The sequence below is a fragment of the Centroberyx affinis genome, unplaced genomic scaffold, assembly GCF_046629955.1.
Source record: "Centroberyx affinis isolate AG114_WGS23_722 - 3 ecotype Tasmania unplaced genomic scaffold, CSIRO-AGI_Caff_v1 ptg000899l_1, whole genome shotgun sequence".
NCBI lineage: Eukaryota > Metazoa > Chordata > Actinopteri > Beryciformes > Berycidae > Centroberyx > Centroberyx affinis.
This window is the reverse complement of record NW_027279485.1, coordinates 97501-220000: the sequence shown is the minus strand read 5'-3', so window position 1 is coordinate 220000 and position 122500 is coordinate 97501. Positions and strand designations below refer to the sequence as shown.

General features: G+C 40.7%; 9 protein-coding genes across 12 annotated transcripts in view; 4 read left to right on the top strand and 5 right to left on the bottom strand.

Moving 5' to 3' along the window:
* Positions 1 to 4846: 4846 nt before the first annotated feature.
* slc7a9 (solute carrier family 7 member 9) lies at positions 4847 to 18129 on the bottom strand. Its single transcript, XM_071521593.1, has 13 exons — positions 18121 to 18129; positions 16123 to 16248; positions 12953 to 13100; positions 9185 to 9427; positions 8724 to 8849; positions 8504 to 8603; positions 8356 to 8400; positions 7774 to 7897; positions 7364 to 7467; positions 6917 to 7013; positions 6395 to 6544; positions 5492 to 5666; positions 4847 to 4908 (listed from the first exon to the last, which is right to left on the bottom strand). The coding sequence occupies exons 1-13, from the start codon at positions 18127 to 18129 to the stop codon at positions 4847 to 4849; spliced, it is 1509 nt and encodes a 502-aa protein (XP_071377694.1).
* A 14353-nt stretch (positions 18130 to 32482) lies between these two features.
* nudt19 (nudix (nucleoside diphosphate linked moiety X)-type motif 19) lies at positions 32483 to 37486 on the top strand. The gene is made up of 3 exons (XM_071521592.1): positions 32483 to 33377; positions 33853 to 34060; positions 35295 to 37486. The coding sequence occupies exons 1-3, from the start codon at positions 32568 to 32570 to the stop codon at positions 35498 to 35500; spliced, it is 1224 nt and encodes a 407-aa protein (XP_071377693.1). The 5' UTR covers positions 32483 to 32567; the 3' UTR covers positions 35501 to 37486.
* Positions 37487 to 44052: 6566 nt separating this feature from the next.
* LOC139645774 (regulator of G-protein signaling 9-binding protein) lies at positions 44053 to 44790 on the bottom strand. Its single transcript, XM_071521601.1, has one exon. The coding sequence runs from the start codon at positions 44788 to 44790 to the stop codon at positions 44053 to 44055; it is 738 nt and encodes a 245-aa protein (XP_071377702.1).
* An 11563-nt stretch (positions 44791 to 56353) lies between these two features.
* On the top strand, positions 56354 to 84821 carry zdhhc7 (zinc finger DHHC-type palmitoyltransferase 7). Its single transcript, XM_071521568.1, has 8 exons — positions 56354 to 56490; positions 57687 to 57789; positions 62934 to 63284; positions 66293 to 66417; positions 69478 to 69574; positions 71974 to 72055; positions 73461 to 73591; positions 81089 to 84821. Exons 3-8 carry the CDS (start codon positions 62940 to 62942, stop codon positions 81269 to 81271), a joined length of 963 nt encoding a protein of 320 aa, XP_071377669.1. The 5' UTR covers positions 56354 to 56490; positions 57687 to 57789; positions 62934 to 62939; the 3' UTR covers positions 81272 to 84821.
* Positions 84822 to 88155: 3334 nt separating this feature from the next.
* Positions 88156 to 100901, top strand: terfa (telomeric repeat binding factor a). 2 transcript variants are annotated; one of them, XM_071521569.1, is made up of 13 exons: positions 88156 to 88319; positions 91384 to 91479; positions 92085 to 92215; positions 93043 to 93126; positions 94281 to 94421; positions 94908 to 95038; positions 95480 to 96037; positions 96267 to 96374; positions 97356 to 97478; positions 98713 to 98859; positions 99481 to 99563; positions 99658 to 99716; positions 100285 to 100901. In XM_071521569.1, exons 1-13 carry the CDS (start codon positions 88157 to 88159, stop codon positions 100441 to 100443), a joined length of 1983 nt encoding a protein of 660 aa, XP_071377670.1. In that variant the 5' UTR covers position 88156; the 3' UTR covers positions 100444 to 100901. The 2 variants fall into 2 exon arrangements, with proteins under 2 accessions (XP_071377670.1, XP_071377671.1); XM_071521570.1 differs by lacking the exon at positions 93043 to 93126.
* Positions 100902 to 101026: 125 nt separating this feature from the next.
* nip7 (NIP7 nucleolar pre-rRNA processing protein) lies at positions 101027 to 104678 on the bottom strand. Of its 3 annotated transcripts, none has more exons than XM_071521573.1 (6): positions 104290 to 104678; positions 103490 to 103597; positions 103283 to 103369; positions 103015 to 103153; positions 102199 to 102339; positions 101027 to 101761 (listed from the first exon to the last, which is right to left on the bottom strand). In XM_071521573.1, the coding sequence occupies exons 2-6, from the start codon at positions 103543 to 103545 to the stop codon at positions 101642 to 101644; spliced, it is 543 nt and encodes a 180-aa protein (XP_071377674.1). In that variant the 5' UTR covers positions 103546 to 103597; positions 104290 to 104678; the 3' UTR covers positions 101027 to 101641. The 3 variants fall into 3 exon arrangements, with proteins under 3 accessions (XP_071377674.1, XP_071377673.1, XP_071377675.1); XM_071521572.1 differs by lacking the exon at positions 104290 to 104678 and adding an exon at positions 104168 to 104186; XM_071521574.1 differs by lacking the exons at positions 102199 to 102339; positions 104290 to 104678 and having other exon boundaries at positions 103490 to 103624.
* Positions 103679 to 108447, top strand: cdc42se2 (CDC42 small effector 2). The gene is made up of 5 exons (XM_071521575.1): positions 103679 to 103747; positions 105927 to 106174; positions 106889 to 106990; positions 107107 to 107185; positions 107795 to 108447. The coding sequence occupies exons 2-4, from the start codon at positions 106121 to 106123 to the stop codon at positions 107179 to 107181; spliced, it is 231 nt and encodes a 76-aa protein (XP_071377676.1). The 5' UTR covers positions 103679 to 103747; positions 105927 to 106120; the 3' UTR covers positions 107182 to 107185; positions 107795 to 108447.
* Positions 108448 to 109029: 582 nt separating this feature from the next.
* Positions 109030 to 111050, bottom strand: LOC139645771 (GTPase IMAP family member 7-like). Its single transcript, XM_071521597.1, has 2 exons — positions 110826 to 111050; positions 109030 to 110552 (listed from the first exon to the last, which is right to left on the bottom strand). Exons 1-2 carry the CDS (start codon positions 110884 to 110886, stop codon positions 109699 to 109701), a joined length of 915 nt encoding a protein of 304 aa, XP_071377698.1. The 5' UTR covers positions 110887 to 111050; the 3' UTR covers positions 109030 to 109698.
* A 2176-nt stretch (positions 111051 to 113226) lies between these two features.
* The window catches only part of irf1a (interferon regulatory factor 1a), an 11168-nt gene continuing 1894 nt past the window's right edge, over positions 113227 to 122500 (bottom strand). Inside the window, exons 4-9 of the mRNA XM_071521583.1 lie at positions 118904 to 119083; positions 118316 to 118534; positions 117997 to 118049; positions 116322 to 116412; positions 115950 to 116116; positions 113227 to 114996 (exon numbers count right to left, since the gene is read on the bottom strand). Of these exons, the coding sequence (XP_071377684.1) occupies positions 115983 to 116116; positions 116322 to 116412; positions 117997 to 118049; positions 118316 to 118534; positions 118904 to 119083 (677 nt within the window). The 3' untranslated portion in view covers positions 113227 to 114996; positions 115950 to 115982. The remainder of the gene's footprint in view (positions 114997 to 115949; positions 116117 to 116321; positions 116413 to 117996; positions 118050 to 118315; positions 118535 to 118903; positions 119084 to 122500) is intronic.

Genomic DNA, 122500 nt, shown 5'->3' with positions numbered 1-122500 from the left:
AAATGACTTGGACTTGACTTGGACTTGACTTGGTAATCTACATGTAGACTTGGGACTTGAATTGAGCTCAACTCGAGCAAAGTTGACTTGGTCACACCTGTGGCAGTCAAACAAAGTTATTAATGAGATGTTTGTGAGAGAACAGCCATTCAAAATATATTAATTCAAATGAAGCGCATTTTCTTTATAATGTTCTTCACACTAAGGGCAATGCAGGGACATTTCTGGGAGCAGAGCCATTTGGGAACGAGGCACAAATCTGAGGATTGTCTCCGGGAAAAATGGATGTGGATCCGCTGCTGTAAAGGGATCACTAAGTATAGATGGACTAGTTGAGGCTCTGATACTGCCACTGCTGATCCAAGTGCGCCCTCCAGTGGAGGAAAACAGACTATATTGACAAAATACAGATTAATCTGCTATAGGCCTATGTTTAAGTGAATCTTGGTCCTTTTTCCCACCTGTATTTGGACTCTCTCTAAATTCTTTACTTTTCATTGCGATTTTGCGTTCTCCCTTTCCCCAGAGGGCATTTTCCCAGCAAATTCAGGGCTTGAACACTTGAACTTCTAGCTCTATTTTTATGGAACTGTACATGCATATAATATCACAGAATACAGAGTGGAACAAATTCCTGTGTTTCTTCTATTTCTGGGAAACAGTGAATATCCTAGATGTCAGATAAACAGTGTATAAGCCTAGGAAATTATAAAACAAAACTTTCTCAGATAGAAGTCTGCAGCCAAATACTTATGTGAAGTCTTGTAGCATTATTTCTGATAATCTCAAAACAATCGGAACAAGCACAGACTTCATTGGCAGCATATGTTCATTAGTAACATATTATAATGCAGTTTTTCGAAAGGTCGCTGAATGATTGCGAGGTTCTAATCCAAATGCTAATTCACCAGCTGATTGGAAAAGCTCAGTAATGTGATGAAAATGATATGCAGATGAATTCTCATCAGAGCTGTCTATCCATTAGTGAAGATCATATCAGAGTGTGTGTGTGTGTCTATGTGTGTGTGTGTGTGTGTGTGCGCGTGTGTATATGTACATGTGTATGTCAGGCTGTGCATTCACATCCCTTAGAATGTTATGCATATTAATGTGCAATCTAACACTGCACTAATGAAAACTTTGATTATGGCGTGCCGTAGTCGGTAATTAACAGAAGGAAGAAACTAGACTTGATTATCTCACAGCCTGCTTAGACAAGCTTTTCTCCTTTTAGGAAAGTTTTGATATTAAGATATGCATAACCCCACAACTCTGAAATATGACAAAGAATAGTGCAATGATGATGAAAATGTTTGTGTGTGTGTGTGTGCGTGAAAGTTTGTATGTTAAAGTATGCATGAAAACAGAGTGTGTGGAACATGATGTCCTTAATGGTGTGCATTTTTTAGTTCTATATTAGCTCTGTGTATATTAGCAATGCATAAGACATTGTATAGAACAGTGCTTGATTGACAGGCTACTTTATAATTTCATACACACACACAGACATAATTATATGCAGTCACTAATAAAAGCACACACACACATCCATATAAACAGAAACAGTGATCTCTGAGAGTTCAGTCTATATCTTTGAACATAAATAATTATATTCCAAGGTCAATTCCATTATATTCCAACACTGACAACACTGTAATGCCATCAAGAGATGAATCCCTAAGCTCCACTGTTTGGAGACTTGCTTTGCATCATCTCCAAAGCACCACAGAACACCAAATACAGAGCTGTTCTCTGTAAATTAAGAGTTGTTTGACGACTTCTGCCCAGGACCCAAATGAAAAATGTAGTTTCTTTCATCCTGGGACCCAGGCCCATTAAAGCGTGATGAAACAGAAAGTAACTGCTCGTCTCCACTCCAGAGTGTGAATTTTCAAAAAGCCCAAAATGTGGGAGGAGATAACATAGGAGGGAAGCTGGGGAGTGTTGTATGTTTTACTACAGTGCTGTGCACGGATTCACGTCTCCACCTTTGAGCTGGTCGCTGCCAGGAGAGATCACTGCTCTCTCTTCAAGTTGATATATGTAATGTTACAAATACGATTAATGTCAAGTTGATAATATGTAATGTTACAAATACATTTACCCAGAGCATCATTGTTATTTCTATAATATAACATTCTTTCAGTCTTCATACTTCCCAGCACAGCAGCATTCTTTACAAAAAAAACACATTCAAACAGAGCCGAACACAACAGGCTACACAGCACACATGCTGCTTCTCAAGTCCATACCAGACAAATTTGCCAGAGGCTGGTAAGTAGCTGTCTCATTCAGAACAGCCCTTGCTAATTCATTGGCACCTGACAAACCTCCACTTTTACATCACATGGCCTTGACCCCAAGGTTGGAAAACCCAAAGACTGCCTGAAAAGATTATGTGCCACTAGAGGGCAACAAACACCAAGTCAAGTTTCTGCGTAGGCCTTGTCTTTTTACCTTTCTGACTGAACCACTGAGTGTCAATAAACTATATGCATACTTGGCCTGAGGCACATTAATTTAAGTAGATTCCCTCATTCTATTCTCCCACGTACTGTCTAAATGTCATACAAGTCGATGATACTACTACTACTACTCCTCTTCCCTCTCCTCCTACTACTAACAATGATAAAACATAGCAATAATAAAGTGTGAACACAGATCTAATGACAGTACAATGTCTGCATGCCTTCACAGTTGCAGTGCTGTACTGACATCTGGTGGACAATCCTTTGGACAGTCAATTCACTCAATCCTAACTCATACTGCAGCTGACTATGGCTACTAATGTAATCATACTGTCTTTTCCACAAGCAAAGGTCTGGTAACACACAGGCCGACACACACACACACACACACACATGCACGCATGCACATACATTACAGTCAAAAACCACATGCATATATACAGTACATATAGTGTATATTCTCATAATAAAATCATTCATAATCACACACCCCTATCCACACTCAACCACGTTGTTGCTGATTTTATACGCCAGTGATGGAGGGTATATGCACAGTTCTCATAGACTGTTCATGTTCACTTTATTCTTACTAAGATTAATACCTTTGCATGCATCACAGAGGAAAATGAGGAAGAATACAGAGAGCTTTGTAGGTTGGTGCGACAACAACCACCTCCAGCTCAACATCAGGAAGGCCGAGGAGCTGGTGGTGGACTTCAGAGGGAGCAGGAGGCCCCCAAACCCTGTCACCATCCAAGGGGAGGAGGTGGAGATGGTGAACTCTTATCGGTTCCTAGGAGTGCAGGTCAACAACAAACTGGACTGGACAAATTGGACAACACTAAGGCCCTCTACAGGAAATTACAGAGCAGGTTGTACTTCCTGAGGAGACTCAGGTCCTTCAACGTGTGCAACAGGCTGCTGCAGATGTTCTACCCACCCTTCCCCTAACCAGCCCTAATAACTGACCTCCTGACCACTGACTGTGTATATATACAGAATATATGTATGTATTTATTATCATTATTATTATTATTATTATTATTATTATTATTATTATCATTATTTGCATTTATTTGCATTATTTGCACTGTCTCTACAGTTTTGTATTATGCACATTACCTTTTTTTTTTATTGCATTACCTCTTCTCTTTATTATCTTCCTGTACTTGTTTTTTGTCTTATCTCATCTTAGAGAGCCACTACGTAACATCATGCAACACTGTTACAGAGGAGTGAAAGAAAGAAGAAGAAACTCTTACTCCATCATATATGAGAAGCAAAAATAATGTAAATAATGTAGTTTCTCCTCAGTACATTAATGCTCTGGGATCACAGTTATAAAAGCCAAGCTAAATAAACATTCATTCAGATAACAGGAAAGGTATCTATGTAACAGCCTCTACACCATGGAATCTTTAGCCCAACACAAACTATTGCACTTTAAAAAATGATCTACCTTCAAATCCCACTTTAGATATTAAATTGTGTTGTGTCAGTCTAGCCCAAATATAAGTGTTATTATTTTCGCTCTATTTTAGAGTGATAACAATAACTCTTTTTAGGCTGGATCCTCTATATTTTAGTGATATTGAAAATTATCTTTTAGTATTTTTTTTCCCAAACACTTTTCATTTTTTCCCCCAACATTTTCAGGTGACATAATTCTTGGAAACTGTTCACACAGTCAGACCAATGGTAAAGTCTCTCTCTTGTATAAATATGTCAATGTATTTTTGTAATAGATAACCTCCTAAATAGCATCTCAGATTCTGGGCAGTATATACAGTATTAACAAGAATGATTGGAAGACTTATTGGCATACAGTGATGACATCTCAATGGAATTATAAGTTGCTCACAAATCTGAGCTTTTAATACAACCAGCAGTATGAGACAGGTGAATATTATGCATGTATTATATAGCTTTACATGTATTTTAGAAATATTAAGCTTTTAAAACTACCTACAGACTGGATGACAGCAAAAATATCACCCCATAAAAGATAAAGGAACGGTGCAACTTCAAGCAAGCAAAGGAAAACGGCTGGCAATCCAGCTCTGCCATGCCTTCATTTTAAATATACATTCATTTTGATTACAGGAGAGACATCCCTGTAGCACTCTACAACCAGGGATCTTAACGTTTTTTCTGCCCTGGACTCAAACAAGAAATTTCTCATCTCATCTTGGCACACAGGTTCATGAAAAAAGTATATGCACTTCTACTGTTGTCATGTTGCGACCCAACAGAAGCGAGTTGTGACCCACTCTGTTCCCAACCCATAGTTCCCAACCCATAGTTTTGTAAAACCAGGCTCAAGATGTTTCAAGGCACAGTGTTCCAGTGGAACTTTGTCCCGGCTGTCAGCTCCATTCTCATTCTGTTTTTTCAGGAGGAACCACTTCCATCAGCAGCTGGAGATGCATGGTGATGGGCCCTACAGGGGAGCAGAGGTCAAAGGTCACATCAGCAGCACGGTTGGGGTCCATTCACCATGATGTCAGTGCAATCAAAGTATAACATGAAACTGCAGTTCATTAATCCACTTGATACTTTTTATATTTATATTTTTAATAGAACTTGTTTGGCCATTTTTGCCTTTATTTCACAGTTTAAAGTAGAGAGAGAGACAGGAACGATGGGGAGAGAGAGGGGGATGACAAAGGTCCTGTGCCTGATTCAACATTCCTGGATTCAAACCCAGAATGTTGCATTTACATGGTACGAGCCTTAGACCACTGAGCCACCAGGACATACTTTATTTTTCATTGTAAACCACACACCTAATTGTGTAGACAAGTTCATATGTCGTTATTTGGTGTATACCCACTTCTTTTTCTGGGCAGTTGTTTGAATATAACCCTCTATTTGTGTAATAAGCAATGAAATATAGAGGAAGGTTACAGTATCATCACCTCACCTCAGCAGTATACTCAACTCTTCTACTACTGCAGCACTTACTTTAACACTGTCTTCCCAGGTCTGCTGTTGTCACAGAGGATTAACATTTAAGGACTTACTCATGAATGTGCGTGCCCAGCTGAACTTGCGGTGGACAAAAGGGTAGTAGAGGATGAGTCCGCTGAGGATGAAGACGGTGCAGTAGAGGTACTCCAAGTCTGGCTTATCAATGATGGGGGCCAGGACCAAGTAGCAGGACACTAGCACCATTAGGCCTGCTACGATGATCGGTACCTTGGGGAAAACACACAGTTACACAGGGTGCTGTGCAGAAGTAGATGCCACTTGCTCCTTTTTCCCTGTGCTGCTGCTCTGTCATCACTTCCCCAAGAGAAGCTGCTTGGAAAATCCTGCAGTATTAATGCCTGATAAATGCAGGGTGGGTGGACTTCCACAATTTGACTTCTACCCACTGATATAGTGGGCCGTATATTGACAGGGACACATATGATTGTATGGGATATCAGATAACACAATGACTATTAAAATCATGTCTCAGTCAAAACAAACAATGTGCCATAGTCTAAAAACGAATGGAGCTCATGGTATATTCCCATCTCTTTCTCTAGGTATAGCATATACTCACCTAATTATTGAATTTTACAGTACAAAGATGATGGGGTTACAGTACACCCACCTCCTCAGAGAATGTGAAAGCATATTTTTCATTTCTTACCATCTCCCTTGCCTCCCTTTGCTTCACCCCAGCTCTCATACTGAATGAACATCCCTCCCTCATGCACAACCATTTTTTTAAAAAACTGTTGGAACTGCTTGTAGGTCATGTGCAGCCAATAAAGATATTTCAAGAGAGATAAGACAAAAATATGACTGAAAGGGGTGTGACACAACATTAGACAAAATGTCAAGAGATTTTACAGGCTAAAATTGAACAAAAAACTCCAAAATGAACACTGCTCTTGCTGTTTGTAGTCTGAAAACTGTCTCCTCTATCACCTCACCTTCACTGGTCTGTGGAGCTCTTTCCTGGTGAAGCGCATGACAATGAGAGCCAGGGCCGTCAGACCATAGAACAACCACTGGGCAAAGCTGAAGTAGTTAATGAGGGTGTTGATATCTGCTGGGATGATGTAGAAAATAGCCAAAATTCCCTGAAACATAAAACAATAGTAGAAAGCAGATACTGGTGAATTAGAAGTTGAAAATATCTTGCAAAAAAAACAGCACAATGGCGTTTATTTATCTTATCTGGCATGTGATATGATCATTTATGCCCATGTATTGTTGAAATTACACAATAAGATTTTAACACCTTTCAAGGGTCACAAAACTTGCTCAACACATACAGTAAATGACCGTGCAAACTTCCTGCAGCAAACTCATACTTTATGGACATTCAAAACAGAATTAGCTCTTTCTTTCATGGAACATGAGTAATGAGATGGTAATGCTGGAATAAAAATGGACCCGTCAGACCAAATTGAAGAGTATACGGATGACCTTGTTAAATATGTAGGACTCACGTTGAATATGAGAGCAGGGGATGGGGTGCAGCGCTTCAGACTGATGTAGGACAAGATTTTCACCATGTGGCCCTCCCTGCCAGCCACATAGGTTAGTCTGTGAGGACAGACGAATACAAATGTTTTGTTTTTTTATGTACTGACTGGGCCGTCAAAGCAATATTGACGATTTCTCTCTTCTCTCTCTCTTTCTGTCTCTCTAGCTCTTTCCATCTCTAACACACGCACATACACACACACACACACACACACAAATATTCACTCCCCTGTACTCTCTTTTTCTCTCACACACACTTTCAATCTCTTTCAATCTCCTCTTTTTTGCCTCTCTCTCTCTCTCTACCTCTCTCTCTCTTGCTCTCTCTCTCTCTTGCTCTCTCTCTCTCTGACAGAAAAATTCTGTCTTTAGCTCCTGCTTTTGATCTATACTGTCACTGTTGTTTTTACCTGCCAGCAGTGAAGCAGCTCCCATTGGCAGAGCCAAATGTGGAGAAGACAACAAAGAGAGGAACGACCCAAGACACAGGGTAAAGCACTCTGTCTCCAAAAGTCTAAGGGGGCACAAACAAATCCTTCAGAAAAGACAAGGGAGCAGAGTAAATGAATATTGAGCTTTTACCAATGTAGTATTCTCTAAACAGAAACAGAATAAATTCACACATTTATACATACATATATGTAAGGACATGGAAACATTTAGGGTATTGCCTCTCATTAGCCAGTTCTCATTATGCATTTACATTGAATTCAACAGTACAGTGTTACCAAGGTGGTTACCAAGGAAATTTTAACAAGCTCCATGATGGCTAATGGCTCTCTGGTGCTCTATTACTTCGGCAACCTCCAATCCTCCTTACCACGGCAACAGCTGGAGACAGCAACAGTTCAGTGGTCGTCATTACAGTGAAGTAAGCAACGTTGACGGACACATAGCACACAGACACCAAAGGGATCCCGATGAGGATGGCCAGTGGCAGGTTCCTGACACAAATAGCCAACAAATCAATTTAAGTGAGAAAAGTGTTGAACATGAAACATGAAATATGCTCTGCAACAACTTTGTTGTGTCTGAATTCATACGTTTAAGAGGGAGGTTGGTCTAGAGGTGGCTGACTAAGCTATAAAAGGCTGTAGGCTAATCCAGGGTATCTCCATTAGGAGGTATTCCAGCTCACATTCCAGCTGCCTGTTTGGTGGATGGTATTACATCTACAGTAACCACAAACACTGCCAAAGTGCCCTTTAGCATGACACTGAATTTCAAACTGTTTTGCCAATTCTGCAAAGTAGTGTAAGCTCTTTAAAGAGGAATAATGCCCTTCACTAGTATAGCTACTAGTATCGGAAAAAAGTTAAAATGTTTACTTAGAAGTTTGTAGATAATATTTGGATAAGGACTTCTTACAAATGACAAACTAAATCAGTTTAGTTTGTCTCACCTGTACGGATCTTTCAGCTCCTCTGTGATGAAATTCAGTTGATTCCTTAAAAAACAAGGGACACATTTACCAGGAAACCAACGTATTGCCATATAAAAAGCCACAAAACAACGGTTGTGGAAATAGAATAGAAGAAATACTGTTTTACCATCCATCATAAGCCCAAAGGCCATTGTAAAAGGCAAGTCCAATTGCTCCAACAGAAGTTGATGAGCCCTCAAAGGCATTCGACAGAGTCTCTGTGTTTCCTGGTCACAAACATACAACAGTCCATAAAGCAATGATGCAATCAACTGGTTCATAAAAGGTCAACATTTGAAAAGGCAGCATTGTCTATCACTGGCCATGGATAATACAAGAAGGCCCACCTTGTGCCAACAGAACAAAGCCAGCTCCCACTATGACAAGAATGATGAGAAGTTTGGCTACAGTGAAAAAAATCTGGACGTAGTTTGCCAGCTTGACACTGGAACAGTTGACTATGACGATCAACACTGAGAAGACACAAGGAGATCGATAGTAACAATATGAGACATTCTTATATTCCTATATATTCCCAATATACAGGATCAAACATCCTAGCAGTCCCACTGCATATACTTTTTTTGCTATCCTTTCACCAATCAGAGAACACATTGATTATCTGGCAACCAGGTGATTGACAAGTATTTTTTTTTATTTGACAGAATGCCTATCCAGTTCCTCTTATATCTGAAAAGGAAAATGTTTCAGCTGCCAGTGCAGTACTAATGCAGGATAGATACATGATTGAGAACTTCCACAATGACAATGATAATCTTCTACTATTGAGCACAAAATTACAACTCACTTATAGCTGCTGCTGACAGACACTTGGTAACCACAACAGGAGGAGTGCAGCCAGGGTAGAAAGGTGCGGATGCATATTCTGCAAAGCTAAGAGTGATGATGGCGAAGGAGGAGGGCTTCAGCACCATGACAGTGGTCCAGGAGTACAGGTAGGCTAAAAGGGAGCCAAACGCCTCCATTAGATACGGATACTCTCCCCCCGATTTGGTGATCATGGTGCCAAGTTCAGCATAGCACAGCGCCCCTGTGAAGCCATACATATAAAAACACACACACAGACACACACACACATACAGAGAAAACTAGAACAAGCAGATAGAAAGAACTCCCATCTTGTCTCCTGGTAAATCTCTAGGAAGAATGAGAGCCTTCTCCTACTGGGTAACATTCCTATCTCTCTGCCAAACTTCTTCCCTGTCACAGGATCAGACACTCAAAATTTAAGTCCAATTGAAGACCAATTTATTTTGTACAGTCCAATTTATTTTGTAGCAATCTAACTCAACAGACAACAATTCCTTTCCCCCTTCTTTTCCTTCCATTTGTCCATTTGTGCCCTTCTTGCAGTCATTTATTCTTGTGTGTGTGTGTGTGTGTGTGTGTGTGTGTGTGTGTGTGTGTATGACAGCTCCGAGGATATTACACAGCAGCACACACACACACACACACACACAGTTAAGCACTTTGTGATAAAACCTGTTCTGTTAAAGGTGCTTCATAATTAAATTTAATATGACTTGACATTATGTCCCCAGTTTCTTAATCTCATGTGATTTAACACACTAACCCAGTATTTTTTAAAAGCGATCCTAAAGACCAGCTTTGCATTGTGAAATTCTTGGCATTTTTCCATTCGAGAAAACCTCTTACAGCAATATGACTGAGCGAGGCTGAATTTCACAATACATCTGTATTTTTGTTGAACACAAAAACAGATTGACTCCACAACTAGAACACATTGCTAAATTCTACAGTTCTGATGCATGACGAAACTATAAAATCTTGTTGACTGTTTATTGTGTCAGGTTCTTTGTACTTGCTGTGACATTGGCTTGTCAAATTATATCTAGTTTAACACTTATATTTATTTACACTTATTTAGATACCCTTGCTCTAGAGCACTACAGCAGCATTAGATACTGTCGGCGGGATACAACAAGCAATCTTTCAAGCCCTCGATGGACTCCCTACCTAACCTGTGGTCCTATCTAAATAGAGTTTTACTAGTAAATAGTAAATAATACAAACTATGTATTTGCTTTTGAATAGTCATCCCATGGAGTTCAATAATTCTCACAAATGTCAATATGATGATGTAATGTGGTATGTGTGCTTAGAGAGAGCTTAGAGAGGTAATGTGCATCTATGCATGAATTAATCTAAGTGTGCATTTGCAGGCCTGGGTCCTGTCTCATGAATTGAGTTTAGTGGGTTAGGCAGTGGCCACACTGATCCATCAGAAAACTTATCGACGGATAGATTTCTGTCTGTTGGGCTTTTTTGAAACGTCAACATGGTGAGCAAGCCAGAAGTACAGTAAGGCGGCCACACTGATCCGTTGTATCTGTCGGTCTCCGTTCATTTCAATTCATTTTCAATGAGAGCTGTCCATTGTCCGGACAGGGCTGATGACATGTCTGTCTCTGTCAGATTTCCATTTCTTTTGATAGACAGAAAGTTCAACCTAGTTGAACTTTTTCTGGACGGACGGATTTGTCTCCATCCATTTAGCCAATCACAGGCGTTCCTATGTTTGTTTTGGAAAAAATAGCAGCGAACACAGAGATAACAGTACGACCAAAACAAAGGTAAAACAGAGAAAGCCAGGTATAACGTTGGGATGACTGTAGGTTTTCCAGGTCAGTTTCTTATTTCATTTATACTGTCTAGACTGTTTATTCTTTTTTCTATGCAGTAGCACTGTTATGAGCAAAGTCTAACTTTGGGCTTAACCCTGGCTTTTCTGTCACTCAACGGTGGCTCACTTTATAGCAGGGCTGATCACCATGGCAACTCAGACTGCACAGCTAACCCGCTTCAGAGGTTATCCAATGGATAGTTATCCAGTTATCTGGGATTGGAATCTGGGTTTTGTGAAGTCAGCTATCGTAAAGATATCCTGACTATGTTTAACTTGTTGCGTGAGACAAGTCCCTGGCCTGTTGCAACAGGAGAACAGAGCACCAGAAACATGATTGGAGAGTTCAACTAAGGAGGCTTTATTTAAATGTGTGGGCAAAGGGAGGAGAGAGCAAACATTTTATTTGAATTCTTCCTGGACCAAGGTCAGCACTACTTAATGTGTAGGCAGTTTCCTCCTATGAGACACACAGAAGAAGGGGAGTCAGACATGCTGAGGGAACAAGAGAGAGAGAGGGAAAGGTTAAGCCAGTGTCTGGTCCAGTTCACAGTCACTCCATGGCCATGGGTTCAAGTCCAAATTCATCCCTCCCTGCTCAGTGCTCCACCTTGAATTTGAATCCTTGCACTTCTAAAAACCACTGGGTTACTCATTTTTATATTACTTTATTCATGCACATCCCTTTAAGGGGGGCATGGTCTGTGACATGGGTGAATTTTCTGTTGAGAAGGTAATACCTCAGCATTGACATGGCCCTTTTTCAACATAATTATCTTTATGTTTCATTAACTTGTAATTGATGACCAGATCTTCCTCTCCACTCCTGACCTTGGACAGTACGGCTCCAATCTTGTCACTGAGGCGTCGTCTGTAGCACAAAGGGATCCTGGAAGTCAGGAGCCATGAGCAATAAATTCAGCACACAGCGACTAATGAAGAGTGTTGAAGGCCTTCTCTGCCTCATTGGTCCACTGCCCAGGGCAGGGTTGCCCATTTTGGGTGAAAGCATGTGACAGTGCTGCAATATCAGCAAAGTTATGGGATGAACTGCCTGTAGTAGCCCACCAGGCCCACAATATTTCTCACCATTTCTCTTAGTGACTGACCAAGACCAGGCAACCTCAACCTTCCATGTGGTTTCATGCTGCTCCGGCCAATAGTGAATCCCAAGTATAGCACGCACTTCTTGGGGTTAGTGTCAACCTAGCCTTCCAGGATATCTAGCACTGCCTCAAGGATATAGCAGGTGTGTGTGTGTGTGTGTGTGTGTGTGTGTGTGTGTGTGTGTGTGTGTGTGTGTGTGTGTGTGTGTGTGTGTGTGTGTGGGTGTGTGAGTGTGTGAAAAACTTGTCTTCACATACAGATAGACATAAAAATACTCCAACATTTTGACAAAAAAATTGGTCAATTTACTGAACTCTTATAGGAGTTTCACCTCTTAGTGTCCAGTATCTGCTTCACCATAGCGCATATACTAACACTTTTGGCATGATGCCAAGCTACTTTGGGTGAAACTGCTACCAATCTTCTCATTACACAACAGCAAGTTGATCAAAGAACTTAGGTTGATGCTTTAATGTGTGTGAGCTGTTTATGACTATATTTATAAGTATGTGCATTTATACACTATGGGCCCTATTGTTCTTATACCATGTTCTATCGGTATATATTGTGAGACTTTTTTAGTCGTCGGTGGTTAAATCTCTGCAACAATGTCACCAACAGAAATTTCTGTATATTTATTGCACTTCGTGATTAATGTGATTAATGTGATTCTGATTTTACCACAGAAATAAGCTGATCAACAAGCTTATTTACTTGAAAGTCAGAATTGTTTCAGAATGAGTGTGGATTAACGTGTACGTGTATTTGCACAAGGTTTGTTGTTGGTTTGGTTGCCCTCCTCACCCAGAGTGGCCAGCACCCCGCAGGCAGCCCAGACGAGCAGGCAGGGTCCCACAGCCCCTGAGTACAACAGAACAGCCTTAGGAGAAATGAAGATCCCTGAGCCAATCATAGTCCCCACGATCAGAGAGATGCCACTAACCAGACCTACCTACACACACACACACACACACACACACACACAAACACACACACACACACACACACACACACAATACATACAAATACAAACAGAGAGAAAGGTGAAGGGTACAGATGTTATTTTGATGGTTACATTTAAAGGTTCTTGTATCTTATCTTTAGTCCACTTCAGCTGGCCACTGTTTAAAGAAGAAATCCACCCTCAGATACTCTTACACTGCTAAGGCTGATTTATAGTTCTGCGTTGAAGTTGTCGATGGCTGTACAAGCATTTATAGCTCTGCGTTGGCGATTCTGTGCGTACACCACCGGAACGCTAGATGGCAGTGTCGTGCTTTGTTACCACGGACGTAATAACAACAGAAGTTGAAGTAGTAGTATTTACATTCTCTGAAAAATTCTGGGATATTTGTCGCCACAAATTCAGTGACATCTGGTAATCTTTATAATGTGGGAATGAGGTGTCGTACAAATGAACATATTTGCAAACCTCCTCAGCTAGTCTCTCTTCCATCTGCTCCATGTTGTCTTCACTGTCAGCGGACATTAACCAGGTTCAAATAGGACGAAATACGAAGTGGGCCAATCATAGGTCTTGTGGTCTTGCGTCGTCCTACGCGCAGTTACATTTTTGGAGAGGTGCACGCAAGCAATGTCGGCAGCCTCTGCAGGCTACGCCGGAGCCACAATGAAACTACGGCGTAACTATGGTGACACTGAGGCAAAATTATAAATCAGCCATTAATTTATGATGTTCAAAACATTCCAGGAGTTATTTTGTGATGAAGTGTTGCAACCCACTTTCCCTCAATCAGCCTCATCTACTTCTACTTCAGTTAATGATTCCCAGAATGCCTTTCGACAACCCCTAGAGAACGAGCGTGAAGGTGGAGAGAACAACAGGGACAGTGATAGAGATTTCTTGACTTTTCTAGTCAAGAAAAAGTGAGTCGCGCCACTTACTCAAAACACAAGATGTCTTGTGGCTGCATTGCATTCTGGAAAATTCTTTTGCTATCAAACTCTATTGTAGCTGTACTGAAAACATCTCCATGTGACATCACATCGTCTAGTTAGGTTAATTATGTGCAGGAATAAGAAAAATAGCACCAACAAAACAACAAAATGGACCCAAGAGGGCAAGGTACATCGCCAATAGCTTTTCATTAACAGTGTTCTGTTGTGCCCAGATACTCGTGTGGCTAAGGAATCCCACATATGTGCCCCTACTGGCCTAAGATCGCACCCTGACTGAATTTTCTCTTCTGTAACTCCCTATACTCTCCCTCTCTGCTTTCCTCTTCAATATTTTTTAATGTGAGTTTTCATTATCCTGAGTCAACAATAAAGTTTTACAATGAAAAGCAAAATGATGTCCTACACTTCCATTATCCCAAATTCGTTCTATTCACCTCCATCACATATGCATACACATAACATACATGCAAACAGTACACGTGATCTGTATGCAATATTAACATATATTTACATATATTCCCTTAACACGTCACCCCACCCACCCACTTCACAGGAGTGCAGTGCATACAAGGAACAGACAGACACAGACACACACACACACACGCACGCACGCACGCACGCACGCACGCACACACACACACACACACACACACAGACATAGCAGGGGTAACGAATGTGAATACAATAATAAAAAAAAGAATGGAAAAAGAAAAAAAGGCAAAGCATCACTCTGGTATGAAATATGAAGTATGGGTTTATAAAATTTGGGTTTCCCTCATCACATGTACTCAATGACAGACTGAAACAATTCATAAATAATTGGGAACTGGGAAATAACAGTAGCTGTTTGTTTTATTTTGATTTCAAAATTTTACTCTTAGGTTACGATTCATCACTTCCTATGGGCGGAGAATATTTTCCACCAGTGTCCATACCTAACACCAGAAGAATGTTTTTTGGGCAAATAGGACAGATCTACAGCAGTAGTCAATGAGTATAGGGGGATGGGACGCATTCTCTGTTCTCTGTAGCCTCACTTTATGGACATATTTTTCCATCAAAATCCTGCTTAGTGCAGCACCTGGTACTCAACAGAGGTGTTGCATGCTGATTGTTAAGTTACTGACACTGCATGTAATCTGCCTTGTGAATTCCTTTCTTAACTACCAACTGTGTTTGCAATCACTCAATAACCAGGGTGCATTCAAACAGTTTACTACACATTAATAGAAATCTTGCAGTTTACAATTAAACTGTCTGCTGAGACTCTTTTCACTCTTACAACTCAAGCAGTTTATTGAGTGTTATGTAAACACCTTTGTAAATGTAAAATGGTAGCATTACCAAAACAGAGTGTTTGAATCATCTTTAATCATAAATCAAAGCAGCAATTTGCACTGTCAGAACTTCAGGATGAGTATCATTTCATTCTTGTTCATTTTGATTTTACAGTGGAGACCCTTAAACATTTTCAGTGTGGGATTCAAACTGCGTAAAATACGTCTCCCCTGAGAACCCAGGTGGAGACCCACCATTTTTTTCTTAAACCCATACTTTGATATCTCAACTAACAAGACATGTCATCTTAACTGTTCAGTTCAGTGAATGAGTTAAAATTTGTTATTATTAGGTATTAGTTATGAATTAAAAACAAGTCATTATTTATCCAGGGATGCAATCCCTTTTGATTCCCCCTCAAATCAGCCCCTGTGTCTGTGGCTTAGGGGGTCTGGACAGCAGTGCTGAGTGGATCAGTGTGGAGTTAATGTGCAGAGATGGTTGTTGTGGTACTGCCTGGTACTCAGCCCCAGCCCCCCTTACTGGAATGGGGTAAGGATGGTGAGAGCCTCTGTGGATCCTACGGTGTGAACATCTAATGAGACTCTTTCTCAGGAGCCCACTTCCATACAAAGGGCAGGCAGAGAGACACATACACACACACACACACACACACACACATACACACACGCACACACACACACACACGCACACACACACACACAGGCACATGAGCACATACACACACACACAGGACATAATGTCCTCCCCCTTACTTCTTTCTGAAGCACAGTGGCCCTCATAGGCTGCTCCTCTGTGGTCTGAGAGTCCACACTGTGGTCGATGCAGCCGTTCTGCGGCTCCTTCCTCTTCCTCATGCTGCCCTCAGCCATGTCACCCTGCTGACATACACATGTACATAAGGATCCATAAATGTATGCACAAATCAAAAGAAATGAACACACACACATTTTACACCAGTTACACTAAGGTGGGTTTCACAACAAGTCGAGTTCCAATACTGTTATTTTACATGGCTGAACAAGTTCTCTCTCTCACGTCCATCCCTCTCCTTCTCAAACCTCATTCCACATTTCACAAACTTCATGCTCAGCAATACGCTCCAGGCTTAACTACTTACAGTATACAGTACAATGTATGGCAATACTGTAACAGGGGTCACTGCCCTCTGCTACCAGCAGTATAATTTCATGTCATTAAAACCAACAAGGTTTATGCTAGGATTTTGGGCGATCCAGTCAATATTTGTGCACTGTATCCCACAACAATACATTTGAGTACTGGCACTCTGATGGTATTAAGAGCAAGGAGGGCAACTAGGGGATCCGTTTAAGCCATTTATTGCCACTGTGCATGCATAGATGAAGATGATGAAGTTTATGATGCGATTATGGTTTTATCTATAAATGATAAACAAAGGAACAGACAAGAATTTCACAATACACAATAATTAATCCAATGTATAACATTACACAATTGACACAAAATTAGGCACATCATAGAATTCAATGAATATTAGTACTCTACCCAAGAGTAATGTACGCCTACCACTGATGAACTGAAGAAAAGTACCATACCACAAATTAATATTACATTTAACAATTACACAATGAAAGGAATTCAGCATTCCAAATTGGGTTCTAGGGATTCATACAAATTGCATCTCCTTAATCAAGAGCTACAATTAATAAATCATGTGCACTGCACAATTACACACAATAATATCAATCTGTAGGCCTACTCTCAAGGCAAATAGGCAAGGTGACCATTAGAGCATTTACTAATGACAATGAACATACACTGGTCAAGCATCTAATCACATTCAAACTACATGAATCTACAAACGAATGGACTCACTTCAGTCAGACACAGGTACAGAGGGCCCTCACATACATATTGTTAGATTTGCTGCCAGCCAAAACAAAGGAAATGGGTTATATAGTCTAAGCAATCATTAAAAGTGAGCTCAGGTGAGAATGGTTTCTGTTCCGTCTGTTGTGTCGGAAGGGTCAGATCAGATACACAGCCAGATTCGAAACGGATAAGTATGCTTTCTAGTTAGTTATTGGTTATTATATGCTTAAATATCTGCTTCCGCCCCTCCAGCACTACAGACGCTGTCTGCTTTGTCCCTGCCTGCTTATCTATTTTTCGGCAATATTTTCCTGTTTTTCCAGCTGCAATGCACACAAATATGAGTGGGAGTTCCTGTTAACTACTAATTCTACAGGATTGAAGTGATCAGAGGTCGTGATCACCTATTTTCAAAACTTTTTCACCTTTCTGGAATGCACGATGCCTCCTCACACTCTGGACTGCCATAAACTGCTACAGAAGATTGCTCTGCTAGAAACCTGAATTTTTGCCAAAATTTGGTAAACCTGACCAGTACCAAATAAACTAAATGAACAGACTGAGTCTACTACCCACTGGTATACGCTGGGCGCAAAGCCCAAAAATAAACACACAAATAGACAGCAGAGTAATGCAAATAAGAGACTGCAGTCATCCCCGATACTACGGCTGGAAAATAGATTTGAACCACTATTGAATCTGTGTGAATCAGAAATGCCGACCACTAGTGATCATTTGCACAAGGAAGAACGGCGACAGACTAAGGTGCGCACAGATAAATGTCAAAAGTCAAAGGCTTGGACGGACAAGAAGCCTGGCCCCCCAGTGGAGCAGACACCTGTGCCGGACATTCTGTGCCATCTAAATGGGTCCGGAGTGAAATGGACAATCTCCTCTACTCCCTTCATCACCCATCTGCCCCCCTCCCGGATGCACTCAACTCACACACTTCAGTCCCAACTTCAACAGCAACCCATAGATGACCAGTCACTCTCACCGCAGCCCCAGTCCCAGTCTCAGCTTGGAGCTCTCTGTTCCTCCAGATCACCCTCACCCTCCCCCCCCCCTCCCCCTCCCCCTCCCTCTCCCCCGCCTCCCCTCTGTTAGGATTCACAGATAAGATGGAAGAACTGGTGAATGCTGGACTTAAACTCACCCCTCGACCCTTTCCCCGCACCGTTCTAGCCAGACCTCAGGCTCCACCACCCCCAAAGCCCCACTCTTCAATTCTACCCCCTCGTCCCCCTCGTCCCCCTCGCCCACTCTTCAATCCTCCCCCTCCCTGCCCCCCTCGACCTTCATCCATCCTGGAGGCGCCAAGCGCACTGTGTCACACCAGTGTTGCTGATAACAACACCAGAGAAGCAAACAACTGATGGCCTTGGGGTCCCTGCTACAATGTAGCTGGTGCTCATGAAATTTCCCATATCAAGCTGGGACCCAATACACGTATTGCTGGATCACAACCACCACCAAGAGTTTTTACGTCAGTGCCTGTAACTTTCCCCATTCCTGTTTTGCAGTAGAATAAGCAAGACGTACCCTCTCCATGCTGCAAACTTATCAAATTGTCAAGTGTGAAACAACTTGACAATTGCAGACATCCTGCGTCAGGGCCTGTAACCAATAATCTAAAACTACCCCAAAAACCATAAAGCTTAGCGTGCTTAATGTTGTTGTCTCTGGCTAACAAGTCTCTTTTGATCAATGACCTAATTAATACTTATAAAGTTGATTTTATGTTTTTAACTGAAACCTGGTTAGACAAAAATGGCAGAATGGCTATTCTTATTGAATCTGCACCCCCCAATTTTAATTTTCTAGATGTTTTTAGAGCTGACAGGAGAGGAGGAGGTGTTGCAGCTCTTTTCTCTGATGTGTTTCAGTGCAAACAGGTGTCATTTAGGGATTTTACATCTTTTGAATACCTTTTACTTTGAAATGTACTCTTCAAGTTTTATTTCTGATTGTATATAGACCACCTAAACAGTCCAACAATTTCTTTGACGAATTTGGTGAACTACTGTCCAAAATCTCCACAGATTTTGATTGTCTGGCTATATCGGGTTTATGTTTATTTGTTTATTTAAGGATCCATGGCAATGCCATGGCAATCAGCTAATCTTCCTGGGGTCCACACCTGACATACTGACTTCAATATTCACGTTGATAATCCAAATGATAACCATGCTAGACAGCTGACTAGAGGCTAGAGGCTTTTGGTCTGTCTCAGCATGTGTCAGGGCCCAACCACAATCGGGGGCATACCTTGGACTTGATTATCACTAGGGGTCTCAATATAACTAAAACTGCTACTATTGATGTTGCCATATCTGATCATTTCTGTGTTTTCTTCGATGTGTCCATAAATCTGGAACTACAAGCTAGGCCAAAAATTGTTTTAAAAAATGCTACATCAATGATAATACTGCTGCAGCTTTTATGAATGCCATATCTATGTCACAAATGCCCACTGCACATTGTATTAATGACCTTTTTGAAAATTTTAATTGTCAAACTAGGAATACCATTGATGACATTACACCAGTTAAGGTGAAAATCTCTGGTAAGCAAAAAGCACCCTGGAGAAATTCTATGTCTGTAAAACAACGGAAAAGAGAATGCCGAAAGTCTGAACGTACGTAAATGGTGAAAATCAAAACTCCAGGTTCACTATGATATCTACAAAGAGGAGCTTCAAAACTACAACATAGAATTGAGAAATGCCAGACAATCCTTTTTTGCCAAGATCATTAGTGAAAATACAAACAATGCACGTACACTTTTTACTACTTCTTTCTACTGCTAAATGTAATGAATTTTCTGCCTTTTTCAGTGATAGGATTGTGAGTATCAGACAAACCATCAGTGCTTCCATGTCTAACAGGAAGGTGCCTCCATTTCCTTCACGCATAAATAATGTAAGTAATATGGCAAATTTTACTGCCATTGGCTACTCAACACTTGAGAACACTATACAACAGCTTAAGTTGTCCACCTGCTGCCTTGACCCTCTGCCCACAAGCTTTTTTAAAAATGTTTTTAGCTGTTTGGCAAATGAGCTATTGCAAATTGTTAACAGCTCTCTTTTGTCTGGTGTTTTCCCAAATGCTTTGAAAACTGCTGTTATTAAGCCTCTGTTAAAGAAGAGTTGCCTGGATGCCTCTGTGATAAGTAATTACAGACCTATTTCCAATCTCCCTTTTATTAGTAAGATCCTGCAAAAATTTGTCTTCAACCAGTTTAACAACTATTTAATTTCAAATGCTCACTTTGACCATTTCCAATCCGGATTTAGATCCCATCATAGCACTGAGACAGCCCTTATTAGAGTTGTGAATGATCTTCATATGAACACAGATTCAGGCAAGCTTTCTATCCTTGTACTTTTGGATCTTAGTGCTGCATTTGACACTGTTGATCACACAATATTATTAAATAGCCTAGAAAATTGGGTTGGCCCAGCCTTAATTTGGTTCAAGACCTACCTGCAAGGCAGGAACTACTTTGTGTCTATCAGTGACTCGGTGACATGTGGAGTTCCACAGGGCTCAATCCTTGGCCCTCTTTTATTCAACCTCTACATGCTTCCACTAGGACATATCATACAGAACAATAGCATTCATTACCACAATTATGCAGATGACACTTAGCTCTATATATCTCTTTCTTCAAGTGACTATGGTCCTGTAGATTCTCTGATTCAGTGTATTGAGGAAATTAATGACTGGATGTGCCAAAACTTTCTTCAGCTAAATAAAGACAAAACTGAGGTAATTATCTTTGGCCCTAAGAAAAAGAGGCAGACAATTAGGGCTCACCTTGACTCTCAAGAGTAAAGACCAAGCTAGGAATCTTGGTGTTATTATGGATGCCGATCTCAACTTTAACAAACATATCAATACCATTACAAGATCAGCTTTTTATCACCTTAAAGATATAGCCAAAGTAAGGGGTCTTATGTCAAAACCTGATTTAGAAAAGCTGATACATGCATTCATTACCAGCAGGTTAGACTACTGCAATGGTCTTCTCTTCGGTCTCCCCAAAAAAACTCTGGGGCATTTACAGCTCATTCAGAATGCTGCTGCCAGAGTTCTGACAAAGACTAAGAAAACAGAACACATTACACCAGTTCTTAAGTCACTGCATTGGCTTCCAGTGTGCCATAGAATTGATTTTAAAAATCTGCTGCTTGTCTTATATAGCGCTAAATGGCTTAGCTCCAAAATACATTTCTGACCTGCTCTTATAGCGCTGCTCTTAGGATATGAGACACCCAGACCTCTGAGGTCATCTGGGACCGGTCTGTTAGTTGTTCCCAGGGTGAAAACTAGATCAGGTGAAGCTGCTTTTAGTAATTATGGAATTCTGGAATAAACTTCCAGAATAACTGAGATGTTTTAAAAGTCGGCTCAAAACATTCCTTTTCTCTGTGGCCTTCCACTAAATCATCTGTATGTAGATGTAACAGGTGTTATTATCTTTATTTATTTCTTTTACCTATTTTATCTCTATCTCTATCTTTCTTTCTTTCTTTTCTTTCTTTTTTAATGTCATTTTAAATAGTTGTGGTCTGTGTATTTTTTCTGTTTTATGTAAAGCACATTCTATTTGCCTTGTGTATGAAATGTGCTATATAAATAAAGTTTGCCTTGCCTTGCCTTGCCTATTAGTAAAATAGGCTTCACCCACAACATTTTTGTGAACTTTGTCTAGCAATTGTGGCCAAACAATATTTGATAACTTTTATTCAGAGCAGTCCAGACATGCTGTGAGCTAAATTTGGTGAAGATGGGATAAAAAAAAAAAGCAAATTCAAATTCAAAATGGTGGAAAATCTAGTCAGGTGGAAATGGACACTAATGCACTGGACTCACCATGACTCAAGGAATCCAGGGAAATTTATTTTTTTCTACAACTTAGAGTTCAGAAGTTACAGACCAAAACATAAAGTTGGTCGTTATAGCACCACCAACTGATTGATATAGTTTTTGTTGCTGGATAGATTTCAAACCTATCTGGTAAGTTTGGTTGCTGTAGCTGCTATGGTTTCTGACAGAAAAGGAATAAGAAGAATCAGCACAATGACAGTATGGTTCCAGCACTTCATTCTTGGACCCCTAATTATCTAAGATGTTAGGAGCAACATATGTGAATTCTGTTTTAGGGTGGATTTTCACTATAAGAGGGCTCCAGTGGATTCTGAGTCAAACACATTGTGAAAACCATCGTTTCAATTTACAAATCACCATTGTGTGGGGATTTTAAGTTAAATCAATGTGCAAATATCAGTAGAATTAACATGACAATTAGCAACGGCACATACTTCAGTTGTCTCATATCTCATACTGTTTGAGACATTTTTCATGCAGTGTCAAAGCATGCTCTGAAGTAATAAACTTATACTAAAAGCTAGCACAGCACTTGCAGACAAGTGCTGTGCTAGCTTTTAGTATAAGTTCTTTCCGTCACATCTTCTGCCAGCTCCACTCAGTCATAATCTTGTTTAGCCAAGAATTTAGTTGCATTTTTGTCAAAATTACTTTCCAGTTACATGATTGGTGATCAATAATGCTGACACATGCACATACTTTCTGTATTTCAGATACACACACATACGTGTTCTTGTGCTGGGACATACATATACAATAGTCTCCTTTTCAAGGAATATAAACCAGTGCTTACAGCTCCTCTGTGTGCACCACCTCTGCATGGCATCATGCCAGTCTTATGTGATGAGTCTTCAACTTATACTGCTTTGCTAAAGTGCCAAAGTGCTATCATCACTGCTCTCATCAAGTGCTCTCATCAACGTCACAAGACATCCTTTATGGTGACTGACTAGACACAAATCAGAACATGAAGGTGTGGCTACTTCATCTAACTTTAACCAGGTTAAGCAATGACAAACAATAGTTCAGAGCACATACAACAATGTACAACATAAACAGGATAGATAGATAGATAGATAGATAGATAGATAGATAGATAGATAGATAGATAGTCCACACTAAGTCCACAAGATGCTGTGCATCTCAAATCTGTTGTGTCATATTAGTTATAATGTACAAAAACAATAATACCATTAACTAAATAAAACATTGTAAGACAAACCAGAAGCCGCAGCACTAATCTCTAAAGGACAGCGTTCAGTACTTCTGCATATGTCCGTTGAAAGATGCTGGAATACTTGAACCAAAACGTATTTAAACATAATACATACATGCATGCCAAGTGTTTTACCAAGCTAGATACTGTATAATTTCCATCCAAAATGTTTTCAAATGTAAAACGAAAAAAGCTTTGAGTACAACTTTGTTAGTATACTGCTTGATAAATGAAGTAGTAAATAAACAAATATTTCAATAAATAAATATTTCCTCACTTACACAGAACCCCGACTAAAACCACCTTTTCAGCCACCACTGATGCTCCATGAACCTTGAATGAAGCTATTTTCAAACTCAGGCATAATGATATGAACCCACAAATAATACTGACCCAAGGTAAACGCACGAGAGCAGGAATGCTTGATGTAAATGAAAATCTCTTTGTCTCTGGGGACCTCAACTTGGCTCCCTGTGACTAGGCACACTGCTGGGGAGGGAGGTTCCTCGCTCCCATTGGACAACCTGAACAGCCTTGGAGCAGAGGGAGGCGGTTTAGCCAGGAAAGCAGAGTGCGCCAAAGATATTCTAGGTACTGAGTCAAGATTGAAATCCACTGATTAGCACCCATAGGGAAGGTGTCCAGTTTACCCGCCAGTGAGCGGAAGGTAAAATAGCTGCAGACATCATCCATAGCTATTTTACTCCTTTTTCAGATTATACCACTTTGAACCATATGAATATTTTCCTACTTTGTAGATAATCTAGTTTTGTATGTCATTTCAACAAAATACACATTGTTAAACTGACCCCATATGAGAAACGTTTTGGATTATTATTTATTTAGTATTTATTGCAGCGCCATTGTAATAGATGTTAGTCTGAATAGGTAAAAATGCACATGTGGTGCCACAACTCCAAAATAAATGCATTTTACGTTGAATGCTATGTTGAGCCAAATCAATTCTTCCATTGCTTTGTTAACAGCCAAGTCAATCCAATGTCTGTAAATCCTACAGGGACTAATAAAGTGTGAGGTGGCTGATCCACAAAGAGACATTTTCATTGGGACACAAAATTTTATACTGTGGACACTTTTAATTTGAGACAGAAAATCCTTGAAAAACACTTCCTTCTCCCTAAGTCTACCAAGCCTGACTTCCTTCACAATGCCTCTTTGATAAGGACATATGACACCTGTGTGTGTGTGTGTGTGTGTGTGTGTGTGTGTGTGTGTGTGCGTGCGTGTGCGTGTGTGCGCACGCAGTGGAGGTGGTCAGCCATTAACTTTGCAGAGACTGAGCTTCTTGTATGGTTGTTTGAGAGTCAGAACTATGACAAATTACCTTCGAGCAAAGTAACAATCCATATATCCAAATAATAGTGAAAATAGTGGATTAAGTTCACAGTTTCACCAGAGTAATCTCTTTTGACCTTCTAATATCTTACAAAAGCTCAGATTCCTCTATATCCTCTACGAGAGTAATTGCCCTACTCTGATTTAATTGTCATGTTTTTACCAGGCAGAGTGTTCACACAACATGAGTCACGTGACCAAATGATCTATAGACATTGTAAATTCCATAGCCACAAAACTACAGTATGGTTAGTAATTATGTAGCTGTAAAATTAAAACAACTGTTGTAATGCATGATATGGACATAGACAGAGCATCATTATTTAGGGGTTGAGTCTCATATAAATTATTTCTCTACTGGAATCTAAAACACAATATCAGATATCCAAATGATCTTGATTTTGTAAACTATTTGCATTGGCATGCATTGTGAAAATAACACATTCGGTAATGCTCATACATAATAATTGCAATAAACACATTTTGTTATACTTACCTCTCCACTTTAACATCATTTATCAGAATGCCTGCACGTCCTGAAAAGTCAAGCCTCTGGTGTGGCAGGGATTAGACTGTTGATCCAGGCCTTCCTTAGCTTGTGTGTTTGGGTAACCTAATATTCAGTTTAAGTCACAGACTTTCACGTCTTCTAAATGGTCCGTTTGGCTGGACGACAGAGAGGGAGGGGAGGGCCAAGCTAAAGATTAGTAGAATTTGTCCAAAAGATTAGACGGAAAGAAAAAAAATGTTTAAGCAGAACAAAGCACTTTACGTTAAATGGCTCAGGCTTGCAGTTTCATGGATTGTTTTCTTTAGCACCTATATGGCTTTTAAAACGTAAACTGTAATCTATTTGCAAGCTGAGCTGTACGTCAGAATGAATTACTTTACATTTACAACCAAGGATGAGTATCTTCATCAGCACAGCCTTAGATCCTTTATTTAAAGTGTTGAATGTTATAATGAATGCCTAAGGACACTTGCCAGATATAATATTCTCAATATTTATTTATCACTATAGCCATGCATTCAAATGACCACTTGCTGGTGTCTTTAGTACAGAGAGCAGGGATGAAGGATAGGGGCAATATTGATTATAGGAAACAGCAATAACTGTAAATGCAGTAGAAAACAATATGTATGATTGCAAACACTTCTGGCTTCCATGTCAACTTTCCATTCTAACAATCATGTTGTTCTGTTACTGAGACTAACTGCCTGACATGTAGGCACAGTACATTCAAGGATATTCAAATGACTGTGACCCTGGATCTTTACTTTCTGACCCACCATTGATTTGCAATATTGAGTTCCTTTTGTGGCAAGATCTTGCGGCAGTTTGCAGAAATACGAAAAAAACAAAACAAAAAAAACCCTGTTTTCATAAAGCCTGTAATACAATCTGAGCAGTGGCAGCAGATAGACAGCCCACACTTGTCCCATGGTAATCTACTAACACACTCATGAGAACACATTGGCATATGAACTCAGTAACCCCGAGAAAAAGAATTTACGCCCGATAACAATAACAGTCAGATCCTAAGCCGCAGTGAACCTGTCTGAAACCTCGAGTGCATTTGTGTGCAGTCTTAAGTCTGTGTACTGTGAGTGCAGCATATCAGTTTCCTGCTAAAATCTTTTATCCCCCCCCCAACAAAAAAAAACATTGTTGTGCATGTATTTTGTTTGTTTCATTATACATTTTCAAATGGTCTGACTGTGCAAAGGTTTCATCCCTACCTTTTCACCTGACCCTATTTTCCCAACATTACCAAATTCTTATGTAAATGTACCTGTGCAGTGTCTCACCTGCACATTGGGCTGGCTACAGTGTATGTATGAAGTGTCCTGGGTAGTACCAAGTTAATGAAGTGTACATGATTTATGTTTATGCTGCAAGTTTGCTTTATCAATTTCATATAATCATCTTTTGGTGTTTCAATTGCTGTTTCGATTTATGCTTTGAGTTGACTGACATGAAGATAAACTGCACTCAACCACACTATTGCTGCTGTGACCTTTGACCTCCACTCCTTTCAGAACGCGTCTCTGTGTCTCCAACTGCTTGAGGAAATGAAGAAAATCAGATGAGAAAGTGGAAAATTGACAAGCTGGACAAATGTAGGCTACTGCTGGATCACTGTGCCGTGAAACAGTGGAAATCAACAGCTGGATTGCATACATCTAGAGCGTGATTTCTTAAATCATGGGTGAGACAGAAGGTGCCGTTCACGGGGGCTTGCTACTGTTGTGTGCCCATATGAAACATATGCCCATATGAACATCCTGCAGCAGGCCCTCCTGCCTGTGGTCAGCCACTCCAACTGCACCAAGCCTGACTGGTGTGGCAGCCTGGTCACCTGGTCAGAACATGTTCATTTTGGAGAAGATCACAAGGCAACGTGTCGGTCAACAGGAATTGAAGTCAGACTTGCAGCATAATACCATAGCATTAGAAGTTGCCATGTAGACAATGTGAGAATGTTTATCCATCTACTTGGGCTGTGTAATCCTGCAATGTTGACCAAAATGTTACACAGTGTGCGTATCAAGGATATAAAAGTGCTGGCAGTTTTTTAGGGCAATGTAGGCTACACTCGCAATACCACCCAACTAACCAAGTCAAAACACAGGATTAACATCTATTCAGGTGTTGCCTTGCAAAAAGATTTTCCTGTGTGATTAAATCAAAAATGTAAAGGCAACTTACTGATCGATCTTGATCATCATATTTGCCCAAACATTTTCCCTGGTCATGATGTATGTGTGAAGCATAAGAGGCTTTTGAGTGACATTATCTCATTTCCTTCAAAGGTATTGTTCAATGTACCGGTGTACAGAGAGACTGTACAGCTCTGCTGGGAGTGGAAGTACTATGAAGAACAAGTAAGAACCACTTTTGTTTAAGGCCCGCACAAAATAAAACACCTGACACCTGACACCTGAAAGTATCTCCTATGATTATACATGAGAACATCTGATGTTTTCTATTGTCTTGTAGAAAAAAATTATGGTGCAGTTTTTGAGGCTTCAGCAACAAAAGCAGGTCCCATCTGAGCTGACAGCTGAGGACATGACTGACGGGCTGGTGGAGCAGGGCAAGAAATCTCTCTGAGACATACAGAAGGTCCACCATTCAATCTATCATCAACTCTGCTAATGTTAAAGGAATAGTTCACCCAAAAATGAAAATTCAGTCATTATCTACTCACCCCCATGCCAGTAGAAAATCGGTTTAATGTCCACTTTAGTCTCTGTTCTGTATGTATGTATTCTGCACAGTGTAATACATGCAGCGTTTATAGTTAAAAATGGTATATTTTATGGCATGTTTCATTATTATTATTACATCAAACATTAATATGGTGCTCACGTATTGAATTTGACAATTACATACAAAGTAATTGCTTTAAAACAGTATTTCTATTTTAAAATCTTGTGCTTTTATTTGGAAGGCTAAACTGCCAAACCGGAAGTCTTGTTTCTGGTAATTCGAGCTAGTCTTACCTATCTAGGGTGGGGTGCACGCGAAAGACGTTTTTTTTTAATCAACAGCTAGAGTGGCAATTTCAGCTAAATAATGGTGTAAATGTCTGTCTTTTCAAGTCACTTTGGGATCTTTTGGTTTCAAGAAACTTGGATTATGCTGTAAGAGCTGCATGGAGCCATTTTATGGTTATTTTCCATTATTTTTTTTAACTCTGTCTGTCTGTCCATCTTGTACGGACTAACAAACTTTACCCGATTTTCTACTGGTATAGGGGTGAGTAGATAATGACTGAATTTTCATTTCTGGGTGAACTATTCCTTTAAACTGGTCTGTTACTAATGAGAAGAAAATAGAGCAACAGTTAATTAAGATGAACCTTCTGTTTTCTTTCCATTTGAAGATTGTGGAGGTTTGATCTCGAGAGTTTTGATAAAAGTGTCCACGCTGGTCACGCTGGTAAGACCAAGATCATGAAAAGACTCAGTTTGGAACCACCAATTATCACATAACACTAGATTGATCCTGTAAATATTTCTTGTTTCAGATGTGGGAGGTGAACATCAGCATGAAACTGATGGTTATTGAGTTTTTAGCCCAACTCACCTGAAGCCAACAGTCCTTGTTTTCAGTAAGTCACATTTATGAGATAAGATAAAACTTGAATGATTACCATGGGGAAATTGTGTCTTTTCAGAAAATGTGTATTTCAACTCATTTTGAGCGGCTCTTATCCTTTTGCATGTTCTCCCCGTGTTTGTGTGGGTTTCCACCAGGTGCTCCGGTTTCCTCCCACCATCAAAGACCTGTATGTTAGGGTTAATACTCCTGTCAGTGCCCCTGACCAAGGCACTAGCAAAAGAACTGGAGTTGGTCCCCGGGCGCTGTACTGCGGCTGCCCACTGCTCCTAGTGTGTCTATAGGATGGGTCAAATGCAGAGGACAATTTTTCCCACAGGGATAATAAAGTATACAAATACAAATACAAATACAAAAAATCTGTCTGGCTGACAAAGCCATCAGGAGCCTGATGGAGAAGCAGCAGCCCAGCTCCAGCCTCCTCGGCCCCCAGGAAGTGGTGAGGCTGGTTGTGCCCAAAGTGCTGCAGGGCTTCTGGATTAATCCGGCGAACCTCTCGTCCATACCCCCGCTGCAGCTCAGCGACCTGGCCGTCGGACTCACAAAGACCGTTGAGGATAAGCTCTCCGCCTGTCTGACCTCCACCTCCGCCGCCTTCTCCATCCGGGATGAGAAGGTCCTTTCTATCCAGAATAAGGTCAGAGAGAAGTACACTCCAGACGTCCTGCTGAAGAAGCTGAAGCGCTTTGGGCCAGAGCTGCTGACCAGGATCGTTGACGTCACAGTGGGGGAAATCTGTGTGATGTTCGAGCCACAGAAGCACATGGAAATGTCTGAAGTGCTGACCACCAAAGAGGTAAGAAGACCTGCACAGATGTATGATCAAGTAGCTGGATAAGATACTGTATAGTAAAAAAAGTATATATTTTCAAAAATTCAAACGGCTTCTCTCCCTCTAATGGTGGCTAATGGTCCAGATCTTGTTACGATCGATGGCATAATGAATTCCACTAAGTATCAGGATATTTTAGCCCAAACCCTGGTTGCCTCTGACCATTAGCAGTAAAACAGCCCCAAAGCATCAAAGACCCTCCACCATATTTCACCGTGGTCATCCGGTGCCTTTCCTTGTATGCAGTTGTCTTTTGTCGCCAAACATGCTGATGGTTGAGACTTGGCCATGGAAGGACCTTTCAACCAGACAACGACCCCAAACATACATCAAAATCATCACAGAAATGGTCACGGAAACACAAAATCGATGTTTTGCAATGGACATCTTGTCTCCAGAACCCTAGTGAAAATCTGAGGTCTGAATCGAAGAGGGCAGTCCCCAAGCACAAACCTAAGAATATCAAGGATCTTGAAATGTTCTGCATGGAGGCACGGTCCCTCCCACAGTGTTCTCCAACCTTGTCAGACATTACAGTAAGAAGCTATTGTACTAAACCATAAAACATTTTGTGTTTGAAGAACGTATTGTGCTAAAATAAAAGTGTACGACTCTCCCATATGAGAGTTTTTAACATTTTTAAATTATTTAAAAATATAAAAGTTTATAGCCTGATATCATTGTTCTGAAGCAATTTTGCAAAACACGATTGACAGCCTCTCGTTCACAGTGATGGATTACCTTTACTGACTGAATTAAGTCTCCAGAGTTGTTTTCTATGCCGTTTGGAATTGAATCGGAGTGAATGAGCCTGAGTGGTATGGCAAAACTGATTTTAAATATCTTTAATTGTGACACATGCATGTAAAAACAGTCAACATTAAAGGGATGAAAAAAGTAAAAAATGAGCAAAAACTCAAATCACGCTGGAGTTGTCCTTAACATACTGTATGCTAAAGCGTTAGCAAGCGCACAAGGTAGATTTATGCAGCAGAGACACAGAGATGATTTTCATATGCTCCCAAAAGGTTGTGTAGTCCTTTAATGTGTTAATTGCCATTAACCTGATCCCAATGTTTTGCTACAAAAATGAAGCTCTTCCCCCAGTCCGCTAAGTGAAAGCTAAGAAAGGTTTCATCCCCCAGGCAGTTCTAAAAAGATCCTAGCCAGATGGCACACTAAAGTAACAGTAAACTTTAACATCCTCTCATTCCAAGGTAGCACATATAGCACAGGTAGTTAAGAGTTTAATATGGAAGATGGTTTATTAGAAAATGCACTAGCTCCATGGATCCAAGTGGACTCAAGTCAGAGGCGGGCTGTTTGTGCCCAGTGTGCACTGCGGTGCCTAATTACGGTATGCGCTCTTTACGCCGCAATATGGTGGCGTTCACATGTGCATTTGTACTACATAAAAATTACTAGTTATGAATGTACTATGGTGAGACCTGTGCGTTGCTGGATGGCATGGATCGATAGAGATCAGTGCATGAAAATATCGGGCTGTTAAAAAAGTTTAAACTAGCTAGACTTTTGACAGAGGCCAGGTAAACACACTAGCAATCAGGTAAACTGCTTCAAAATGTTTCAAGACTCAGCAACCCACAGCAACTAGCCTAAACCTAGGTGGTTTCAGCTGAATTTGACAGTCTTTTTTTGGAAAGAATAATAAACTTCTTATATTTTCATATAGAAATTAGCCTTGTTAAATTCATTCTGTATCCTAAGTTTTATTTATTTTTTTCTCCAGAGAAATTTGCAGGGGGTGCTTAGGGGGAGCTTGGCTCATTCCAGGGGTAGCTCAGGCGCCCCCTAGCGCCCCCTTGCCACCGCGCCTGGTGCTGGGCGCTGTTGGCAGCTGTCGGGATTCTGTGGAGAAGTGAACTGCTCCTCTTCTCTCCCACGGTGTCAGGTCCTTATCCAGGTGCTGACAATATATTAAAATAATATTTCGACTTTATTCTCATAATCCTATGACTTTTTTAACATCATTTGGCCCATGGGGCAAAACCAGCCTCAGAGCCAGGAAAAATTATTGATTGCAAAGGATTACCCAATCAGCAAATAGATCCCGCCCCATTCACTTTGATTGACAGACGGCTGAGACATTATGAAAAGTGACATTATGATATGAAAAGTGTTATTATGAAATAAAAAGAGGAGCAATGAAAAAAGAAAAAGGGAAATAAAAGAACCACTAACCAAAATGTAATTCAGAATATGATCATGTAATTGAAAATAAAAAAGTTTTTATGAAATAAAAATACAATTAAATATAGTCATGTTATTATGAAAACAATAATTATGAAATAATATTATTTAATATTTTTTAAATTAAAGGAAACCAATCAATCAATTTATGTATGTATTTATTTATGTAATTATTTATTTTACTGACACATATTTATTTATTTAATTGTGACTATTTTGGTCCTCCATAGATTTGGAGTTCATATTCCAAATTATATCCCATACTTAGTTTGTTTGAAAAGCCCTTGTAATGATGTTAAGGCTCTGTTGTGTTTTTGTGTTATTACACAAATGCCTGTTTCAGTGGGCAAACTCATCCCATTGCTTTCTATGTTTATCACAGTGGACTTTATGGAAGGGATGCGATTTTTTAATCTTTACATTGATAGTGAAGATTTCTTAGTTCCTTAAAATCCACTGGTAAACAGAGAAGAATGTAACAAGTTTGCCTCATTAAGGCTATTTGACATGGTGCATTTTCTTCCCTTTGTAAGTCATCCAGTCTGTAGGTGGCGCTAACAGCTCGAGTGACTAGAGGTGCTCTTGACCTTCCTGTGCCACGTGACTTTGTACCAAAACAAATTTGTGGAGTGGTGGAGCTGCGGGGCGACGAGGACTTAAACTTTTGGAAGCGTTAGAAGAGACATAAGAAGCTGAGTCAGTGTGTCAGGATGAACACTGCTCTGAAGCGCTGGAAGGAGGCGGCGACTATCATTTTAGCTGCAGGCACGAGCCACCGGCGCGGCGTGGACAGCTTGTCGTCCAGGATGCTGGAGAAAGGTGCGTCGGCTTCACCGGTGGACACCGGTAACGGGCAGCCGACCCTGCCGCACAAGTCCGCCTTTAATTACGAGGCTTTGCTGCTTAAACGAAGCGGTAAAAGCGGATTCATGCCCAACGCTTACGTGTTTCCCGGCGGGTTGGTGGACTCCTCGGATTTCTCCAGTGAATGGCTGGACATTTTCAAAGCTTTCAGGAACTCACCTAATTTCGGTTTGGGAAATGTCAAACAGCCGGCGGAGACGAGACCTCCAATCTTTGCCACTGACCGACTGAAACTCGGCTCTCCTATCCCGGGGGAGGTCGCGTTCAGGATTTGCGCCTTGCGGGAGACGTTTGAGGAGTCCGGTGTACTGTTAGTTGTGTCTAAAACGGAGGAGAGCAACCTGTTAAAAGGTATCGAGGACAACCGCGCCGGTGATCCAATACAACCACACGTGTCAAAAGTGAATGAGCTGTGCGATAGGAGTGAGCTCACCAAGTGGAGGGCCCTAGTGAACAAAAACCCCTCCAACTTCATCAGGATGTGCAGAGAGTTGGAGTTGCTGCCCAACATCTGGGCGTTGCACGAGTGGGGTAACTGGCTGACTCCCACAGGCGTCTATGGGAAGGAAAGGAGGTACGACACAGCCTTTTTCATTTGCTGCTTGCAGGAGATTCCCCACACGCTTCAGGACGAGAAGGAAATTGTGCACTTCAAGGTGATTGGCCAGTTAACTGAATCAAACTTGTGTCTTTGTTATGGCGTCAGTACTGGATTTTTACAAACTGGATTTCACCCAGTTTAATGGCTGATCCTGATCTGTCCTGCGGTGCAGAGCATCCAAGCATCATCACTCCTATCAGTATCTGAAACTCATGTGTTACACTAGTGTTGGATGGATGGGAACCAAAGAGAACTGATTAGGCTGAGTCAACCAGCATTATGAGCCTATTTTTAGTTCAGAATTGCACAATTGTAGGCTATATGGCCAAGATATGAAAACTCACAAATGAATATTTATCAGTTTCCCCATATACTTGGTCTTGATGCATACTTATAATCATCATGGTTTAGTGTGATGACAGTCTTTACTTCTCTCTCTCTCTCTCTCTCTCTCTCTCTCTCTCTCTCTCTCTCTCTCTCTCTCTCTCTCTCTCTCTCTCTCTCTCTCTCTCTCTGTGTGTGTGTTTCAGTGGTCCACCCCCTCAGAGATTCTCCACAGCTACCAGGCCAGGGAGTTGTGGATTGCCCCACCACAGTTCTACGAGCTCAGCCGCATGTGCCGCTTCCCTCTGCTAGATGACCTCCACAACTTCGCCAGCCAGCGAGCCGCCGAGGGCTGCGAACAGTGGCTTCCTATTCGTGTGGTCAAAGACGACTGCTACGTATCACTGCTACCAGGTGCTGGCTGCCTGTCTAATCCAGTTCTCTACACCTCATCATGACAGAATCACTAGTGACGTGTGCCGAACTGATGTATCATGAACTGAGTGACACAGAATTTGAATGGACATTCAAATTCTGCGGATCTATATCATATTTAGTGTGACTTGCAATGAATATGGTGCTGGTGCTCTGAACATTGATACTTACTATCGAGCATTAGCTGTGTGAAACGGCTTATATCTACGTTTTGCTAAAATAGTGACACCAACCAGTGCGTGACATTTATGTGCATACAAGCTGTGAAAATCACTCCAGGTTTTAAGATTTAAAAAAAATCAAACCAGTTAAGCTAGCTAGTCGTGTCTGGCTTGTAGCTAGTGTTATCATTTTGCTATTATGTCAGTTAGTGCTGAAATGATTAGTTGATTAATCAGTTAGTTGATCGACAGAAAATGAATCAATCATAATCTTGGTAATCATTTTAGTAATTTATCAAATAAAAATATCAAACATTTGCTGGTTACTGCTAAGATTTGCTTGCTTTTCTCCATTTCATATCATTATTTTAATACTTTGAGGGATTTTGGCTGTTGGTCAGACTGAGCAATTTTAAGACATCACTTTGGGCTCTGGTAACTTGTGATGAGCATTTATCATCAGACTAAATGATTAATCTCTTAATTGAAAAAATAATCGTTAGATTAATCTACACTGAAAATAATCGTTAGTTGCAGCCCTAATGTCGGTCAACAGTTCTTACTGTCTAAAGAGAATCTTTTCATTAGTGGCTTCCAGTTTTTGTGTACATGACAGATGTGATGGCTGCACTGACTCAACACTGCACAGCTGCCACTGTTTACTGTCTATCTGATTCCTAGCCTCTTATCAGACGTCTCATACTGTTATCAACTCATTTTATAGCTCGTGAGGTTAATTAATCATATGAATTATATGAACATATCAATAAACTTCCACATATTAATATTATAATATGAATGTTAATTCACTGCACTGATGCCCTTCATAGCAGTGCTTATGTTACTTGTTCAGGCTATAAATTTGAGTCTGTCTAGGGCCAAGCTCACACCATGCATTGGTAAGGAATTTCATTAGTTTTTACATTAGTGATGAAACAGCAATATGAACGCTAATAATAGCCTGATCATTTGTTCTCTTTCCATCTGTCTCTGTCTGCCCTTTCTGTCTCTCTCGCTCTCTCTCTTGGTATTTCCCTCTGCTCTCTCTTCAGGTGACAGACTGTACCCAGAGGACGGCTCAGGACAGATTGAGGTGAACATGAGCCCAGACCCTCATCTGGAGGATTCTGCACTCCACCGCATCGTGCTTTTTGACCCATACACCACAACTGTGCAGGTCACCATCACGCCCAAGTACAACCACCTGCTGCCTTTTGAAGGGCCTGCCTTGATGCGTGGCCCAAACAGTCAGCTTTGACTCCGTAACTCTCCTCCTGCGCACTAAAATGAAAAATAACCCTTATCTAACAAGACTGGTTGACTAATACATTCTTCATGGTTAGCTAGTTTATACCTCCATGAGACAGTAGTGACACGAATCATGTCATCATGTTGGAGCTCTAACATTTGTCCTCGCACCTCCTACCTCACTCCTCTTCTAGGCCTCGTTGTACACAGGACTTTCTAAAGAATGGCAGTTTGCATTGAATGTTGTGTGTGGGATGCGTGCATTGAGCCTCCTGCAAGCCTATCAGTGTGTAAAGCTATGGCATGGTCCAGTAGGTGGATGCATATGCCTGTTTGGAAAGTTGACCTAGCCTAAGATGCTGGGTCATGCACATTTGATCACTACTTACACAATATTTATACAATATTTAAGTCATGATCTTGCAATTATGTTGTTCCATGTTTTTAAAAATGAAATATACAAATAGTTTGTATAGCCGAAAGCAGTTGAAAACATTTAAGGTGAATTTCAAGTTAGTTTATTTATGCAGTCCTTCATCGCAAGCATGTCTCAAAGGACTTTACAGAGAAAGAGTCTACCTAGATCTAACCCACTGAGCAATTTTACGTTGATTAGACGTTTAAAACACGTCTAAATGGCCATAGCCGTCTAGGCTAAATTAAGTTTAAACGGGGTTGAAAAGTGAAAGTTTATTAGATGTCTATACATAGACAAAATTATCCTGGACTATATGAGAGCTACGCATAGACGCAATGTTGAAATTACTTCTTGTGCTCAGATAATTATCTTGTAGGCTAGTCTACAGGACTTCTCTGGTGCATATTTTTGGTATTTACAGATGTTTATTCATTGTAATAATGTATTAACTGCTTGGTCTAAAATAGGTCTATACATAGCCGTAATGATCCTGGGCTATATGAGAGCTAAAGCATAGACGCGACGTTGAAATCACGTCTTTTGCTCAATGGGAACTGATCAACAATCAATCATACAGCAGAACGATGTAACACAAATTTAATGGAGTAACACAAAGCACAAGACTCACAATAGCAAGTTTTAGCAAGATATAACCTAACCTACCTGGCACCACCAACCTTAGACCTTTGATGCATACAAGGAAAAACCTACAAGAAAACCTTGTTAGGAAAAAAATGACAGAAACCTTGGCGGGCCAAGTCAAAGAGGGATCCCCCACTGGGACGGCTGAGTGTGCAATAGGTGCCGGGACAAACAGTGGAATGGACAGCAACATGGACAATGACAAACAGATGAGGCAAAGAGAAACATAATGCAGCAGAGAGATGGGGCCACAATTTGCCCCAAATACAAATTAAAAGGTGCTATTAGTGTTGCTCTATGAGATGTGAAAACTATGACAATTCTAATGTCATCTCCTTAAAACCACTTTGAATGAAGGGTTAGGGTTAGGGTTAGGGCCTCACAAAATGTTTCAGGTTTCACCTAATCTTTTTTTTGCAGTACATGTAAAGTGAGGAAACCATTTTATGCGGGTTTCCTGAAGGGGGAGTTTTCAGAGTCTGTGTGCTTCAGGCAGAACTTGGTTTTGTGAACACAGAAACTGCTTGAGGCTTTGATCAATGGACGTCATTGATTTGGACACCATTTTGAAATCAAACCTGAGCCTGGGTCGGGAGAATCAGGGAATTGCTATTGTAATATGATTTCAAAGCTCAGAATATATGTTGGTAACAACAACTGAGAGTCTGTAAGGCCTGACTTTATTTTTATAATTATAATATATTTAATAATGTGTTCTTTTGATCATTTTGACTGTTCAGTTATTAATTCAATGATTGATTTCACACTGAACTGCTTGCATTCTTAATTATTTTATGTGTGCCATGTTTGTCTACTTTTGGTCATATTTGTTTCCACTGAGGACCACATTAGAAATATGTATTTGAATATATTAATGTGATTTCCTCTGGGTCCAGATATGTATGCATTGGATCCTGTCAAAATGCCCAAAATAAATCAAATCCAAGGAAAGTTCAGACCAACCCACCTTATTAGTGAATCAGCATGTGGAGGTGACTATGTATTTGTACACACTTTAAAGTGACCAGTTGGCTTCAACTGGCTCTGATTAGGTCACTGTATCTCAAAGGGGAGACTAAGTTTATGTAGTAGAGTCAGAAAAGAAATACATTACTGAGCTTTTAAACAGATTTAGCCTCAACCAGGATGTCTCACGTAAGTAGGAGTAGTTTGGGGTCAAATTTTGTTTGTAACTTGTTTTAAGCACCATATCAGTTGGTTATACTACATCAGTAATATGTAGACAGTGTCAGCAAAGTTGCCAATCACTTAAAAGAATACTGAATTGAATTCCAAATACTTTATTGTGATTGTCTAAACTTTCTCATATTGATTGTATTGCCTTATGTGCCAATGTCAACCTAGATGTCAGATAACAAATGCAAAGAATCATTTGCAAATACTATTGGACTAAGTTCTAGATAGGAGAAAATTTCAATAGTTTCCGAGGACAGCAATTTTTTTGCAAGCTGGTTTGTTGAACCTTGTAGTTTTACTCCACACTAAGAAAATCAAGTCATTAACCATTTCATTTTGACCAAATCTATCTTGAAACCATAGCAACAGGCTGACTATGGACTTAAAAACAGCAGCTAATTGGTGAAATGTGTGTGTGTGTGTGTGTGTGTGTGTGCGCTGGTGGGTTATGATCATCCCTCTCAGTGGGAATGCATATGTCAGTGGTAGAGGCACAGAGGGAGTTCCACCTATTCTCCTCTGGGCGTCTTCCCTGCTCACAGTGGTTTCCCTCATGGCAAATTAATGACTCACAAGAAATAATCTCTGTCAAATGGGTTGTACCCGGTGTCTGCCATTTATAAACATTCGTTAATTTGATCTTTTCTGATGCAGTGACAGCCTCAAACTCCTTTCAGTTTGTTGATGCTACCATCCATTTTTATCTTAAGATGCTTTCCTTGCCATATCATATCCCACTGCATGATGGAGAAAGCACATTGAGCTCAGTGGATGAGCTGAATAAAACAGGCAGAATAATGGGCCTGTGGGACTGTTTGAACAGTTTTTATAGCTCTGAAAAACACACACATATTCACACATTTACACAAGCTCTGGTATGTCTTAAAATGAGGTGTTAAGAGTGCATAATGAATAAATATGACTTGAAATTTAGAAAGTGTTACATTTTTAATGCTAGTGCTAATGGGCTCATGCAGTGAGGTACAATGCAGGCTATCGTATCAGTGTAAATACCAATGATGACGTTCCACCACCTAATCACCGTTGTTGGGCAGATTACTCCAAAAAATATAATCTCAGCTGTTAACTGATTATTTGTCTGTGAAAAGTAATAAGTTGCTGATTACTGAAATTTTCTTATTTCTTTTTGTTTTAGATTACTTTGGATTCATGTGCTAAGGTTTTACATATACATATACATCCTAAATATAATATCTGTATGTTCTATAGGCGGATGTTTATTTTCTTAATACTTCTGAACCAAAAGAAAAATATCTTTCCCACAGTTCATCAGTAATCAGAATGCTGTGATGCCCAAGAACAGCACCATTCTCTTTTGTTTAAGGTGGCTGTTGGTGGCTCTATCGTAAAATGGCAGCAAGGCAGGAGAAGCTGAAACGGGTTGATTGGCTGCTGCTGCTCTGCCGTAGGTGCTTGACAATTTTTCACACCAACTTGAACTGCTCAAAGCTGCTCAGTTTATGCCTGATGGGTGTGTTTGTGCTGTGGAGAGGAGATCTTTAACCAGACTACAGACTACACTACTATCAGACTACACGATTTTAAAAAGTATCCAACGCTGATCACAATTACTTTATATTGTCGGTCTGTATCTCATAATCTAATCATGTAATCCAATTACAATATCCACCACATCCTATCACTCTGGCCACTGTAGAGCAATAGTAGTCATCACCAGGCCCATTTATTCTCATATCTGTTTTCAAAATCAAGGTTGATAATGGGTATGAGGATGTTGCCATAATTTCTGGCAGAATTCACCATCTGTTTGGCTTCAACTTTCACAGATAAGTACACTCTAGATGTCGCAGACAAAAGGGCTGCTGAGATGAGTAACATCAGGAAAGGGCTTAAGAGGATCGAATACACACTCTTGAAAAGACAGGACTTGTATTGCATCCTGCCTTTTGTTCTCGGCAAGGGTTTATGGGGCGGCTGAAGAATGAAAAGAACATATACCAAGTCATTGTAGAAAAGTGCTATGACTTAAATTGTTCTTTTTATTGATTCTATTGTTTTTATTATTGTGGTCAGTGCAGAAAAAAATACAGGCAGATACATATTGTATATTTTAAAGGATATACCACTAAATTTAATAATTTATGTGTCATTTTTATGGCTTTGGTCAGCCCAAAAAAGGCAAACAACAGAGAGCTGTATTCGTGATATCATAAAAAGCCTGGAGATGCTTTATTGACAATAAATGGGGGATTAAATCTGTGGATTTTGGATTTATCTGAGCCTCCGCATCAGAATGAGCTCGGTGTTATAATAGTGCCGCCTCATGTCACGTTGACCTGACTGACTGCTGCCGAAAATCTTCTTCTGGAATGATGCTGCAGGGTGTCACAGGTCAAGACCCCTGAAACTGATTTCTATTGATTTTACAGTTGTTTTTGTCGTAGGTTTTATCCCTTGTTGAGCTCAACGTGTGATGTCATCTACTGTGTTTGAACGCCACCCTCCTCCCTCGTCCTCCTTCACTCTCGACATCACATCTCCATCTGTTAGAGCGTGCTGTGTGTAGGATGGCGGTGGGAGGAAGGGTGGGGGGGGGGTTGAAATAACACTGCTGAACCTTCTGCGCTGTTTGCGTGAGAGAGTGAGTCTGTGGACGGTTTCTATGGCAACCCACAGCCTTGGATACCTACCATCTTCGTCCAGATGAGGTGATGATGCGATGGTCTCGCTCTGCCAAGTGTGCAGCTCGCCTCTCTGTGTGAACCCGCCTCGTTGGTTTATTTGATTCTGAGTGACAGCGTGAGGCAAATGAATGTCAAAATGAAGACGTGTGCCTGAACAACCTCAGAGGTAGTGGGTTTACTCACCTGTAAAGGGCCCATGGTCAGTTTATATACCTTATGAAGCACACCTATTGTGGAGCAATACAATCAATGCATCAAATGCATGGGCAGGAAGGACTTGCATAAAAAAAGACGGTAACAAAATCATTTTATGCCTGCAGAAGAATCTGGAAGTTCCATGACAGTGGAACTTTGTGGGAGCAGGCAAAGTCCTCTTCCTCTCGGACTGCGGGGGACAACATTTAAAATGCAGCGTTTCAGAAAGCTTCATCTCATCCGTTATTTAAATCATTTCTCTTTCTTCCCCAGCCCATGTTTAATTAATCGCCTTTATATTTTTGGATCGCCGGGATGCAGGTGGCTCTGGGTGATGATGTAAATCTGTCATGAATTTCAAGTGGTTCATGACTCATTGTTAGAAGAGCTTAATGCTGCTCTGAAGTGACAACAAAAAGGAAAAACAAGATGTCAGAAGGCCTGACTCTGGCCTGAGCGTACCGTGCCACTGATTTCCATGCATCAAAATGATCCTGCCAAAAAAAATAGCACTCGGCTCTGTGGCCTCGGCGCTTTTAGGAGTCCTCTGTTTGACAATGTTCTATTTATTTATTTCCAGAGGTTTCCAACCTGGAGAGGCAGAAGAGTGCGAGAGAGGGCCAGGAGTGAAAGAAGAGGGAAAATAGAGAGATGCATTTGAGTAATCCAATGGGTAATCATTTAATCTCTCAAAAATATATATAGTCTGATTGCTATTTTTATCTGCAGCTGTAATACTCTACACTTAACATCTTTTTCTGTAATAGGATTAGCCTGGTTACACGCAATCCATTACTCCCAAGGCGACTACACACCAAGAGTCTCAAGGGCTCCACTTGAGACTGGAGGTTCACTGAAGTAAATTCCCTGAGATTATTCCATAATTCTGATTAAAGCAATACCTGCTGCAATTAAACTAGTCTCTAAATGCCAGGGGTCTGTTTACCTTTGGCTCAGAAAACATCCTTAAGAGTGGAGGAGGTGACCATTAGAGCCTCATTAGAGCCCATTTTGATTTTGAAGTTTCACACTTATAGCACTTATCAGGAAGTAAAATCTGAATTTTAATGTAAGTAAAATTGACGCACAAGGAAATCCAAACATTAGCTATGGCAGCCTATGAATGAAAGATTCTGAAAATAAATTTGGAGCAATATGTAAAGACATGAATTGAATAGATTTTCATTTAAATTAATTCTAGTTGAATAATTTCAATTCCATTTCCTTACATTCAGTTCAAATTCATATTATGCTTCCTGTTAAAAAATGAACTGCATTGATTCTTGAGAAGTGGGCCACAATCCCCACAGAGAAAAGATTTGTTTGATTAAGAATGTAATGCAATTTTGATGATAAACGTTATTAAAATGTTGAACCCTGGAAACGTTTAACACATAATATTTTAACTTAACATCTCAAACATTGTGGATTTTTTTGTTTCATATCTGGTATGTGAAAACATTTAGTCTGAGACAGTTGCTCTTCAAACTGTCCAAAAAGGGTGAAAACTTCCTGGAAATTGATATTTTACATATTGGATGAAAGAAAGATATGAGCCACACACCAAACAATGAATAAAGTGAATTTGAAACAATATTTACTCTAAATATCTGCCCACCGAAACTGAGTCATGAATTTTCTATAAACCAAAGTAAGGGACACATGTAGTCAATCGAAATAAACACTTTTGAGTCTTATTCCATAACATCATGCAAGGTTTGCTAGTGAAATATTTTGATATTATAAAGAAATGATACTGATGCTGCTGCAGTCACGACCATATTGTGTAAAAAAAAAACAACATCTCTCTAATATGTTTATCTTTCCTAAACTTTGACACAGTTCTCAGTAACACCTGATTGAGATTTCTGACTATTTGAGAACTGATTTGTGAATTAAACCCATTCTGTTCTTGTTCTTTGTCCCCCTGTGTTCACCCAAAGCCCAGAACAATTGTCTCTCTCTCTCTCTCTCTCTCTCTCTCTCTCTCTCTCTCCCACAGCCAACAATTACTACAACTCAGCCTCCTCGTGCCATTCCAGGAATACCATCAAAGAGCCTTACAACTAATATCATTAGTGATACGAAGCACCTGTGTAGGCACCTCTCCATTTTAAATCAAACACTATTTTGGTCCAAAGGGGGTTACGTCTAAGGAAATTATCATCTAACCAATATACGTATGTGTAGTTCTGATGCCAACCTGGGTATGTGTATAAGGCAGGTTCCTACATTTGCAACTGCACAGCAATTAGAAACTAAAATTGGCTTATGGCTCATCTAAAACCAATAGGCTTAAATAGCATCACAGTTGTCTCAAAATTAGGTTTGAAGTACCTCAAAGCCTGTATCCAAGACTCTGACACATAATGAAAATCCAATACATGCACGGTCATTTGTGCAAAACTAATTTGGCATGGTCTTGCTTTACATTATCTGGTAAAGGAACTATTTGTACAGACTGCAAGCGCTGATATACGTTTCACGATTTTATTATAATAAATATACTTCATTGTATGTACATTATCTGACACAGAAGTAGATTGTATTTACAAACCCTCTATTCACATTTTGCAATGTATACATTCAACACTGTTCAAATGAAACCCTGAAAATGAACAGAAACAGGCTTACAGTGAAAGGGTGCTTTATGAAAAGACTGTGGACGCTTGCTAAGTCCAAGGGCTCTTATCATGGAGTACATTGTGATTTGCTGTCATGAAGTGAGATATAGGCCTACTACAATCTGGGAGAGCTATACAAAATGTTATGATGTATTTAAAACTGAGTGTAGAACAGTGCAGCTCTGATCAAATCCAACGTTTGTGATGTGACGAGCAAACTTTGACAGACTACTGAAGCCATTGGTACCCACACAGTGAATTTCCCTAATTCTCTGACTAGATGCCCTCCTCATCTGCGTGCGACTGATTTTACTGCTTTGCTGCATGGCTCGAAGTCATAGATTTAGAGCAGCAGTCAGCAGAACATCAAGGGGAGTACTTAACAACAGTAGGCTACATTTACGCATGAGCCTTTTGACTAATCCACTTGGATTACGTCTCTGTAGCGACATTGTTAATAGCATCGTGATGGCCAGACACTGTCACATAATTTCCTGACTTTTTTTTCTCTCCCAAAAAAACAATACACGACCCATTGGGCCCTCAAAATACATAACCTTAAGCTGTGCGCGGCGTCCAAATTCCTCTCCAAATGACAGACATTGGCTACATTGTTCTACATTTATCTAGTGCAACTCCTCAACGCCACCGACTACATTCAGAAATCCGACGAATAACTTCTTGCTCGTGTGTCCACAATTTTTCAGCCCCCTCACAAAAGCTCTCACTTGTGGAGATGCTGGCCCTTGCCCACAGTGACGTTCCCGTGGGCGGCCTGGCAGGGTGCGTGTCCGTCAGGGTGGGTTGTTAGTTATACACTTCAGGACATGTTGATCACCAAATATCCCAGAACCCCGGCGACCATAACGATGACAAAGAACACAATCACCGCGCAAAACGACGCAAAACTAGTCTCCCTCACTCCTCCCTCGTCGTCTTTGGGCTCCTCTTCGCAGATGGAGATGACACCCACGGAGGAATTTCCGATGCTCATGTTGGACTTGAGCTCCGCGCCCGCCTCCTGCTTGGCCTCGACCGCCCAGGGCGCCACCTGCACCTTCATCTCCATCTCCTCCATCATCTGGCCCACCTGGCTGATCTCGGCCTGCAGGTCCTTCAGGTCCGCCGTGTCGATGTTGCCGTCCGCCTCGTACTTCATGTTCTGCACGCTCATGGCCCGCGCCGCCACGGTGGTGGTGCTGCCGGTCATCCCGGTCTGGATGAGGTGTCTGGTCGGGACCTTGAGGGGGAAGTCCTGCCCTATCTCCAGGGACCTTTTCATGTCCACTTCCAGGAGCTCCATGCTGCTTGAGAACAGCACCCATAGGCGCTCGTACTCTGTGCGGTCATCTTTGCTGATGGTCTTGTCTTTGAGCAGAGCGGTCAGTTTAGTCCTGTTGGCCACGGCCAGCTCCTGGGCCTTTTTTCGGGTCTTCTTCAGCTCCTCTCGCAGGTTCTGCGAGTCCGAAGTGCTTCCCAAAGCGATGACCAAATGCCTGTAACAGGCGGTCACTTTGTTCAAAGCGTCCAACATGGTTTTGCATTCGTCTTTCCCCATGACTGATTAAAAACAATGGTTATCTCCTCACGGGAATAAATGAAAATGTGTGCAAAAGATGCTTGAAGAGATATGGCGAACCGCTCGTGATGCTGCTTTCGAGTCTGTGCTTAGTTTAGTTTCCACTGGAGCACAAATCCACTCAGCGCACTCGTCACAGCAAATTCCTCTCTATCCATGTTCATTCCTGTCTGCAAGCAGGCAGAGAGAGCGGCTTAGAAATTAATGCGTCCGTAAATGGCTTTGGGCTACCTTTGCGCTTCCCCACTCGAGATCAAACAGCGTCGGAGCGCCTCGGCTGCAAAATGGATCTGAATGGATCTGAAACCCGCTTCCTTTTCTGAGATTGAGCTGCACCAGACGCAAATGTCTATGCAGATTCAGCCACAGGTGTCACAACATCCGCTTAACTCCGTTTGTGAAGAGCACAGCGCCTAGCTCGTCAGCAGCGAATAGAAACGCAATTAAAGAAAAAAAAAAAAAAAAAAAAAAAAAGTCCGTTGATATTCACAGATGATGCAAGTCTGCAAAAATAGATTTTAGTTCACTGTTTAAGAGAAGACAACATTTCAGAGCATTTCGTCCATCCTAGGGACCAAAATAAACCATCTTGTTTATTATTTTTCTGTAACGGAGCTGTCCACTTCAGCACCCCATCGATGATGTTTAAATACCACTGAGCGCCTTCAGTGGTCACATGTGCGCACAAGACGGAACCATTCAGCGGCAGGCAGAGAGGCTGGCAGGAAAACAGAGCAGCTTCACTCCCATTGGTTGTTTCACATAGCATCGAGTTCCCTACTCGTCATGCCATTGGCTGCTTTGTCCCCTCCATGAGACGACTAGATGCCCATCAGAAGGGAAGTCAGATCACAAAACCCTAAGCTATGGCAAACGTCTCTGAATCTAATATTATTTGCCATTAGAACTTATATCGACATAATTTCTGGGGACAAGTGGAGCAATGAGTGATGACTGAGTAGATGTTATTATTTGGTCAGTGTGATTGATTATCAGACAAAGTACACCACTGTCTTGCACATAGGCCCCCAGTTGAGTGTTCCTCTTATGTGACTGTTTTATGGCTTCCATATAGATTCCTGGCATTTTTTTTGTATGATCTTTACTCCCCATATTGATAAAAAAAAAACTGTAAGATCAAATTTGGACTCACCAGGCAAATCTATGGCAAGTGTCATACCATGATATTCCCAGTGGACACTATCATGCCCATCAGAATCTGCCTGATAGATCTTACTACTGTACGCCTGCTTGGTGAAAAGATGCAATTGCAATTGATAGACAGTTACAATAGCCATAGGAAGAAACCGTCCAATGATGAAATATTCCTCTAATAGCTCTGTCAGATGTGTGTGTGTGTGTGTGTGTGTGTGTGTGTGTGTGTGTGTGTGTGTGTATTAGCATCTACCCACATATTTAGAAATCTATTATTTTTCAATTCTGTTGTGTATTGGTGTGCAGTTACAGTTTAGACACAGTGCCTATCTGCACACACTACAGTACAAACACCAGCGAGGATGCCAGTTGTTGCACTCAGTATTGGCTGGATAATGTGTTGTTTACCTAGTTGGCTCCTGCTGTGTGGAGAGGCGAGAGGCAGATAAGACTGCGGTGTATGGCTGGTTTGCTCTTTTTGCATTATTGAAGCGGATGGGGCCTAATGATCCAGTGACTGCAGTGTAAAGCTAATGGACTGAAGCACAGAGGATGCTGGAGGAAGTGAGGGAGAGGCTCATTGTTTGTCTTACATAAAGATAACACCTGCTGTGGCGTGGGGATTTTTATTTCTTCTGTTCTATTTATTTCATGTTTTGAAGTGTGGCAAAAAATACAAAAAACTAAACTTTGGCAGTGCTCAACTTTGTTTTGATTCTGTTGGAGGAGCGTTATGAAAAAGATATCTGAGATATGAAAAATTGCCGTTTTTTCCTGATTGACAAATATCCGTTCCTAAAACCATGCAGTGGATTTTGAATAGGTTTTATTGGCCCTGGGGTCATGAAACCTGCAAATGACCATGTGACCTGTCTGACAAGGTGAAGAATAGCATGACACTATGAGATTTCTTGGAGATTTCTTGACTACTGAATGCCTCTGCCCTTTTCCCCTTATGTCAGCCTTCTTGTTAGTTCCACATTCATATTAACTAATTGAATTTTTCACCTGTAATGTGATGTGTAACCACTGATGCACGTATAACCAGCATAGCTCCCTCCTTCATTATCGGCTTTATTTAATCGTATATGTGACTCTGCTCCATTTATATTCTAAATAACATTATAAGTTTGGACTGCTGGCGGCAGATTGTTCTCTGATGCCAGCGAAGTCTGAATAATAACAAATATCTGGGCTGAGTCAGATGTTTTGTTTGCATCTCGGTAAATGGGTCTCCATTGCTTTGAAATTGTTTCCATGGCAACCCGTCACCTCTGGCAACCACTCTTCTGTGCATTAGAGAAGATTCTCAAGGATATCTCCAGTTATTTTTCACTAGCTATTTAATTACTCAACAGTACAGTAAGTTGCCAGAGCCAGTCCTCTTTGTCTGCAGTGTTTTGTTTAGACCCGTGAAAAGTCTACAAGAAAAGAAAGAGATTGATGAATAGAAATGAATTAAATGTTGGACCAATCTGACCAATTAAATTTGGTTTGAAGGAGTTTTGAGTGCTAAAATACTGTTACCTTTTACAGTGTAGATGTCTCAAAATTGAAGGAAAAAAAAAGTGAAAAAAAAATGTCACAAGTTGTGAGTTTGGAATTATAAAGTGCTATCTGACATTTTGTCAAAATGTATCTATCCACATATTGATGACCTTTGAATGTTATTCATGTTTGTGTGGTATTTAAAAAAAAAAAAGAACTTTTCAGGGTTAAATATTTAAAAAGATAGAAAGAAGTGCGTAACAGTTTTGCCAGATGGGGTGCCAAGTCTGTAATTGCTCAGTATCTCAGAACTGCGCTTCACCCAGTTAAGAACTTCTCACGAAATGGCAGTAAGTCTTTTATTCCAATCCTAAATTAACAAGCATTTAAATTCAGCCCAAGCCAATAAAAGAACGAAGACCTATGGCCTCCTGACAGCTCCAAACTTGGGAATCCTGTTGTCTGGCCTCTTCTTTTCTTTATCACCTTTACTCGGAACTGTGGATACTGAAAAGGCTGGATTGCAGGATTACTTTGTCAGATTGGCCATGCTGTCTGTCTGTCTGTCTGTCTGTGTGTGTTCCTAGAATAAGACTGATGATAAGCTGGTCGCTCAGATTCAAGCGTTAGGATGAGTCAGACATGCTCTCAGAGTGGACACTTCATGGGAAGCTCATTGTGATTTCCTCTGATGACGCTCACAGTATTTTTCTGTTACACTGAGATGAGCATCGAGATGGGAAGGATTTCAAGGTGCTGTAATGAATTTAAAAAGAAACATTATCACTTGAAATGTAGGTCTCAGTCATTGAAAAACATCCTTAAAACTTGTACTGTTTTGCACATTTATGATTTCACCATAACTCCTTCTGTATTGATCAGGGGCAGAACTAATAGATGTTTCAAAAACAATATCTGAGGTAAGACCAAGATCAGAGTCAGAGTCCAAGACTTTCAAAACAAGACTAAAACTGGACTCAGGTTCTACTGTTTTGAATATTAGCAATAAAGCATAACCTCTTATCATAGGAGGAGAGGCATTAGCTAGTGTTTGTGGCAACAGCTGCCGTGGACTTTTACTCTACTACCTTTTTCATGGTAACTGACAGCTGACACTGGCCTCCATGTGAAGTAAGCATTTCCCTATCCTCTGACCAAGCCAAACTATTGAAATGATTCGAAATTATCAAAATGTATGGGCATCAATGAGAAAAAACAATTACTTTTTCTGTGTTCCTCTGTACCTGTAAAGCTGACTTTTTGGATCTGCAAGGTTTTCGCAGGATATCAACAATTTCAAATGAATTGCAAACAAAAGCAGGAAATACAATGTAACATGGTTTTTGTTACATTGTATTTCCTGTTTTTGATGGGTGTTTCTTCTGTTTTTGACGGCCTTTATCTAGCAACTAACAGACCTAGATCAAATAGTATTTGCAAATACTATTATTCTTAAATTCTTGAAGTACCAGCAAAATTACCACATCAGCATCATGCAGATAAAATCAGGTGAATGTCAGTCACAAGAAAAGTAAATTGAGTTTTGTTCACTGTGATTGTCTAGACTGTGTGGTTACTGTATCTTCTTATGTGGCAGACTCCATCGACCTGGCACCATGAGTAGGCTAAAACAAACCATAAAAAGTATTTACAGTATTTGTGAATGCTGTTCGACGTTGGTCTGCTACACAAACCCACCTCCTCCCCTGCTGTGACATTTAAAAACGGGACTTGTTTGTGGGCCACAGAGGACGCCGAACACTTAAAGTGCCTCACATTTTAATGTGCTGGTTGTCTGCTTAGGGAGCCTCTGCCTTTTTGTTTACGCATACGGCCTCAGATCAGTGAGCAGAGCGGGCTGTGAAGATGGAGAGAAAAGCAAAGGAGAAGAAGATAACTTGGTGTGGGGGGGTCGCCAACCGCGGCTATAACATGATCTGCAGACTCTATAATCCAGATTATCGGGTTCCTAAAGGTCCTGGGATTAGCACTATAATGCCCACTAATGTATCTTTTAATGGAGGCTGCTCTCGGTCTCGCCTCTGCATCATATGGAATCAGTGAGCCGTGCAGAAAATGGAACATGCCACCACTTGAATTCTTGTGAGAGAATTGTCAACAGGGCACACACACAAATATGTCTCCCCTCAAAGTGAAATAATGTTCTGAGAATACTCCTGATAACCTCTGTCACCTGTCTCTTTATAATCCCGCTGAAAACCTGCACAGCCTTTTCCTCTAACATCCAAGTGTGCTGCGTTCTCAGTTGTGTAGAATGGAGCTCTCTCCATCTGCTCTCTTTAAAATAGTACGCATTATCCTACAGATTTACAGATCGTAGATAGCTTCAAAAGATGGAATACTTTGTATACATTGCACGCAATAATGTGCTGCTGCGGCTCCATGCTTGAGCAGAACTGTATGAGTTTTGTTTTTGGAAAAACCTTTGTTGTCCAGGTCTGACCACCTGTTGGTGGAGGGATATGAGATTTTAATTACAATTTACCTAATAAACTACTTTAAAACATTAGGCTTCACTGACCGCATAGTAGATGCTGCAAGGGGGATTGCTACATTTGCTGCACTGTTGCATTAAGGGAAACAGGCTCACCATCCCATGATCCATCAAATATATGAGTGACAGATAAAGTGGCTTTGTTTGGGAGAACTAAACTGCGGTGAAGATATTATCGCCTGCTAAAATGCTCTAAAACGCTGTTCGCTCAACTCCTCCAAGACTAAGGCGACGCTCTTAGTGGTGCCCACATCTGAACTCAAACCAGTGTCTCAAACAGGATTACATAGCACTCTGTGTAGCCCTAATCTTACATGATGGTGAAAAGCTGACTGGATGTCTTGTTACGAAAATAGAAAAAAATCCCCTAAAAGCTCAGCATTACTTGGGTGTGTCTCAGATTTAGATTTGGAAGTGTGCTGCAGCTTGTTTTAAGTGGTTTGGGACGATGGGGTTAGCAGGGGGGCAGGTGGGTGAGGGAGCGCAGACACCGAGGGAGTTTATGGAAGTAAGGAGGAAGATTCAGTGAGTTAGAAACAGAGGCAGAGCACCAAGGGGAGAGAGATGGGGCGGGGGATGGGGGGGAGAGAAAGAGGAAGTCTGTCTTTGTTGAATTATTGATGCGCCTCATCCACTATGTGGTCTCTTACACAGCGCAGCATGCAGCAGCAGGGTGAACCATGAGTCATGCCTCTACTCCGCCAAGGTCCTGACTGAGGAGGATCTTCACTCAACCCTGAAACAAACATGCACACACCCATATGCACAATGCACACAGTAATGATCCATATCGCCCTCCCATGAGAAGGAAAGCTAAGCTCACCTTAAAAGCTCTCGTATAAACTTTGTATTGATCGCAGGCAGAATGTGATGCAGCAGTCTGGAAGGAGGGGGTGAGGGGGTGGGCGGGGTAGGGTGCTGCCTGAGCGCCTCAATAAAAGCCCCAAAGAGCATTCAGCGGTACTTTGGTGGAGGGTTGCCACTCCAAAGATGTTCAAGCCACCCACTTTAAAACTAATGCTGCACTAACTAACAGAATTCAAATAAAGACAGTCAGGAGGAGCAAGGAATGATGATGCGTCGTCCAGCTGGTTGCAAGACATGGCTTTTGTTGTACTACAGGCCTGGTCAGTTCTATTTCGATGATGACTACCACTGCAGAATGGTATTGTCCCATAAAAAAGATGCATAGAGAAAGATGCCTGGAGTTCCTTCACCGGAAGCAGTAATGGATGGGCCAACACTCACATGCATGTAGGTCTTTTTTTTTTAAGTACAGTAGAGTAAGCCTCTCTAGTGTGTTATATAGTAAGCTTTCCATGCTAAACTGAGATGAGCCAAAAGGATACATGGCATCTGTTGGTTCCAGGCTTAGCTCTAATCCTATCACAACGCGGCAAACTCCGTAGAACCTGAGGAAGGTTTGGCAAGAGTGGAAAGCTGCATGTTTTGGGGGAATAATGACAGCGCAGCGGGCTAAGATGCGTACAAGTTTGAACCTGCTTCATGACCTCTGCTTCAGGTCATCCCCTCTCCGTCTTCGTCCATTTTCCCCGTCTCTGTCCATGCTGTGCTCTCTAATAGGCAAAAAGTAATACATTCCACTGTTCTGCCCATTGCCGCCACCCTCCCCTCTCCCCTTCATCTTCTGTGTCTGTCCTCCCATGTTGGCCGGTGGCATTCTGGTCATGTGTTGTGTGAAGGAGGTACTTGAGGTTTGGCCGTCGGCTCCTTCCGCTGAAGCCTTAATGTGAATCCATTGTAAATTTCCCTTTGTGCAGAAAATAGAACAGCGCAGTGAATGGAGGAAACGGTGAGTGGGTTCAGAAGATGTCCCTCGATGGGCTCAAAAGACGTCCTACTATACTGCTATATGCAGAGAGAAAATAACCAATAACAATAACCACAACAAAAGAGTTTTCTACAGCTAATAAAAGATAGATTAGTGACCTTTTTCAGTCTCGGGCTGTTTTACCTTACCCATAATGCTCATACTTTAGACAAGCATTTTGTAATGTGCACACTTGTTTGTGCATTTTTTATTTTTTTCTGTCATTACCCATATTTTTGATTTTGAAATGAAACCAATTGCTTGGATTTTTAATCCTCATCAAGGGATTAGTGTTGGAAATTAACTCTGGCTATACTGTATATACATGTGCAGCACATCGGACACATCGGCAACTGTCAATGTTATCTGTACTTGTCCCGTAAAAATAAACTAAACTAAACCATAGATGCAGGCCTGGAAGACTAAAGGTCATGGCCTCCACCTATTTTACCCTTGCTACGTTAGAAAAGCCACCAGATTGCCCTTCTCAGAAAATCCCCTCTAAAAGGCTTCTGGGCTGGATTTGTGTGTACGAGAGAGAGTGGGTGGGGCGAAGGTGGATGCGGCAGAGATAAGCCTGTGCGGGGTCAGAGGTCATTCCATCACGGCCAGGGTCTGTGGCGTTCTCGGTGACAACAGGCCGTATTGTCACGGCTGTGATACTTTCAGTAAGCCTGCCGTCTCCCAGCCATGTTTGTTTGTTTGTTTGTTTTTTTTTGTCTTGAGGGGAGTTTGCGTACATCGTCTTGGATATTCACCATGTAGACAGATGGGAGCGTATATAGACACTGAGGCCACAGCAGAGTTGGCACAGTTGTATGGAAATATACAGTATATACTGTATATATATATAATATATATTATAGCTATATAATAGATGATCTCTGTAAGAGTATTCACTCAAGGGCTCGCAAAATATAATTTAGCAAATGTTACAGTGTGTTTGTGTACAAACATGGTTGTATTTATTATAATAATATCATGTGGGAGTGATATCACAGCTTGGTGGAGAGATTTGTATTTGTTAATGTAATTGGGACTTCCTGCTTAAGAAGAATATAGATTAACAAAATCAATCCCCATCATCCTATGCTTGCATATACCCATCATGCACTGCTCCCAAACACATCTATCTATCTCTCTCTCTCTCTCTCTCTCTCTTCCGTTACCACTGGTGAATTGCTGCCAGGTAGTAGCATTTAATTCAAAATACCAAGGCAATTTCTCTTGATGTGCTTCTCTTTTTAAGAATTAATGAAGCGGTTTCTACGTACTGCTCTTCTAAACAAGACGCGTCTGCCCAGTAGTGAGTCTCAGGCGGCCTCCACACACTGCTGCACTCAGTTCTCCCACAGCAGCTCCGCGCAGGGTGGAGACAGTTTGCATGAAATGCAATTAGGCTACAGAGAGGAAAGATGTTCAAGTAATGCCTGGTGGTGGGAGAATGGGTGGGGGTTCTGTAATCAAGAATGTTTAAATCTTATATATTTTTTTTTTCCATTAAATAATGAATGTAATCTAAAAAGCACTAATCCTTAAAGTAGCCAAAAGATATGTTTCTTCCTCGCAAAATGTCCTTTAATATCCCATACCTTTCAGTTTCAGCACTGTAGTAGAAGTGACTTAACTAGCCCAGTTTTAGCTGTTTGTAGTTCCTGAAGCATTAAATAATACACCATCTTACACATCTATATTCATTAGAAACAAGAAACAAGACGTTTCTCTCCCTCTTCCTCTCTCTCTCTGTGAATATCCCAAAGTGATCTTGTATCATTCTTCTACACAAATGTAGAAGAAACATACAGTAATTATATTAATCATATGTTATAATATATCACATTATATTATATTATATTATATTATATTATATTATATTATATTATATTATATTATATTTTGCTACTAAAAGATCTGTGAGTTATGCCATGTGACACAATCCCAGCGGTGGCTCACAGCCTCACACCAGTCAGACTGGAGTGAATTGCAGAGGTGTTAATAGGGAGGAGATGCTAACAGATTCTTTAAACACCCATAACATCTTAATCTGCCATTATGATATATCTGGGAGACTGGCCAGCCGTGGCTTTGTTCCCAGGCCAAATGAGAATGACAGTCTCTATTGACAGACCGATTTGTGTGATAATGACTCTTGCCATTGGTCTGGGGATCTGCCATCCTGTCATGAGCTGACTCTCTCATTCCACTCACCCCCCCACCCTCCCCCCTCTCATGCTCTCATAGTCTCTCTTTCCCTTTCTCTCATCTGTCCCTTGCTTTCTTTTTTCTTTCTTTCTTTCTTTCTTTCTTTCTTTCTTTCTTTCTTTCTTTCTTTCTTTCTCTCGCTTATTTCCCTCTCTCCCTCTTTCATCCCCTCTGATGTAAGCCAAGCTCCACATCTGCCTCTCTCCTTTTGTTCCTGCAGCAGTACACACTGACATGGGGACCAGCTACAGTCACATCACAGACTTGCCTGCCTCCAAACCACTCTGCTCTCCACTTTGCTTCACGTCATTTCACTCCAAAAGCCAGCCTGTCAACAAAAAAAACAAAAAAACCTGTGCCAAAATAATAATGCACATGGGAACCCTGAGGCCCCCGTCGGGAGATTTTATTTGGTACAAGAGCACTTAGCATTCATTATTTAATCGGATACAAGAATCCTGATTACATCAAGAGTAAAAAATCAAATACCGCTGCTCGTCTCGGTGGCTATTCACAGTCTCTAATGCCCCTTCTGGTGCATCCAAGCAGAGGATGTTTTGGGGCATGTATTTTTGCGGAGGTGGGGAGAGCCCTTGGCTGAATGCAGCAGACAGTTTGCGTGGGCCACTCTGGCTGCTCCTGTGGCAGTCAGTCAGATGCTCATCTTGCCATAATGGAGAGAGAGAGAGAGAGAGAGAGAGAGAGAGAGCAGTGGTTCTGGAAATGGAAAGGCCTTCAGTCCCCCGATTCAGCCTTTAAGCTGCTTTAGAGGATTGCTGGGTATTTTTTTCTCTCCCTCTCTCTAAAACAGACAGCTGATATTGGCTGTGAACCAGAACAGGAGAGGACAGAAGCGGCGGGTGAGCCGTCACTGCGCAGCTGCAGCCGCGAGGCAGGGAAGGGCCAAGCTGCTTTACCCCGGGTTTATAATCCCCTCCTGGGAGGCACGTGATGGCATGAGGCCGCGACTAGGAGGCTCCTGCTGCTCCCTGCTGGGAAACTCTGTAAAGATCCAAAGGGACACAAAGGCCTACGAAACCAAACCCCTTCATTTTAGCCCTGAAATGTCCTTAATTTCCCCATTACATAAATAACATAGTTTTAAAAAATTACGGTTATTGTATCATGGCTTTTTGAGGCATTTATTCATGGGTTGATTCGTGGAGACACTAGTAATTAAGGGATTTTTCATGCCTTTTATGCATGGTTTCAAGGGTTATTAATGAGTTTTAATGGAAAGTTCTTGTCTCCCTGAGTTTTACATTAAATTAGAAAGTAAGGAGTCAATTAAGGGGTGATTAAGGTGGTTTTGATGGGGTCTCCTCCATTAATAACTATCCTACGAAAAACAAAAAATCTAATTAGAGTTTGAGATGAACAGACTGTCTCCCCATGCACCTGAAAATAAAATTTAACATTATGTCTCAATGGTACATCCACTCATTGTGTATTTTACAATTGCTGTCATTACTAATAATTCCTCATATGCTGGTTTTCTTCTTTCTGTTTGTTTTCTGTTCTGTTTGTTTTTCTTTTTAGGTTTTTTTTTACTTTTTTGTAATGTGACATTCCCTTCATCTATGTACTTCTTTCTGAAGTTTTTCTGTAATTAATGTCTATTATTTTTGTTTGCTATTCTGGAAAATAATAAACAGATTGATTATACAAAAAAGATTTTGAGATGAAGTCATCTCAGTATAAATCATCATTCATAATCTGTTAACACTACTTTACACAGATAAGGTCAAAGAGGTGCTCAAGCCCCTGGCCTAACCCTTTGCCCTGCCAACACAAAGCAGCTTACCCTCTTAAAATAGATCCAAAATGCATTCTTTTTAGAATTTTGTGTTCATTATCTACCTAAAGTAAAACAGGGCAGGATTAGGGAAAGAGGTACCTCACTTAAAAAATAAAAAAAAAGTCCCTCCTCCAGGATTCAGGATTTAGTGTGTTACTTAACAGATACAGTAGCCTACATATGAATTTCAGTCAAATTCCGTCAGTAATTCCCATACACACATCTTAAATACACATACATTTTATTTGATGATATTGTGCACGTGTCTTCATACAGGTGATGTCCTGTTACCAAAACTATCTGCAATATTTCAGTAAATAGATCAATAATTTAATGAAAATTGCAGTATTTCAATTGTAGCCATGCAGTGTAACGTATTTAGCTCAATAGCACCCTCTAGTGGAAAATTAACGCTATCGCTTTTTTTTTTTTTGTTGCACATTTATCTTAATCCACGGGGTGGCGCTGTTCAACCACACGTCCCACCACCGGAGATTCACGAGCGAGACTCCGGACGGACGATCGCGAGGCGAATCCGGAAGCTCTGTCGTCAATCTGTTGTGTGAGAGAGATGTGCTGTTGGGGACATGGAGGTGGATATAGACAACGTCTGAGCTGGAGTTTAGCTCACATAGGGCACCAAAATGTATCGCGAAAGTGTTCTTAACGAAACAAACAAGGACTATTAAGGTAAGCCAGTTAGCTGGCAGTTGGGGAGCCCTGCTTTTGCGTCCATCGCTTGCATTCACTGTTAACGTGTTAGCTAGCCTGCGTTACTAGCAAGCGAGATTTACCAGTGTCAGTTCAGGGTTATGCCAGAGAAATATCAGACTAGCTTCGCCGGCTTTAGCTGGACTGTCTGTGTTTCAGGTGCTCTGTTTTCAGTCACGACCTCAGAGTTACAGTTAATGTTAGAGTAGCAAGGAAAACCTAGCTTGGTGCCTTTAGCTTGCCTTTGTTAAGTGATGGGTTACTATTTACGTTAGGTTTTTCAGCAAGGCAGATTCGATCAGTATTTACGTTAGTGGTATGAGTAAATATACAATTGACGTATGAATGAATGAATGAATGAATGAATGAGGTTGGTGGTGACATATAAGCTAACCGAAAGGAAGAAATCCTCTTATCACAGTCGCATCTCGGTAATCTGTTGGAGGCTTCAGTTTGTGTCTGGTGTGTTCAAGACAAATTACTGGCCAGCTTTAACGTTGATTAGTTGTTAAACTAGCTTCTTCGCGAAATGAATATGGCAGATGAAGACTGCAGCTGGAATGACTATAATGTATTAGGTAGATACAACACAACAACGTCGTTACACACGCACACTCATACACTGTACATGGGATATTTGTACTAGGTTAGGTAGCAGCACCGCCAGTGTGGTGGGTTTAGCTTGGGAAAGGGGCAAGACTCCTGACGTTACAACAATATCTAAGAACAATCCTGTTATTACAGCTCAGAGCTGATGCAAGGAAAAGATGGAGGGCATTTGATTCTGTTTGTTGATATCAGTAATCGCTGTGCATCAGTAAAATACTATTATTACACTTAGACGGTTTAGACTTAAGACCTACATTCAGGTGGCCAAAACACTGTCTCTGTCTACCACCTAAGAGTTTAGTAGACAAGGAAAACGCTGTAATTGTATTGCAGCTTATTAGCAGGAAATCCATGCAGTATCACGAGATTGCTATGAATAGCCAGCATGATGGGTGTGTTATCTGAGAGTAAAAGAGGCCACTTGCAAAATCTTGGATACCACATTCAGCCAGGAAGAACACATTGTACCACTGTGGCAGTGTGTTGTAACTAGTAGGTTTATAGTAAGTTTCAGTGACATGTTTACCTCCTCAGCCCAAAACATATATGTGTTTGTCTTTTTTCAGGTATACAGCCTACATGCTAGTCTACATATCTGCTACATCCTGAAAGCTGGCCCAGGAGGTGCTACACATCACAGCATGTTATTGTGAGGAGGGAGCAAATTAGGTAGGTTACAGTTGAATAAGGACCAATGTTCTTCTTAAACATCATTTGTTTTTTTCACCCTTATGTAAAGCTGGAAAAGTAGCATTCCTCCTGTTAGCCTTCCCAAACAAAAAGGAAAGCTTTTCCATGGAGGCGCTGAGTAGTTTGATTTAACAGTCTGTACCATGAACAGACAGGATATACATGATAGATAAATTGTGACATGCTTGGATCTTTTTTTAATTGGTTGAATTGCCATTCTTCTACAGGCTAACAGTATGTTTATATATAACAGGCCTTATATACATAGCAGGTCTTTCTTTTTATTCTATTTGTAATGTTTTTAGCCATTAGATTCCTTTGCGATTTGTTTAGTTGTGTCAACAATCCCAGCCAAGGGTGGTTTTATTTTCGGTGCTTAATGTTTTCAGGAAGAGTGACATTAGATAGGCCATTTGGCTATTCAGCTATTGGATGTGTGACACTGAAAAATAAAATGAAACCACTTAGTCAATCGAAACCCATTTCTCTTAGCAATATTTTTTAATTTAGCTATTTTTTCATCTAATCTTTGTAGACAGTAGACACCAGCTCTCGCTAGGCTATTATATGATGACTTGGCAAGAAAGTGACCCTGCAAAGTGATCTATGCAGGATGACATTGAGGTGTGGGCTGGTTTTGTGTGTGTGTGTGTGTGTGTGTGTGTGTGTGTGTGTGTGTGTGTGTGTGTCTGTGAGAGAGAGAGAGAGAGAGAGAGAGAGAGAGAGAAAGAGAATACTGAGGGAATGGTTGGCCCTTGTGTCCTGCCCTCAAAGAGGGAAGGGGAGACGGCTGGCCAAGCAGCTGGTATGGCTTTAATGGACCTCCCTTTCACTGGCCGTAGAAAAATCAATACGCCTTAAACTGTCCAAGAGCACTTTCTGCCCCTTCAAGAGTGGCGCTTGCTTTTTGGTTTAACAGCAAAACAACATGGTATCCAAAACCAGTGGTGTCTGTTAAATAACAGTTTGTAACTGAACATCTCAAAGTCATATTGACAGAGAGACCCCTCGGCACATATTCACAAAGCCTCTAAGAATAGCACTGCTGATGTGTGTTCACTGGTCAGGTCACAGAAGGTTTGTGCATTGGCACTTTGTTTATCCAAAAAAAAATGCTTGTTGGCATTGTAAGCATTTTTCATGCAAGGGGATGCCAATCTAACAAGATGCTTGCTAGTCACATCGATTTCTAGCATAGCTGAACAATAAACGCTGGATCTTTTCCCCCATAATGTTACGCATGCCTAGTGAAGAAAATAAACACTGTCAAATTCAAAAGGTCAAGGTGTCCCTTTTAAAGGTCAAACTGGATGCAAATCAGCACTACTATATATGTATGCATACAACTTGGCATACAGCATGGCATAGTTTACCACAGTCCTCTAAATTTGTCTTTAAAAGTCCAGTCAGGTGAAAATATTGTACTGTGCGTGGCGTTTTGGTATCTATCCATAGCAGGGGTCATTTTGGTTCTGGGACTCTTCTTTCTTTTTCGTTCTTCGTTCTTTTCTAGCCCTATTCACAATATCAATTATAGTACTTGAGTTAATTTAATTTGGCTCCTAATCAGGTACTCATACAACAATGAATGGATTATTGTAAACTACTAAACTTAGCCTAATTGTTTTGGGCAAAGAACAATACCAGTTAGGGATAGTAAGGGTTAGTTTCCAAAATACTAGCTATATATCAACATCATAAAAATCATTACATAAAATTTCTCATTCAGTATTTAAAAAATATACAGAATGCAGTCTCTGAAGGTGGTATCATTTTGCCAACCAACTAAATTACATACAAAAAGGGTCAGAAATGTTATCAGTCATTTGTAAGCCTAGTTGTTACTTTTTTCTCAAATTCTAATCAGCCTCTCCAGATGGATTTCAGGGAAACACTAGTTTGTGTTCAGTACAACTGAATTAGAGGTGCCATTGAGAACTGGTCTTCCTGGCACCAAGGTCAGTTTTGGCTGAGACATTGACCCAGCCATGAACCCCCTACTGCTCTTTCTCATGTCTGTAACTGAGGTGAGCTGCCAAGCAACCAGGTCTACCATCCTGACACATTTTCTTCTTGGTATGTTGACACAAAGGGAGTTTGTCGAATAGATTTGTCACAAGACCGTACTTTTACCTTATGATGCTACTCCCTGAGTTACCCTGAGATAAAATTTGATGTGTGGAGCAGAGTTGGGTCCTGAAGCTGGCTGTTGGCACAAACTCACAGCATAACTAGCCAGATTCAGGGCCTAAACTCTTCTCCACACATTGAATTTTGTTGAATAGGTTTGTCAGAAGACCACAGTTTTACTTTACAATACTATTCCACTCTGTAGATACAATTTGATGTATGATCAGAGTAAACTCTTGAAGCTGGCTGTTCAAACTCACAGCATAACCAGCCTTTACTAGCTTGTCTTGTCATTATATTATTTACAATTGATTTTGACATTGGAAGGCATCATCTTTTTCTAATGTTTTAATGCTATAAACAAATATAAAATTGTATGTTGTAATCTCTCTTTGTTATAGGTATCTTTGGGGTTTAGTATCATGATATTAAAGGTTATAGTAACCAGGGTCCTAAGTTCATGGGGCAGGGATATTGTTGTCAAATGTACGTGATAATGACACATCATTAGCCTATATTTTCCAAATGTATTTATAGAATGCATCCATTACTTCCAACCCATTCCCTTCAAATCGCTGCGTTCCCTGAATTGGGCTTCTCAGCAGAATAGGGCCCCCTGTGTTCCTGGCCGTCATGCATCCATCTCCACTGGTTTTGGCTGTGCAGGGCAATAGTCTATAGTCCCTGTTGGCATTTCCCTTTTGTCCCACACAAGCAAGCCATTCCAATACCCCCCATTGACATGCAAAGTTTTTAAATATCCTTTTTTTGGATGCAAGCGGAAACAAACAGCAGTGTGGTGTTTGGAAGGCAGCCTGGCTGGCCAGTCAGCTAAAGAATGACAGCTCAGCTCTGCACCACCCGTCTCAGACTTAATGGAAATGTCTCATTTGATTTAAATGGCTGGCAAAAAGTAGCAGTCGTCTGCTTCAAAGTGTTCTATGAAGGAGTCTACCGGAAAACCACATAAAAAAAAATGCAATAAGTAGCCATGAGAACAACTCAAGTCAGTTCTTTAGTTCAGTAATGATATAAGTGGTTGGTCAGGTGTGAAAGCATGGCCAACACGAGTCTTGAATGAGAAGCTCTTCTTTCAGCTCTAACATTGACTTGCATTGCTCTATGTGTCACACCCATCGCTGGATGTTTGAGGAACAGGAATGGAGATATGAAGGAGTGTTTGTGTGTTGCTAGATGGTTGCTAGAAGAGACTGTGTCATCACAGCCAGTCAGAATTGGGGATATAGCCTAACACATGTGGAAGGAAGGAGGAAGTTTATAATGCCTTGGCCCTTGCCTGTATTAAACGGTGAACGACTGCCAAAGTCAGAGAGAATATTACTTCGGTGTCCCATGGTCTGGCTGTTTTTTTTCTTGTCCAGGGAAGTTTGCTGAGCATGCATGCTCTTTTTCAGCAACATCCTGCTTCACAGTTGTACAGTCACACACATTCACACGTAGACATGACATTGACCACATTGATCATCTATGTCAGTGTTTCCACACAAGTCTCCTTGGCAAGGAAGGAAAGCCTCTGAAACAGCATTCCATGTGAATGAAACAGATACAACTGAAATTCTTGTGGGTGGTTTGGCAGCTTCTCTAGGCAGGGTGGCACACCCTGTTTTTTCAATGGTCAGACAAATACGGATCTCAATAGACATTCATCTGGACCTGGACTAAATGCGTACTAGAGCCTAACTGCTAAGTTGATTGGTAGTCAATAGGGATTTTTTTTGCTCTGATGCTAATTTTCAAGCAAAATTTAGGGCAAAATTTTCAATTTCAGTTATATCAATAACTCCACAGATATGTGCGCAGTGACAGATTGAAGTTTTGACTCTGAGATCTTATTACTCATATTGCAAATTGCAGTTTATTTTGATTTGCAGTCACAAAATTGCTTGCACCTTGAAAGCCAGCTTTGTTGTTAAGGAAGTGTATTTTGGAACTTCTTTGTTCTTTGATTGGTTTACTTTAGCCCAGTGGGTCACCATGAAGCCTGCCAGCAGGAGGTAACTGGGTCTACAGATTATTAATAGTCTGTATTTCTCACATACAGCCACCTCAGCCACAGGATCAGTTTCCTAAAGGGACTAGGGCAGCCATTGATTTATCTTGAAGCAGCGGACATAGTGTCTCAGGTTGGTCTCGAATGTTCTCTTGTGCCCTTGACATGAATACAGAAGAAGCCTCTTCCAATGACTCATGTCTCTTATAATAAAACAACAGCAAGGCTAAAAGGGCCCTAAGCTTGAGGAGTTGATTCTAAGGTTGACTCACCCTTGTAAGTTTCATACATATATACAGTTTTTGTAACAGAGCTTGCAAGACCACAAGAACTGTGATTGGCCCGTTTCAGTCGGTTCGTATTTCCTCCTACCTGAAGACTAACCGGTTGACGTCTGTCGATAGTGAAGACGACATGGAGCAGATCGAAGAGAGAGTAGCTGAGGAGGTTCACAAATATGTTCATTTGTACGACACCTCATCCCCCAATGGTGAATAAAAAAGTTAATAAACTGAATTCATGGCGAGAAATATCCCAGAACATGGGTTTCAGAGAATGTAAACACTACTCCTTCTGTTGTTGCCATCTAGCTTTCGGTGGTCTACGCACAGAATCACCAACGCAGAACTATAAATGCTCGCAAATCAGCCATTTCTCTCTCTGTATTGCTCTGCCTCCCTCCTTCTGCCTACCTATCACCCCATCTTTCTCCTTATCTCCATCTTCTCTTCCTCGATCTTTCTGCCTTCCTGTCACCCTATCCATCCATCACCCTCTCTTTGGCACTTTTTGCACATCTATAGCTCTCTATAGAATGCACCTTCCGACTTTTGCATTTTTCCACTGTGTATCAAAACAGGTTTTATAAGTGAAGTGTATGTCTGTGAATACAAAGAAGTCATGTCCTTATTTTTATCCTCAGCACATTGAGAAAACAGCACTAAATTGAATCTTACATCTTGAATCCTTCCCCTCTCCCTAGGGCAGGATGCAGTCTTCAGGCCACCGACTGCGAGATATGGAGCAGCACCACCCACTGCTGTCGGCCGGTGGGGACGTGGAGGCAGGGAGTCTGGCGGCAGGAGTGATGGTGGGGGGTCCCCACACGGGCCATGCAGCAGGGAACCGCACACTGTGGTTCATCCAGGACAGCTGTGGTATGGTGTGCGCAGGCATGACCTGGTTCCTGGTGCTCTACGCCGAGTTTGTGGTGAATTTCGTCATGCTGCTGCCCGGCAAGAACTTCTGGTACTCGCTGCTGAATGGGGCCGCCTTCAACTCCCTGGCTATGCTTGCGCTGGCCTCGCATCTCCGCACCATGCTGACCGACCCGGTGAGGAAGAGGAGAGAAAGAAAGGGCAAGGTTGAGGATGCAGATGGAGGGAGGAAGAGAGTGGTCGACTGATAGTGGATTAAAGGCTGATATAATAACAATATTTTGGAAAACAAAAAAAGCTGATAATGATTTATCGTCCGATAGGCTTGCATTAAGTAAGGGATACGAGGTGTCCATTATCAGGAATTAATGGACGACGGGGAGGCCAGAACCGTCCGACACGCAGCGGAGGACGGTTGCCTCTGCGGACCATTAATTTATATTTTCATGCGTTTTGTAATCAAAATCTAGTTTTTGATTATGAATCTAGTTTTTCACAAGCCGTAACTCAGTGTCCCTGGTAACACCTGAGGGTTTGACTAATACCTGGAACAATGATTACCATCCCATAAGGTTCTTATGCAATGGAAACGTTGTTCACTACTCCAGTAAATAGGACGAACCTTAGATACGACTTGGCAACTGGAGATATTTCTAGTCCGCTCAGCTCATAGAACCTTTTGGCTCAGCTATGAGCCAGAAAGCTAACGTTATGCTAGCAAGATTCAAAGTCAATAACATTGCATACGGTTGACAAACAGTAAATATAATTTGACAGTATGTTTAACAACAAGACAGCTATCCAGCCATGTCATTGTCACCAAATCAGTATCAAGATTTTCATGAACAAATGAACGGAGTAAACGGAGGCTTTGACTGCGTCACTGTTGCTATGGTTACTCATTTTAGATACAGGCTGATACTACGTAGCCAGTGCATTAATTTAGAACAGTGAACAGACAGTTTCACTGGAACCACTTAGTAGGTGTCCATTATCAGGAATTAATGGACACCCTGCAGCCAGTCAGAATGGAGTATTCACCCAGACCATGGTATAACTACTCTGAATGTAATGGAAAACATTGGAATTTATTCACAATTTAAACTGAATATCAAAGTAACACTAATAAAATAAATATTGTTTGCCTCGTCAGGGGCTTATTATGAGGGCCCAATAAAAAAAACTGCTTAATTTTCTTACTAGTAACATAAAAGTGAGAAAATATAAGATACTACTAACTAAAAAATAAGTAGGCTACAAGTTTGTGTTGAATTGTTACTAGTTAAAATAAAAAGTGAGTAGTAAAAACCAAATTAGTCACTATAGGCTCAGTCTAATATCGCTGTATCTGTAGGCTACAGTCCGTCTGAAACTGTGTTGTTTAGCTTCATCAGCAGGTACATATAGTCATGAAACAAGTGATTATCATGTTGGTTAGTCCACAAATGAGCAGCCGTTGTACCGTTTTCATTTTAGGATGTATGTGATTTAGATATGGCCAACAGTTGTGTGTTTGCTAACTTGCCAGTAATGTTATGTGAAACAGAGTGACACTAAACAAGTTCGCAGCAGATAAAAAAGGAATTGAGAAGTTGGAGATTTTATACTTTTTTTTACTACTTTTTGCCCTAACCACTAATAGCACTATCGTAATTTTGAGACTTTCAAAGTGCTAGCAAAACTGCATGGCATGCTCTCAGAACAGAGCAGCAGGGGTCACGTTAGTAGTCACTAATTGTGTAACCCACTAGCTGATAAAGTTGATAATTTGTTTTCCTACTAATAAATTTCATTTACAATATCTAGGACGTGCAACCTTGAGTGTGGAGCCTCCATGCAAATAGTGAGACGGGTCCACAAACGTAAGATAATTAATTAATTAATTAATTAATTAATTAATTAATTAATTTTGAACACCAGGGGCGTGTGGCCATAGTTGGTCACCATCGGCTCTCATATCCACCAATAACCAGTTTTTTATAAAACATCCTACCAGCCACAATTAATAGCTCAAACCGATAAACCGGTCAACCCCTGGAAGAGAGCAATGTTTGAAAGTGAGGAAGAGGGAGCAAGAAGATGGATGGAATCAGGGAGTGAGGGAGAGCACCGTTTACAAAACAAGTATGTCACCAAGTCCTCTGCAAAGTTATGAAAGGACACAAAAAATTCACACCACCTCAGAAAATGATGCAGAGCTAATCCTTTACTAGCTGGGGAAGGAGAATGTGTGTGTTTGTGCACACAATCAACTACCTGAAATTAGCTATTGATATAGCTGCCTGCAGTCTGGACACACATTTGGCGTCAGCAATCACAGTCAGAGTAATATTAGTCAGGTGTTTTTATCCAGTGTGCTCAGGTGCTGTAAAGAGATTACAGTTGCACTTTGTGCTTTTGCTCAAGTGTCGTCACAAAACAGAATCTATGTCCAACATAAATATTATATTAATTTAATGTAACCATAATTGAATCAGTGTAAAATATACTTTCTTCCCTTCAAGGTTAAATTAACGTGATACATTTTGTTCCTTGGACAGCAGCTCCTTAATTCTCCTATTGTGTGATCCTAAGCCTTGTGACATTTCCAAGCAATCAGTATTTTGGTGTGCCTTTTCTCACCCAAGTGTATCGCGCCACAGGAAATAAAAACAGTGCCACAGGGGTTATTCTGCACTGTTTGTCACTGATGTTTTGTGACTAGTTGTGGTGAATTCAGTCAATTCACTAAAGGCTAAAGTGAGTTGTAGGTCAAACACTGCTAGCGCTGCTGCAATGTTGACTCATGCTTACTCAGAGGAACTAGATGTCTGATGACAGCTCAATCGGTGCCTTCCAGCCCATCAGCCCATCCTTTCCGATTGCTCCACTTAAAAGCCCAAAATAGTACACAGAAGGTTTTGCAGTAGGATAGCAAACTGGCTTCTCATCCAAGCTTTGAAGGTCTTGTATTTATTTATTTGTTTGACTTAAAGTGGCAATTACACATTCTGCCAGTTCTGCTTCACAAAACTAGAAAATCTGTTGGAACCCTGCAACCAATCAGACAAATCCTGCAACCAGTGACTCATATATTATTTCAAACACAGCTTGACTATCCTAATCCTGTAAGTAACCACATAAATTTTTTGTTTGTGACCCTTGTAACTAAGAGCGTTTGTTTGGTCTGTGATCTCCTCCTCAGGGTGCAGTTCCTAAAGGCAACGCGACCAAGGAGTACATGGAGAGCCTGCAGCTGAAGCCTGGTGAGGTCATCTACAAGTGCCCCAAGTGCTGCAGCATCAAGCCTGAGAGGGCACACCACTGCAGGTCAGAGTCCCACCAAAGCCAGTACATAGGGAAGAGATTTGGCAGGAAATACAAGCCTTGGGAATGTCTGTAGTGCGGTTTGTCGTTTGGCAGTGCCTGACTGCCTGTGCCAGGGTCCATATGCAAACTTGTCAATGAGTATTTATAACTTTACCTATTTGCTTGCTGCGTAGATTTGATGACTTGAGACTTGACAGAAGAACTGATTACAACCCACTTTGAGCTGTAAGCTCTCAGTCTTGAATATTTCTGCAAATACCAATAGGCAGAGGAGAGAAGATATCATGTATCAACCGTTTAATTAGGGGAAATTAGTGCTTTTCTAAACAATCAGTGGATGTTGACACCAATTGCAGTCTGTGGTGTAGAAGTAAAAAATAGCGTTCCCAGACTCTGGGAGCTTTCGTTCAATATTTGGAGCATTTCCGCAGTGTCAGCTCTGCAAGGTTTTGACTGGTTTTGACTGGTTGGGGTGGCCACAACTCTTCTCCTCCTCCTGTGTCTTTGACTAATCATGTCAACATCTGAGGGAAAATCTCTTGGGGTTTTTTATGCCTCCGCACCGGCGACAGCGGTGGCGGGAGGCACTATGTTTTCGGGTTGTCCGTCCGTCTGTCCGTCCGTCCGTCCATCCATCCGTCCGTCCCATTCTTGTGAACGCGATATCTCAGGAACGCCTTGAGGGAATTTCTTCAAATTTGGCACAAACGTCCACTTGGACTCAAGGATGAACTGATTAGAATTTTACTTGTTGTTTTACTTGTTGGGTGACAGGAATTTTGTGCTGTCACAACAGCCACAACAAAATGTCATGCCATTTGGTGACGATTTTATTGAAAGCACTTTACAGGAACATGAATACATACATTTTTAACAATCTGTTCAAAACATTTGCTCGGGTCCACATTTATTTATTAAACCTCAAAGAATTTGGAGCAGTGATCTGAGATGGATAACCTGGTACACCTTTTGATCTCGTTCTCTCTCTCCTTATTACCTGTAAATTGTGAGAACCGCTTATGTTGAAATTCACTGGCCCCAAGTCAAAATACCTACACTTTTTAATATGTTGCTCACATTTTCTTTTGCATCATTTTGTTTCTCTCCACTGGTCTCTCTTGTGTTTTACTGTAATTAGAGTAAGTCACTTTTAGCTGCTTAACAGCCCTGCCGCATGAGCTACGAACAGTTTGAAAGAGCAGTGAAACAGAAAGGCAATTTGAGCATTGACATTTAAAGCAGTGATGTGATGTTTTTCTGTTTTTTTTCTTCAGCATTCCTGTTTTTTTGTTGTACAGAAAGGTCCCATTAATTTCTTGTGGGAGATTATGGTTTTGCTACTTTTTTCCTGGGTTTGTGTTTTTAATCACATCCCTGTTAAAGGGAGAAAGAGGTGGAAGTGTCTCTCTTCTTCAGGGGGGTTAATGGTGAGGTCAGCACCCCAGTAAAGATTCTGCCAGTGTTGTCCATTTTGTTTAACCATTATTTAAACCCTTTAAGAAAGCCTAGTGCTGAAATGTTAATAAATGTCACACAAATAAGAGAACTATATGCATCTTTTGTGTGATTTGTGTGAAGTCAAACAAACAACAAAGTCAAATCGCACTCAAATACGGTGCTGCATACATATTTGTGTATACTCACTGCGGCTTTGTTTTATTTGTTTATTTACACTCCACGCCAGTGGGGGAGCATGAAAATTAAACAGGCGACCATAACCTAGGGAAAACGGGATATAGTGATGACCAACAAGAACAACAATGGCTGTAGTGAAAGAACATCTTTATAATCCCTGCTTGCTCCGTCATAAAGGAGCAAATGTCCTCTTACAAGCTCAACAAGTCTAGCCTCGAAACGATTCATTTTGAACTGTTGACCACAAGATGTTCACACTGAAATGTAAAGAAAGTCAATGAACCATAAGAGGAAAGGAGAAACTCTTCCGCAAGCAGCACAATCAGTTGTGATATTGTACATCAATTACAGTCACACAGTGGGCGCTGGTGTGTGAAAGATTTGACTATTTTGGCTAGCGAGCCTGTGCGCACTGCAGAGTCTGAAACCCGTGTCCTTTTTTTTCATAAGAACTTGCCAAATGTATATGGCTGACTTAAGTGTGCACTTTTCCTCTGTTTCGTTTAACCTGTTTGAGAATCTCTCTCAACAGAAGCCTGGCCGAGTCAGTAAGATAACTCCTAAAGTAACTCCCGAAAAGTGAGGTCAACAATGTGAGAGGGTCACTGAACGACTACTTATAAGTAAGAGCCTATGTTTGGGTTTTTAGCGCTCATGTTGCTGGAGTGGTCGTTCAGTGACCCTCGCAGATTAACCCCCCCAATCCCTTCTGAAGTATTTAGTGGCACCTGGCATTATAAAAGGTGTTCAGTGGCATCATGTCTTGTGATGTGTTACAGAAAACAAATGCCTCTCATTTACAGCATAATGCTGGTTTACTGCAGAGTGGTTGGGTGCTTGTTATCACTGCATCAGCTTTTTGACGCAGGTTTTCTAAAGTCAGTTTTCCCACCTGTAAGTTGCCCAAACTGTAGGTACGGATTTGATCTTTCTCTGCTGCCTCATGTGCAGTCATTTCATTTTGAGCGCTCCGTGTTGGAGCAGCGGATGCTTGAAAGTTAAATATGCGGGCTTGTGACCAGAAGTTCTCAGGTTTGAATCCTTGGACCAGCTGGGAAAATCTGCATGGGGGAAATGAATGAGTAACATTCTCCATTTCCTCAAGTACTTCTGAATTTCCTTTGATCGAGCCACTGGACCACCAGTTGCTCCAGTGGATCTGCTCAGTGACTAACAGTGCAAAACTGTGACAGCACTGAGGAACTTGCTCATACCCCTCCTCCCCCACCTGCAACTACTGCTCCAGGCTGTTGCAGTAAATACAGGTTTTAAAAAAAAGTGTATACACCCACATTATGCGTGTTGTAGAAGAGTTGGACTGACAGACTTGCACAGGAGCAGTGGAGTAAGCAGAATCAGCAGAATGTGTGTGTGAAGGTGAGACTAATTCACTTATGTGTTACATCTTCTCTCTCCTGCCTGCAGTATTTGTAAACGATGCATCCGGAAGATGGATCACCACTGTCCCTGGGTGAATAACTGCGTGGGAGAGAAGAATCAGAGATTCTTTGTACTTTTCACGGTAAGTAGACAGAAATCCACTGTAAGTAATGACAAATGCAGTGGTCAGTTTGTTTGACTTCAACAAGGGGGGTGTGGTGGGGATGTAAACTACACGTTTTGTCTCAATTTACCCCTGCAAATAGTGGATGAGTATCATGATTTCTTACCAAGGGAGATGCCATCTGCTTTTATTGTCCCTCAAATTGGCCTTCATTTTTTCAGATCAATTAATAACGTATTTTTCTGGTTGGTTAACCCAGTAATATTACTATTTTTACAAGTCTACTTCATAGAACCCAAAATTGGATCAGTAGGCTATGAAGTTGTCTGCTCATTGGCAACAGCAGAGGAAGATATGGCAGGAATGCTTGAGCAACTTGTATGTAATATGAACAGCATTCCAGTGAAAGTCTAATTAATGGCCTACAAATTGCAGTTTGTGGCATCAGCAAAATGGTCTTTAACAGAGCAACCTCATTTACTGGCCCGTAGTAACTTCCACCAACAAATGACAACAAACAACAACAAACTTTGTATGAGGTTTTGTTTCCCCCGTCTGTTTGTTTGTTAGCAAGATGTTTCAAAAAGTAATGGATCTGGCCAAATTGAATTGAATTTAGTGGATGGATAGCCAAGGATCAGTTGATAAAATGTTGGTGGTGATTCAGATCTGGGATTTCTGCCATTAAGACGATTTTTGTTTTTTAGCCATAACTATTATGTTGCATTTATGTGCTGGTGGGATTTTCCATCATCCAGGACTTTCAAGTCAGTTGCTAAACAGCTTTGGAATCACATGCTATTTTGTTGGAAAATCAAACCAGGGAGACAAACGATAAACAAACATAAACTGTTACAGAGGCTGCAGCTTGCCAAGTTGGAGAATTATTCAGCGTTGGCGGAGGTTTGCCCTCCACCGAGTGCCTTCCAGCTTGGAAGTGGTGTTATCTTCCAGACTTGCCTACTTTTGCACTGCCTCAGGATAATGCTTTCATTTAGTTCCAAGTGGTTTCCTGGCCCGCAGCATCATAAAATTACACCACGTTTATCAAGTATTACTTTTATCAATTGTAAAACTGATAGCAAACATGAAAGTATGCTATCTGTTGACCTGGATTACCATCAGGGACAACAGTGTGCAGTCATATTAGTTGGTGAATTACTGGGTGATGTACTAATCAACAATTGAAATACTTTAAGGTTCAAGGTACAAAACGTCATTGTCCTTAACACATAAACACATAATCACAACAATAAATAAGGAGCTACAGAAACATACATGACACAAATGTGGAAATAGCACAAGAAAGATCAAGAAGTAAAAACATTCTTAAACCATCCAAATGTTTGTGTCACTGCGGCATCTTCTACCTTTCGCAGTTCTGTAAGCACGCTGTATGGGGTCTTGAAAGCCCTCAACCATTCTCTTTCTTAACAAGCGTTTCAAAGGACTTTGTGAACAAAGAGGTCAAAGCAACTTGTCTGAGTCTTGTAATGTTTTATGTCATTTCTTTTGATACTTTATCAAGGTTTTGCCTAAATGTAATCACATCCTCCTTTAATAAGGTCCTTATGTTTGTCAGGTGCATTCGTATTATATAATGACTAATCATAAATAAGGAGATAAAAATCATGAGGATAATTACATATTAAATCAGTGGAAATAGCACAAGAAAGAAGATCAAACTTTAGGCTAACCTAATTTTTACCTGTAGCCCAAGTTGTCAGCACAAAACATGTGCTTCCATGGCTCATCAATATTAATAAAAATGGACTATTCATGTTTTTTGAAGTCACTGGGCAAAAATTAAGTCATAATTTATCACTTAAGCTGTACAGTGGTTTGCATGGTTTTGGCGTATACAATAAAAGCTGGCAATTAGCCTAGTGTTGGGGTTTTCTGTGTTTTAGAATTATTCACTTCACATAACTTTAGTTATGTGAACCAACCTAGTCGAAAAAATGTCCCAAGCTGCGTAGCCAGTTAGTGAAACTCTGAGATGGTAGAACCAGCCAAACTACACAGCTCAGCAGTGGTGCTGTACACTACACGCAGGCCTATAGGAAATTTCCCTCCCTGAGCTATCCGTCACTCTCTTGACAACATCAGCACCTTTCTTTTTATGGCTTCATATGCTGACTGGCACTTTTTTGATGCCTGAAACATAAAACTATCATATATGGCTCAGCAGTGCCTTACATTGCTTTAAAATCTTAAGTTGTTTCAAAAGTGCAGCTCAGCAAAGATTTTAAAATTTTACTATGAACGTGAAAGAATGACTACATTAATACAGTAGCTGCAAGGCAAACTAACCTGGTGCATTGAGAGAGTGGAAAGGTTCTTTTTTTTCCCCCTCTTTCTCGCTGTCACTTTCTCTCATTATCTCTCTTCTCCCCTCTCTGATCTTCTCTCTGCAGATGTACATAGCCTTGATTTCTGCCCACGCCCTGGGCCTCAGTGGCATGCACTTCTTCACCTGTGTTAAAGTCCAGTGGAACGGTAAGGCCTCTCTGTCTTGTCTGTGCAGTCACTGTGTTGACTATTTAGCTTGTGTTTCATTGGCAGTTTGTTAGACAGACTGATGGGAAAACAGGTGAGAGAGATGTGGTTTGAGGGACAAAGAAGTGATAGAAAGTGCTTAGACAGATAGATGGAGATAGATCGACAGAGTAAGAGTGACACAAAAGTGAGAAAGGAGAGAGATTGTTGTCCTGTTGTAAAAGGAACAGCTGCTCTGTGCAGGTCATTGGAGTCGTACTGCAGCATCACCACAGAGCTGCCATTGATCTTCCCCTGCTCCCTTGTGGGTCTGCCTGTGGAAATTAACCAGGAAATGAAGATACTATTTCACTCCCTATTGCACTCTCTCAGCTCTGACTGCCCTCTAGAGGATAAGACTGTAAAGTAGAGAGTTTCAAATTTTTTTGTAGGAAAGATTTTTTTTCTTTTCAACCCATGCAAAAATATTTCTAGGCTAGAGTGGCAGGTGAAAAAAGCCCCTATTTACTTCAAGACAGAGCTGTTCCTTAGTTCCAAAGCTTTCCTGTTGATGGATTTAGCTTTATACAGTAGGTGGTTATAACCAGGTAACAGTTAAAGTCATGTCAAAGCTAAAAGCAGAGAAAGTAAACAAGCAGCACCAAACTTAAGTCAAAGAGGGTTTTTTTTGGGATGTTGTGTTTGTTAACCAAGTGTAATGTTTCTAAGTTCCTAAGCTATTAGCCTACAGAAATTGTGTTTTATCCAGCCTACCTGATGTTGTATGAACGTGGGAGGGCTTTTGCAATATAGCTTGTAACTTCAGAATGTTTTTAATCTTCCCTTGGCTCATCTCTGGGTCCTGAGTCAGACTTTGAAAATCACTGATATAAACAGACACAGGCACAACTGACTCATAAACCTGAAACATTACAAGTATGAAGACTGTAAACAGTCTAACTTGAAGTTAAAATAATTATATATTTAAAATGCTTTTCTGAAACCCTTTTTGCTTGATAAATGGGGCCCAATTCCTCTATTGCCATACAAAGTGGTTAGGAAGTAAGATTCTTGTGACTCACAACCTGATGTTGTGACATCCAACAAAAAGTGTGATTTCAGGATTTTGCACCAATTTACCATAAATTTATGTTAACAATAAATTAAATTCTTGTCATATTCAATAGAATTTCTTTCGCACAGTGCATCCGCTTCTGGCAGCAGAGAATTATTGTTGCACTGCTTGTTATGGGCTGAAAACGGTGTATTTATGCACTGATGCTTGTGCACTGTTATGATATACTGCCTCTCGCATCTGTCCTCTCCTGCATAATGCTTTGTTTTCATTTGACATTTTGATTGTTATGTGCAAAATAAAAACTCGAGCCTTCTTTTCTTTCTTTGTTCCCCCTTTTCCCGTGAGCAGAGTGCAGCGACTTCTCTCCAGGAGTGTCCGTGCTGCTGCTGATCTTCCTCTGTCTGGAGGCCATCCTCTTCCTCACCTTCACAGCCGTCATGTTTGGTACGCAGATCCACTCCATCTGCAATGACGAGACGGTGAGTTTCCACTGCACTCCACAAGCTGAGCTCTTCTCAACAAGCTGTCATTATAGAGGGTTATGAGCTTAGTGTATGAATCTAGGGAATCCAGGGGAACCTTAGTTGTGAGAAATGCCATTGTTTGTTCTAGTAAGGAATAAAATCCATGTCTGTCTGTCTGTCCGTCCGTCCCTCTGTATGTCTTAAGGGAATAGTTCACTCAAAAATGAAAATTCTGTCATCATCTACTCACCCTCATGCCAGTTGAAACACAGGTGAAGTTTGTCCATATAGGTTGCCAGCACAACTCCATGGCAGCCTTCTCCAAAACAACTGAAGTCAGTGGGGACCAGTTCTTCAGAGTTCCAAAAAGACCTACAGTATATTTACACCATAATTTAGTGCAAATCTTAACTACAGCTGATTGATTTGCAACAAATAATGGTGTATAGGTCTTTCTATTCACAGTGTGATTGTTTGGCTGTTTTTGTTTTGGAACTCTAAAGAACTGGTCCCCATGGACTTCAGTTGTTTTGGAGAAGGCTGCTACGAAGTTGTGCTGGCAACCTCCCTCTGTGTTACATGGACTAACAAATTTCACCTGTGTTTCATTTGGCATGAAGGTGAGTAGATAATGACAGAACTTTCATTTTTGGGGAACTATTCCTTTAAACATTAAGAACGGAGTTCCCGACAGTGAAATCCCATTTTACCTTCAGGATGAGTCACACAATACTGCAGGGCCTGACTCGCCCTTCATCTGCTGCTCCCTTTGGCTTCTAATTGCTCTTGGCTCACTAACTGCTGGGTCTCCAGACAAATTCTCTAATACTGAGCGTCACCCTGGGCCCATTTCCCCTGATATTCATGAATGAATGAAAGTGCAGACAGGTGAGGACTTCCAGTTCAGCATGCGGACGTAGTAGTTGAGAAAGAAGTGGCTCTTACAATTTCATAGTTTATTTTATTTTTGTGGTGAACTATATTTAATTTAACAAACGAAACGAACACTCTTAACAAACAAAACTGTGGTTCTTATGCCAACAATGCCCAAGTTGAAGAAAACATTGTCTAAATTATTGTTGAATGATCATGCTAGCTCCAAAATTAGCAGCCAAGCTAGCGACCGACATGCTAACAGCCAGCCTGTGTCTTCGCCAAGCCAATCTAGCACCTCTTCGGAGGAAACGCGCGCAAGCCCACTGCCCAATGACTTGGAAAACCTTCGGTCGGCAATTCACAATGACCTCACCTCAACTGTGTCAGCCTTGTTGGATACGGCTCTTGCTCCGGTTAATGAGTCGCTAGAATCCATTAGAGCAACCATCAACACCCAAGGACAACGCATCACAGTGATGGAAACAGCTCTATCTGATCATAGCGATAAGATCACAGATTTGGAGTCGCTCTGTAGATCGCTGAAATCCCATAATGCACAGCTTGTGGATAAAGTTGTCTCTGGAAAATCGTGCCCGCCACTCCAACGTCAGAATACTTGGGATCCCGGAGAAGATGGAGGAACTTCCTAGTATATTCTTGGACCCCAAGAATAGACTACTGTAAAAACAACCATCATAGCAAAATGTTAACTTCGGCTATTTCTTCTCAAAACGTTATTAGTTATGTAATTAATGTCATCTGAAAAAAAAATAGATTATTATTATTTTAGGAAAGTTACAGTTAATTAAATTATGTATTGTATTTCTGACTTTGAACATCATCTCAGCAGTATTTAGGGTCGTCGACAGAGCACATGAAGAAATCTGTGTCTGCTGCATCTGTGTCTGTCTCCTTCAAAATGACTGACAGAGTGCCCCTACCCCCCCCTGATAGTGTGTGATACTTTAAATTAGGACCCATGGCAAACATGAACTCAATAAATAGTTCAGTCTATTAAAACTGCATAGGCGGAATTGGGTGCTTTTGACTGGGGTCCCCCAGGACCCCAATACGTTGGTATTTTTAAAAAGCACTCATTAAAACAGAAACAGAAAACAATGATATGAAGTCATTAGGAACAAATTGATTGAGAAAGTCATGAAAAATTGGAATGATAGAATAAAGCACCTGTGAGATATGACAAAAAGCATACCTCTGTCTGCGGGTACCCCAGGGTTAATGGAGCTGGACAACTATTACTTTCTTTTAATTTACTTTTTTTTTTACTTTACTTTTTTTTCTGGCTAATTCCTAGCAGCAATCATCGGCTAACTGTGCATATACTATGTACCTACTTTATTTTATTTGAATATTGCTAATTGGAGCTATTGTTTTAGTACTAAGTTACAGGCTTTGACATTTGCCGAGTTTATGGCCGCCTGTCGGACTATTCATTTGTTTACCGTCAGCTTCCACCATATGTTGAGTGGAAGTCTTATAGACCTACTCACCAAGCGCTAAGTGGACTTGAGGCTCCACCCAACTGCACTTGAACTGAGTTAGCCCAACTCTGACTATGCCTTTGGATTGTTTAGTTTGGCACATATGGACAATTTTTGTGAACTTTATATAATCCCATATACAGGGTAATATTTTGACATTGGCTGAAGCCTGTTATTTTATTTTTCTATATCCCTTGATATTTAGGCTACCCCTTTTATTTATTTACTTTTTCCCTCTGGCCCATTTTGTCCACCCTGGTTAGTTATGCCTTCTTGAATCCTTAGCTAATTTGCACCATTTGGACTCTGCTGCTACCCTTGACTAATTTGTTTAAACATAATTGTTATATAGTTCACCAATTTAACATGTGTTGATTAATACTTGTGGTTTTGAGACAATTATTCTTATTCTAGAGAGTCACCTTCTTTGTGGAAAGATAGTATTAGCCAGTTAAAGAACCTAGGCTAATAGGAAGGAAGATGCACTGGTGGTCTAGTTCGTACCGCCTGCAGTTCCCCATGTCTATTCAGGGGAATTTAGGATTTATGTTCTTGTTTTGTCTTGTGTATTCTCGTTTTGCTCCGCATTTTATACTTAATTTAATTTTGAAGAGTTTTGTTGATTTGTGCCATTTTGGTAGTCTAAGATTAGACTAAAAATGGAAAATGGAAAAAAAAAATTTTAGCAAATATGGGAAGCAGGCCTGATCGCTCAGTTAGGTTGCTGAGCTGGAACGTATGTGGGATGAATGGGCCAGTCAAACGTTCCAGAGTATTTGCCCACCTTAAAAACTTGAAAGCCGATGTTATTTTCCTACAAGAAACCCATTTGAAAATAACCAATCAGAAAAAATTACATAAACCATGGATCAACCATGTTTTTCACTCTAAATTTAACGCAAAGGCTAGAGGTGTCGCAATACAGTAATATGGTAAATAAAAAAATTCAGTTTACAACATCAGATGTCCAATCTGATCCAAACGGTAGATATACTGTATAATTGTGACGGGCTCCTTATTTCAAACTCCAGTGCTACTAGTGAATGTCTATGTGCCCAATTGGGATGATATAGAATTTATGAATAAACTGTTGTCCTCTCTTCCCAATCTGGGCACTCACAAACAAATTTTTGGAGGTGATCTTAATTGCGTCATTGATCCAGTTTTGGATCGCTCTAATCCTAAAACTACACACATATCTAAAATGTCCAACTCTTTATCAGCCTTTATGGAAGATAATGGGTGTATAGACCCTTGGAGATTAGCAAATACTGTATCCAAAACATTTTCTTTCCTTTCTCTTGTTCACCAATCCTTTTCTCGTATAGATTATTTTTTTATCGATAGATCCTTTCTTAGTTCAGTGTTATCAGTGGAATATCTGGCTATAGTGATTTCTGACCATGCTCCACTCCAGATGGACATTGCCTTTTCTTTAAATGTAAAATCACGCCCTCCCTGGCGTTTTGACACTTCGCTGCTCTCAAATAAGGAGTTTTGTGATAAAATTTCTAAATCTATCGACAATTTTTTGGATACGAACAAGTCAGCTTCGGTCTCTTACTCACTATTATAGGAAACTCTTAAAGCTGTTCTTTGTGGCAAAATAATATCACTTGCAGCACATGAGAAGAAAAGTTATAATAAACGCCTGCGAGACCTTACAGATTCTATTCTTGATGTTGACAAACAGTATGCCTCAAACCCATCACCAGAGCTCCTCAAAAAAAGAATTGGCTTACAAACAGAATTTAATTTACTATCCACCAAAAATGCAGAACGTATGATTTTACATTCTCGTGGCCTGTCATATGAATATGGAGACAAATGCAGTCGACTATTTGCCCATCAGCTCAAACGCCAAGCTGCCTCACGCTAGATCCCCCAGATTAGGGATAGCTCTAACATTCTTACTTCTAAACCTCAAGAAATTAATAAAGTTTTTGAATCATTTTATTCTACCTTGTACAAATCTGAACCTCCAGCTAATAAGAATTGTATGGACTCCTTTTTTGATAGCCTTGAGTTCCCAACTATTGAACCTGAGACGGCAACCAATTTAGAAAAACCTATTGAGCTTCAAGAAATCACTGCAGTGATTAGATCAATGCGGAGTGGCAGGGCGCCAGGCCCCGATGGTGATGTAGCTGATTTCTATAAGAGGTTTAGCGACAAACTAGCTCCAATCTTGTTGGAGGTGTTCAATGAGTCATTGGGTAATGGATATCTTCCCCCTACACCTACACAAGCTACCATATCACTTAAAGAAGGATAAAGATCCCACATAATGTGGCTCATATCGTCCAATTTCCCTCCTAAACCAAGAACAGAAAATGATTGCAAAAGTATTAGCTCGGCGCCTTGAGTCTGTTCTTCCACAGGTAATTTCAGAAGACCAGACTGGCTTTATCAAGGGTCGGCACTCGTTCTCCAATGTCCAGCGACTCTTGAACATTATCCATACATCAGACTCCCTTCTCCCTCCGGAAGTCGTTATCTCTTTAGATGCTGAGAAGGCGTTCAACCGAATAGAATGGGATTATCTGTTTCTAGATTTGCAAAAGTTTGGATTTGGTGATACTATTATTTCCTGGATTAAGCTTCTCTATTCCCACCCCCATGCATGTGTGAATACCAATTCATTGCACTCTCCCTATTTTCCCTTGTTCAGGTCACGTCAGGGATGTCCATTATCCCCTTTACTTTTCGCCCTCACGATTGAACCCCTCTCAATAGCCCTTAAAACATCACCTAGGTTGCGTGGTATTACTCGATATGGCATAGAGTTTCTCTGTATGCGGATGACCGCTTGCTGTATATAGAGGATCCTGTATCTTCTATCCCTATTATCGAATCCATCTTAAAAGATTTTGGGTCTTTCTCTGGTTATAAATTGAATTTCCAAAAAAGTGAATGTTTTCCCATCAACACGTTAGCCTTACAGATCAAACAAACGGACATTCCTTTTCACTTGTCACCCTCCGGTTTTAAATATTTAGGCATCAAGATCACACGGACATTATCCTCCCTTTACTCCCACTTTACTCCCTTAGTTAACAACATGAAGTCTGATTTTCTGTGTTGGGGTAGTTTACCCTTGTCGTTGGCAGGGAGAGTGCAGTGTATTAAAATGAACATCCTCCCCAAGTTTTTGTATGTATTTCAGTGTCTCCCCCTCTTTATACCCAAATCATTTAAATTTATAGATCAAGCTATGTCGAATTTTATTTGGGGTAGTAAAGTTTCCAGAATTTGTAAAAATCTTTTGCAAAGACCTAGATCTGGAGGCGGTCTTGCTCTTCCCAATTTTATATATTACTTTTGGAGCGCCAATATTCATAAAATTATTTTTTGGCTACATGCCCCTGACACTGATTGGTGCATTCTAGAAGCACAATCCTGCCGATCTTCCTCCTTGCCTGCGTTAGTTTTCTCATCCCTCCCTATATCTCCATCCCGCCGCTCATCCAATCCTCTAGTGCTTGGATTCAATACCGCCATCATTTTAAATTCCACTCAACATCAACACAGGCTCCCATTAACAATAATCACCTGTTCATACCCTCCATTTTAGATTCTACGTTTACTCAATGGAGTCATTTAGGTCTAAATTGTTTTAAAGACCTCTATGAAGGTGATACTTTTCACAGCTTTCCTTCACTTTGTAAGAAGTTTAATCTACCTCACTCTAACTTGTTTAGATATTTTCAACTCCGACACTTTGTTAAACAACAGTTTAGCTCCTTTCCACAGCTTCCTTCTGAATCTGCATGGGAAAGACTTCTTAACATTATCTCCAACTCATAAAGGGCTTATTTCAGGTATATATTTTGATTTGATGCTTTTAACTGAAGACAAAATACTCAAAACTAAATTCGAGTATTGCTGGGATAGAGCTTTAGACAGGATCAACTCATCTACTTCTTGCGCACAGCTGGGTTTAATTCAGCTGAAAGTAGTCCATAGAGTGCACTTTAGTAAATCTAGATTGGCTGAAATATATCCTGGATCCGACCCAACATGTGACCGTTGGGATGGCCCTGAAACAAACCTCGCTCACATGTATTGGTCCTGTCCGGGACTTCATGAGTTCTGGATGGAAATCTTTAATACATTTTTAATACATTGTCAATTTATTTGCCCTCAGAGGCACTAACAACTGTTTTTTCAAGGTATGGCAACCATTTGTTGATTATTTTGATAATCTACCTAATATCCCCCCAGGACTGATAAACAGTCCTGCTGAGTCCCCCCCCTAATTACTGATTTTCATTTCATTGATGTGTGTTTTTTTGTTTGTTTTTATTTTTCTTGTTAACTAATTTCTTTGTTTTGGTTGTTATATGTAGCAATGTGATGAATAACAAGAAAAGTGGTGATAACACTGTCAGAAACTGTGAATTGTACTGTATCAGTTCTGTTTTCACCAATAAAGAGATTTGTCAGAAAGTGCAGACAGGTTTCAGACAGCGTACTACATGTTTAACTGTGATTCAGAATTGATTTGACTTCCAGATCTAGATCATAATGTAACATCCTGCATGTAGGTAGTGTACACAAAGTCAAGAGAAAGCACAGAGATTATTGTTTTTGTTGTTTGTTTTTTTTTGTTTGTTTTTTTAGTTGTTTCCCATACAATATGAATATTTCTTCACCCACCCAGGCAAATTAACAGCCCGTCATTTTTGCTTTGGATTCATTGGGGTGCTGTGATGCATGTGACTGGCAATTCTTGCGGATGTAGTTTTCAAACAATCAAGATTTAATGCTGCCAAGCGCCGAAAGCATGTTGGTGAACTACAATGACCATAATTCATTGCACCTATAACGCAGTGCATCTGTGCTCCTTTGAGTCACGGTGTGTCTGTGCCGACACAAACTGAATGGACAGACAGTTTGAAACATAGCTTCAATCAGATGGAAGAATAATAGTCAGCTAGTGTTGTTTTAATAATGTGTATGCAATTAGTTCATTTTTAATACTTTGTTTTTACAGGTGAGGTCCTCATTGAGCCCCCTCAGGTTTCTTACCTGTCCTGCTCTTTTTTTTCTCTTAATATATTTCTGTTATATTTGGTGCTAATGAACTAAACTGAACAGATAACTTACAGAATATTGTTTGAATGTCTTGCAGGAAATTGAACGTCTAAAAAACGAGAAGCCCACGTGGGAACGCCGCATGCGCTGGGAGGGAATGAAAGCTGTGTTCGGGGGTTCGCCCTCCCTGCTGTGGTGCAATCCATTCACAGGCCTGCGACTGCGGCGCCTGATGCTGTTGACTCACGGTCGCCGCGGCGGGTCCGAGTTTTCTGTCTGAGAGCCGGGCTGACTGAAGCGGCACCGACACTCGGCCGTCCCCACAGCGAGATCTCTTGTCCTGCTCCCCGGCTGGCCCTGCGATGGAGACCTGCACCCTGGACTGTCCTTTGTGTCTGGGTGACAGGGAGACGGATGCCAGGCTGCTCCAGCATGAACCCTGTGCATCGCCCCCGCCACTCAAAGGTTGCGGTCTCACTCTCAGATACTGATGTAGACCCGCGGCCATACGTCTAAATGAGTATGCTAAACAACTACTGGAATTTTGTTTGTAGACTGAGCAGCTTTTCGTGTTTTTTGTTTTGTTTTTTAAGCAAAGCTGCAGTATAGAACTCAAATTAGTCTTTTATTCCTCATGAGACCATCCAAGGTGCAGTTTGAACTCCTTCAGCACAGGACTTGAATGCGTAAGGGTTTTCTCTGCACAAATCAGATACATAGGTAGTGTTTGAGATTTTGGGGGAACGGTACGGCTGTGCTCCTCAGTTTAGCAGCATATCTTTCATCATCACTGGACACCAGACAAGTGGACCTAAATGGGAACTACTCGACACATTTCTAGTGGACCCAAACAGCGGAGTCAGAGTCAAGGACATGTACTACATTGATGGCAGTTGAAAAAGCCTGAAAAGCGCAGTGCACATCATAAGTGGAACTGCGCAGGCTGGATTTGCATGTAGAACAGCTCAATCAGTCAGCATCTCAGCCAGCTAATGAGGCTTTCACTATCTTCATATGGATGAACAGGCTACTGTGAACACAATCCTCATTCCTATTCAAGAGGACCGGGTGGTTTCTGTTATCTGTTCTTCTGTCTTTTTTCATTGTTTTCCTTTCCTGGTCTGTAATTTTTTAATCCTTTGAGTTACTTGGGCCAGTAAGTCTTTTTTTTTGTTTTTGTTTTTTTACTTTTATGACAGTGGCCACTCCTCATGATGACAATTCAAGAATTGACCATATTGACTCACTGGAGCCGATTGTACTGTCATACTAATGCTTCATTTTGACAGTTAACGGAGCCTTGTATTAGTCCTCCTTAGAGTCTATGATTGCAGCATTTCACCACTTTTGCTGGTTCCTTCCCATCTCATTGCTGTACAAGCTTTCAGTGGCCGCCTCGGACCGCTGATATGGCACCCTTTGTTTCCATAATGAAGTTTTAACAATGTTGGCTGCTGAAAAGGCTTAATGTTATTGAGTTTGAATTGTCTGATAGATAAATCAGTCTTTGTATTCACGATTTTGGGGTCATATAGGGTGTTTTCTTTTGATCACAGAATACTGCAGAAAACAGTTATTTAATTGCAGTTTTTTGACAAGTGCATTGTAGGTTTTTTATGTGGAAAACTGTGGGGGCTTGTGTGGATAGTTGGAATCCATATACAGGAATACCTGGATAACAGTTCATAGCATTTACACCCTGAGAAACAAAGCAGAACTCTAAGGCAGAACCAAGTCTCAGACAGGGTGGCTTTGTTTGGTCTTTGGCCGACTTGAGGTGTGGTGGAGTGAAAGGGGGAACTTAAAACACTTGCACAACCTCCATTGGCAAGTTCTGAGCTCTTTCTGATCTACAAAGCCAAGCTCCCTCGGAGACCTTGGCCTGTGGCCTTTCAAAAGGACTGCCTTGCTAAAGGAGGCATAGATGCCAGGCTCATTACACAAGCTTCAATATTGAAAAAAATCTTGAAGTGCAGAGCAGATGCTTGCTTGTGGAGGCCTTTCCTACTTCACCCCAGAAATGTCTCTGCATTTTGAATCCTCAGCCCCATAACATCTGACAGGACAGCAGCAGATACATTTGCAGTGTTGCTACAACATTTATCCATGCCTTGAAAATCATATCAATCAAGTGGATTTAAGATTTTATTGCCATATTTATGAAGGTTTTTGCATTTATTGTTGTGACAACTAGTCTTTTATTTGCATTCAGCATAATTAGTGGGCCCGTTTGCACTGGATGAATATGTGGCTTTTTTTAATCTAGAGTTGAAGATTCAAAGCTAGAAGCTAAACTACAGGAAATCTATCAATCTATATCTGTCTGTCTGGTCAAATCTGGATTCAGAAAGTCACATTTTTATCAAGTGCTGGAAAATGTATTGCTGTTTGTTCACATCTGTGGTTGTCAGGAGAGGAACTCAGTTTCTCCACTGTTTACACTAAATTATATCTGATGCTCTAAGGCATTGTATTACAAAATAAAATGTTTTTAAGAAGAATTTGTGATTAGAATGTAAAACCTTTTTGTTTGTTTATTGCAGGACTAAGGGACACAGCACTGAAAGCTAACTGACAATATCACAGCGCCTTTTTTAATGCTGGCTTCTCATTTACATGTGGTACAATATCATTTACTGCAAATATTCTGTTGGACAGGACTGCATCTCTATTCTGATGTTATATTGGGACACAATCAGCTCAATTACCTTAATTTTAAATATAAAATTACAAAAACTGTAACAAAATTCACTGAGCCTAAAATTGCAAAATGAGAACGAGTAAAGTTGACTAAGGCAACCACACAGCTTGTTCAGAAGTATGAAAGACAGACGAGTCTCGCTCCTATATAAAACCTCTGAGATTACAACAGGAAATACTATTCAGTTTTGGAGCTACACAAATGTCTTGGTAGACAAGCAACAGCTGTTATAACAAAAAAATAGAAGCAGGTGTTTGTGACAAAATGACAGCCAGAGCCAACGAGAGGTGTTTATTACAATAAACAAGAAACTCATTAGAAATGTAATTAGAATATTATAAGAAAATGCCTGTGGCAGGCCTAATGCACTGCTAAACTTTTAGTTATAGCTATAAAAAATAGTAGTATCAAATTTAATTATTGACTATGGATTGACAAACATTGCTACACTGGCTGGGTATACATCTTTTGGGTTGACTATACTAAGAGTAATTTGGGTAAACTTGGTTAATCTATAGCAGTATTGCACAATATAATAGTCCTGTTTCATGACCAAATACAGATATTGTAATCTTAACATCTAAAATTTGGGATTCCGCTACAGGGTATAGATCATATTACATGTTAATGCTCAGTGTTAGAATCAAGGAGCGCATCATGATGATTTGATGCGTCATCTTTCTCCGCCTGCTGCGTGATTTGGAAAAATACAAGTGGCATGAGGACCGGTTGAGGGAACGAGAAAGGGTGGGAAAGGCTGGAGCGTGTATGATGGACGTGCAAAATTCTGTAAACCTGTTCAGTCAAGGGTTTTCCAGCCGCTAGTTGGAGACAGTAAGATGGACTTTGCACAGAAAATCCAGGAAAAAAGCATTATGTGATGTATTGTCAAGATTATGACCATGATGGATGTGTTTCATCATGAATTTGCCATGAACATTGATTAACAGGTGAAAAAGTGAGTTTTATGTTTCATACTCTTATAAGAGAATGTTCTTACAAGAACAAAAATCATTCAGCTTTATAAACAAAGTATACAGGTTACTTATTAACTATATAAATGGAATGTTTAATTATATTGTAGTTTTTTAATTCATGTGTCTCATAATCTTAATCATAATATAATGTCTTTATAATGTCACATTCTTTTACATAATAAACTTGATTGATTTAAAAGTATGAAATGTGATTGTTTTTCATTATGCACAATCAAGCCACTTGTCTCTACTGCCTGGGTTTTAGTGAAGCATACTGGGTAACATTACAAGTGGGACGCTGCAGATCTACGAAGAGCACAAAATCGGATAGGACAAATACCGATTGGGTTGAATTCAACTCTATATTTCACTGCAGCGAGTGTGTCAGGTAAGTGTCAACGTAATGTTAGAAAATGGAATGTAACTTGCAGATATCACAGAGATCGAGACTGGTTTTGTGAGCCGAGAAGGCTGGATAGATTTGGCAATTGGGATGGGTGATCAATTCTGGGGTAGTGGAGCACTTCTTAATTTCCTTGGAGACAAGACGAGACGAGATGAGATGAGATCATCAGAAGAGATGAGGAGAGAAGTAGAGCGGAGACATGAGATTTTTTTTTTTATTTAACCGTTATTTAACCAGGCAGGTCAATTAAGAACAAATTCTTATTTACAATGACAGCCTGGCCTCTTGCCAGGCTGTCATTGTAAATGGACAGCCTGGCCATTTAAAGGACCTCTCGAAGGGTAAGGGGAAGGGGGGACAAAACAAAAACAAGTAGTAAAGCAAGCAAAAGAAAAACAAACAAACAAAAAACAATCCAGATAAGACAACAGACACAAATGTTATAAGGCATGATTTGGAATACATACTTCACAGAGGCAGAGAAAACCAACACAGTATGGGAACTAGGAAATGATCAAACCACACACTAAATAAATAACCAAATAAAATTACAAGTCATGAAAGGGGAACAGACATAATTGTTTAGAACTTAAAGGGCTTGGATGCAGTTGCAGGTGTGTGTGAGCATATCTGCAATAGAGTCCTTAAAAGTAGTGAGGGAGATAAATTTGTACAGTTTCAAAGTATAAGATGAGATGAGAGATGAGATGAGATGAGATGAGATATGAGATATGAGATGAGATGAGATGAGATGTGGCTTTAATGATCACTGCAGGGAAAATGGGCTGCTGTGGCAGCAAAGAGTAAAAGGATACAGCAAAGAACTAGAAAATGTGCTCAGTAGAGCATAGACCTCCGTCATGTGTGACAGTACCTTTCGGTGATATTCCACTACCAAAACCACGCCCCCTTTTGGCCAATCGACATGAAAAGTTGATCAGTTCTTCCTTGGCCCATAACCAACCTTCATACCAAGTTTTGTGCAAATCTGTGCCCACCTTTTTGAGATATCCTGCTAACAGACAGACAGAGGGACGCACGGACAAACGCACAGAAGCAGGTGAAAACATTACCTCCTTGGCAGAGGTAACAAGTGAAGCATTTATTGTCTCCATGAATGATGCAGGAGCCCCTTAAGCCAATCAGTAACAAGCTGGATAATCCCTCCAAGTGACATCAAAACCAGATTGACCTTTAATTATAACTAGTGCAGTGCCCGTTCAAAATAGGCGTAGGCTATCAGTCGCTTGCTTTGAGCCCCGCTGCTGCACAGAGCGCTGTTCACTTATTTATTCAAAGTTTATTAATATTGAACGTGTTGCATGTCCAATCTGACACTGCACGTCCTTGGGTCCCCAGCAATACACCCGGCAAGTGTGAAGTAGATCGGACGAACGGTTCTCGAGATATGCGAAGGACACACATACAGACACAGATTCCTCGCTTTATAGTATGATGGCCTCATCGATCAGTGAGAGCAAATGGCTTATGTAAATAAACTCAAACAACAATTTTGACACAGAATATTAGACAGAAATGTGTGGATGGAAGCGTGGATTACAGCATTAAGCAGGTGTGCTAAATAGCAGCAGCAGTAGTAGCCTAAAAGTACAATTTACTGACACAAAACCCTGTGAAATATGTGTAGTAAGAAATGTGAAAATTTGAATATATAATAAATGAGAGGAGTATGAGAATGTGAAGGAGAACAATCAGAGCCGGCCCCAGGCATAAACAGTTTATGTGCTCGTTTAGGGCCACACACTGTCTGTGGTCCATCATGGGGCCACATTATTCAAGGATTTGAATCCTCTGAGTGTATTGCAGTGAAATCATACAGGAAAGCAAGTTCTCCAGTTATCAATATAATAATGAACAGGCATAGAAAGTAGGCTATAATATTGTTGCTGAATGACACTTATGAAACTGAATTACATTTAGGTTACCCAGGTTTGAGCTCTATACACACACATCCGAGTACACAGGCTTACAATTAACTAGCTAACCTTGCATGATATTTTTTTTCTCTTGATAGATTACACTGTACTGCACAAGACAGTTGTCAACAATTGTATCCCTCTGAGTACGCTTGGAATATTTTTCAGACTATAACAAGTTTTTGAATGCCTAATAAAAAGTCTATTCCTGGGTTGCATTACTGAGATCACCTGGCTAGACCCTTTCACACCACCAGTTCTACCTTTTACCCAGCTCATTGCTTTGGTATGAAACAGGCTGTACAGTTTCATTCCATATGTGATGACTGATGTAAGCAAGGAAATTTGTTTAGCAGCTGCGCATGTGTAATGTATAGTGTTATAGGGCCACAAATTTCTTGTTTAGGGCCACCAAAACCCTGGGGCCGGCCCTGAGAACAAGGATATATGATGCGCAAAAATGTGTTTGTATTCATAGTAGTCCACACTTGGGGATGCGCACCACAACTAGGCCTACGTGCAGACTTCTGGGGATGCGCGCGCCACAACTCCGTGCAGACTTGCCAAAAATGCGCATAAACAGCATAAATTTGGGAAAATGGAAAAATCACCTTCGTCAGTCCCTGCCTATGCCAATGCTCAATGCCCATGTGCAGTTTCAGATTGATTGGCCAACCCATTGAGGAGCAAAATGGATGCAGACAGACAGAAGGACAGAATTTTCTTCATTTTATAGTAGGATAGTAGGATAAATGGATCTACAGAGATCCATGCATTTGTACAGAAAGTGTTTGGGCATGGAGACGTGACACAGATACAGGAGTGGAGAGTAAAGTTTAAAAGGATACTTTGACATTTTGAATATTCACAGGTGATATTTCTTCACCAGACTGTCACAAGATGTGTCTCGTGTATTGCCAGAACTGGTGACACTACACGCTTCAGTACATTGGTGGCGGTATGTATCTTGAGGCTGGTTTGCGATCCGCCGATGAACATAGAGAAGAAGAAGTAGTTCCACAGCTCTTGCTTGTGATTGGCTGAGGGGTAAATTGGGCGGGGCCGCGGCTGGTGGCTTTGAAGGCATTGGCTCATCTCAGGCAAACGCAGACAAAACTAAGGTCCTTGGCCCCGTCGTGTGAATATGGCGGCAAACGAAGTCGTCGCGAAGAAAACAAACAACCAGCAGCCAAGTGTCGAATCTATCGTCAACCGCTGGCTCGTGGATTATTATGTGTTTCTGGCGATAAAGTTATTTAAAAATGAACAATACTCAGATTTCTGTGGAATCAGAGATGTACTTGAGAGTGAGTAGCAAACTGCTTCCTATCCAAGTTGCTAGCTTGCTTCCTCGCCGAGCTGTAGTCACTCCTCGGCTCAGCCAAGCAAGTAACTTTAGCTAACTACCTGCTTGACGTTAGCTAACTGTTAGGAACTAAGAGCCCCATTTTAATTCACTCTTTCGTGTTTGGTAGCGACGGTATGATTCTTGTAGGCAGCCAAACATTGGCTAAGTACCCAAAAGCTAACTTACCAAATCTCAATGAACCAAAACACTGGGAGAAGTCTGTAGAAGAGGCTCATTGTCTGACAGGCTGAATGTCTGAATCTCAACAAGTGTCCGAGAGTATCCAGTGTAAATACACGGAGGGTAAATGTTTGCAAGACACGGCTGTAAAAAATGATTTTGACACGATGCCTTCCTCCTTTGAGTATGTTTATAACTTATGTAAAAACTTAGTATGTCTCACAAACTGACCACTCCATCCAATCAAATGTTACATAGTTATTGTTTTTATTATTAGGGAGCGGGGGGATTTGCATATTTGGACGATAAACCTATAGTAATATCTCTCATGAGCATTAGCCTCAATGACCAAAATGTAATTGTCTTCCATGCAAGAAAATAGAAATGCACACCGGGAGAAAATAATTCTAATGAGGTAATGTTTGATTTATACGCGAGACACAGTTTACACACACATGTTACAAATGTAAGCAAATCATTCAGAGGTGTGATAGCACATTGGTTGTAACTAGGGGCGAACAAAGTATTAGATGAGATGTAGTCTTTTTTTGTTGTTGTGTTTTTTTAATAATTTCTAAAAATGAATTTGGCATTTTACACACGAGATATATATATATTTTTTTACATTTGATGAATTATGCTGTATCCCATCAACTTATAAGCCTGGGGTAAAACAAAAGAAAAATTATTACTGAAATAAGAATTTGCAGCATCGACAACGTAAAGGTTGGCCTACATCAAGAACAGCATCCTATCCCACGTTAATTTAGGAATTTTAGACATTTAACACCTAAATTGTGTTTTACAGAGCCGTAGGGAGCACATATGCAGTTCAAAGTCAATAGCAAATATAGAAGAAAGGGCTGTAGAAAACTGAGATGCTAGCAAAGAAACAAAAGCATAGAAACCTCCAGTGAGAAAAAAGTAAACTCTTGATCTGTATGCATGTCCAAGGCACTCTAAATCCAGTAAGGAGGGAAGAGACTAAAAGCGCAAAATTTAAAAAGCCTTTATTGTCATGGCTTAGAGCCAATGTGTTTCGACTGTAAGGTCTTCATCAGGGCAAGAATGGCAAGAATTTATTTTGTAAATACTCAAGGATGAAGACATTGTATCAGAACCCGCTTTTGACCAGCTGCTGCTTGATGCACAGTATTTTGTCAAGAATTTACTTTGCATTTGGACTCAAGATGCAATGAAATGCAAGTAATTGAAATTTTGGGCTTTCTTCCTGCCCTGGAACATAACCTGCTCCAGAGCACTGTTGAGGTCCCCTTGAGTGAGGCACTTAATCTGCTTAGAGGCCAACGATACAAGACTGTGGTTGCTGGAAAAGAGCATCCACACTCAGTTCACCTTCCCTGGATAAATGTTTTTTTTTTTTAAGATATATATACAGCTCTGGAAAAAATTAAGAGACCACTGCAAAATTATCAGTTTCTGTGGTTTTACTATTTATAGGTATGTGTTTGAGTGAAATGAGTAAAACGAACATTTTTGTTTTATTTTATAAACTACTGACAACATTTCCAATTTCCAACATTTCCAAATTCCAAATAAAAATATTGTCATTTAGAGCATTTATTTGCAGAAAATGACAACTGGTCAAAATAACAAAAAAGATGCAGTGTTTTCAGACCTCGAATAATGCAAAGAAAACAAGTTCATATTCGTTTTTAAACAACACAATACTAATGTTTTAACTTAGGAAGAGTTCAGAAGCAAAAAAAGAGCCAGGCTGAGGTTTGCAAAAGACCATAAGGATTGGACCGTAGAGGACTGGAGTACGATCATCTTCTCTGATGAGTCCAATTTTCAGCTTTGCCCAACACCTGGTCGTCTAATGGTTAGACGGAGACCTGGAGAGGCCTACAAGCCACAGTGTCTCGCACCCACTGTGAAATTTGGTGGAGCATCAGTGATGATCTGGGGGTGCTTCAGCAAGGCTGGAATCGGGCAGATTTGTCTTTGTGAAGGACGCATGACTCAAGCCACGTACAAAGTTGTCCTGGAAGAAAACTTGCTTCCTTCTGCTCTGACAGTGTTCCCCAACTCTGAGGATTGGTTTTTCCAGCAGGACAATGCTCCATGCCACACAGCCAGGTCAATCAAGGTGTGGATGGAGGACCACCAGATCAAGATCCTGTCATGGCCAGCCCAATCTCCAGACCTGAACCCCATTGAAAACCTCTGGAATGTGGTCAAGAGGAATATGGATGGTCACAAGCCATCAAACAAAGCCGAGCTGCTTGAATTTTTGCCCCAGGAGTGGCATAAAGTCACCCAACAGCAATGTGAAAGACTGGTGGAGAGCATGCCAAGACACATGAAAGCTGTGATTGAAAATCAGGGTTATTCCACCAAATATTCATTTCTGAACTCTTCCTAAGTTAAAACATTAGTATTGCGTTGTTTAAAAATGAATATGAACTTGTTTTCTTTGCATTATTTGAGGTTTGAAAACACTGCATCTTTTTTGTTATTTTGACCAGTTGTCATTTTCTGCAAATAAATGCTCTAAATGACAATATTTTTATTTGGAATTTGGGAGAAATGTTGTCAGTAGCTTTATAGAATAAAACAAAAATGTTCATTTTACTCAAACACATACCTATAAATAGTAAAACCAGAGAGACTGATAATTTTGCAGTGGTCTCTTAATTTTTTCCAGAGCTGTATATGGACACAAGTGCTGAGGGTGCTTGTGACTGCTCCACGGTGTATTTTGGAGACAGTAGACAACAGAATAACTGGAGGGTCAGCTATGAATGTTGAAATTACTTATCTTCCTGAACTCATAATTTGTTGGGAAAATGACAAGCTAATGAATCCTCCTGTTACAGCTGTCTTGCCTCGGCCTATGGAATCCATGGAAGTCATGCCGACAAAGATTCGAATAATGCAGTTTCTCTCCCGGATAAACGATGGTGACAAACTAGGTGAGATTTGCTTTCATCCCACAGTCACCTCACTCCCTGACCTAGCCACTAAAGGTGTGATAGTTGCCCCCACATAAAGTCACAAACATGAGGACATTAATGACGGACACTCTAATTTAGTCAACATGTAAGGACTGTAAGGAATTTCTTTACATGTTCTGAGTTTATTGAACCCCAATATGTGCAATTTTCTGTCTTTATATGGGAGAGAATGTTATGTCAAACTCCATGCCAAAATTTTGAATTTTTTTAATGACCCCATGAAACCGCATCTTTATTTCCTTGATTTGGTGTATTTCCTGTTGGGGCGGGACATAACTCAAAATCAAAATCAGTGATATTATATTGGTTGGATTTTTATTTACGCCAACTGGTGCACTATGCGGTCACCATTAAAGATACTCTGTTTTCCATGAAGTAAAGGTAATGGGAGTTAATTTCATGGGGACTTTAATGTTCCTTGCCCACCAGGAAACAATAATACCTTGTCAAACCTGTTTTAAGGCTTTTCCTTAAGTCATAATTTAAGCATACATCCAGTGTCTAGCCCAGTATATATCAGGGCGAGACACTACAATCAATATTGTTGGTCTTTCTGTCTACAGATTTGTCATTTGAGTCCGATGATTCGATCACTCCACTGGAATCGGCCATGCAGGTGCTGGAGAACATGTGCCAGGAATGCAGTATTCCTCAGCAAGATTTGGAGCAAGTATTCACTTCAATTAAGGAAATGGTGAGTTTGGTGTTTACCTCACATTCATGTCCTGTAGGGATACTAAAACCATTCATTCATAAACAACTCTAATAGCCATAGCTGAACTTTTACATGGTGTAGAAGAAACTTGGATGATTATATAGTTGTTCCAGGAATAATCTTTAACTGCTGCTACTATGATTACTACTGTTACTACTACCACCATTAATGATAATAACATCTGGTGACACTTTTATCCAAGGTGCTTTACACGACAACAACTGTGTACAGTTTTAGTATGGATGGACCCAGAATGAAATGGAAATCTAATCCTGGCAGTTTTGGTGCCAGCGCTCCTCAGGTCCAGAGAATCGGCACAGTACCCTACAACTAATGACTTGCTGTGGGCTGTTGTGATGTTTTATTTGGTGCTCAGAAGTAAGAGTTCAGGCTCTGTGTGTTCGTTGGTATGCATATTAAAGTCTGCACCATTTCCCTGATCCCTAAGAGACATACATAAGGGAAATGCAGTGTGCGCTCGTACACCAGGCAGTACGGTCGAAGTCACACAAGTATGAGCCAGCTTCACATTTGTGTGCTGTACATCCACATCCCAGGAAGTAGCTCAGTGATTTTCTGCCCTTAGTGGCTAAATCAGCGCATTAATTAAATAGTTTGGTCAGCGATTCTTAGTTACAACAGCACTGTGCTACCACAGCACTTTGCTGTTAACAAGTTTTTAAAGACATCATAGTTTCCCCACCTAACCCCTCCACCTGAGCACCTAGAAGACGCTAGCGCACTTGTTTAAAAAATATTTGCATTCACAAAGTTTCTTGACAAGTTGTTTGTGTTTTGCTCCTTAGCTGGTGGTGATTTGCCTAAAAAATAAAGAATTTGAAAAGGCAAAAGAAGTCCTCCTCAAAATTCCCAAAGGAATGGTTGGCAAGGTGAGGCCACTGAGTGGGAAAGCATGCACACTACATAGTTGCATAATTTCCATTACTTCAATCAGATATGAACTAGTTCTCTCGTGGTTACTGAATTTCTACTTGGATTGAGATCATGCATAATACAGTATAGCCACACAATGCATTGTGATATAGAAAAAATGCAAAGTATGTAGCAGAAAACTGTAATACATTGAAGTATTCATAATGTGATATGACAGACTACAACTTGGCACCTGTAACTAAAATTCACAAAGTGGAACCACTAACCATGTGCTCACACCAAAAGCGTCATGAGCTACAAAAGCGGCCGGCAGTCATTCATTTTCAATGAGAACTGACGACGAGAGGCAGCCGATGCGGCGGCGGCAACCGCCACAATGCCAGTGATTAGAGCGATGAGTTAAAGTTGAGCTGAGGTTAAGTTTATGCAAATTAGCAACGATGCGCTGAAGCAGCTACCAATTGCAGAGGGGGACTTTATTTTCTCCTTGCTGTAACAAGATATTTGTCCCATTCTGACAAGGAGAAACTGATTGTTGCTGTCTTCAGTTTCCCGGAGTTTTATGATCCATCTGTTTGTTTGTTGTACTGTGAATTGAGTGCAAAGAACCAGCAAAGTTTCTAATTCAGTTACAATATGCACTATAGCGGAAAGTAAATGGCATTTAAAAAAAAAAAAAAAAGAAGTGTTTTCTCGAAAAATATAGACAAGGTACATTTTGCTTGCCAAATAATAAACAATTGTCGGAATTGGGAAATTGTTAATTTGATAATGCATATCACAGTTCAGGACCGGCCTGCTGAATAGCTCTACCACAAACCGAACTTGATGTCTGCAGCGCTGCTTGAACAACCCGCCCCCTGGCAACAGCCAGCGACCAGAGCACCCGGCGCTGTTCATGCCGCTTTTGGTGTGAGCGCACAGCAAGTGGAACATGGCAGTGTAGAGAAAAAATTGAGCCTCAACAGTTATAAATATATCTTAATGTCCTTGCAGGCTAATAAGACAGTGTTCTTGTGCATTTAATAAATGCATTTAGCCAGTTTTAACTTAATTTCTGCTATGTTGTATTGTGAACCCTATCATGTGTTGAACCTCACAAGGAACAGTGCAACTCACTGAGATGACATGAGATGTGTGTTCTCTGCAGAAAGCTATATTCATGGGCCTGATCAATCAGAAGAGTAATACGCATGAAGTCCTGGAGCAAATCACCTTCCACAAGTTCAAGGAAGAGATGGCGCAGTTTTGTGAAAGCCTCTGTCCGCCCACTGTTCCCTTTCTCCACAAGGTAAATGCTATGTATCAAGCACAGGTTATAGGAGCGGTTCAAGATTTTCAAGAATGCTCTTAGGACATTCAAAATTCAGATGAGTTTTAGTTACTGAGAAACCACCAGCCTCTTGTTTGCATTTCTTTGCAATGCTAGTGGAAGTTAATGATTATAAAACCTGTACACCTTTCAAAATTGGAAGTCCTTTCAAGCAACTCTATTAATTACAACTAAATATCCAAACAAAAATGGAAAAATGGTTTTCAGCACTGCAAACTGCACCAGAAACAAAATTAGAAGGGATGTGGAACAGAAACCAAAATTTGACCCCCAAGCATCAGTGCTACTTAAAATAACACTGGAAACAATGGGACATTTGCCTGTTTCAGGGCCTCAACCCTAGTTCAGTCCATCAGTGCAAGCAGTAACAACACTGTAGAGTGGCAATGTTGTTTCTGAAGTGCGTGTCCTTGTACTCATGTTGCATTATGGTATGTACACCAGGCTGCAAAACAGCTTATCCAGAAAAGACGTATGCAGCAAGAAGACGACACAGAAGGGTCTCCATCTGACGAGCAAGATGAGCTTGACCTGTCCCCCGGTCTGCAAGACAACACCATCCAGCCTGTGCCATGGTAGGCTCTCTGTCTTGTCATTGAGATGCATCAGAGGCAGCATTGCTTTAGTCAGGTTGTACTGGGTCTGCAGAATTATGGCCAAAATTATAATTCTGATAATATTGCTGGATGTTGTGGTTATGATAATCGCAATTATAAGTTTTATATGACTTCAGGAACACATTTTTTACAGCTCTTCTGACATCTGATATCAACATCTTGACTATTTTACATCTAATGGTAAAAAGCATGCTACTGAAATTGCCATCTGCTATTGGCTGATCATTGGTGCTGACTTGCCCTAAACCCTAACCCTCTCTCCCCACCATTTACTTTTTATTAAAACAAACTCCATTAAAAGCATTTAAAAAATATAATTTCAGCTGATGGGAGTAAATGTAATCTACCCTGTTTGGTAACAAAGGTACAACATAAAAAATCTTCTTTCCCTGTCTACAGCTCATCCACCAGTAATCAGACAGTTATCCAGAGGACAAGACTGGAGGCGGCCTACAAGGCTTTAGCTGCAGATTCAGGTGAGAGAACACTTGCCCAGCTGGAGGAGCAAGTGGAGCACGAGGAGCAGAACATGACAAGAAAAGATGATCTTTCCCTGCGCCTCTCAGCCAGCCCCTTGCAGGGCGCTGACATGGAACCAGAGCAGGACGGTTCCTCTCAGAGAGACTCGGGCAGCCCCCTGGAGGCCTCCGTAGCAGACCAGGTACCAGCGACAGATGCTGTTCCCCAAACAGAGACAGGTCCTCTCTCAAAGGCAACGTCGCTGCAGAGGAACAAGCAGCTGTATACTGTAGCTCTGCTGGTGATGGAGCCGGACAGCCAGGGGAGCTCGCAGTGCTCAGCAGCCTCTCAGGAGCTGGAAGCTGAAGTCAGAACAGAGGAGCCAGCGCAGCCCATGGCAACATCCAATGAAGGGGACGTACGGAGCCCAGTAACGGAGAACGAAGGCACCAAATCCGCACAGAAGCGCCACAGACGGGCCTGCAAAACACTCAGCAAGTAAGTTCAAATGGCCTCTAGTTTTTTGGCTTTTTTAAGAAGTAATTTCTTCAAGAGACAGACTTTGAGAACACTTCACTTAGTACATCAAGAAAAACTATTTTTATCCCTGCCCTTTGTCCTAGCACTGCCTCATTGTATTTAGCACTTTGTAATATTAGTTAGCAGCTTGTGGTCCTGCATAGCTCAGTGTGTGCATGGCACTAACACTGCTGGGTCTGTCATGCAGAGACTCAGCTGCGTTGACACAGTTGTCAGCAGACAGTGAGGAGGACCCACTCGGCTCTGTGGCCCCCAGAGAAATCCCTGTACGGAAACTCCGTAAACGGGCCAGCAGGTAAGTCCAAATGCATTATCCTATATTAATTTGTTGTACGCTCAATGTTAACAACTTTTTTCCTCACCCACTTGTGGAAAAGCTCTTCGCATTAAATATTGTTATTGAAAGGTTGTCCTTGTGTTCATAGCAATTTATTGGATTGAAGATACTTTTCGCTCTGACATTTATAGAAGTAATGCTGCGACAGTGATGTATGGCAATAACAGGAATGATGTATCTAATTTGGAAAAGTATTCACTCCCTGTACTCACTTAGGTTATCCAAGGAAAAAGAAACAGGTTAATTACTCAGAGGAAGGCAAGCATACTAAAAAAGAAAACCAAAACTAGAGTGAACGGCATGAGAAGGAATAACAAGGAGTGATGCAGATGCATCTGTTTTTCTTTTGGACTGGTAGATTTTGCCACCGTTCTACTAGCCGCAGTCTACATTGAGTGTCTTTATTATGTTGGGCCAGTGACTACATTGAGTCGCAAATTCAAGACAGCCAACTTTTGAAAGACAACTCTGGTAATTTGTTGGTTGTTAAACATTGGTTAAATGTTTTACAGCTAATCCAAACAACGGCTGGTTTTGTAAGTTTAATGTTTTTTTTATATATTCAGGAAGCGTATTTATTTGCTTTAGCCCAGCTGATGGAAATGTACCTAAGTTCTTTTTTTTGTGACATTTCACTTTGTGTAAAATTTGCTTGACAGTTCGATGGAAACATAGCTACTGATTTTGACTGAAACAAAAAACAAGCACGTTATCCGTGATGAGCTGTGAACCAGTTTGGAGCTTGCTAAATTGACTCACCCAGGATCTGAACTCGGGGTCTCTGGAGTGGCAAACCTAGTGTATGCTTTACCGACCGATCTGACTTATACTAGCTGCTGGTTGCAGCCACAAACTTCTGAAAAGACCCTAGCATGATTCTAGTTGGATCCCTCATTTATATGTAAGATGTTTGACTGAGCATGGATTCTTGTCATGCAGGAACTCAACTGAGTCGACACGGTTGTCAGAAGACAGTGAGGAGGACCCACTGGGCTCTGTGGCCACCCGCAAAACCCCCATTCGGAAACCCTGTAAACAACAGGCCAGCAGTCCGCTCAGCAAGTAAGTCCAAATGCAGTAGCAGCATCGTTTGATGTAGGTGTTTTTCATCACCACTTGTAGAAAAACTCTTGTTAAGCCCGACAGACCCGGTACCGGGTCCACCCCCGTGGCGTAGTTATGAAAAATCGCAATGGAAGATGGTCTATTTATAGAAGATATGAATGTTATACTGTTTTGAAAACATGGGGTCTTCAGCTTTCAGAATCCGTAAACCAGTTGTATGTTGTCCAAACTATATCTTATTATGAAGTATTTTAACAATGAAGTCGTACAAATATAAACTTAGTAAATATAAGAGCAAGTTGTGATCAAAAGATCCGGGATAATTTTCTCGTCAGTCTACAATAACATGCTTGGTATCGCTGGAAACTAGAAATTCTGAGCTTTCCAATGACCCTAAACGCACTAGGATTGGAACAATACAACATCCGCTGTTTCCGGGGAAACGTAGCAGTCAAATTTCACATTTTACAGTCACACTGACAAAAATCTATGTTCTTGCCAAAATATTTCACCAAGGCTTATGCTCAAGTGGAGTGAGAAACTACAACACAACAAAAAAAAAAGGGATAATAGTTTGGGCCATAATCCAACACTTGCACATGACATGAGTCACAAACATTTCATGCTCAATTTCAATTACTTTTTTTAGGTTCAGTTTTTCACTGCTCACTCACTGGACTCCACATGGAGCAGAGGTCCGCTGCACAACTCCAGTCACTGGAGACCAAAGTGTTTGCTAGTTTTGTCTTAGATTAGCTGGAGACTATACTCACTTGTTGGAAAAATATCAGCATTTGATTCATAAATTATTATTATTTGATAATATGATCACCAGTCAATTATGATTAACTGTTGTGCTCATGAAAAAACCGAGCCATAATCTAAAACTTTTGCTGACAACTTTCTTGTTTTATGGAAAACTGGTGTTCCAATTATTTTGCCCAGTGAGTGTATATATACATATGATAGAGAAAGTGATAGAAGCAGCGCAACATAGAGCAGCTTAAAAAGGTTTGCTCACATTTGTAAGGTTTGTAATCATTACATTACACACAGGACTAAAACAGACCTAAAACAGCATTTTGAGCTGTAATGGGTTAAGGAGGTTGTAAAAGGTTTTTATAAACAACTCTTAAGAAACAAGCGAATGTGGCAAAAATTGGGATTGGTTAAATTCAACTTAAGATCAAGTCTTACCGAAGACGTGATTAACATGCATTTCTTTATGCAGGAGTCCAGGGAATAGCAGTGAGATCTGTATCCAAGACTCTTCGTTGGACAGCTCTCCCAATCTGTTCCCTGTTCACCCCGCCCCTCAGAAGAACTCCACTCCTCAGAGGGACTCGGCTCCAGGCAAAGGTGCCTCCCACACCAAATGGTTAGTAAAATCATACCAGCAGCTTTAGCTAAGAATGGATCAACTTATCTTGGCTTCAGTGAATTAATCCTCTACAACAATCAACAATAATGTCCAAAAAAAAAGACTGAAGAAATGATGCCCCAAACTTGGGTCTAGAAGACAATTTTCTATATTTTTTGATTTTGATTAGTGCATGTTCTCATGGACTGAAGGTTCACATGCTGGTCCTTTTTTCCCACGGCACGCCATGCGGCCGGAGGCAGAAAGTGGTAAATTCAGGTCACGCGCTCTCTCGCTCGCTCATGCACTTCATCAGATGGCCTCTAGAGGGCGTCTACACACTGTGGGTCTGCACAGGAGCTGTGCTTGTTTTTGCTTCCACTTCTTCCTCTGGGAGTGGGTGAAAGTACCACATTTTAATGGCTATTAGCCATAAAAATGGCTAGCACATTTTAATGGCTATTAGCCATAAAAATGTAGGTACATAATGGTGATTCATAGTGTGTGTGATTTTTAAAAAAAAAAAAAAAAAAAAAAAATTTATATTCATTTGTGCAGCTTTATCAACTACCTGTTATGGATCGGTTCACAAAACATTAAAAGCAACTCACTTGAAAACCTGCCTGTTTTTGTTCACAGGAAACAGCTCTACAATGATGCGAAGGAAACTAGGGATACATGGAGTGATGAAGAGTCGCTATTCGGGTCTAATAAGAAAAATGGTAATATTCTATTGGTTATGTAAATTCTAGTTGTCTAAATCCTGTTGGTACACTAATATATCATTTTTGTTTGTTTTTCCTAATCAATGCGTAGGAGCATGTAGAAGGAACAGCAACAACAGCAGCATTTCAAATTCAGGCCGCAGGAAGAGGGTAAGACTTCGTTTTTCTTACACAATATGTCTGCATTTTTTTCCTGGAACATTCTACAGACGGTTCCTACATGAGTGTGTAAAATCTTAGTGTAGAAAATGTCTTTTACAATTTACAGGTCTTAAATTTTTGGAACTGCACAAAGTTTGGAAGATAAAGTTTAGTCCTGGATATGAATAAACATTAAGTAGTCACTACTAGCATATATCATGTTGAAAACTGGTCAAAATCTTCAAGTAGCAGCCTGGAAAAACTGGATTTTGTAATGAAAAATATTACGGTACCCTTTATATTAGCCTTGCTTTGAGCCGTGCAGGAGTGCCTTCAGTTGTGCTCTGGTGTCCCCTGAGATGTCAGTCATATTTATTGAAAATGGTTAAATGGAAATAGCACAACATTTCATTTGAAACTCAACTAAAAGTGTCAGATCAGAGAGTTTATAAATGTTGCACCTTTTATATTGAATTTGTATGTGCAACCCCTGCAATAATTATGCCTTATGTGGCAGTTCCATTAGTCATTGTATTGGAAAAGCTGAATAACCTCTCTTGTACCCATTATGTGGCAGGCGTGGAGTGACGAAGAGACCCAGATGTTGAAAAATGCAGTTGCCAAGTTTGGTGAGGGAAACTGGTCTAAAATCCAGGCATACTACCACTTCAATGATCGAACAAATGTCAACCTCAAGGACAGATGGAGGACCATGAAGAAGCTAAATATGGTCTGAAAGGAGAGTGACTGTCAAGAGTGAAAATTGGTAACATTACATACACAGTGGACGTTTTTTCCCCTCCACATTGGTTTCTTGGTACTTCAAGGGGAATACCATTCACCTGAAGAGTTGAGGGGTTTTTTTGGCATGGAGGAATCATGTTTTATGTTTGTTTTATTATTATTTTTTTTAATATACATATGCTGTTAGGGATGTCCAGGACATTAAGTATAACATTTCTTCTAAAATCAAGTGATATTACCATTAAACATTCATTTATCATTACATAATATTGTAAGATACTTTTTTTTGTTTGTCATATGGAGCCCATGCTGCTGATATTTCTCAGTTTTTCCTGTTGCAAGAATATGAATGAAATTAATCCAGTTTGGATGAGTTATTGAAAATTTGCATATACATGACCTGGGTGTTAATGTTCCATTTTCAGTTTATGTAGTATTTCATGACATTATAGTTTTCTTCTATTGATATTACATTGTCTTTGCATTTAGAAAGGGGCATATCCCATCTTTTGTTCCGGTGCTCACTTTAAAGATAAAAATCAGATTTGTGTTACAAGAAAAACAATTTCAGTGCCTTCTAGTTTTCCAAACTTTTTGGGGTTTAATTTGCAGGATAGTAATGTCTGTTGCTACAGTTGGTTATGAAAATAAAAAAAATTGTGCAAGTTCTCACACTACAGTCTGTCTGAATATATGCAATCTGACTGCAGTCCAATTTAGCAAGATCCTGAGTCCAAAATCAGAAATACAAGGACATTGTGGATTTATTTCAAAGACAAAATGACACTTACAAAAGAAAGACAAGGAGAAACAAGCCCTCCACTTTCACAAGATTTCACACAAAGCAGGGTGAAAGGGAATATGTTGGTGGGCTGCTGATGGTCCTCGACACCTGAGGAGACTCCCAGTCACTGGCACTGTGGGCAGTCCGATAGAAAGTTCCTGGTTTCAATCCCCAGACTGGGAAGGGAAATACAGTGTGTGCCAGTTGTAAAATGTCCTGTCAAGCTGCCGCTGAGCCAGGCACTTTATTCCAACTACTCCGCTGGAGCTGCTTAGTAGCAAGCAGGTGAAGACGGCAGTTGTAATGGGCAGCCTCTGGGTGTGAATGTAACTAGGTGTGAACTGGACCGTTTCTGAGCAAGGGTAAAGAAAATGTGGTTGACAGTCTAGTTGGTGATACACCCCGTCTATGTTAATGTGTCCTCACTCCTGATGAACTCCCCTACATCTGCCTGATGGAACACAACGATGGTCATGGGGTCGACTCGCCGGCACTCCTGGGTCGTCTTTGCTGCCACTCCAAACCCCTGAGAAAGAAAAACACTTCTTTATCAGGAGCAAAGTGAGAATTTATTGATTTATTTTTAACTCCCCTGGGTTAACAAAGACAAGGATCTATCATGCTATGTTGGCAGCATATGATCCTAAAATAAATGACACTGATAACTGAACTTATCACTTGATATACTGTATGTGTCAATATAACTGAACTAAAATAAGGAAAGTTGGAATTCTTGAATTTAAACAATTTGGCATAAATGCATACAAGTCAGAGTTATTCAAGTTATATTCTTCAGAAAAAAATGCCTCATCTAACATTTGGTGGACACCTTTACACAAGGTATGTCACTGCACCACGTACGTTTTCAGCATGAGTGGCCCCAGTGGGAGTCAAACCCCTAGTCCTGGCAGAGCGCTGTACCCTCCCAACTGAGCAATATACCACCATAGTTCCAGGACTTACCAGAGGCACATCTGCCATGGAGTAGACCACAACTCCCTGGTACTGCATTGTGTTCTCTGTGATTCTCCCAAGCCCAGATTTCATCACATGGTTCCCATAAAGGAAGGACTGCTCTGCTCCAGGTTTCACCCACACCTTGAACTGAAGACATTACAAGGATATTTAAGTTATGCGAACATGCATCGATTAATAAGTAGGCCTATATGAAATTTAGCGTGCATTGTGCGGATGTAACTTGCAGTCGCAACTTACAAGCCAATGTATTTCAATAGAAACATGTGCCTTTGACAATACTGTATGTCTGAAGCTGTGAGATGTGAACCACGATACTCCCATCTCTGCTGTATCATTTTGTGGCCAATCATTGTCTTTATATTGGTAATGATCCTTTTAGTTACTCTAATATACAAATGTACATACGGTTGCAGTTGTCTTCAATAATTTGTATTGTTTGCATAAAGTACTTGATGGATCGATCATTTTTGACCAGGGAGTCCGCTATCGTGGCACATCCCATCCATGTAATCAGATGGTCACGTTTGGCCCGTTCAGATATACTCACAAACTCAGCTTACTCTCATACAGTATTTTATAGATCTTAATATTTATGGTACATAAGCAAACTCGCACTCAGTCACATAATTGGATACAAGGGCTACTATCAAACCACACTGTACAACTTACACAATCCAAAACTTTTCACAAATGTTCAGAAAGCAGATGTGTTAGACCTATGTGTGGCACATGCATCATTTTATAGCATCACTGCAGTATAATAATAATGAGTTTAGAGGTCCAGTGTTGCATTGTAGTTACCTTTGCATAGGGCGCCAGGAAATCCAGAGCAGTGATGTGCAGGCGGAACTTCTGGGTCTTGGTGAACTTTCCGAAACAGGTGCCGACAGACACGAGCTTGTCACGGGAAATGTTTGTGGCCAACTTCAGAATTTTCTCACTGTAGGCATGAGATGCACAGTGGTCACAAATGTAAGTAATGCTGGTCCTTGAAATATTCCACTGTCTACTGCTGCAACCCAGGCTAATAATAAAATAATGTGGGTGTAAACAAACAATGTTGGATTACCTCATGTAGTACACACGGTCATTGTGAAGCCTGAAGCAGTAGGTACCGTCAGGTCGATCCACGAGGAGTTTGATGTTTTCACCGATGCTGTTGGGGGAAAGGCATGGGTCAGACAGACAGGCTAACAAGCAAGCTAAAGTTAGCTTGGTTGATCGTGTTTGTATAATGTGAAAGACAAGGTACCAAATGTCGTCCAAGTTCACTCACTATTTCGACAGTTTCTCAAACATCGTTTTCGTCTCTTCGTCTGTTAATGGCCTCATCTTGGGTAATTACAAGGCAACTCCAATGTGATCAGTGTGGTAATTTTCTCTCCTGTGAAAACGTGGGTCAATACGGAAGCTGTCACGCTTCAAAACGGAAAACGATCTACGTAATCATCAAGCGCAGTTCCTGGTATTTTGCAGAAGCATTCTTTAGCTACCAGTCGATCGTTGCTTTTACTTCGGCAAGTCAACCATTCTGGTAAGTTTTATTTAATTTGAAATAATTACAAGAGGAAACAGCCTAAATATTTAGATTGTAAACAGTTAAATGCACATATCTGTTATTATTTATTGTTAACATTCAAATACACTTTGAAAAAAGAGCTAGTTAACGTTAGCTACCTGTCAGTTAAAAACCACGAACTTGCTGCTATAGCTAACTAGCTAGCTAGCAAACGTTAGCTATAATCGTTAGCAATTGTCAACGCTAACGTTAGTTCATTGCAGTCAACGGCCTTGTTGTTTTAAACTAGTCTAACCTATCAGAAAAAAATAATTTTAATAAAAATGCAACAAATTGTGCACAGTTCGTAATTTTAGCCACAATAATAGCCGTGTGAAGACAAAATCTTAGCGGTAGTTGTGTAAAGTTACGTAACATTCATTTGTTTGTAAATACCAATTACGTTAATGTAATCCGAGATCAAAAGCAGGGTAAATCCTCTTCGAATTTCAACAGTCATTAAGATCACCATGAAGTACTTCTACATCTATTCTCTGGTGTCTAACTGTGTGATTCACCTTCCTGTTTGGGTGTATGGGAGTCTTATGCCAGTGCTACGTAGGTGGATTGCCAGAGCTGCAAATCACGATATCTCCGATGTCGGCGAGCTGTTTGCCTTTGGCAAAACATTTGATTCTCCTGTCACCTCTTGTCTGAATGCCAAGATGGCTGAAAAGAAAAATGTTCCTGGTACTAACAACATCCCTGTTCCTCTGATGTTGCCAAGCGCATTTCCACAGTGCTTTATATATTATCCGGCATGACCTATCTCAACATTTCTGAAGCAGGTGCTATTTGATCCTACTATAAAAAACTGAAATGTAGAATAAAATTCCTTGCATTGCCTAAATTTCATGTAATTCTATATACAGCCATAAATTATGCATCCTTTTTACAAACGTGAGAAAGCAAAACGTTTAGCCCGTGGTTCAGCTCTTCCGTGTCTTAACTTATCTGTTGCTTACAGCCTAACTATTAAGATTAGAATAGCGATTGATTTCCTCTTTCTCTAGCCCCTTCACCTTGTTTCTTCCTGTTGCACTTCTTGTGAAGCTTATGCCCAATAGCCTTCTACATTTTAACATGTATACTGTTAAAACTGGTTATGCTGTACCACCATTTTGAGAGCCTATGCTTCTGAAAACAATGTGTTCACTTAAAAAATGAAACCGGAGCAATTGTGCTACACAACATGACAAATAGGCATAGGCATTTTCACGCATTTTGTCAGATAATGCAACCAAAAAAAATGTCTTGTGCTCTTTTGTCTGTCACTTTTGGTTAGTAAAATCATTGATCATTTTTTAAATTTCTAAATTCCTTCAGCTCCACGGAGCTTTAGTGAGGATACCTGATCGAGGATGCTGTGCTAATTTGAGTAAACTGAAAACAAATTGTCTGATGTATGTAGGGTTATCAGTGACCATTACTGGAATAAAATGAAAAGTTCAGAAGTATTAGCACTATTGATGACCAGGATTGTTAGGTGATTGCTTAGGGACTCATCTGAAAACATAAACACTTTTACTTACTACTGTCCCAATAATTCAAGGAATTAAGCTATTACTGTGCCATGGAAGTATCACCAGAATACATGCAATGTATTTAATAGCATGTCTTATAGGACTTAAAATTAATCATGGTCAATATTATGATCCAGCTGCCAAACAGTAGTGAAAGATAAAAGTAAACTAACTTGTCGAATAACTTGGGAATTTGTCTCCCTGCAGGCACACTAATATATGTGTTTACTTTTAGCTAGATAACAAAACAATCATGGAATTAAGTTTCAGAAGCAGAGCTGTATGTACACCACTTTTCCTTCTTCTCTATAGATGTAGTGTTTGTCGCATTAGCTGTGAGTCTTGCCACAGTAAGGCCCAGCAGTCAAGAATTTGGTTATAAAATCAGCCAGCAACAAATTGAGTATCCTGCATTTCACTACGATTCAGTTTATTTCTGTGGTAGTAACCAACTCTTTTTATCCAATCGGAAATGAGACATTGCCTTGCAAGCAGGTGCCTGCAGGTTGCTAATCCAAATTTATGATCGTTTGACAAGAAAAACAAACCACTGACATATATGACATATATGTGTCAATATTCAAGAGAGGAAAAACAAATGTGTATTTTTCCCAACTTGTTTGTATCCACAGGAGTGTGTTGCCCAAGGTCTGGAGGACGGTTGCCTTTGTGTCGACTGTTTGCCCCAGAGAAACCAGCGTTCGTGTCTGTCATCAGCTTCCGGCGTGGGCTTGTGGCATTGGTAACACTGAGAACAGGAAGACAGACAGAGAGAGACGATTGAACTGAGAGAGGAAGCTGCCGCGGCCTCTTTGTTAGCCTCAGGATGACTGAGTTCTGGGTGTGTTTCAGCTGCTGCATTGCAGAGCAGCCACAACCTGTGAGTATGAAATTAACTGGGAAACTTAATTGTAAATTATTGCAAATTGAACTCCTCAATTTTCTCTGTGGCTGCCTTTTTGTAAGTGAGAATCAGTGGGAAAAGTGTTTCAGATGGCTACAACGTGTTCAACAACAACATGTTCTGGTGTTACGCAGAGTCCTGGCTCAAAAATCTTTCATTATAATCAAACTATCCAAATCTGAAATATTCTGTATGCTCATAGAAATTACTTAACAAAAGATTGCGGTTGTATCCCACTTGAGAGTACACAATATATAATGCCTAAACTACAGGTTTAGCAAAACTGCAGGGGGTTCCCCATCTCCCCAAAACCCACTGTCTGCAACCATGTTTCTCGTATCTACTATCAGGCTTATTATTGTGACAGTAGACAACCAGCCTGTATGTGGCCTCCCATTCTACTTCCTAAGAGATGAGAAGACATTCAGTGACATACAGGCAAAAGATGATCATGAGTGTCAACCCACGTCTCATTTTAACTCCCATTTTTAATTCCCATTTAAACTCCCATTGCATCTGCGCATTTTTTTCAGTGTTTCAGACTGATGAACGGCATTTCTCTCAGCTTGTTGTTTACTTTTGCTCATTCGACTATAGTCAGTGATATTACCTTACCTTGAGAATGATGAGACTGATGGTAAATTTAAAAAAACTTCTCTTTTTATGTTTTTTTTTTTTCTTCATTTTCAGAAGCGGCGGCGGCGAATAGATCGCTCCATGATCGGGGAGCCAACAAACTTCGTTCACACCACACATGTAGGCTCAGGGGACATGGGCCTGGGACTGGCATCAGTAAGTGTTGGGCTTCTCTTCAGAATACACAGTCGACGGAATATACATCAAATACACATTTTCACACGGCTATTTTGAACTAAATTTTGTGACGATGTGGTTTTTTTTTTATATAGGTGGACCTTGTTCAGGCCCAGATGAAATCTAAAGGTGGCTACGCACATGGAGGCTCTGAAGGTTCTCAGTTATAACAAGGTGAGAAATACTGCTTAGTCCCTCCTAATATTCTTAGAATCCACATCCCAAGTTTTTCAGTGTACACGGAAATGTCACAGATAGTAGCTAATGGTGTCAATAGGGGAAACCACCAGCACTGCCAGAAAAGTTAACACAGCACTCTTGCAGGTTCTATGTGTGAAAAGGGCTTTTTAAGTGTGCAAAAATATAACATTGAACAAAAAAACCATGCTGCAGGCTTGGCGAACAGTTTGATAAGCAACCTGTAAGAGTGGAAGTTTCATGTTGAAGAAAGCAAGTAGTTCCTGTAATTTCTCATCCCAGCCCCAGCAGTTACCTGTTAATATAGTCGGTCAAACGGAAAAGAAACATTGCAGCTGGAGGTCTTAACAGTTCTAAAGTTTGAGCCTCTCCCTGAGTAAGAGCCATGACTCCAAGCCAGGCTCTGTCGTAACAGGTGATGGCAAGTTATGCGTACACACAGCAGCAAGCAGCGCACGGATCATTTGTCTAAGCCCACTGATTTCTCAACTCGTCAAAAGGGCTCCAGTGAGAAACTCTAGCTGAGGGGATGTGAGACAAGCTGCTGAGATCCTAACACACGTTTCACTTATTTCCCCCTTACAGACCATCAAAGACGCTTGTGGAAACTACTGTTGTTGATATGAGGAAGCATTTTCAAAAGCAGTTCTGTCTGTAATGGACACAGGACCAAAATATGAAATTACTGCTTTTCCATAATGTTGTGTATATATTTTTATTTTCCTTTTCTTTTTTTTTAATGAAAGCACTGCTATCCATTGGCTGCCATATTGTTGCACTGTAAAGAATAGATAAGAGGGTGTAGAAAGCTCATAATCTCAGTCAGATGTATGCTTGTGTGTATGCATGAGGAAAATATTTTCAAAATATTTGCTGTTTTAGCCCGTTTGGATGCCTGTATTTATTATCTGATTTGTAAACAGACCTCATGGTGGCTGGGCCACTGGAGATTAGGAACGTTCTGTTTCCTTCTATATTCTCAGAGGTTTTTCAAAAGACAGGTAGAGGTAGCAAGGCAAAAAGCGATATGTTCACCATTTTATTCTGGAAAATACTCATGATTCTCTGAGTTGCATTCAGGGGTAAAGAATGCTGTTGTGTAATAAACTTGAAATGAGTAGAGTACACTGGACCATATATTTTACACTCACAATTGCTTAGGAATTTCGCATTGATTTCAACTGTTTTTTTATACCCATTTAGAGTTAACCATATAGAATTTTAATAAACTATGATCTTCCTAATCTGCCTCTTTGAAGTCATTTTTATTATTTTGTCTGATCACTGTGGTTTCAAGGCGATGCAGGAGGGTAAATAGTTTAGTCGGTACTCTACAGGGCTGAAGGAGGAGGAAGTGGGAAACATAGCAACTTTTTAAGGAAGCCCCGGTTCCCTAGTGTGAATCCTAAGTAGAATCAATGCAGTGAGAGCTACATTAGATAAGATGATGTGTGATATGGTGACACTGGTGAAATCTCACCAGCACCTGCAGTCTGAGAAGAGATTTTATCACAGCAAAGATCTGAAGTCACATGACAGCTCACTGCAGTGACAGTCTTGTGAGTCATGTGATGAGACCTAAATAAATATTCCAAATCAGAAAAATCACCTGAGGGCAATTCATGAGTTATGATGGGTTGGTTAAGAACCCAGAATGCCTACTTGCCACTTGCAAGATAAGCTCATCATCAGATATTAAAATGTCCCAAATTTAGATAATCAAATACATTTTCACAGGTCAAATGTTTCTTGACATTAGAATTTCACATGAATGGTTTCATCTTTTAAACAGAGACACACAAGTAATGGATGACTCAAAACTTTATTCAACATTAATCCAGTCTAGTTACAGGCCTCCACTGCAGACAACTACACTACAATGAAACCACCTACTCCTTTAAAACCAGTATGGTGAAGAGTTGTTGAATCACTGAGTTGATTTTCTGCAATAAAATGCACCCAACACCAGTACAAAATCACAAGATCTCTTCATTTTGGTGGGATTTTATGTTGTCATTTCCCTCCTTTTGGATTTATGTGTCCACTTGTAAACTGCTATAAGCAATCATGAATGTTGAGTATCCACAGTAAATTGATTCTAGTTATTTTTCTGGACTCTAAACTATTCATTGGTTAAACTTTATCTGATTTGTGGTAGTATTTTTTTCTTTGAATACAATAGAAGAAAAAGATAAACTATAGAATACAGAGATGAATAAGGTGTTGCAGTGTTATTTTTTTTAATTTACATCCTGCAGAAAAAAATGTCTAGTAATAGCCTGTGTGAATCAACTGTAATTTCACTTTCAAGTCTCATGTTTTGTTTTGTTTTTCACATTCTACAGATAGATACGATTTTTTTTTTTATTTTGAGAGAGAATACTTTCACTTTCCTCCCACTCTTTCAGCCCGGCCTTCCTCTCCTGCTATCCCTCCTCTAAATGCTCCCACACTGTTTTACTGTTCCTGCTGCTGCAGCTACTACTTTTTCACAATGAACTCAACTCTGACAGCGTGTGTATCAACAGTCTAGATGCCAGAGGGACTCCAAGAAATGCTTCCAACAACACTGCCGCTGTTACAAGTAAACATTTCTTCAGGAGCTTGTTCAGTACTTTGTTCCTTGCCATCCTTGTCATCTCCTCCTCTGACATCTCTCCTGCTGACGTCTTCTTTATCTGCTCTTTCTCTGCCAGCACTTTTCGCCTCACTACGCCGAGCATCTCGTTGGTGTAGCATCCGTTCTTCTCCACCATCTTGTCAATCGTGTTGAGTAGCTCTTCCACCTGGAACACGTTGTTCATCACCCGTCCCTGCTGGGTGCTGTTCCAGAATTCATTGTCAAAGACTTGTGGCCGTCCGCCACACTTCTGCACCAGATCCCTCAGCCCCTCGTTCTCATTGACAAACTGCTCGATACTCCTTCCTTTGAGCTCATATCCGTGTGTGAAGAGGACTGTGGCGTGCTTGAGGGCCTCTTCTGAAACACACTGCAGTATCTTAGCAACGGTCTCTTTTTCCTGAGTTGTGAACCTGCCCACCTGGAGCACAATGACAAAAGCATGCGGCCCCGGAGCATCCTCTGTGACGCACTCTATGTTAAACTTCAGTATTTCCTTTTTCAACTCCTCTTCTGGGACGTCGGTGTCAAAGAATCCCGGTGTGTCAATCAAGGTGATCTCTCTACCGTGTATGAATCTGGTGTGTGCCTCGCACTTCTTTGTTACTGAGTTGGAAGAACTGGCAGTAACGAACACCTTCTCGCCCAGAATGGTGTTCCCTGTGCTGCTCTTACCCACTCCTGTTTTCCCCAGCAACACAATCTTTCGTTTGCCTGCAGAGGCTGTGAGAAGGAGGAAGCACATATGATTCAGAATAACTTTACAAAGGAGATATGAGGCTACGTATGTGACAAAAAGCCTTAAATGAAGGAAGAAGATGTGTTTCTTAAATAAAAACTTAAAATATAATCAAATGAAAGCAGTCACCGATGATTTGAGAAAATCTCATGAACTGTCCCCAGTGATCAGTGACAAACCGTTTGGTTATCAAGTTACACATCCGCAAAGAAAAAGAAAGAGCAAGCTTATCTCAGCATGTTCATTAACGTACTCACCAAATTTTAAGGAACGTGATAGAACTTGACCACTCCTCAGTGCTCTTGATAGACCGCTCATTCTCCCGTCAAGATGAAATGCAGGAGCCCAAGGATGATTTAGTCAATTATTATTATTTTGAATTTAACTGATTCATTTAATTACTTTTGTCACAAAAATATGCAGCCTATATTTTGGTCAGTGTTGGTGTAATCCTCGGTTTCGTATGCATCAAGTCCAATTTTGTGATTTCTTCCTTGTATGAATGCAGGAATCACAAGACCGTCTGAATGCAGCCACAGCTAAATAAAGGATTGCACAGGTATAAAATGAATCTGAAACCAAACTATGACAGATTGCGTCAGATTCCTGTTCATCCTGAGTAGCAAGTGGAGCAAGGAGCTGTGAATTAAAGGGAGGGGTATGGAAATGTTCACTAAAAATAGAAGGCGCTCGGACAGTGCAAACATCTGTGAAAGCTGAACTATTCTCCAACTTGCTGTTATACCCAAAGACATCGCTCCTATCACTTCAATTTGAAGTTCAATTGGTTTCTTGACTCTGCAACATACCTTTAGGATTTAGGATCAAGTCTCTGTCTCTGTTAGTGTCATAGTTGTGGCTACCAAAAAATAACAGCGGAAATCCCAGATCTGGATCACCACCTTAAATCTAATCAATTGTTCCTTGGCCAAAGGCCGATCTGTCCACCAAATTTCAGAGATTCCTTTCATAAATGTTTTAGATGTCCTGCTGACAGACACAGACAAACTAACAGGGGTGAAAACATAACTTCCTTGGCAGAGGTAAAAATAACAAAGGCTGTGTCTTAGGCTACACTTATGACGATATGAAAATGTCATTTCGATTCATGGTAAGACAAGATGAGACAAAACAAAATAAATTCTATTAATCTATATCTATTCTATCAAAATGTATTGTGGACATACAAACAGCCAGACCAAAAACCCAGATGAAGGCCACAAGCCAAAACACGTTGTTTTTTACTAATAAACGTTTGTTCCCAGTACTGCAAGTGTTGCTGTAATCTATTCTTTTCCAGTGTTTGCTGCACCTTGTCACTAGGTGAAGTTGTGCCAGAATTCCTTCTCGACTTCCCATCCTGGAAGATGACGGGTCACCTCTTTGGGTCAGAGTCTGGTCAGGACCAGGCTAAAGTACTGCAACCTCTAGTCTGAATTTAACAGTTAAAGACACAAGCAAGGAATCAGTTGATGCATTTAGGCAGATAATTCCTCATATCTTCCATATATGCACGCCCCTGCATTCCCTCTCACAGATACGCTCATACAGTATTCTCTTGCTCATTCACACACCCTCGTGACAGTCAAACAGTGGCAGTCTATACAAGCTTAAGGCTAAAATTCTGTTATGCAGCGCATGTAACATGATTGTTCAAAAGCATCACGTCACATCATCTGGCAAATCTGGTCATTGTGTCCCCTAAACCCTCCTGGTTTTTGATGGAAACAGAACCCTGCCGCAGAATATTTGGAGAGTCTTTCCCAATGATTACATGGGACGTTACGCCATGTTGGAAAAGAGACGACAGAATGAAGCATTGTCATGTTATTGCATCTTCCTGTAGAATACCAACATCGTGAGTGACCAGGTCTGCCAGGAATGAAGAGGCGATGAAGTTACAATCTTTGGTTTTGTTGTCGCTCTTCCAGCATCATGGAATGTCCCTTGTAACCATTGGCAACCACCCTCCAAACATTCACTGACAGATTTCTTAATTCCATCCATTCTGTTTTTGTCACACAGTTTTACTGTGAAAAGTGATCATTTTATCTATTCTTGACTGGTATGCAGTCGTCACATTTTGAAGGCAGGTATCTGTCGTCTTCAGGTGTGTTGGAAGAACTGTGACTATAACCTACAATGAAGTACATTGTACTCATTGAGCTCACATTACTGTGCATTGCCACCTGAAAATGTCTGTTTTGTGTTTCTTTTGGCTGTGTTTAATTATATTATACATTTCTTTTTCCCTCTTCCTCCCCTTCTCTTTTCTCTCATATGAGCCTTATAGCTGGATTGCATCCAGACTATGTGGAATTAAGCTACAATCAGTGTGGGTCTGACCACTTCCCACTCTGGATTGCAACTCTGATAGCAATGTGAGCAAAATAGCTTCACTTGGTGCTTCCTAGTGTGATGGGATGACAAACAGGTCTTTGAAAAAACAGCTGTAGCTTGTTTAAATATTTCAGTTTGTAAAGCAGTCTTTTTGTCCAGTCCCACCTTCAGGGCCAGACCATCGTTCCTTCACAGAAAAATATTGTTTTCCTCCTGTCTCAGAGAGAGCCTCTGCTCCCAGTGCTGCAGTGTACACACACACACACACACACACACAGGTTGAGCAATGAAGTTCCATATTGTTGAAAATGTTTTACTGAAAACTGTTTAGGAAGGCAAACTGAATGCACAAGTTTATAAAAGTCAGCATGATTAAAGGCACATAATAGCACAGTCCTACTGCCATGCTGCCTTTGCATCATTTCATTTATTTCAATTTGTTGCTGTGCAAAACAGCATCCTGCTAGTGTGAATCTTATCTATTCAGGGGATGATTTACAGTATGTGGGGATGACAGTGGATGACACCTCTTTGTTAACACAAATCTAATGTATCCCCCTGTTACACTGTCTCATACAAGATATATAGCATTAGTAACTCTCATATTAGGGACAGTGTAAGACATAGACATAGACAGCAGAGTATACATATATATATTCACTCAACATTCTATCACTCCACACCAGAGCCGGCCCCAGGCATAAACAGTTTATGTGCTCGTTTAGGGCCACACACTGTCTGTGGTCCATCATGGGGCCACATTATTCAAGGATTTGAATCCTCTGAGTGTATTGCAGTGAAATCATACAGGAAAGCAAGTTCTCCAGTTATCAATATAATAATGAACAGGCATAGAAAGTAGGCTATAATATTGTTGCTGAATGATACTTATGAAACTGAATTACATTTAGGTTACCCAGGTTTGAGCTCTATACACACACATCCGAGTACACAGGCTTACAATTAACTAGCTAACCTTGCATGATATTTTTTTTTTCTCTTGATAGATTACACTGTACTGCACAAGACAGTTGTCAACAATTGTATCCCTCTGAGTACGCTTGGAATATTTTTCAGACTATAACAAGTTTTTGAATGCCTAATAAAAAGTCTATTCCTGGGTTGCATTACTGAGATCACCTGGCTAGACCCTTTCACACCACCAGTTCTACCTTTTACCCAGCTCATTGCTTTGGTATGAAACAGGCTGTACAGTTTCATTCCATATGTGATGACTGATGTAAGCAAGGAAATTTGTTTAGCAGCTGCGCATGTGTAATGTATAGTGTTATAGGGCCACAAATTTCTTGTTTAGGGCCACCAAAACCCCGGGGCCGGCCCTGCTCCACACTGAACATTCAATCACTGTATATTCAGGCAGTATAGCATAAAGTATGGTTGTTGTTCATGGTTTCTCAGTGACCACAGTGCATAGTGTGGCATTGTTGGTTTTCTCAGTTCCCAAGCTCCCAAGCACACTAGTTTTTGTTTCATTGCTTTATCTTTAAAGATACAATTAACAATTTACTTGACCATCTAAATTCTGGCTATAGTCACATACTGCATGTTTACTTGTAGTGGGAAAATACTTTATAAACCATTAACAACTGAAAATACAGTTGTATTTTAGTCCATTGTTAACAAACAGAAATATAATGCCTTTTGTTTGGCTTGAAAGTACATGTGAAAGTCATGTTTGGTTGTCACATACTGTCAATCCTTGTAACAAAATGTCAGACAAGTTTCAGGGCAAAGAAATAGCTTATGTCCTATAAATGAATGCAAAAGTGTCAGCTTTTTAACAGGGTGGCATACAATAATTCCAGATAACAATTGCAAAGATAAAGCAGATAATGCAACACACAGACATAAAGAAAAACAAAATGAAACAAAACAAACAAATATGCACAGCAAACACAATACAGGTGCAGGATGCAGAGACACCCAATAAGGTGCTGTGCTTGTACTGGCTTTTTACATTCTGCAACTGCAGAATTATTCACAAAAAGTAGCTTGTATCACAGAAAATTTGCAGCATCTCCGCCAATAATCCTCCATTGGAATGAGTGACTTCTGTTTTCTGTAAATCTGACAATGTGAAAATATACAAATAAGGCATTAGTACCTCATGGAGCAATTTTAAAAACTTGCCAAACCCAAAAGTCAAAAGGTATAGTGAATATTTCTGCAGTCTTACAGACAAAAACTATGGCAACTGAAGAGAGGAAAATGAGCAAAGTTTTGCTATTCTCAATTAAATTACTAGTAACATGAGTTAGATTTGTGTTGCTGCTATCAAGCTCACTGCATGCAGGCAGAATGCTAGCTTCTCCTGTTAGGCAGAGACACAGCACTGCCAGCTACCCTGAAACTCCTCTGTATGCTTTGCTGGCCTGGCAACACTGGATATGAATGAGCGAATGAGCATATAAATTTGATATGAACAAAGCCAAACTGATCACATCATCTCCAATAAAGTGTATGTGCGTGTGAGTTGTGTGCATGCATGTGCGAATGTGTAGAGGTTCATATTTTGGTGCCTTTCAATGACTGATATGAATTATGGTCACACTGTTTCCTGGTGCAGAAAACATAAGGAGTTTGTTTTAGTTATGCATCACTCTTCACTGCAGCCTACAGGCACAGATTGTGTTTCACTGTATGAGTCGTTGGGTAAACGTAACACTTACAGCGAGGCTCAGTCAGCAGAGCAGTAACTGACTCTCTACTGAGCTGTAACCAGTGAAATGAGATCTGCGGTCTGAGCTTGGTATTATTTCAGCAAGAGTGTGACAGTGAACCACAGTGAACCGGAGTGATGATGACAGATGTAAAGCTTGGCTTGGAACAGGATCTTTATCTCAGCATGCTCAGCTCAGCAGAGGATGATCAACTGACTGACAGATCAATACTCCCTGTCAGCCCTTTCTCTCTTATTTCTCTCTCTCAGTGGTCAGACAGGCAGGATGAGAAAAGTCAGCGAGAAAGCCAATAGGAAAAGCCTTTTTTGGTATCGACCAATAGAGGGAGCTCTTGTTTACCAGTAGGTTTGGTGGCTGCTGTCCAGTGCAAAGCTATGGGGTCAATGTTTGCTGTAGTGTTGACCAATCAGAGAGCTCCTTGATGTAGTTTTGACCAAGAAGATCACTGTCTGTCCAATGTGCATAGCTCTCTGTGTGCAGGGTGTAGAGGTAGTCCTCACCAGTGCCTGGTGGAGCAGAAAACAACACACACACACACACACACACACAAACACACACACACACACACACACACACACACACACACAGAGAGAAACACAACAGATATGAGCTATCAGCTGTTAGCCAGGCAGGATTGATTATTCTTTTTTTTTTTTTCCCAATTCAAACATGGGCTTACACACACACACACACACACACACAGTGTCCTACAGTGCCAATGATCCCAGAGTGTGTGTGCTCTCCATCCTCTCTGCTCTCCAGTCTGGTTCCACAGCTCAGTACTGCTCAAGTGATCCACCAACTGCAGTGATACAGACAGACAGTCAGACAGTGAGTCTGTCAGTCAGACAGACAGTCGGTCAGACAGTCAAGTCCCAGCCTGAAACACTGATCAGATAGTCCACCAAATAAGATAAGACTCACGCACACCAGTCAGTCAGACACTGACTATGTTTACATGCAGTCAAATAATCATATTAGAACAAAGAAGAAAAACAGAGAGTGCTACAAAAATGGTACACAGTGTCAAAAAACCTCCAGAAAGGTGCTCTTTGGTTTGGGGTATGCAACTGAATAAAACAAAAGTCCAAGGCACACAAAAAAATGTAAAAAGCCTTTATTTCATGGGCTCATCTAGGAACATTAAAAACACTTACAAAACTCCAACGCGTTTCGGCATCGGCCTTCATCAGGGAGCTCTAATCAGATTAATTGGAATATTTCAGACTTATTCCCAATGGCAGGACCTCATATAAATGCTTCATCATTTTAGCACCTTAACCAACGCCAATCCGGTCAAAAAAGCAATCCTCTTGGAAGTGCTGGATTATCCTACTGACGATCATGTAAGCCTTCATATCAGAATTGGTCGTGGCACACATGCCCTTGCATATTATTCATTCTCACACTACAGGTATATAGATGGCGATGTGCCACACTTGTGGGCTAAAAGAAAATAAGAGAAGAAGAGGGCCGTGTCATCCATGAATTAACACAACCAAAAAACACAGAGGCTACAGAGCCACATGTTAGGCTCATGAAGATGTATTGAGGTTTCTCAACCATATTGGTTATTGGCCTTATTATTGGTATTAGGCCTATTAGCATTGGGTCTTTATTGTTTAGGCGATGCTATCCATGTACAAATCGACCGCTGTGCGCAATAATCATTAGTCCCCCAGTGCGCAGGTGGCGGTCATGTATCAAGTAGGTTAACAGTGGTTAGACAAGACAGAGACCTCACTGCAGTGAAAAATTTGATAATTCCGATCACCAGCTATAAACATGTAAACCGCTAATCGCATGCTCTCTCATGCATGTAAATATTTGGCACCTGATTACTTTTTAACAGTTAGTCTGGTCCTAGAACTCAGTGGTGCTCAGGTAATCCAATAGGAGTTAAAATAATAATGCACATTTTCATATAAATAAATGGTCATTTTGCTACTCTATAACACAATAGTGATTCAATCTATAGCCAGTTCATGAAAGTGGTTACATTTGCTGCTCTTTGCTTGCTGTCTGCTGCAGACAGACAGGCAGGCAGACAGGCAGACAGTCAGACAGTCAGACAGGCAGACAGGCAGACAGACAGGCAGGCAGACAGACAGACAGACAGACAGACAGACAGGCAGCCAGGCAGGCAGGCAGGCAGGCAGGCAGATGCTCAGTTTGGCCCCAAAGCTCAGTTTTACTCAGGTGGTCAGCCAACTACAGGAGGTAACAGAAAAACAACAGCCAGTAAGCCAGTCAGTCAGACAAGCACACAGTCAGGCAGGTAGCCAGTGGTAGACTACAGGTGATCCACCAGATAAATAAAACAGTCAGTCCGAATGTCAGTCAGAAAACCATTCATCACACCATTTGAACCATTCATGTCTTTTACCTTAAAGACAGCATCAGTCTGCTCCTGCTCCTCTGGCCGGGCCTCCCACAGGACTGCACAACAACAACAACAACAACAACAACAACAACAACAACAACAACAACAACAACAACAACAACAACAACAACAGCACTATCATTATCAGGCTACAGGGGCAACATCATCATTATAAACAACTACCACAGGAACAACAACAAATCAGCAGCAACAACAATAACAAACAATGGTGACATAGAAACCAACATAATTAACATATAGAATGACATTAATAGCAACAGTAAAAAAATAAAAATGTGTGTGTGTGTGTGTGAGCTCTCACCATGTGTTTGAGTGTTGCCGTATGTATCTTCTACAGGGATCCCCGCCCTCTGTGGTGTGTTTAAGGTGCTTGCTGTGTCTGAAATGTGTTTTGTTGTGGTGGGTTGTGAAGTGTGTGTGGTGTGTGTTGTGCTTGGAGTGTGACTGGTGTGTGTGTCATCACGTCCTGACACTCCTGGACTCATCTGTCTTTCTCTGGACCTGCTGGACAACTGCAGTCCTGAGAGGGGAGGGGAGAGGAGAGGAGAGGAGAGGAGAGGAGAGGAGAGGAGGGGAGGGGAGAGGAGAGGAGGGGAGGGGAGAGGAGAGGAGAGGAGAGGAGAGGAGAGGAGAGGAGAGGAGAGGAGAGGAGAGGAGAGGAGAGGAGAGGAGAGGAGAGGAGAGGAGAGGAGAGGAGGGGAGGGGAGGGGAGGGGAGGGGAGGGGAGAGGAGAGGAGAGGAGAGGCAGAGAACCAGTGGTTACATGAGGCCTTTGTGAGAATATGTCAGTATGTCTGTGTGCTTGGATGCGTCTTACCTATTTGTGTGTGTGTGTGTGTGTGTGTGTGGTTGCATCTGGATGATAAGTAAACCCACACACGGGTCTTACCTCTCCTGCGTCTGTGTGTGTGTGTGCTGGGCAGCATCCTGTAGACCCTGTAGGCATTGCTGCCTCTCTTCCTGCTGTGCTCCCGCAGCTCACAAATGTCAGGCAAAGAGTTCAGCGCACAGCGGAAATTTGCCTTCCAGGTCTTCGGGTCTGGCTTGTCTTTGCCTGGACGGTACCGACCTGAAGTGAACAAGCAAACAGACCAACGTGGGTATAAGTGTATATGTATGTGTACCTTTACATGTATCTATGTGTGTGTATGTGTAATTGGTCCAAGTCTTTGGGTTGGGCTGCCAAGACGGTACCTGAAACAAAAGAATCTGAACCAAAAATGAGTTCATCTCTATTTCACCCAGTCCCCTTATTCTGCTTAAGAGTAACTAATTGGTTGGTAAATAATTTGTTTGCAAACAGAGGCCATTAATGTCCAGTCTGCCTATTGGGGAGAGCCATTGATCTTACCAAAACAAGATTTGTGATTGCTTGATTCAAAAAGGAGGGTAGGCTATTCTAATGAGAACAATATCAACCTCATCAACATGTGGATTGTCTTTCCCAAGAGCATCTTTTCATCTTCCAAGATCACTGTAAGACACAGCGACAACATCCACAGCGCAGTAAATGTATTATCTATTACTAACCGGCAGCTTCATCCATCGTCTACCCTACAATACGTACCCTACGTTTTTACAACTGCTTTTGCCAAAAAAAAAGCCTTTAACAGTGACTTCATCAGGTCTGCTGAGTCCGTTCTCATATTTAGCATTACAGGATGGTTTGGATCTCTGCCAGTCCTTTGAACATAATTGCTAGCCTCAGTAATAAAATCACTGGAGCTGACAAGGTCCACTATGGATCATTTACAGCACACAAAGGCAAACAAAGAGAAAAGGAGCATAGATAGCAGCAGACATATTTTTCACATGAAATAACCACCTACAGTCTTCTACCAATACAGAGACAGGTCTTCGTCACTAATGATTAAACGTCTTGTGTCAAAGACGACCTTTTGAATTTTTGACTTCGCTTTTAAATGGCTTGATTGATTCTAGTTATGTTCTGTTAATGCAATGCTTTGAATATTATTATTACTTGTTGTTAATTATTAGTTGATGTTATTTATTGATTGTTCAATCCATTTGTTACGCCCGGCCTTTATTACAATTATGACCAGCAGAAATACAAATACAAATTATGACCCAGGGTCGTAACACCATTCGATCCATTTTTGCTCCAACATGACACTGTGGGCAAATAATATTCACTGAATATTGATAATGGTTGTTATTTGAAATGAGTTGAATTTTGAATTGAATTGACAAAATTCAAAAATATAAGTATAATGTAAAACATGTGAATCAAGCAATTGCACCATGTGATATCTGCACAGTATCTATTGTTACACATTCATATGATATGGCTCTTCTAGATCTTGTGAAGAGCAGTCCTGTTGTACTTTGGCAGCAATGTGATAAGCCTCCGTATTCACAGCAACTGGACTGGAGCTTTCCCATGATGTGATGCAGCTGGAGTAGGCATATCGTTCCCAGGCCTGCAGTGTGATGGGTTAGGTGTGTTCATGTGTGTGTAATGGGATTACAGCAATCTGATTCTTTTTCTTAAATAGTAACAGTAAATAGTTAGTTACTCAAATAATACAGTAATGAGATTACAGATACTTTTGAAAAAATATAATGAAGTGTATATTTTTCACATTATATGGATTCTGGACACAAAGTAATCCAAAAGAAAGCAAGAGTAATCAGTTACACTACTGAATTTGAGTAATAAATTACATAATGGTAATATTAATTACAATTTTAAACAGGTGATAGGTAATCTTAAATGAATTACATTTAGGAAATGCTCTGATTCCTCGCTCTGATCTTTCCCATGAGGAGATACTACAGTAGTAGCTAGGGGAGTTAATGTGTCAGTTTTCTGCTTGGTTATGAGTTTTGTTTGTCTTGTAGACTGTAGGCCTACATGAAAATGTATACTGCCAAACATCTGCTGTGTGGGTTTTTAATGTGAGAGGGACGTTCTTGTCAGTGCTGTTGGCCAGAGAACCAGGATGACAGGAATGTGGCTGATCTAGAAAGACGTAGGCTTTCCTGGAAGACTGTGGCTGCTCTTTATTGGAAACATTTATCTCAAGCTTGTTCACTATTTACATAACAGCATTGGCTCAGCTGTGAAAAACTCAAAAATCCATCTGTACGCAGATGACACAATTGTTTACTCTTGTGCCGCCTCTCTGTCTAGCGCTGTCCAGGACCTCCAAGAATCATTTGATTCCATTCAGGCTGATTTTAACAATCTCAAATTGGTCCTAAATTCTGATAAAACGAAATGTATGTATTTTTCTAGATCACACTCCCAGCTTGTTGTTCCCAACATCTCAACCCTTGATGGGAAGTGTATTGAACAAGTGTCATCTTATAAATACCTTGGAGTCTGGCTTGATGCAAAGCTTTTAAGACACACATAGACAACCTTGTTAAAAAACTCAAGATTAAACTGGGTTTCTATTTTAGAAACAAGACATGTTTTAATTTTGCTACAAGGAAAAGACTTGTCATAGCTACATTTCTCCCTATGATTGATTATGGTGATATTCTTTATATGCATGCTTCTGCTACCTCACTTCAGACTATAGACACAGTTTATCATGGAGCTTTACGTTTCATTCTGAATGCTAAATCACTCACTCATCGTTGTCACTTGTATGAAAGGGCAGGTCTGACCTCATTACATTACCTCTGCGGTAATGTAATGAGGTCAGACCTGCCCTTTCATTGGCACATTTTTATCTACAAAGTCATCATAGGGCAACTCCCTGGCTATTTAAATCGCCTTTTCAATTGTATCACAAGTTCTTACACCTTGCGTTCTCAGAATTCACTACTTTTCACTGTCCCTCGCCCTTCCACAGAATTTGGGAAGATGGCTTTTAGTTATTATGCTCCATGGTCCTGGAATCAGCTCCAGAAAGATGCAAACCTGGATCACTTCATCCCTCTGGGTGATTGTAAAAGTCTGTTGCAGTCAAACAGCTACAAACTTCAGTTTGTAGCTGTTTTACTTGAGACTGTATACTGTGTAATTTGTATATTTGTATGTATTCCTTGTAATTTTATATTGTGGTTGTGTGATTTTTGTAAAATCTGTTTGCTGCTCTCTTGGCCAGGGCTCCCTTGCAAAAGAGATGAACATCTCAATGGGACTCACCTGGTTAAATAAAGGAGAAATAACAAAAAAAAAAGCTCTCACCTGGAATCACAAAATGGTATTCTTTGAGCTGTGCTGGGGTGTATACTTTGCACTTAGAATTGATCCTTTTTTCTCTTTATTGTAGTCATCTAGTGAAAATGACTTTCCCTGAACCAATAGCCTTGTGTGTCGACTCTTAACAGGCTCTTCTATAGGCTGTCTTTTGTTGTACTGCATCAGTACTGTACAGACCATGATTATTCAAGGAATATTGTCTGGGCACTGTGGCTCTGACCCTTGCAGTTAATTTTATTAGTTGATTGTAATGAGTAATAATCAAGGAGCTGGAGTTTAAGCTTTTTCTACTGTCGCTCTCTCTTAACA

Coding starts and splice junctions, on each gene's coding strand:
- nudt19 (XM_071521592.1), top strand. CDS start 32,568: ATGAACACTGCTCTGAAGCGCTGGAAGGAGGCGGCGACTATCATTTTA. Junction 33,378..33,852: donor AGGAAATTGTGCACTTCAAG/GTGATTGGCCAG, acceptor TGTGTGTTTCAG/TGGTCCACCCCCTCAGAGAT. Junction 34,061..35,294: donor CTACGTATCACTGCTACCAG/GTGCTGGCTGCC, acceptor CTCTCTCTTCAG/GTGACAGACTGTACCCAGAG.
- LOC139645774 (XM_071521601.1), bottom strand. CDS start 44,790: ATGGGGAAAGACGAATGCAAAACCATGTTGGACGCTTTGAACAAAGTG.
- nip7 (XM_071521573.1), bottom strand. CDS start 103,545: ATGAGGCCATTAACAGACGAAGAGACGAAAACGATGTTTGAGAAACTG. Junction 103,154..103,282: donor GACCGTGTGTACTACATGAG/GTAATCCAACAT, acceptor TCATGCCTACAG/TGAGAAAATTCTGAAGTTGG. Junction 102,340..103,014: donor TCCTGGCGCCCTATGCAAAG/GTAACTACAATG, acceptor TAATGTCTTCAG/TTCAAGGTGTGGGTGAAACC.
- terfa (XM_071521569.1), top strand. CDS start 88,157: ATGGCGGCAAACGAAGTCGTCGCGAAGAAAACAAACAACCAGCAGCCA. Junction 92,216..93,042: donor TCACTTCAATTAAGGAAATG/GTGAGTTTGGTG, acceptor TTTGCTCCTTAG/CTGGTGGTGATTTGCCTAAA. Junction 97,479..98,712: donor GCCAGCAGTCCGCTCAGCAA/GTAAGTCCAAAT, acceptor TTCTTTATGCAG/GAGTCCAGGGAATAGCAGTG.
- LOC139645771 (XM_071521597.1), bottom strand. CDS start 110,886: ATGAGCGGTCTATCAAGAGCACTGAGGAGTGGTCAAGTTCTATCACGT. Junction 110,553..110,825: donor ATCACGTTCCTTAAAATTTG/GTGAGTACGTTA, acceptor TCCTTCTCACAG/CCTCTGCAGGCAAACGAAAG.
- cdc42se2 (XM_071521575.1), top strand. CDS start 106,121: ATGACTGAGTTCTGGGTGTGTTTCAGCTGCTGCATTGCAGAGCAGCCA. Junction 106,175..106,888: donor TTGCAGAGCAGCCACAACCT/GTGAGTATGAAA, acceptor CTTCATTTTCAG/AAGCGGCGGCGGCGAATAGA. Junction 106,991..107,106: donor TGGGCCTGGGACTGGCATCA/GTAAGTGTTGGG, acceptor TTTTTTATATAG/GTGGACCTTGTTCAGGCCCA.
- zdhhc7 (XM_071521568.1), top strand. CDS start 62,940: ATGCAGTCTTCAGGCCACCGACTGCGAGATATGGAGCAGCACCACCCA. Junction 63,285..66,292: donor GCACCATGCTGACCGACCCG/GTGAGGAAGAGG, acceptor TCTCCTCCTCAG/GGTGCAGTTCCTAAAGGCAA. Junction 72,056..73,460: donor TGTTAAAGTCCAGTGGAACG/GTAAGGCCTCTC, acceptor TCCCGTGAGCAG/AGTGCAGCGACTTCTCTCCA.
- slc7a9 (XM_071521593.1), bottom strand. Junction 9,428..12,952: donor CGGGGTGCTGGCCACTCTGG/GTGAGGAGGGCA, acceptor ATGGCTTCACAG/GGGCGCTGTGCTATGCTGAA. Junction 7,898..8,355: donor GAGCTGAAAGATCCGTACAG/GTGAGACAAACT, acceptor TATTTGTGTCAG/GAACCTGCCACTGGCCATCC.